The sequence below is a fragment of the Manis pentadactyla genome, chromosome 2, assembly GCF_030020395.1.
Source record: "Manis pentadactyla isolate mManPen7 chromosome 2, mManPen7.hap1, whole genome shotgun sequence".
NCBI classification, from domain to species: domain Eukaryota; kingdom Metazoa; phylum Chordata; class Mammalia; order Pholidota; family Manidae; genus Manis; species Manis pentadactyla.
In genome coordinates this window covers 48683513-48816384 of record NC_080020.1, presented here as the reverse complement: position 1 = coordinate 48816384, position 132872 = coordinate 48683513, and the positions used below count along the sequence as shown (strand labels likewise).

Here is a 132872-nt window from a genome sequence, read left to right as displayed (position 1 = left end):
TGAGAAAACCATCACTTCCTCGCCTGTCATTCAAATTCTGGAGGTAGGTTGTGCTTCAGGCATGACTAGATTGGGCTTGGGCATGTCAGAAGGAGCCGAGGTCTCAACTAATGACTTGAAAAAACTCTTTGTGGTGGTTCTTTGTAGCTCTAGATCGGTTTTCCTCTAGCTTAGCTTCATGTTCACGGGACAACTACTTTTTCCCAGGAGCTCTTAACAATTTCTGGGGTAATCTTTATTAGCCCCTGTGTGCCCAGTTGGGCCATTTGCTACCATCAGGGAGCTACAACAGCGTGATTGGCCTGGCCTGCATCACCCACCCACCCATGGGCCCCGCTGAGGGGGACTTGAACCTCACCCCCAGGCTCATTTGTGGACAGAAGCCACCCGAAGGACCAGATTGGTGATGAGTTTGCTTCTCATCCAGGATGACCAAGCTTGTCATGCAGGGATACCAGCTTGTCAGCATGCCACCACAATACACGAGCAAATGCAGCGAGCAAATGGCCAGGGGTCAGGAGACCTGGGACCCTGTGATGCCACTATTTGTAGCCTTGGTTGGGACACTTCTTTCAGTCTCTGAATCATCTGCAAGTTAGGGGATGATCAGTTGAGTGGTTCTCTATGTGTATTTCAGAGAAAGTCCTGTGGAAGCAGAACAGGGTTTATGCAAAACAGCCCTGTGGTCAAATAAGTTGTGGGAATACCCTGTGGAAGGTAGCAGGAGCCTGTATTTCAGAGCTTTACTCTAAGCCTTGGCTATGCTGGTGTTGTTTATAAGCCCCTAGAAGTGGAAACCATGGGCAGCCTCCGACATTGGGCTTGGCTACATGTAGGTCTCAAGTTGCATTCTCTGGAGCATATTGGGACAGGGTGGGACTAGAACAGTGGTGGTGATTGAGTTCCCAGGGCCCTAGTCTGAGAGATTGTCAGGTAGGGAAGCCTCTAAGTTTTTTTCAGTATTTCAAAAAGCCTATAAGAAAGAAAAGGCATAGGATCACATCAAACATACTCAATGACGTGAAAGGCGATGCTTCCTCCCTTGGAGTCAGGACAAGACAAGGGTATCTGCTCTCACCATTCCCTATTCTGTAGCACACTGGAAGCCCTGGTCAGCACAAGGTAAGTCAAGAAAAGGTGAAAAAATTAAGTATAGAGTTAAAAAGGAAGGAGTAGAACTGTCTCTATTTGTAGTTGATAAGCGATAAAAATCTACGTAGAAAATCCCAAGTAACCAACAACAACAAAAAACAGAACTAAATGAGTTCATCAGGTTATAAGATACAAGATTAATATACAAAGATAAATTCTGTATGTGCTGGCAATGAACACATAGAAATGAAAATTAAAAACAATGCTGTTCATAATTAGAGAAATGAGACGCTTATGTATGAATCTCACAAGGCATGCTATAGGACTTGTGTGTTGAAAATTACAAAACATTGACTAGAGAAGTAAAAGATCTACGTAAATGGAGAAACATGTCATGTTCTTAGACTAGAAGACTTAGCATAGTAAAGATGTCATTTCTTCCTAAATTGCTCTATAGGTTTAATGTACTTCCTATCAAAATTCCAGCAAAGTTGATTTTTGAGATAACATACTTTTTTTTTTTTTTTTACTGTATCTGGATTTTTTTATTTATTTTTATTTATTTTTTATTTTTATTTTTTATTGAAGGGTAGTTGACACACAGTATTACATTACATTAGTTTCAGGTGTACAACACAGTGATTCAACATTTATATACATGATAACTCTAGGTATCAGCTATCACCATACCAAGTTGTTACAATATTTTGACTATATTCCTTATGCTATACATTACATCCTGGTTGCTTATTTATTTTACAATTGGAAGTGTGTATATATTTTTTTTTTGTGAGGGCATCTCTCATTTATTGATCAAATGGTTGTTAACAACAATAAAATTCTGTATAGGGGGGTCAATGCTCAATGCACAATCATTAATCCACCCCAAGCCTAATTTTCGTCAGTCTCCAATCTTCTGAGGCATAACGAACAAGTTCTTACATGGAGAACAAATTCTTACACAGTGAATAAGTTACATGGTGAACATTACAAGGGCAGTCATCACAGAAGCTTTCGGTTTTGCTCATGCATTATGAACTATAAACAGTTCAAATATGAATACTCATTTGATTTTTATACTTGATTTATATGTGGATACCACATTTCTCTTTTTATTATTATTTTTAATAAAATGCTGAAGTGGTAGGTAGATACAAGATAAAGGTAGAAAACATAGTTTAGTGTTGTAAGAGAGCAAATGTAGATGATCAGGTGTGTGCCTGTAGACTATGTGTTAATCCAAGCTAGACAAGGGCAATAAAACATCCATGGATGCAGAGGATTTCTCTCAGAACAGGGGGGGTGAGGTTCTAAGCCTCACCTCTGTTGATCCCCAATTTCTCACCTGATGGCCCCCCTGCGACTGTGCCTGTCTTAGGTTGTTCCTCCCTTGAGGAATCTTACCCGTCTCTGGCTAACCAGTCATCTTCCGGGGCCATACAGGGAAATGTTAAGTTGGTAAGTGAGAGAGAAGCCTTATTGTTTGAAAAGGTTAGCTTTTTACTTCTTTGCATATTTATGCCCTGTGGCTTCTATGCCCAGCATTTGTCTTGAGGTATCTTTACCACTTGGAAGAATTATGATACTTGGTAAATTCGATATGAGGCACGAATTCTATTTAAGGGTGATAACATACTTATTTTTAAATTTATATGAAAAGGTAAGCTAGAGTAAAGACTTTTGAAAAACAAGAGGAGAATTACTGATTTTAAGGCTTAACTGTAGAGCTGCATTAATCAAGACTAGTATGGGCAGAAGGATAGACAATAAGGTACCTCAGAAACAGACCTGCACAAGGTCTAGCTGACTTTTCAGCATTCAACGAACGACATTCTTCAACAAACAATGGAGTAGTTGGACATCCATAAACAAAAATCTTAACCTAAGCCTCTGATTTTATACAAAAATGAACTAAAAATGGATCATAGATTTAAAGGTAAAACTAGAAACAGAAGAAAACAAGTGAAAAATCTTCACTAGGACCTAGGGCTAGATGAAGAGTCCTTAGATATGACACCAAAACAAACCAGAAAAGAAATTGATAAATTGGACTTCATCAAAATTAAAATTTTCAAGTCACATCTGACATAGGATTCATGTCAGATATATAAACTCTCAAAACAATCCAATTAGAACATGGTCAAAAGACAGATTTCAGCAAAGAGGATATTTCATGTGTTCAACACCATTAGCTATTAGGAGAATGCAAATTAAACCACAATAGCATCATTATACACCTATTAAAATAATAAATAGTGACTATCAAATTCTGGTGAGGATACAGAACAATTGGATTTCTCATACATTATTGGTGGGAATGTTAAATAGTACAGCCACTCTAGAATATAGTTTGGTAGGGTTTTTTTTTTAACATTGCTTAAAAATATTTTTTATTATAGTCTGTCATAAAGAAGTCAGTAGAGGTTCCACTCTGTCCCAGATGCATCTGTGAAATCCAAGCCCTGTGCCATTCAAATGGTGAGCGTCTGAGTGATGTCCCATTTCTTATCCCAGCCGAGGGCACACTTCCCATGTTATTTCTGTCTGTTGAAAGCTTCCAAATCCAAATGACCAAATAATTCTTTATCCCCAAAGTAAGCTCAAAATGGTTGGCTCAGGCGCTGCAGGATCTGCACCCCAGTAAATCATGAGAGGAATAAAGCTACAGTAGATGGCAAATTAGCCTGAAGAGCTGCTGCAGCCTCTTTGCTCAGCTTCACCATGGCAATGGCCTGGCAGTTTTTTATAAAACTAAACATATATTCACTATATGACCCAGCAATTGCACTCCTGGACATTTATCCCAGAAAGATTAAAACATGTCCACACAGAAACATACAAGTGTTCATTGCCTCTTTTCTTACAATAACCCCAAACTGGGAACAACCCAAATATCCTTCAATGAGTAAATGATTAAACATATTGTGGTCAATCAAATCATGGAATACTACTTAGCAATAAAAAGGAACAAATTACTGATACATGAAACAACTTGGATGGGTCTCAAGGGAATTATACTGAGTGAAAAAAGCCAGTCACAAATATGACATATAATTGCATTTTTATAACTATCAAATGACAACCTTAAAGAGATGGAGAATATGTTAGTGGTTGCCAGGGTTAGGGATGGGGGAATAAGGGGTATGTGTGACTATAAATGGTAGCAGGAGGAAGATCTCTGTGGTGATGGAACAGGTCTGTTTTTTGCTTATGGTGTGGTTACACAAATTTATACATGTAATGAAACACAGAACTACACACACACACACAAATGGGTGTATGTAAACCTGGTGGAATCTATGGATTGTGTCAATGTCATTGACACAATTTTCTTGTTTTATACAAGATGTTATCGAGGGAAATGAAGGGTACCTATGACCTTTCTGCAATATTTTTGTAACTTCCTATAAATCCATATTTATTTCAAAATAAAGAGTAAAAAAAAAAAAAAGGCTTATGGGGAATTGTATAAAGACCCAACATTATGAATCAGATTAAAATCCTATTATCTTTGGGCCGCCGTTCTGTTTAGGTGTGGCAGTGGTCGGGGATAGGTCATTCTGGTTACCTCCATTCCATCAGAACCTCTGCCTGCCAGCAACTGTAAAGGTGCTGATCCCATCATGGCCTTTTTTATTTTTGAAGAATGAATAAATTAGCAGTGAAGTGTGTCTTTATTTTAATAACAATTGATATAAATGGCAACAACTTTCCGAGTGGTACAAGTGGTACACGCCCTAAATCCTCGAAGGGAGGGTGGACCTCCAGGGCTGGATGCTTTCTCACCACCTTTGTCCTCAATGTACTGTGAGCTCAGCCTGTACAGGAAGAGCCTTCCAAGTCCTCTGGGCAAGGAGAGTGTAAGTCTAGACATTCTATAAGGGCATTTTAATTCCCATTGGGGCCTCAGGGCCTGGTGGGTGTCAGCAAATGTTGACAATTTGTGCTAAATAAATTCATTCAACAAAACTAAGACAAATTCCTGCCTGCATGAAGCTGGCATTCCAGAAGGAGACATAACCAATATACAAGTAAACAATAATTTCAAAGTATAACAAGGGCCATGAAGGAGAATACAGGGGCAGGGACACCCTGACATAAGGATGGTCTCTGAGAGGAAGCAACATTGAGATTACTGAGGCCTGAATGATGAGAAATAGCTAGTGGAAAGAAAAGCATTCAAAAGGGAGGGAACAGAATGTGCAAAGGCCCAGAGGCAATATGAGTTTGAGCAAGAGCACAGTGTGAAGTTGGCAAAGAGGGTAGGGGTCAGGTCCCAGGGGGCCTTATAAGCGATAGTATTTCATTTGCTCACAAAACCCTGAGCTGAGGTAATTACTATCTTCAGTTTCTGTTTGGAGGAACCATGGCTCAGAGAAGCCCCAGTCTGGGCCCAGGTAGAAAATGAGAGGGTAACTTTGTAGTCTCTTCACTCTTGCATTCTCCAAGTCAGAGAATCCACTTCAGAAAATTCTAACAGAGGCTTCAGGCTGTTTCCCCCCTCCCTCCAGGCTCCAGGCAGGCCCTTCTCCACTGCCCCCTACAACTTCTGGACACACCAGGAAGTGGAAGTCCTAGTCCCTTCTAAGCGTTCTTGAGGAGCCAAGATGGCGGCGTGAGTAGGCCAGCAGAAATCTCCTCCCAAAAACATATATTTTTGAAAATACAACAAATACAACTATTCCTAAGTGTTCTTGATGGGCTGGCAACCACAGAAGGTTTTTTTTTTTTTTTTTTTCCTTTTATGAATGGGAGACTGTCAGGCTGAATTCAGCCCCCAAAATAAATCAATCTCCTTTGTCATTTCAGTGGATGATGATGTCAAAAAAAAAAAAAGGATTTCCGTGCTCGTCTTTCCCTCCTCTCCCGTCTTCTCTGGCTTCCCTGTGGGAGGCATTGGAAGAACCAGTATCCCAATCTAGTCTCGCTCTTCTCAACCCCACCTCTCCTTCCTTCCAGCCACATGCTGTTCTCCCCCAGCATGCCCCATTTTCACCCGTGTTGTATATGCTGTTCCCCCTGCTTGGAAGAACATTCACGTTCCATGAATACGCCTGTTGCCTTGACTGCAAAACTGTTACTTACCTTCCTTATAGTTCCAGCTGAGAAAACTGAAGACTGAAGCTCAGAGAGGGGAACATGATTTTCCCAGGATCCCAGTCAATAGACAGCCAAGTTGGGATCAGACCCAGGTCCATCTGCCCCCTGCACCCCTTGCCCTTGAATCACATCAAATGCTTTAACTTTTCTCCTCCTGGTAAGCATGCTTCTTTTCCAAAGCCCAGCTCAAATGTCTTCTGAGATGAGCTTCCCCACACCCTTGCCTCAAGCCAGAACAAGGCACACTTCCACTCTGGCTCCTGAGACACACCATGCAGACAGTGCTTCTGCTCACGTCTCACCTGTCACGATCAATCCTGCTGGTGACCACGTCTCTACCTTACTAGATGGAGGGCCATCACATTCACCCCATTCTCCGACTCCAGCACAACGGCAAGGGCACAGGAGGCATCAGTGAGTGTTCCTCAATAGATGATTGAGTAAGTGACAAACCAGAGCTGCTGAGAGGGAAACCATGTGAAAGTGAAGTTGGCTCCAGTCCCAGGGCCCAGGTGATCTTAACACAGGTCTGCCTTTCTTTCCAGTGTCCCAGCATAGGGAAATGAACTGTTATGTGTCCCATTTCCAATTATTTTCCTGTAAGATGGTGACTCCTTGCATCCTCCTGTCCCTGGCCTCCGCAGTTCTGACAAACTGGGACAAACCCATCAACATCTGCTATTATTTCGACTTCAGGTAAAGTTGCTGACATGCTGAGAAAGCCCTCCTAACAACAGAGGGCTTGCTGCCGGTCAGAGCTCAACACATCTGCTGAGCATGAATGGATTTACTTTAGCAAATACATAAACATTTAATGTGAGTTTAACCAAAGTATATGTAGAAAAAAAAGTTGAAAGCAAATAGGCCAAAATATTGTTAATCATTTTGGATGGTAGGAATGTAAATAATGGTTATTTTCTTTTTCATACTTTTCTGCAATTTTTTAAAAGGCTTTGCCTCATATGGGGCATAACTAATCACAGAACCCCCAATCTGCTTGCCAATAATGTTTCTCCATCCCACTGGTGTCCTCTCCCTCTGAAAACCCCCTCCCACCAGCCCACAAGTTCCTAAGACCTGTACTCCACCCTCTCCGAGGTCTGGATTTCAGTTCTGGGATCTACCCCCCCATATTCCAACACATCTGTTTTCCCCTTAAATTAGCCAGAATGACTTTCCTATTTGTTGCTTGCAACCAAAGAGCTCTGATACAGGCACCTAGAGGTAAGCCCTATGTGGGAACCTCCAGGAGGGTATAGTTTCTACCTGTCTAAATTGGCATACCATGCCAATTATGATTTACACCTAGTCTCCTTGGCCAGTACCTATTTTAAATAAAGCCAGAGTTAAACCAGAGTCTCAGAAATGTGCTTCTGAAAGACCAGAATTGCATGGTCTATATGCACTTGCCTTTCTGGCAATCAGGGGAGTTTGAGAAATAAACAGTGTATCTTTTAAACTATTTCTCTTGAATATCAGTTGTCTCAGCCTAACTTTCAGCAGGGAAGTGCATGGTGTCTAGGGAACAATCAAGAGATCTGTGTGGTTAGGTGTGACCATGTGGAGGACCAGACAAAGCTATGAAATTCTGCAAGGACCCCAGAGCTCAAGTCCCTGACAAGCTGGGGAGCTGGACTTGACCTTGGACAAAGCAGTCACTGGTTGCTTCCAAATATACGCATGGGACCGGTTTTCAGAAATTAGCAGCAGTGAGGAAGATAGACTGGTGACAGTGCCTGACTTCTCATGCCTATTCCTACCATGTATTCTGGTCTCAATCTCACCTGTGCCCTCAGTCTGCCCAGAAAGCCACCTAAGTCTTCCTGTGCTCTCCTGCTCTCTCAGCTATTTGAATTCTTTCAGTCTTAGACCTCTGATCCAATCACTTCCCCTAACCTGACAGACAAAAACAGACATCACCACACGTGGATGCCCTCAACTTCTGCCTTTGAACTTAACAAATACACTGACTTCTGCTCCCATCCTTCCTCTTAAGGCCAGCCTCTTCTCCCTACCCCCATGACATCTTTCTGTTATCCTTGCTGTATGCATTTTCAATCCTTTTCTCAAAAACCTCATTGCTTCTAGCATTTATACATAATGAAGCCTCTCCTACCTTAAAGCAAATAACCCTTACTCAATCCTGGCTCCTCCCTGGCCTCTCTTTATTTCCTCTTATAACTTTCACCAACAGAGTTCATGACAGTTGCCTATATTCAATCTTTCCACTTCACCTCCCATTCATTACTTCTGACTCCTGATGCTATATTCCACTGAAACAGCTCCTGTCAAGGTCACAAGTGACTGTTTTTGTTCATAAACCCATTTGTCAGAAACCTGGGCATCCTCTTCAATTTCTCACTTTCCTCCAACTTCCATATCTAATCAGCCTCCAAGTCTTGGTCATTGCGCCTCTCTCCCATCATTAACTTCTCTCCATCCCCATGCCACTCCTAATCCAAGACGCCATCGTATCACCTTAGCCCGGCCCTGTCCCATTCAGTCTCCCCACAGTGACAGAATCAGCTTTCTAAAACTGAAATCTGATGTGTCATCTTTGCTTAAAGCCCTTCAATGGACCTCAGGATAAAGTGTGAATTCCTTAGCCCAGTTCACATAATCTGACCCTCCAACCTGTGGGAATGGAAACAAAGGAGACATCTACTGTGTATCAGGTACTGGCTGGGAAACTTACATTCAAAGATCTTGTAAGAGGCCGATGAAAACGGTAATTAAGAGGTCACAGGTGACCATAAGAGATGGGCGGGCAGTGGGGATGAAAGTTCAATTAGCAGGAGGTCACGAAGGAAGCAGAGGCTGGTTGTGCAAACTACCCTGACAAGGAAGGAGACAGGGCGGTGACTATGTGGGTAAGGTAAGATTATGGTTTTGCAAGGGAGATGCCAAGTATTTTTAGATGAAAGAGATGAAAGTGAATGAAAAGGGGATAGTTGTTGGTAAATGTTCTGGCAATGACATGGGTGGGAGACTGAGTACACATTCCTGGTAGAAGTATGAGTAGCTTTTCTGGACTACAAGTTGGAGATGACAACCATTTAAAACGCAAATATTTCCATTCTTTTTTGACTTAGTAACTTCAATATTTATCAATCTGCCAGTTAGAAAAGCAAAAAAATCTAACAACCTAAAATGTCACAAGAGAGTTTCGATCAATTTATGGTACATCCATTCTGTGAAATGCTGCATAATCATTAAAAGAGAAGAAAATGTGTGAAACTGCCATTATTTTCACACAGTATGTACAATAACATCCCACTTCTGTAGAAAAAGTGTCTCTATATGCACTGAAAAGTCTGGGAAGATATACATAGAATATTAACACTGAACATCTCTGGACAGTGTGATATATGAATTTTTCTTTTCTTTCTTTGCATTTCCTAAATTGTCCTTTCATGAGTAGGAGCACTTGAATCAAGAAAATCATTTATAAAATCATATACACACACAGTGAGTCCATTTATGTGCAGTTTAAGAACAGGCAAAACTTCTTTCATGTTAAAAGAAGCTGTAATGGTTCTCTCCCCCGGGCTATTGACCGGAAGCCGCACAGGGAACTTCCTAGGGTGATGTGGTACTCCGCATCTTGGTTTGGTGTACACTAGGTAAAATTTTATCAAGCTGTCCATTAACTATTTGGGCATTTTCTTGGATATAAGCTGTTATCACATTTAAAAGGAAATACACACATGACAGACTGGAAAGAGGAAGCAGGTGACATCACAGAACAGTTCCGAGGTGAAAAAGGAAATTGTTCTGTGACGAGACCTGCTTTCTCAGGAAGGAGGCTCTTGTAGTAATGGGCATAGAGTGAGGATGCAGGTGAGCATGAGTTGGAAAAGGGGACACAGTGGAGCAGTGGAAATGCATGGGGAGCTTCCTAAAGTTTGATCAGAAGAGTGGGCACCAATCCCCAGGGCTCCTCAGTTCACTGTGACATGTTAGGATTCTGCAGCTTAATGAACATATCAAATGGTTCAGTTTACTTCAGAATTGTGACGGTACTGGCTGTAGTAGAGAAGGATGTGAAGTCAAGAGAATTCTAGTAGGGAGAACTAAGCCGAGTAGAGGGACAGAAAGGCCTTGAGGGCAGAGTAGGGATACAGGAGTTGGGGCAGTAAAGGCTGTGGCCAGAGAGGGACTGGTTCTGAGGTCCTGGGTGAAGCAGGATGAAAGCCTGAGGTCACATCCAAAACATGGTATTGCTGGGATGGTGCAGAAGTGAACAAACTGAACATTTACTAAGAATCCATCTACCCAACACCAGGCCTCTACTCCAGTTACCAGCTCATTTAAGCAGTGCCCGAACCTTGCAAGGCTTCACTGCTATGATGTTTATATATAGATGAGGATCCTTGCCCTAGATCAGTCAGCAAGCAACTTCAAATCCAGGTTTGACTCAAAGCCTCTCTCCATTATACTTAGTGGGCACACAAGTCAAATCAGAAGCAGACGAGAATTTTAGGGAATCTACGTATGTAGATATGAGTCATCTAGGTTGTTGGTAGAAGAGTGAAGTATCAGTTGTCAACATCTGGGGAATGACCAGTAGCAATCAGAACAGGATAAAGTAGTCCAAGCAGATGGCATGTGTACCAGGAGCAGTCCTGGAGGACAGCGCATCAAAGTGGCAGAAGAAATACAGATCTTATTTATGGGTGCCAAGATTCAAGAGAAAGTGAGAGGTGTCTGAATAAAGGGTTTCTTGAAGTGGTGTCAAGCGAAAACCAGGTTTCCACTTAAGGGGAAAAAACCTAGGAGTTTCAGCATCATTCCAAGTTAGCAAAAGGGGAGGACAGGAGAGGGGACATAGGGCTAGGAGGTGGGAGAGGATCCACACTGTGATAGCTGAGTTCAAAGGCATGAAGGAGGGACTCTGGGGGCTCCTGGCCCCATCAGGGTAAAAGTACATGGCGTTCCAACTGTAAAAGTGTCAGGCTCTACCTGCCCATTAGCAAAGCCTCAGCTTAGCCTCTCCCTCTTCTTTCCTCCCTTGGTCCACATGTAGGGTGACCTGTTAGCAGTGGGCAGGCTACAGAATGTTTTGGCAACAATAGGTGCTGTTTGCTACCTTTTGTGCACCAGGCACTCTGTGCAGCAGTTCATTCCAGTCTCACAGCAATGCTACAATTGGCCCCATTTCTATAGAAAGTTGAGTCACTTGGCCAAAGTCATGGCCACAGCTAGGATTTAGAACCAGGTGAATCTGGTATTGCAGTTTGAATCTTAAGCCTTGATTCTGTTAATTGATGGCAAAAATTTTAAACGCAATCACTTTTGTTTTTTGTGGATTCTGACCTAATGTGAATAATCTCTGCTTGCAGATTTTCTAGACTGAGAAGACACTTTACACTTAACACGTACATTAAAAAAAACAAAGGTCTCACAAATTTCGGTAAGCAACTGGCAGACTCTGAGGGTGACAAGAATCCATAGCACACAGGAGTGAATTCTTTGCACAAGGACAGACAGTGGAAAAGGTAAAGGCAAAGAACCAAGGCTTAAATTTCCTCAGAACTGGAAATACGAGTGAAAACACCCTAGGAGGGGAGTTTCGGTAGTCAAGACTGTTAGATCAAAGGTGAATCTTCTCTTAGGCACTCACTCGCAAAGACACGGGTCTGTTCTAGCAGGAGACATGACATTCCTTGAGAAACTAACAAGGTACTATTCCAAGAAAAGTGTTCTTCAAAATACATTCCCATGGAGAAAGGGAACAAACAGGGACACCTGTGCCAGGTGCTTTATATCCATTTATTTATCTACAAACCTATCCTGAGGCAGATGGCATTAACTTCATTCATAGTTGGGGAAACTAAAGCTCAGGGAAACTGAAGAACTTGTCTGAGGTCACAGAGCTGAAAAATGACAGAGCCCAAATTTGAACCCAGACCTGTCTGCTCTAACATCACACTTACTAAGTTGCCATTTTTCACAGGAATACACTATAGAACATGTATTTAATTCCTTGCTTTTCTCTGATTCTCCCTTGCTTCTTGGCAATGCAATACTGTTACCACCCCCAATGTTTTCTAACCGTTCACACACAGAAAAATATCTACCACATCCCCTAGACAGACAGATCCACGACTTGTTAGGAAATTTTTGTTATAAAACATTTAATGTTAACCTACAATACAATGTAAACTTTTATGAAAAAAATTTTAGGTACACTAGATTTCTTCAGCAAATTATCACGAAACTATTCAGGTGCAGTACGAGTTGGGACACTGCATCTTTGTGGATGGATTTCCTGTTGCTGCGTTCCTCACAAGTCCTATAAAAACCAGGTGTAAAGTGGAGCTCCTTGTTCAAGCACCAAATAAATACCCCGATTTTGCTTTCTGGGGTTATCACTCCTCCCCGTAGTCATTTTCTGAAACTCTTTCCTTGGCCTTGGCACCATGAGCAATTTTCATGACTGCTCAGTTGAAGATTCTGGGTTCTTCTTAGTTTGTCTAGCTTTCAGAGACAAATACTCTCCTCTGGCCACCATCTCTTATCCAAACATCAGAGTGGAGGCAAGCAGAGAGAAATATTTGCTGCAGGAAATTCTGCAGAAGTGGAAGAAAGACCAGAAGGGCCCCACTGAGGCTGCAGAAATTCAACTGATTCCACCCGGGTGTCTTTGCTTGGTCATTTCCCATGGTTATTCAGACGAATCTACAACTTCAGCTTTGGGGGTGCAGAACCCAACTTGAAACAAGTGCTTTTGTTTAGCTGATGATTTGTCATTTGGAAACAACAGCTGCAATTACCCAAAGATGGTGTGGAAACAAGAGCAACTGCTTGCAAGATTGCGTTTTCTAGTATTTTCTCCCTTGCAGGTCCCAGTGAGTTCCCAGAGGTCCTTGGGAGTGACATACAGATTGTACAGGCATTAAGTGACAAAATATGCATCTTTCATGGAGAAAAGGAGATGGTAGCTACGCAGCAGCTCTGGGGTCAGCAAGGAGACAGGAACGCGGTCTGAGTAACCCAGGGCAGTTTTAACGTGGACTAGGAAGAAGCATATGCTTCAGGTGAAGTAAACTGGTAGGCTTACTGTCCCAAGAGCCAACAAAGACTTTCTTAATATTCTAGTATCTGACCTGTTTCACAGAATAAGATATCAAAAGGAAGAGGCATAAAGTGAACACTGTAGAAAAAGATGAAGACTTAATTATTAAGGGAAAAAATTGACAATTTTCCAAAGAGGTGTGGACAAGATACTTAGTACACCCAGTCTAGGGTAGGCCATTAATACCCTCCTGGGTACTGCCAGGAAAACAGCTGTGAATTCCTGACAGGGAGGGAGGCCCTGAGTTAAGTGGGAAAACTCCTCTTGGCATGGTTGTCAGCAGGAAGCACACTTTGCAGAAGGTTGAGTGGAGAACTTGTTTTATCCTGGTATTCACTCGAGATACATTTTAGGACAACAGTGAGCGATTTCCCACTCATCTGGCCTTGCGACAGCAGGAAACAAAGTAGAATTAATAGGCAGCCAGGAGAATACATAAGTTTTCCTAAAGATGGTGTTCTAGACACTGGTGCTAAGACTACTGGGCAATTCTCAGGCCCCCCAGATGCTGCCTCTGAGGCTCCTTACCCTGTCCCTTTGTGTTTACCCCAACCGCTGAGGGCTGCAGAGAACAGGAGCCACATTACTGCTACCTGAAAGAGTGGCCCTAAGGTTTTAGTTAAGCAAGAGAGAAAGCCTTTGGAGACTGCAAATCTAGCAAATTATGTTTTATCTTGATACGCACACCCTGGCCTCACAGCATGCTAGGAGCTACAATAACTTCAGAAGGTTGCAGTGTTACCACGAGTCTGCACCAGTCTAGCTATGGAACACTTTGGAATACTTGTCAGCTCACGCTGGTATTGTTTTATACATGGCCTGACCCACGTACCCATTACCATAAACTGAACCAGATGAGACATCCAGAGGTTAAAAAACCCTATTACTTCAACATAGCAATAGAGGGAGAGAATAAAAACTGCCTCCAATAGGTGGCTACATCAGAAATGGAAATATGCCTCCTGACAATTTACACAGGCTCAGTTGTCTTGGCTCCCTTCAAGGCCTCTCCATCCTTAAGCCGCCACCACACTCCAGATGCAGGGCACTCCATGGTTCTGCTGGTTCCACCACAGGCCTGCCAGTCCTCTGGAAAGGCACCAAGCTTGGCAATTTAGGAAAGCTTAGGGCTGGGCAGGAACAGCATAACAGCATGCACATGTCAGAAGAGTAACGAAGAGCTACCCTTTGGTTCACACCCCATAACCACCTGGTACAGATTCCCAGGAAAAGCTGCAGTCATGTGTATAGGTGAGTATACATGGAGTTCATACTGCATTTATGGGTGTATCTGTAATACACAGCCACTGTGGGGCTATACACCCAGATGCCCTCCCACTGCTCCAAGTGGGGTGCATAGGGAGCCAGAAAGGACAGCGAGAATTGGACCAAAAAGAACGACCTCTCTGGGAATGTGAGAGGGACAATGGCAGAAATAAGCACAAACCAGCCCAGGGCACCTTTATTATACTCTTGTGGGCTAAGAAGCCCAGGGCATGAACTGATGGGTTTAAGAATTGGCTCTTTACCAAATGAAGTTAAGGAAAAAATATACACCTTTGTCAGCTTCATTCCTTTGGTCATTACAAAGCAACAAACAAAATTAAAAGTTATCCATAAATTGTGGGAAGTGCAGAGAACATCTTTGCTCTGTGCCTTCTCTTCCCTCTTCTCTCTGACAGTGGGAGAAGTCCTCAGGAGATGCTGCAGTAGTTCACTGATGAAGGTTTTTTTTCACTTTTATTTTCCATAAAAGCAAGAATAAATGAGAACTAGTGGGAATGTCTCCTTCCCCAGTTGGGACAGTGGCTGGGTTGGAGGTGAGGCGTCTCCTTTGGTTGGAAGGTGCATGGTGCACGGGCAGTGGGGAAGGACTCCCTCGCTGGCAGGGGCGCTCGTTACCAACCTCGGGCACACACACGGGTGGTGACTCTTGCAGGCAGCATGGTTTCTGATCCTTCCTTAGGATGCAGCAGTCTTTTAAAAAAAATATTGTATTATAATAATAATAATATGAATTTCTCTTTTTTGTTTTTGTTTTTTTCCATTTCTTTTAGGGATTGGAGTCGGAAGGGAGAGGAAGAAAAGTGTCATTCGTCTGTTAGGTCCTGAACAAAGAGAACTTCTGTGTGGCTGAGTCCGGCCTCCTGCAGCGTTGGGGGGTTGGGCCACTCCTCGGAAGGGATGCAGGGCAGCACCCGCCGGGGAAAGTTGGCTTCAATCTGAAACTTTTCAGGGCTTTCTTTCAAGGAGAATAAGAAGTCGTGGATTACCTGCCAAGGTCATATAAGAAAAGAAGGGCAGTGAGAAAAAGACAGACAGGCACACACATAGCTACAAAATCAAGTATCCTACCGGTTCCCCAAGGATGCCTCTGAGATAGGAAGTAACCACACTACACTGGAATTCAATTTTGAGGTCCTTTCATTTCACAGAGCAATAGGTAGGGTGACTGTTTTAAGAGATTCATCAATGCTAGTCCTACTCTGAATTGATTAATCTGTTTCTTCTTTGACAACCATTTGATATAAAGCTAATTTTTCTTTAACTTAGAAATAATCAAAGAGTTAACAGAAAAGTTGGAAGTAGAAGACACAGAATTTTTTCCTTTGAGCCAGTTGACAGTGAGGTGCCAACCTGATGTCACATTACCCTTGAGTACTGGTATGTCTTACAAACACTACAATCTCCTACACAACCATTACACAGCCCTCAAAATCAGGAAACTTAACTAATACATTATTACTACAATAACATATATGAAATTTTTATTCAGGCCCCATTCGAGTTCTGCCAGTTGCCTTTTAGAGTAAAAGGACCCAGTTTAGAAATGTGTGTTACATTTAGTCCCATCTCCTAAGTCTCTTCCTTTACTCTGCAGCAAATCCTGTCTTTGACTTTCATGACCTCAACACTTCTAAAGCTGAGTTATTTTGTAGAATGTTGCTCAATTTGTCTGTCTGATGCTTACTGACAATTAGATTTCAGTTTTGCATCTTTGACAAGAGTATTATAGAAATGATGCTGCATTCTACTCCATGCATCAAATCATATTCAGCAGGAGCACAATTTCAGTTTGTTCCATGACTGATATTGTTCACTTTGATCACCTAAGGGTGACTGCCAAGGCCTCTCCACTCTGTTATTCTTTTCCCCTTTGTGATTAAAGAGTATTCTGTGGGGAAGTCCTTTGAAACTATGGAGACATTCTGTTCCCAAACTTTCAATTTGTTTACTTATATTAAATGAGTCAAACTTTCCTATTTTATTCAGTAGGTTATAATGTTAGAATTATTACATACTGTAATGTTTAAACTGTTCCAGATGGAGTCAGAAGGAACCCATTCACACTAGCTTCTGTGTCTTTGTGATATGTCCCCATGGCTCTTTGAATAATTCCTTGCTTTCTGGCATACAGTGTTCCAGGCTGCTCTTGCATTTTCCCTGTCCCAGCTTTGGAAGCAGCCATTTCTCCAAGGAGTTCTGGTTCTTCTTAATGGACAGTGGTTTTTAAAAGCTATAATCTGGGTGGTAGGTATGTTCACTGCTGTTGGGGTGCTGCTCCCAAGCACTCTGTGAGAACTAGAGAGTATGTGCACATACATATATACACCTACAGCTGTATTTCTACACATGCAGTACACTGAAAACCCTGAGTTCATTCTCCCCTGGACTCTACCCTCCTTTTTTTATCCAGTTCTGACTTTAACGCCCACCTTGCCCCAGGCATCTTGGGCTCTGACTTCTCTGCACTGGCAGCCCCAACATGTGGATGTCCCCCAAAACTTAATCAAGATCTGACCCCTTCTGTGTGGACCTCTCTTCTGTACAAATGCCCTCCTCATCCTTCTCTGGCTTTGAGAAGGTACAGGTAAGTTCTAACAAGAAGGCAAAATCAGGAAAACTCACATTGCTAAAACTTAAAATATAAGATACCTGTGGAATAATCCAACCTTATCTTTCCCTGTCTCTTAATGCCATATATTAAGAACAGGCATACTGGATCTGCTTTATAGCCCTCTTCACCTAGCCTTCTGCTTCTGACAAAGAGTCTAAGGGATATGTTGTGAAGAGCACTCCTAACCTCTTCCAAGTCATTCCCAAAGATTAGGAACACACCATCCAAGTTATTCTTACTTCTTTGATGGAATTTATTTCTATATTCTTTTTGTTTCACCTCTTGTAAGTTTATTCACCTCTATGTGAAAAAGTCTTTTCTTCACTTGTCTTTAACTTTCCTCTTTAGAGCTTTTAAGGGGTTACAACTCAAGAATTTGAGGAGTAAATCCATGTTCTTTTTATCTAAATTGATTCATAATTTTATAAACTTCTCATATTTTAGTCTATTAACCTCATTCATTTAGTTCCCTGCCCTCTGGAAATTTCCACTAACATCCATTCTCCTTCTTTTCTTCAGATGTATCAATTATATTTGCACCAAGTATTGCTGGTATGAACCCTAAGTGGGTTTTATATAAGGGTGAAATAACATAATAAAAAATTTTGTTTCCTTTTCAATTATTGCTTGAAAATACTCAACACTGGTACAAAACTGGCAATTTTTTTTGTTCACCCCTGACAATGGACCGATACCATGACATCACCTCCTGAGGTCCCTTTTGGTCATAACGGATAGAAAAATGAGTTCTGGGATGAGCATGATTTGGATTCTAAAAAGCATTCATTTACGTTAAGTCAGCTACCACTCACAGGACCTGGAGTTTTTCCTACAGGTTACCCTTATTTATCTTAGAATTTTACTTTCAAGAGCTGAGCATCATGTGCAAATCGAATACTTCACTGAACACTCACTCTTTGAGGTTATTCATGAAGGGCACAGGAATATGACATAAAGTCTGCAAGAGCATTAAAAACTATATATCATTATGTGGTTTTATGTTATTAACTCTACGAATGTTATACTGAAGATGAGCAATGCCATTACACTTCTTTACACTTCTTTCCCATCTCTAATTCTCATCCCCATTTATGACCAAGGATTTCTCTCAGTTTAAGGTTTGTTTTTTTAATAACTTTTAGTGAGGACCTATTAAAGCCTCTAAGGATTAAATGGTTAACAATGGGATGGTTCCCCTTGGGCACAGGCCTATTCTGTTCTACTGTTCTAATATATTTTCCTTCAAAATTGTCAGGAAAGTAAATTTTGGTTGTTTTTCACATACATAATGAGAGTTTGGGAAGGAGAAGCTCCATAAAATCAGGCATACTACAGTGAAATTGTTATTGAACAAGGTTGCAAGCTAAAATCCATATTCACATCAACAGTTAGGAAACATACAAGGGGAAGGGAATGAATATTTAATAACTACCTACTTACTACATGGGTAGGTATTTGTGAGGCTCATTCCTGTCATCCCAATTTAACAATCCAAAATCAGAAATGTGAGTACCTTCCCCCAATATAAATCAATGCTTAAATAATAAATAAATGAAGTATTACTTTGCTTCTCTTTCACCAGGATGTCCCTCGACCTATTATTCTGTATTAGCTCTTAGACTTATATTCCCTACTGGCCAGTAAGCTCCATGAGTTCCAGAACCACATTTCTCATCATGTGTATAAGCCCTAGAGTGCCTCGGACAGTGCCTGAGATGTCATCAATTTGAAGTCATCAGAGGGCAGATTATACTTCTGTTTTACAGAAGGGATCATATGAGGCTCTGTAAAAGATTCTGTAACTCGTCCAATGTTCTCCGGGTAAACAAGGAGAAGTAATGAATGTGCTACTCAGCCTCAAACTGACTACACTGCATCTTCACTTATATTATGCAGTTAACTCTTGACTGCTTTGAAGTGATCAGGGAAATGGCAGAATCTACTATACACGCATACCTCACTTCACTGCACTTTGCAGATACTGTACTTTTTACAAATTGAAGGTTTGTGGCAACTCTGCATTAAGCAAAACTTGAATCAGTGCCATTTTTCCAACACCATTTGCTCACTTTGTGTCTGGGTTACATTTTGGTAATTCTCACAATATTTCAAACTTTTTCCTTATTGTATTTCTTATGGTGATCAGTGATTACAACTAGCTGGAAGTTCAGATGATGGTTAGCATTTTTTAGCAATAAAGTATTTTAAGATTAAGGTATGTACATTGTTTTTTTAAGACAATGCTACTGTACACTTTAAATTGACTATAGTATAGTGTAAACATAATTTTAGGGGGAATCAAACAATCTGTTTGACTCACTTATTGCATTATTCACTTTATTGTGTTGGTCTAGAATCAAATTTGGAAAGGCAGCATATCAACTCTCAATATACACAGAAACTTTCTTTTGGTTGTAAGTATCACAAACAATAGCATTTAAGTGCTTTCTATGAGCTAAACACAATGTTGAACAATTTGCATATGAACTTAACCTGAATAACAATCCTATGAGAGAGTGCCTTTTATTATACCCATTTTACAGATTGAGAAACAGAGTTAGTTAAGTACAGTGACACATGTTAACTCTGGAAGAATGAAAATTTGATCCTCATTCTGTGATACTCTAAGAGTCTCTGCTTTTAACTATTTCCCCATGGAATGACAACACTACTTACCTATAGATGCTGAATATACCAGGTAGCCCCAAAAAGAGGGGTTTCTTATGGGCTAAATAAGTGGAAAGGGAGAATAACAACTGCATGCAAACTGCCCATGCATTTACACTCAGATGTGTAATTCTGATACTTCTACATCAGCACAGAGCTTTCTTCAGAGAGCAAGGGGTTCTGTGGGATTCTGAAGCCAGCCCAAGCTGAGCAGCATGGATGAGCCTCCCACTTCAAACACTGAAGTCCTTCCTGGGACTTCTCGGTAACTACGGTACCTTTCTTTCTTAGCAGAGCTCAAACATGATGAGAGAAAACCTTATTAACTGCTCTGAGTTAAAAGCTAGGAACTAAGGAACATAGTTCACTGCACTATTCTCTTTCTGCTTCACTCCCTTCCCTGTTCATCAGAGCAGCATATAAACCAAGCACACTCTCAAGAGTCCTTAAAAGCTTCCAAATCTATACACTGCACACAACTTAGGTGGTCCTTACTGTTAAAGACTGTGAAAAGTGGAATCGTCTCTCTACTCGAGAATCATTGGGTAATTTGAAAATGATCTTGACACTTTCAGGATCATCAGGGGAAGGCTCTGGGGGCAGGCACTCCAACTTCCTTTCCTTTTCCTCCTGTAAATTCTATAGAGAGACAAAAGCAAAAGTGAGGCTATGGCTACAATAGGAAAACAAGAAATACTATCATCATGTAGGTTTACTATGCAGCCAGAAGAAAAATTAGTGACTAATATCATAAGGAACACTTCTTGGCAGGAGTCATAAACACCCTAATTCAAAGTACTATTGCAGCATGTGTATTATTTATTGATTGTATTAGGGCATTTAACTGTCCAAACAAAAAGGAATTACTGAAAACACTGGGTATAATCAAGTGGTAACACATAATGAAATAAGATCGTGAATGAAATGGCAAATAAGCTAACACTGGTACTAAGAATGAATACTTAAAAACTACTGCTGTAACAGCAGTATGGACTACTTGTTATCTACTTACACTTACTATTAATCAAACACCTGCTTTGCCTGAGTTTTACTCACTGTTCTATTTATTTTAATAAAATTAAAAAAAATGCTTTGACTACTTCTTGTGAAAACACACTAATATAAAAATGACAAGGAGGATTTAAAACACCCACCATTCCATTATCTTCTAGTTTTTCCTTTCACAGGGAGAAGAAACTGTGGGAATCAGAAGGAGTAAAGACAGTTCATTACCTGCCGCCGTCTCTCCTCTGCCAACTTTTGCTGTTGCACCTCCTCCTCCTTCCGTCGCTTCCGCTCCCTCTCCTCCCGCTTCCTCCTTTCTTTCTCCTGGTCAGCCCTGAGAGAGGCCAGGTAGGCCTCATCCTGCTGCTGTCGCAGCACCTGCGTCTGGTTTCGCTCTTCCCTGCAGACAGATCACACAGAAGGAGAAGAGCAATCTCACAAAACTCTGTGTTTTCTTATACTGGAATTTTGCGGGGAGGGTAGACAGGTAGACAATCTTGGCAGATGACTCTCTTCACTCTACCATAGGGGTTCCAAAGCAAAGCACGGCTGAATCTGAATAAGCCATCTCTGTCCCTAGGTTGACTAGGCAGAAAAAGAAATGGCAAGCTCCTCCTTCCCCTTTCAACTTTTTTCAAATAAAACTATCTTTCCCTCCAATTCTAACACAAGTACATAGTATTGTTATAGAACAATCAACGAGATCATATTTTACAAATCAATACCCTTTGGCTTACTGCATTTTTGTATATGTTGCTTTCAAAAAGCCAAAAACCACATATACACATCTTTCAAGATTTGAAAAATGAAGAAACACCTTACTCAGAGGTAACTAAAGAGAAACACTGTAACATTTTGGTGTATTTCCTATTTTCTCTTCAAAAAACTGTGTTTGTGTATAGGAGGATTGTGTGTATGTGTCCATAAAATTAAAAGAAAATATAACAGTATGTTAAGAGTGGTAGGATTAAGGATGATTTTAAGTATGTTTTTGTGCTTTTCTGTGTTTTCCAGATTTTCTACAATTAATGTACACTATTTTTGTAATAGGGAAAAGAATTATAACCCATCTTCATTTTTTACATTCAAGTTCTTCATATCATGGTTCAGCTATTCTAACTGACCAGATATATATTCTTTTTTGTTGTTGTTTCAGGTATATATATTCTTGAGCACAGAGCCCTGTCCTCATTTTGATTCATGTTCCCAAGAACAAATAATCTAATGGAGAATTACTTAGGTCAAAGTGCTAAATATTTTAACACTAAATGGACAAGGTTTTTAAAGTTGCTTAAGACAAAAGGTCAGGATTTGTGGAGCACTGGGTCAGCCACCCAAATCTTTAGCTGGTCTCTCAGTTCCAGAGAGGCACTCCCCTGTACCTTTCTAGACGTTCTGACACCAGGTAAGTTTGGTTTGCATCCATTATAAATGTCAGCTGATTAATGAGGTCATCGGGTTGAATGAGGCCTTCTAGCCGTCCCACCACAGTCATCCGCCGATCCTTCAGCATAATCATGGCCAGGAACGGATAGGTGTTTTCCCGTAAAGCCTGTGAGACTGAGAAAAAGATCGAGCAGATAAAGAGCAAGATTTGGGATGAAACAGATTAACTCTTAGACTTTCAACAAATAATAAGAAAGAACAGCTTTAATCACAGATAGGAAAGAAGGAAGGTATTATTTATTCTGGCCTGCTTCTTTTTTCCTCCTAGTTTCTTAATCTTTGTTGTTATATATTTGTGTCCCAAATTCCAGGTAATTAGATTTGAATAGAACAGGATTTTCTGGTGGGGGTGTGGTTGTTATGATGGTGTTAGGGAAGGCTGAAGAATTCAAGGACAATGTCTATTTGGTGGGTAGGAAAGGATCTATAAAGAATCTGGCTGCTGTTTGGCATAATTTTCCCTTGTCAGGGGTCAAGCCTGAAGAAGACAAGGCTGCAAGTCAGCCTCAGGCTAGTGGTGATGCTCGCCACTATCACTGTCCTCGGTCCTTTCTTCCTCTTATCCAAGTCTTCCTTACCCCTTTTCCCATGTTCCACCAGCCCCCCAAAAGAGCTAGCCTTTCTGTTCCAAAGGAGTTTAGGAAGTTGGTCTTCCAAGTAACCAACGTTTTACCATAATGGAGTTTTACCTATGTTTTCCTTATGGTTTAAAAGATAAGATTTTATAAACTTCTATAAAAAATATCCTTAGTCTCCTATCCACCACTCCCCACCCACAAAGCCATATTAGAATGGCAAATGCATTCTGTTGGAATTTACCACATGTTTAAAAACCAATTAGAAGTAAAGAGATCCTAGGATATAAGTAAACATCTGCTGCATTTCTGGTTCTCAGGATCTAGCACAGTGCCCGGGTGCTAAGTATACATTCATTAGTTGCTGAAGAGAAGTAGCTGCAAAGTAACTAGTTTTCTTCACTGGATGCCTTTTTATCTTATCCTGACTTCTAAAAATACTTATCTCTAGTTATTGTCAGCGAAGATCTCAACTTTCTGAATCCCTTTCTGCACTCAAGGTACTCAAACAACTAACTCATTGTGCAAGAAACTCTATTAAAACTGCTGCTGATGAGAATAAACTCTTCAGTAAGAAGCCCATTAAGATTAGAAGGCAAGCTGCTGGCCAGGACTTGGTGTTTTAAAAGCAAAACAGGCTTTGGCAATGGTTATCTGTAAAAAATGGGCTAGAGTCTGACAGACCTGTGCTCACTCCAAAACTTACCAACTCTGTGATATTGGGCTAGTGACTTAAACTCTCTGGGCCTGTTTCCTAAACCATAAAGTGACGGTAACACAACCCCCGTCTCTCAGGACTGCTGATAGGAATGAACATGATAATGTAATGAGTTGCAACTAGCATATGTCCACCACAAATAATCATGCAATAAATGGTATGTCCTCCCAGATTATTCCAAAGATAACTCAACAATCTCAATAAGGCAAAAGAAACATAACTTACCCCTGTACCCTTCAGGTTTGTTTGTGGAACATGCCCAGAAGAGCATCCTAGTGTTTATTAGCGAAATAACCTCAGGTGCACAGAGTGTGTTGCTGTGGAGAGGGATGAAAAGGACATGAAAAGAAATTGCTTCCTACAAACTATCAGAAGATAACATAAGAAAAGAGAAAGAAAACAAGGTATGCCAGGGTAGGGCACATTCTACTTACCGACAGAACTCATCAGAGTCTTGGTGATCATCTCCATGAAGATAAACCAAAAGAAAGCGAAGTTCTCGCTTGGCATCATTAAGTGCCTGTGGGAAACAGAAGATTACTACTTACTATGAGGACTGTGCCTTGAGCTTTTAATTAGGCTAAGGGAACAAAAGGAGAATGAGAAAAAAAGATCAGCAAGAAATGAGATTCCTAGGCTCCTATCTTCAGACCCTTGGCATTTTTCTCCCTAAAGAAAGTCCATGCTAACAAGCTTTAATGAGAAGATTTTAGTGTAAGGATTCAAATCATATTAGGCACATGAGAGTAGACAGGCTGACACAAAGTGCCCAGCAAATCACAGAAAAGCCAGCTATTTCCACAATCTGAAAGAAGACAAAAACAGGAGAATCTGACCATGGAAAAGGGAAGGGGAATTGTGCCATTTCACAGCTACAACATCCTTGTAAATAAAAAGTGCCGTGAAGATGAGCTTGATCCCAGGCCACCTGGCAAGCAGGGATGAGGGACCTGGGACCCAAAGGCATTTTAAAAGCACAGGGTTTAAAAGCTCTTCAAACATAAGGCTACTATCCAAGATTCCTGTGTATGTTTTAACATTTGCATAATCCTGCACAAATTAGAATTCAATTAACATTTCCTAAATGATCAATGGTTTTCTGCCCTCAGATCACAACAGAGGATGCATGAAAGGTGCTCATCTTATTCATGTGTGCATCTCAAGCATTGAGCACAGTGCTTGGCATAGAATAGGGGCTTAATGCTTATTCAGTAAGGGCCAGTAAGGAGACTATGAGAAAAAGCAGATGTGGGAGATTTAAGCAGAAAGCAAGAATAAGCATTTTTCTTTCTCCAGATAGTTTCAGAAATCCTACAGGCTGCAAAATGGAACCCTTTGGCCTATACCCACAGTATTATTTCTGCATTTTACTCTAGAAACTAGAGTTATGCTTAACACCCATAAGAAACCTTCATTTTCGCATGCTGAGAGACTACCAGGTCAAAGGTCTATGTGGCTTGGGTTGACTGAGATATGCTGCCTTGAGTCTACGGTCTATGCCCTTATTCAATTCTGTGAGGGACCAAAGAAGACTTAGGCTTTGCCTTCAAGGGGCTTAAGGTCTGGTACAGGAGATAAGACAAACACAAACACCTGTAACATAGAGAATGTGAAATTGCTTTGTTTTTTTTGTTAAAGCTATAAAAGCAGAAAAGGAGAAATTAGTATTTTAGATTGCAAGGTATGCCAGGGTAGGGCAAATTAATCAGGAAAGGGTATAAGAAGGGAGTGACATGAGCTGGTTGAAGGATGGGCAAGATTCCAATTAGCAAAAATGTGAGGAAGGCATTCCAGGTGGAGGGAACAGCATAAGCAAAAATAAAAGCACAGAGGTTGGAAAGTAGAGTATGTTCAGGAAATGGCTTAGCTGGAGCCAAGCATATGTGGAAACAAGTCATGCAGGAAAGACCTCAAAAGGAAGTTGGGATTAGATCAAGGAGGGCCCAGCTAAAAGGTTTGGTCTTTTTCTTCTATAAACAGTGAAGAGCTATTTCAGGTTTTTGAGTAAAACAATGATATGATCAGTGTTGGGCTATGCTTTCCCTTGTGGATAGAATCATATCAGCAAATTGGCATCTATATGGTTTGTGGCACTGACCTGGCTGTACGTTCCCTGGTAGAAGACAGGGTGTGCCCTCCCATATTTCTCTTCAAAAGAGTGCATAAATGAAACAATGTCCCCAACAGGGTCAGTGACCCGGCTGCGAGGGTCAGGCCGTATAAAACGAAGAGCAAACCTGGGGAGGAAGGAATAAATATCACATGAATTGGCTTACTGTAGTGCATATGAAGTGGGCCAATCTGTAAAGATTCCTGTAACTGAGCCAGAGGCATGGCAGCAAAGGAAGGTAAATGGTCTGTGAGCTGACCATCAAACACGAGAGCTGATTCTACCCCATAAGCTGCAAAGCAGCAAGTGTTGTTCCACTGCCTGTTCAAGAATGCAAACTACTAGGATTTTAAATTCCAACAATGGGCTGAGAGCCTTTTGCAAAAAATTTAGGGTTAGAAGCACAGGGAAACGAAGACACAATATCCAAAAAGATCATGGGTCAGGCTGTTCACCCAGACTCTAGAATGACACTAATAGAGCAGCCACTATCCATAAGTGGCTATCTAAATTAAAATAAAAATTAAGAGAAATACAATAAAAAATTCAGTTCCTCAGTCACTCTAAGCACATTAAGTGCTCAACAACCACATATGGTTAACGGCTTCCACACTGGACAGTGCAAATACAAAATGTTTCCACTATCACAGAAGTTCTACTGGACAGTGCTGCTCCAGAACAGAGCTCTGTCTTTTCTGGTTGTCCTACTTGCCTCTCCACTTTTCTGCTCTCCTGGGGTTTTGAATGTTTAGTGCATACTCCCAAGCTATTCAAAATTATGAACAGGCTTCAAACCCAAACCTTCAGCCATGATTTACTTGCTTTTCAAGAGGCAAGCAAATTCTGCTTAATGATTTATGGCTGATGGCATCCACGGAGGAGGTTATAAAATTGGTTTAGAGTCCACTGGCAGATGTGGAGACCTGGCAACTACTGGAAGGCTAAGGATGGTACCACACATCTGTTTCTAAAGAGCCCATCTTTGTATAGCAGCATTTATTTATCCTTTGGGCATTCCCAGAAGGCAATGGGGCAGAGGCTTGATAAGTCAATGTGCTACATAACATTACACAAGTTGCTTGGATGATACAGCTGCATTAAAATTAGTAACACATGCCATGCATATTTTTCCCAAAGAAGCAAACAATATTCATATACTTGAGGAATATTCAGCACAGAAAAGGTGACTAAACTATGATATTTTCCTTACCAAATCTCAAGCCAATTCCTTATCCCCTCAACAAATCCCCCTTGTGTATACAATTTCACTTGGAATTTCTCCTGAGTAATCAAATTAAATTAATTGACACAAACATTCCAGAACAAACTGAAAAGAAATATAAGAAGGTGTGTATGTGGGGGAGTGTTAGAACTCCTTTAAAAGACTGGTGTTTTGATAACTTTCTCAGTAAATGAGTATTTTAGGATTATTATCTTATTCTTTTTAAGTTTTCAAATTTTGATGAATCAATGGATAAAGGCTTTAACTTCGTTTCTTATTACAATATATTCACATGACCTATATGACTCAGGACAATCAGCTTTTTAAAAACATAGAGATGTCAACTCAGTCTTCGTTATGACTTTAAAGGTTTTTATATACTTAATCTTAAATAGAACAGGGATGGAAAGAGTGCTGAAATGGTTTCTTGGTGAACCATTAAGAACTTTGCTAAAGCAAGGAAGCCATTAGGCAGGCTGTCTCATATAACACCAAGCAGCCACGGTAAAGGTACTGCCTGATTCTTGTACTTCTGCAGTGGCTGGGTCTTCCTTCACCTCCAGCATTTGCTCCCTAGAGCAAGGCAAAGGCTACCCAATATTGGGAGGGAGGTATAGGTTGCCCTCTATGCAAGGCCTAGACCACATAGTCTAGCTCCACCTGTTGACATGGATCCCCATGAACATTCTAATTCCCCATAAAGCCTAGGTGTAGGTTCATCTACTACTCAGCTCTAGACCAGACACCCCAAGACTGATGTACCAGCAACAGGGGCCCTCTTGACAATTTCTAGCCCTGGCCCTCTGTAGCTTCCAGTGCTGAGCTCTCTAAATGGTACATGAAGGAAGCGAGAAGAAAGGTGGAGGTGTGAAGCAAGGGGATATACACATGGAAGAATCCTAGTGTCAGCAATGAATGGGTTGCCAGGGTAGAGGGAAATGTATAGAAGTGTCCAGAGAGTTAAACTTTTGAGGGAGGGATCTAGAGAAATGTGGGTAATCTCAGAACTAGGGAATTTGTTGGGATTGTAAGTAGTCAGATGGAATTAGACAGTTTAGGGTAAAAGGAGTGTGAAGCTAGTAGATAATGATGGTTAGAAAGGAAAGAGTGTGAAGACTAGGGAATGTGGAGTTAACAAACATGGTGGGAGGAGGGAGGATAACATAAATGTAGGTAGACTGTTGAAAATGATAGGCAAGACTACTTTAAAACAATTGCATTTCACAATACCTGTTGTTATGTTTGAACAATTTTAAATGTTTTCATACTATATTAACAGACTGTTCAGGAAGAGTATTCAATCTGATGACAAATTGGCAAGTCAAAATTGACAGAGCATAAACTTTATTCTGGTCTGTTTCATCTCACAAGTCTATCCTGTTTTTACTAATACATAAATACAATGGTACATACCTAAATATATCAAGTATTGTGTAATAGGTAAACCGGAATGGAAGCATTATCAAGTAATAACCCCAACCAAGCAGCCCCTGAAATTCCAAAAACAAAGTTAGATAACATTTCTCAATCCCTAATATCTTACAAAATAGCTAGTTCAGATTCGTACACTTTTTTGTTCTTTTAAGTCATTTCTCCTGCTGCAATCCAGGGTCCTTTTCCAGGGTACCTCATCCTTCTTAAGACCAAACTGCCTTTGATCTCATTTCATCAATGCTATCATAGTTTTCTTTTATTACATAATTTTTAAATTTAAAGCTACTTTAACACTTTTTTTTGCAGGTACTTATATTAGTTGCCAAATTCAATTACAAGTTTTCCTCCCCAAATGATATCCTTTCTTCACTTTTTAGATTTATAGATTAAAATGTGGTATATAAAAATAGCAAGAAAGATAACCACTCTTACTACCTTGGTCATTTGTATATTATAAATTCCCATATAGCTGCTAATCTTAGTTATAATGCTAATTATTATTTTAACAAAATTGATTATTGCTATTATTAACTAGCACATACATAGGGTGCTATAGTTTTTTTAAATTAAAGTATCATTGATATACAATCTTAGGTTTCACATGAACAACACTATAGTTTTAACATTCACCCTATATTATCAAGTCCTCATCCCTCACCCCCCACTGCAGTCACTGTCTATCAGTGTAGTAAGATGCTACAGAGTCATTACTTGTCTTCTCCATATTGTACTGCCTTCCCTGTGACCTATCTATATTGTGACTGTGGATTATAGTGCCCCTTAATCCCCTTCTCCCCTCCCCAACCGTAACCACTAGTTCCTTCTTGGGTCTGTGACTCTGCTGCTATTTTGTTCCTTCAGTTTTGCTTTTTATTTTTATATTCCACAAATGAGTAAAGTCATGCGGTACTTGTCTTTCTCCGCCTGGTTTATTTCACTGAGCATAATAATAGGGCACTATAGTTTACAAAGCATTTCTTCTATATCACATTGTATTAGATATCTGAGACTCTCCCTGCGTCCATGGCCAGGGAGCTCTGGAGCCCCATGGTGGACACTAGGGTCCCAAACACCAAGTCAGGCCCCAAACAAACTAAGGAAACACTGGCCATATACAGAACTACTCCTTGAGTCTCATAATTGCTCTAGTAATCTGCGCTCTTCTACTTCACAATACCCTAAAACGACCACTTTGATAGTCCATTTAAAAAATGCTGTCAGATAACTCCACAAAAGGTATGAAGATGGAGTAAATTCTAACTGCTGCAAGGTTAATGGGAGTTCTTTCTTGGAATCCTAAATCCAACAGGTGAGTGTAACTCCAAGGACAAGAAAGAGAAACTCCAAAAGTTCTCTAGAGTTCTTTATCAGCATACACATCTGACTTCTCTAATTAAGACTGAGAACAATCTGAAGGGGGAGGCTGGCTCTTTATTCATCTCTGGATTCCCAACAGCAAGATATACCAGACATGTAGTAGCACTCTTAAACTCCTGTTAAATTTAACTGAACCACCTCCTTTCTATTCTAATTCTATTCTATTTCTATCCTTCAAGACTAATTTCAAAAATATCACGATTGTCCCCACAAAGATTCCTTCCTAGAAGTAGCTTAAAATTAAGTAAAATAAAGCAACAAAGAACTCAGTAAACATTCTAACTTAAAAACAGAAGCTCTATTAAACATGTAGCAAACATTTTTAGACATGTAAATAAACCTACTACTCTGTGCTCAAAACAAGGCACAGAAAACGATTCAAATAACTAGCAAAGAACCAGGGGAAAAAAAGGATAGTTATTATATGGATTCATTCAGAGATGAAGGAAAAAGGATAAAATGCAATACACCTATCAAGGAGCCAGGTCTAGCTAACAGGTTTACAATAAGAGTATTTCTTTTGCTCCTTCCAGATAAAGATCAACATAACCAAGTGAATGGACTTATACAATAAAAAAGGGGGAAATTCCAGCTATACAATAACTTGCCCTTGGTTGTGGTCTTGAGACAACATAGCTGTAGATTCTGTGGTCAGCTGTATTAACCTGCAGGGGTCGGGATGGAGGTGGGTTGAAAACACTTGGTACACCCTCTTGCTCATTCAGTCTGTCCTGTACAGCAGCCTGAGGAAGGAAACAGCAGCAAGAATATCAGCAAGGCTTAAATCAATCCAAAGGCAAATACAAGGCAACCACTGCTTGGTGTTTCAAAATAAGTCACCCAATGCACGCATCTTTACAGACCTTTACCTTGCTGTGGTGGGATGCAGTGTGGGTGATGGCTCCAGAATGCATACACAATACAGGAGAGTCCAAGGAACTTGTCTGGAAGCTCCATTTATGTGGCAGGCATGCTGCTTTTATGCAGAAGGTGTTATTTAGGGTAGCTAGGATACACAGTGCTCACTGTACCAGCCTAAGGAAAGCCATCCACAGAGAATACAACTAAACAGCACTTCTAGAGCTGTGCAATGCAGCAGTGCTGATGGATGGTCCTTGATGAAGGGTGTGGGTAAAATTGTAATATTTCCAGAATATCTCGCCTGGCTTTAGTGCATATGCATATCAACAGGCATTCCTCAGAGGTGGAGAGGAACAGTTCATCTCCATATCAATGGGCAATTACCTGGGCAACCGAGGGCTTACCTGAACCTGAGAGGTTAGGGGGAGGGCTGGTTTGCTTCTGCCCAAGCAGGAAAGAGAAATGGCCCCAGACCGCAGTTTGTAAGCAATAAACGGGTTTTAAACTTTATTTCTCCCTTTGACTGATTTCAGTTTTAGAGGTACTTTGCCCCAGGATTTCCTCTCCCCAGAGTTACAAAGGGCTTAGCTTTGGAATACAGAAACTTAGGTCTGAATCCCAGCTCTACCATTTAGAAAAATTACTTGGCTTATGTTTCTATATATATTTTAAATATATAGCAATATTTCTAAGGGTTAATTTGAAAATTTAATGAAATGATCATACATAAAGATCCTAACCCAACTTCTGGCAGACAGATGATATTCAGTAAAAATTATCATTCCTTTCTTAACTCTGGCCCTGAGAACAGATTATTTGTCCCCATGTACTAAAAAATTTGGCCTTACCCAGAGGGGTCTCATTTTTTGCCTTTGGCTTCTGGGAGATAATCTATGTCACTTCTGATAGAAGTGTCCTTTTTTTACTGGATTTCAGGGTGGGGACTAGCCACCCCAGAAAGACCAACCATGTGATTTAGGATGGGAACTTTGGATAATGCAATATCAGTTGACCTGGAGGCTAAGAGTCGAATCACCAGGCAACCAATCAAATCAATCATGCCTCTGTAATGAAGCCCAATGAAAACTCTGGATATTGAAGAAAAGGTAAGCTTCCCTGTTTGGCAGTACTTTATGCATATTGTCATAATCTATGCCAGAAGGGTGGCGTGCCCTGATACCATGAGAGATGAATATAGAAACTTAGTGTTTGGAACTCAAGTCTCTGTTCCATGTGTCGCTTCCTTTAGCTGATTTTAATCTGTGTCCTCTCCTTGTAAAACTGTAACCCTGAGTATAACAGCTTTGAGTGAGCCCTTCTAGTGAATTATCAAACCTGAGGGGGATTTTAGGATCCCCCTACACTGCAGGTCGTGTCAGCAGTGAGCATTGTCTTGTGTACCCTTTAACCTTAACAGTTGGTTCTGGACTTCGCAGAGTGGCCAACTCCAGGTAGCCATCTAATTTTCATGTTTTTGAGTGTTAAGGCACAATTCAATGGGAAAGAAGTCTCACCAAATAGTGCTGGGACGACTGGATAGCCACATGCCAAAGAATGAAGTTGAACCCCTAAATCTAACTATATACAAAAATAAACTTAAAATACATGAAAGGCCCAAATGTAAGAGCTGAAATTATAAAACTCCTAAAAGAGAACATAGGTAAAAATCTTCATGACCGTGGATTAGGCAATGGTTTCTTAGATATATGACAGCAAAAGCAAAAAAGGAAAAACTAGATAAATTTGACTTCATCAAAATTGAAAACTTTTGTGCATCAAAGGACACTATCAAGAAAGTCAAAAGACAACCCACTGAATGAGAGAAAGTATTTATAAATCATATATCTGATAAGGCCTAGTACCTAGAATATATAAAGAAGTCTTACAGCTCATTAAAAGCACAAACAACCCAATTTAAAAATGGGCAAGGCAAAGGTCTTGCATTTCTCCAAAGAAGATATACAAATGACCAACAAATAGATGAAAAGATGCCCCACATCATTACTATCAGAAAAACACAAATCAAAATCATAAGATACTACTTCACATCCACTAGAAGGCTCTAACATGAAGGATATTCCCAAGTGTTGGTGAGGATGTGGAGAAACTGGAACCGTCACACACTATTGTTGGGAATGTAAAACAGTGTAGGCTCTCTGGAAACAGTCTGGCAAATCTTCAAACGATACAAGAGTTGCCATATAACTCAGCAATTCTACTCCTAGGTGTATTACCCAAGAGAAATGAAAATGTACATTCACACAAAAACTTGTACACTAACTAATGTTTACTCCAACATTACTGACACAAAAGTGGAAACAACCCAAACATCTATCAACTGATGAATGGATAAAGATATTGTGGCATATTGATACAGGGGACTATTATTTGACAATAAAAAGGAATGAAATACTGCTAATATACTATGACATCAATAAACCCTGAAAACATTGTGCTAAGTGAAATAAGCCATACACAAAAGGATAAATACTGTCTGGTTCCACTCATATGAGGTATCCAGAACAGTCAAATTTGAAAGAGACAGAAAGGATTGTGACTCCTTGAAGTTTGGGGGGAGGATAATGGGAATTGTTTAACAGGTACAGTTTCAGTTTGAGATGAAGAAGTTCTTAAGAAGGATAGTGGTAATGGCTGCACAACAATGTAAATGTACTTAATACCACTAAATTGTATACTTTGGTAAACTTTATGTTATGTATATTTTACTACAACACAAAAAAAGGAATGAAGTACTGCTATATGCTACAACATAGGTGAACCTTGAAAACATATTAAGTGAAAGAAGCCAGTCACAACAGACCACATACTCTGATACCACTTACATGAAAGTCCAGGAAAGGGAAATAGATAAACATTTGGTTAGTAGTTGTTTAGGGATGGTGAGGATTATTAGGAAGGTAAGAGCTAAAGGGTATGAGCTTTCTTTTTGGGGTCATGTTCTCAATATTCTAAACATTTTTGGGAAAATGTTTTAAAACTTTGGTAATGGCTATACAACTCTGAATATATTAAAAACTACTGCATTTCACATTCTAAATGGATAAATTGGTGTGTGAATTACACAGCAATAAAGCTGTTATTTAAAAAACAACTGATAGCAATTGTTGTCAATTAAAAACTAAAGCTTTGTCAGCCTCAGTGCAATAGGCAGCGCGTCAGTCTCATAAAAACTAAAGCTTTAATTTTTCACAACAGATTAAAGGCATAGAAGATATGAAAATCCAGTTATTTTCTATTAAGCCAGACATTAAGAAGATTTGCAAAAACTTATGTTAACCTTTAATGAGTTTATTATTTCTTAAAAGGAATAAACTAAGAAAATGTTGAGTTTTATTTCAGTTTGGAAAAAATCAAGACATTGTTATTATCGCCATGTTGGGTATAGGACTGAGAAATAAGAGGTAGGAAGGTGACTTGAGTGGGATTTTTTTTTGTATTTCATCTTAGGCTTTGTTTGAACTTTTTAAAACTAAAATTATATTTATATATTTTTATATTATTTTTATGAGTTCTTAACAGACTAAAGTGAAAAAAACTGTAAATACAGCACAACATCATTGGTGTAACAATAAAATTAAAGGTAAATCTAAATAGCTCTATAAACCAACATCAAAAGCCTGAAATTAAACTAGCTATCCATGAAGTGGTGGGATTAAGGGTGAACATTTCTTCTTTATGCTTTTTTGAATTCTATGTGTGGGTGCACACATATACATGAGTATTTTTGTAACACGCATTTAATATTATACCAGATAACTGCAAACCAATAAAGAAAGCAAGCAGGGGTGGCAATATAATAAATCAAACTAGTTAAAGCAAAAAGCACCATCTGATATTAACAAAAGACATTACAAGAAAGTTCTAACAGCACTTGTCTTTATGTGTCAAATAAAATAGCCAAATTATATAAAAATCAGAGTGTCTCCCCACAAAATAGACAGAGAATTTACTAATGTATTTTATTTGTATGATGTCAAATCAAGATGCTAAAAAAAACATAAACCTACAGAAGTTAAAAATAGATTTTTAATAGATAAAAACAACAGGAAAAATGAACTGATAAATATAAGAACTTTTTATAAACAAAGAATAAAATAAACCAGTCTCCAAAAAAGGAAGACAAACATAAAAGAAACAATGAGAAGAGGGAATAATAGAAGATATACAGAAGACATGCTACACTATATAGCCTATGCTAAAAAATGTGAAAATCTCTAAGACAAAAGCATTTTCTCAGAAAGCTTACCAAGAAAGATTTAGGAAACACAGGTTATAAAAGATGAAGAAAACATGAAAAAAGTAATAGAGAATTGACAGAAACAAGTTTTTAAATGCTTTCTTTCGTATCTATGCAATTTATGCTTCTCAATTCATTTAATAAGTTAGTCATTTCATAAAACCAGCATATACTTGAAATCAAAATCTACCAAGGAAACAGCAAAAAGTATCATACAGAGCAACTCTGCCTGAAATGCATTTCCCCACATATTTGCACATTTGTCACTCCTTTTCATCATTCAAGTGTCAGCTTAAACACAACCTCCTCAGAAACATCTTTTCTGACCACCCCATTTAAAGTAACTTCCAGATATTATGTTGTACTTCCTATACTCATCTTGTTCATAGTATTTATTACAAAATGAAACTGTTCAGAATTAAGCTCCATGAGAGTAGGGTCTATCTTATTTGCTTATACTGTTCTGGTATAATGTCAGAACCTAGAATTTAACTGCTTAAAAATATGTGTTGAATAACTAACTGAAGAATATATTTTTAAAAATCTATCACCCTATTCCAATAACATATCATAATTAAAACATGTAATTTCAAAAGAGATCAAAAGGGTGTTGATAAAATTCAACACACAATCCTGATATAAACATTTAACATACCAAGAATGGAAGAACAGTCAACAGATATTTAGTGAGCTTCTGATGTGCTAGGATCAGTTTTAGTTGCTGGGAATACAGCAGTTAACACAACTGGAAAAAAAAATCTTTGCTAGCAGTCACAGAGCTTACATTCCAGTGGAGCTACCTCAAAACCACCACCACCATTGCACTTGATAATAAAACATCAGAGGCATTACAGTGAGGACAGGCTGTTTGCTATCCATTATTAATTAACATTGTTTTGAAGTTCTAGCCAATTCCATGATCAAGTAAATGAAACAAAAGATCTACATACTGAAAGAAATCAATGAATTGCAGATGATACAACTACCTAAAGAAAAAAAAAACACCTGTAAAATATGCATTAAGAAGGTTCACATTAAGGTATCCAGTTACAAACCAAGTATGTTTTCCCAAAGAGCCATTAAGAAGATATAAAGGAGGGGCACTATACTCAGAGACTTGGTCACTATCTTTTCTTTCATAAGCTTTAATCATAAGCTTCACCTTTCCCATACCTTTTTTTAATGACTGAAGAGTTGTAAATGTGCAAAAAATCTGTTGAGAGAAAAGATTTCTGCTGTGGACAACTATGTGTCTTTGATTTCTTATCAAACTAGGGGAGAAAAAAAAAGCTCAGAATGAATCGTATTATACCTCTATGTTCCAGTTATGCTGTTCCAAGGTATGGCGACATTGATCCATAGATTCTATGCCAGTCAAATCCTGCAAAGAAGGAAAAAACAAGTTACTTCAGGAAAAACCGATAGTATAAATGTAGACACTTTTACCCCTAAAAGAATACTGCTGGGAAAATACACTAACAAGTGTTGAAGGTGCATGTTCAAGTATGGTAAGACTTCACTATTCAGAAATTATCCAGGCAGTAATAGTAGATATCATCCCATACAACAAAAAAATGAGAACTTATCTTTTAAACTTTGAGGCTTCCACTTAAGATTGTTGATTAAAATAAATTACTCCTTTCAAATTCTAGTTTGAAAAATTAAAGATTTTTTTCAACTACTGGCTCCAGCAAAATATTCTTTAATGATAAACAAGTATTCTGTTTATAATACATAATAATATTATAATGCAGGTTTCCTGCAAAATGTAATGCCTTCATTAATTTACATTATTTTACCCATTGGCATATAATTGAGATTATAATATGCAATGTGTAAAACTTTTTAGTAAAGAGTCTGTATTTCAGGTGTTTCCCTGAAGTAAGTATTTTCCCTACCCCTTTCCCCCTTCTCAGGTTTCACTTTGTCTCAGACCAAAGCTCCTCCTCTGGCTCTTCTTCTATCCCTCCAAATGCAAGAATTTCCCTAAGGATGTGTTCTCCGTTTCTGTTCCCTCTATACCTCTCTTACTGGCAATCTCATTTAATACTCAGCCTTCAATCACCCTTTCTTCTCAGATGACTCCTACCTTAATTTCTCAATTTGCCATATTTTCTGAAGTTTAGTAGCACATTTTCAACTGCATATTCAACATTTCCACCTAGATGTGGCAGCTACCCCAAATGCATCATTTAAACCATTACGTGTGTTAAAGACACCACCACCCTCCAAATATACAAGCAAAGATGTTATCTGGAACCTAGGCCTCATCTTTTGAGTACTCTACCCCTTGAACTTCATCAGTAATCAAGTTCTGACCATATTCTGTAGTACATCTGTAACCACATTTCCATTTTCACAGCTTCTTTCAACAATCAAGCTTTTCTAACACTTCAAGTGAATTACCAAAATAATTACTCTGCCTCCTTCTAACTCTTCTCTAGTGTGTGTGCGCACATGCATATGTGTGCATGCATGTGTGTTACTCCTCTGCTCAAAACTTTGGTTGATTGGTAATAAATTTCAAAATCCTTAATTTGGCACTCAAGTATTCCTTTAATGTGGCCCCAACTTAGCTTCCTGGCTTTCTAGATTATTTTCTCACTATTTCCCTTAAAGGAATCCAATACTCAACAAATCTAACAGTTGGTATGTACGTCTAATGGCCAGAATTTCCAGAGCTAAATCCTACACTTCCTTCAGGTCTAATACAAAAACCAATTCCATCCATCCCTTCTTTCATGCAGCTATTGTCTATTTTGTGCATTACTTACAACATCCAAGACATATAAAGATGAATACAATACAGTCTCATCTTTTAAGAAATCCTCTTAGTAACCAGCAAGAAACAAAAAAAAAAAAGACACTGATCTCCATCTGGCAAGAATGTGCTTAACATGCAAATTAAGTCAGGAGCCTGAGGTTCTTGCCTCGATTCGAGATCCTGTGACCATGGACCAGACACATTTTAACTCTGGATTTTAGGTTCCTTTAGGTTCAACATGAGGCATTTAATTTGGACTAGATAGCCTTTCCAGAGCTCAAAATAAAAATACTGAAGCTTGAATTCTTCAGGTATGCAATTGTTTTGTTTTGCTTTTAATTATCAAGCTAGTAACATTTTTAAAGAAAACTTTTAAAGTACTGTAAAAACTGCAGTATTAAAATGGAAAGTTCTGTTAAGAACTCTAGAGCTCTATTAAGAACCACTGGCACTGATAGCTTTAATAGTCTGGATGTTAGTTCCTGGCCATTCCAGGACTCTTAACTAGTTCGGCTATATTGCCTTCTGGCTTATAATAGGCTTCCTCTTACCTTCCAATTTCCTTCTAGCCACAGAAGAAGACTGGGATGTCTGGGGTTCTGCACTCTCTGTCACCCTAGTCCTTTAAGAATTATTTTTACCTCCTTCCCAGGGTGTGAATGACCACCCATCTTTAAACACTAAAATTGTTTTCCACCTCTCTTTTGCACCTATTATTTCCTACCTTCTATTATGATTATTCATAATCATTTGCAGCCTTATCAGGGGTTATAGGCTCCTTGAGAGCAATGTCTGTGATCTGTCTCTGTATATTGCTGCTCCCCAGTACCTAGCTACAGTAACAGCTTAACAAGCTGCAGAAAAAGTTAGCCCCAAGTTAAAAGACCTTTCCATATAAGCTTTGATGGTCATTGCTATGAACTGAAATCCTCTAGACATTTTCACCAAAATGTCTTATTGTACCTCAACGCCCTCAGCTTTTTAAACTCCAAATGTTCTGACTAGATGCTAAGATGGCAGTTAAACACACAAATGTGCAGTATCTTCCTGGAGATCAGTAAGTCAGGGATGGAACCCAGGAATCAGTGTTTTTTCTCAAAAGCTCCTCAGCTGACTCTAATCCCAGCCAGGCTGGGAAATCCATGGTATTGTACAATTCTATGTAGGACCAGAGATTAATTATAAGTCACTTATTAAAATAACTGGTATGTGTGTTTTTTTTAAAAGGTTATAAACATCGTAGGACAATCACGGTAATTGCACGTCTTCATTACACTGAACTACTTAATCCAATTTGCAAGCAAAACCCTTTTGTAAGAAGAGAATCAGGGTGAGCTGGAAGTACAGCTGACCAAGCCTGCTTTTAATCACTACTGATGAGTATAAAACATGCACCAAGAATAAACAATGCTGGGCACACCCAGGACAAGACTACTCATTCATATATCCAAGAGATCCAGTATTCTAGATATCCAGGATACAGAGTCCCTGCTTTATGTTTGTATTACGTTTGTATCCTACTAGAGGGAGATTAACCAAAAAGAAAAAACAACCCAAGTAAGAGCAAGTAAATGAACAGAATTTTAGGATGGGGGATTCCTTTGGATTGGGTGCTAAAGGAAGGCCTCTCCAAGGAGGTATTTCAGCTGGTACAATTTGAGCAACAAAATAAAGTAGTAATAGATTACAATTCAACATACAAAACAAACATCCATGAGTCTATATAGATACAAATACATGACTGAATAAATAAATGGCAGACAGCAGACAAACATCCTGGGCAGAATTCCAAACAATTATGTAGATACTTGCTTCAAGGAGGGAGAAAGTAACTCCTCACTTCTTTACATGTGGGCTATGCACAGTGAGTCCTTCCTACCTCTGCCAAGTGATCTACATGATAAATGCCAACATGGTAAACCACGTCAATAGTACGTACCCTTGGTAAGATATAATGTCATTTCTGTATTTGGATTCAGAACCCATGCAGGTGGTGGCAAGACAACTGGCTTTGGCATGATTTACAAGTCTTCAGATTATGCAAAGAAAAATGAACCTGAACATGGACTCACAAGACAAGGACTGTATCAGAAAAAGACCTCAAGAAAACAGCAAAAGGAACTCAAGAACAGAATGAAGACGATCAGGGGGACTGGAAAAGTCAATGTTGGTGCTGGCAAAAAGTGAGCTGGAGATTGGACAACAAACAGGAGTAAAGGTCCTGTGCTGATTTGACCTGTGGTGACTGCAGATTTTTCATGAGAGGATTAATAAACTAAGAACTTTTATGTGGGGGAAAAAAGCATTGATGTTGGTTTATTTATTATGATAAATGGGCTTTAGTTAATAATGTATCAATATTGGTTTATTAATATGACAAATGTACCAAACTAATAATGTAAGGCGTTAATAGGGAACACTGAATGCAGATTATGTGGCAGGTCTGTGTAATATTTTTGCAATTTTTCTGTAAATCTACATCTATTCTAAAATAAAAAGTTTATTTAGCAAGTGAAAAAACAAACTAAAACTGGAGTGAGGAGGATTTCTGAGACAGAATAAGCTTGGTAAATTGGCAGATAAGGTCTGAGATGTAGGCAGGGGAGAGAACATTTGCCTAGCACAGTTTCTCAACCTTACTTGAATTATCAGAAGCACCTATGGGGAATATATAGCTGCCCAGACATTCCCCACCCCACCCCCACCCCCACCCCCAAGCAATTTAATCAAATTCCCTGAATGTGTCATTTAATAAGAATTAGGAAAACTGTTAAAATCATTTTGCTTACCTTCATGAGAAAATTTTTTTTTCTGGTAAAGTGTTTTAAAAGATTACAGGACACTGTGGAAACAGACTGCCAAACAAAGATAAATGCACTCTTATCACGATGCTAACTAACTGCACTGTGTGGGAAAGGACTGCCTGACCCCAGTGCTGGCCAGCAGAATGACTAGTGATCTAGCCAAAGTATCAAATGCAAAACAAGCTGAACTCATTTGGCACTTATTTTATGAAAATAGTTGTACTCATAGGCCAAACAGGGTTGTTGACCTGGGTTTTCTCTGAGTTTTGTATTTTTGAAAAATCTAGTCTAATTTAGGCAAAGAAAGTGTAAATACTAGAGAAAGGAAGGTTTCCCTGTGATCCCAGCTGCTATTAATACAACTGGTTTATATTTTAGTGTATTTCTTAGTTCCCTGCACTCTTAAGAAAATTTTAGGTTTTGATTCACCCTCCTTTCCAATCTCTCTTTCTTGCATACAGAGGGATCTGGTTAATGGGCTTGCTTCTCCTTTCTAGACTGTAAGCATCTTGTGAAGAGTCCATTCACCTTTGCTTTTTGGAGGACTCCAGTAGTGCTGTCTCTCCTGGCTTGAGAATCAATCTCTCCACCCCACACTTTGCGCTAACCAAATCCATCCCACATCACTGTATACAGTCAAGGTTTGGGGAGCTTTCTCTAATTTTTCTTGTCTGTGAGACTCCTCTCTCCTAGATATGTACAATTTTGAGCACTCTTACTCATTACAGCAAGTACTCCCTTATGCATTTTAATGGTCAATGATATTCCAATTGGCTAAAACAATTCTTATAGATGTTACAGTTGTTTCTGATTTTCTGCTATTAAAATAGCACCTTGACCAACATTTCTGTTCATGAAGCTTCTCCATATTTAGGACTTTGCCTCTTATGATTCAGTTAAAATTATGGGTTACTAAATATGCATATTTTTCAAGTTCTTGATACATATTGCCAAATTACACTTTCAAAGGACTATTCCAATTTACATTGAAATCTACTGCTTTCAATGTGAGTCAAAAAAGCATATTTAGATCAAGCTAAATTGTCTCAAGCCAATAATTCATTCCCATTTAAGTGCCAATGTGAGTTCTCCAATGCCAGCTTTGTTCGAAAGAAAGAGTACTGCAATATTGGCTGGAGATGTTGCATTAGCTTTGCTACCAGTTCTTTCCTTCACAGTTACATAAATGTTTGGCTATCAGCACTATGGAGAGGAGGTGAAAGCAGAGAAGTTGAAGGAATGCTAGACTTAATAATCTCAGTCACTGGTTTTAAGCTCCTCCCAAATAAATTCCTTTATAACTCAAGAGGTTGTAATTCTTTTAAAAGGAATTTTCTTTTGAGAAAGAACCCATTTATCTCTATATTCCCAAGACCCAGTGGACAGCCTTAGCATACAGGAGATAATGTTTGAATGAATGAAAGAATCTTACCTCATGCTAATAATCAACTTTTCTTTACCTCTCTAGTTTTTAAACACTGTTCTTATTATCACTCATTTATTCCTACTTCGCTATGCTAGCCACCTTCACTTTATTTTCCTTAACAATCCTGTAAGATGGATAGTGCCATCATGCCCATTATCAGTTATGAATACTGAGACTAAAAAGAATTATGTGGAAGCACCCCATACCAATTCAGGTACACAGTAAGTGCTCAGTAAAAGTCAGCTGAATCTGCTAACCTTACTCTCCAGACTTGTTCTTCAGAACTTTGGTTTATATTCAGATCTACTGACATCTGAGGTGACTTGAGATGGCACTGGATGAAACAGTTACAATGGATGTGAAGGTTAACTTTAAAGCCTGGGTATAAAAGTTAACTTCAGCACCTCCTTCTCATTCTAATCTCTCAGAGCCAGTGTCAAGTGCCAACTGCTACCACTTCTAGACAGGTCCATCAGGTCTCTTACTGAGAAATACCCCTTCCTCCAAGATGAACATTCCCTCCTTCATTGTCCCCTCAGATCTAATTCCCCTTCTATTAACTGTCCTCCTAAAGATTTAGGATAATACTGCATTTAGTTACAGCAATTTAACAAAAGTGTAATTAATTGACTAATAGCATTAGGAGAAGAGCAATATTTATCTTTAGAACAAAAAAATACCCAGAACCCTAATCAATCACTAACTAGTAAAAAAATGAATAGGGGAGATTGGAGTAAAGTGTGTGAACTATTCTATACCTCTCCTACTCCAGCTTTGGTGTAACTTCCTCCTTTTCCAAGTTAGAAGAGGATGCCAACACTACTTGGCAACCCACTTATGAAATAATGTGAAGCCTGTTTGATCTCTTGCTTAAGATTCAAGGAAGGTATCACAAACAATAGATGGTGTAGCATTTTAATCTGATGCCTCATTCAACCATTTGGATAGGGATTGGGTAACACTCTAGATTACTCAAATGTAATCACTACACTAAAGTGCTTTCCTAAGAAGTGTTTTTCTTTCCATCATCTGCTTAGACTAATAAACACTGCAGAAGGTTGGTGTGAAATCTCAGTTGAAATCTAAGTTCTCTCTAAATTCCAACTGGCTTGTTGCCTGTAGCTTGTTTTTCAGTTATTTTTGGGTTTTGTTTGTATGTTTGTTTTTTATTTTGGTATCATTAATCTACAATTGCATGAAGAACATTATGTTTACTAGACTCCCCCCTTCACCAGGTCCCCCCCACATACCCCATTAGTCACTGTCCATTAGCATAGTAAGATGCTATAAAATCACTACTTGTCTTCTCTGGGTTGCACAGCCCTCCCCATGTCCCCTCCCACACTATACATGCTAATCGTAATGCCCCCTTTCTTTTCCCCCGCCCTTATCCCTCCCCCTTCCCACCCATCCTCCCCAGTCCCTTTCCCTTTGGTAACTGTTAGTCCATTCTTGGGTTCTGTGATTCTGCTGCTGTTTTGTTCCTTCAGTTTTCCTTTGTTCTTATACTCCACATATGAGTGAAATCATTTGGTACTTGTCTTTCTCCACCTGGATTATTTCACTGAGCATAATACCTTCTAGCTCCATCCATGTTGTTGTAAATGGTAGGATCTGTTGTTTACTTACGGCTGAGTAATATTGCATTGTGTATATGTACCACATCTTCTTCATCCATTCATCTACTGATGGACATTTAGGTTGCTTCCATATCTTGGCTATTGTAAATAGTGCTGCGATAAACATAGGGGTGCATCTGTCTTTCTCAAACTGGGCTGCTGCATTCTTAGGGTAAATTCCTATAAGTGGAATTCCTGGGTCAAATGGTATTTCTATTTTGAGCTTTTTGAAGAACCTCCATACTGCTTTCCACAATGGTTGAACTAATTTACATTCCCACCAGCAGTGTAGGAGGATTCCCCTTTCTCCACAACCTCGCCATCATTTGTTGTTGTTTGTCTTTTGGATGGTGGTGATCCTTACTGGTGTGAGGTGATATTTCATTGTAGTTTTAATTTGTATTTTTCTGATGCCTAGCGATGTGGAGCATCCTTTTATGTGTCTGTTGGCCATCTGAATTTCTTCTTTGGAGAACTGTCTGTTCAGCTCCTCTGCCCATTTTTTAATTGGATTGTTTGCTTTTTGTTGTTGAGGTACGTGAGCTCTTTATATATTTTGGATGTCAACCCTTTATTGGATCTGTCATTAATGAATATATTCTCCCATACAGTAGGATATGCCTTTTTTTCCTACTGATGGTGTCTTTTGCTGTACAGAAGCTTTTCAGCTTGATATAGTCCCACTTGTTCATTTTTGCTTTTGTTTCCCTTGCCAGGGGAGATATGTTTATGAAGAAGTCGCTCATGTTTATGTCCAAGAGCTTTTTGCCTATGCTTTTTTCTAAGAGTTTTATGGTTTCATGACTTACATTCAGGTCTTTGATCCATTTTGAATTTACTTTTGTGTATGGGGTTAGACAATGATCCAGTTTCATTCTTACATGAAGCTGTCCAGTTTTGCCAACACCAACTGTTGAAGAGGCTGTCATTTCCCCATTGTATGTCCATGACTTCTTTATCATGTATTAATTGACCATATATGTTTGGGTTGATGTGTGGAGTCTCTATTCTGTCCACCGGTCTGTGGGTCTGTTCTTGTGCCGGTACCAAATTGTCTTGACTACTGTGGCTTTGTAGTAGAGCTTGAAGTTGGGGAGCGAGATCCCCCCAACTTTACTCTTCCTACTCAGGATTGCTTTGGGTATTAGCGGTCTTTGGTGGTTCCATGTATTTTGAAGTATTTGTTCCAGTTCGTTGAAGAATGCTGTTGGTAATTTGATAGGGACTGCATCAAATTTGTATATTGCTTTAGGCAGGATGGCCATTTTGACAATATTAATTCTTGCTAGCCAAGAGCATGGGATGAGTCCCCATTTGTTAGTGTCCTCTTTAATTTCTCTTTAGAGTGTCTTGTAGTTTTCAGGGTATAGGTCTTTCACTTCCTTGGTTAGGTTTATTCCTAGATATTTTATTCTTTTTGACGCAATTGTTAATGGCATTGTTTTCCTGGTTTCTCTTTCTATTAGTTCATTGTTAGTGTATAGGAAAGCCTCAGATTTCTGTGTATTAATTTTGTATCCTGCAACTTTGCTATATTCTGATATCAGTTCTAGTAGTTTTAGAGTGGAATCTTTAGGGTTTTTTTATGTACAATATCATATCATCTGCAAATAGTGACAGTTTGACTTCTTCTTTACCAATCTGGATTCCTTGTATTTCTTTGTTCTATCTAATTACCATGGCTAGGACGGTAATCTACGGAGATGATCATGTGGTTTTTGTCCTTCTTTTTGTTGATGTGATGGATGATGTTGATGGATTTTCAAATGTTGTACGATCCTTGCAACCCTGAGATGTATCCCACTTGGTCATGGTGTATGGCCCTCTTGATGTATTTTTGAATTTGGTTTGCTAATATTTTGTTGAGTATTTTTGTATCTATGTTCATCAGGGATATTGGTCTGTAATTTTCTTTTTTGGTGGGGTCTTTGCCTGTTTCTTTGTTAGGGTGATGCTAGCTTCATACAATGAGTTTGGGAGTATTCCCTCCTCTTCTGTTTTTTGGAAAACTTTAAGGAGAATGGGTATTATGTCTTTTCTGTATGTCTGATAAAACTCTGCGGTAAATCCATCTGGTCCAGGGGTTTTGCTCTTGGGTAGTTTTTTGATTACCGATTCAATTTCGTTGCTGGTAAATGGTCTGTTTAGATTTTGTGTTTCTTTCTTGGTCAGTCTTGGAAGATTGTATTTTTCTAGGAAGTTGTCCGTTTCTTTGAGGTTAACCAGCTTTTCAGCATATAGGTTTTCATAGTATTCTCTAATATTTCTTTGTATTTCTGTGGGGTCAATCGTGATTTTTCCTTTCTCGTTTCTGATTCTGTTGATGTGCGTTGATTCTCTTTTTCTCTTACTGTCTGGCTAGAGGCTTATCTATTTTGTTTATTTTATCAAAGAACCAGCTCTTGGTTTCATTGATTTTTTCTATTGTTTTATTCTTCACAATTTTATTTATTTCTTCTCTGATCTTTATTATGTCCCTCCTTCTGCTGACTTTAGGCCTCATTTGTTCTTCTTTTTCTAATTTCAATAATTGTGACTTTCGACTATTCATTTGGGATTGTTCCTCCTTCTTTAAATAGGCCTGGGTTGCTATATACTTTCCTCTTAAAACTGCTTTCGCTGCATCCCACATTAGTTGGGGCTTTGTGTTGTTGTTGTCATTTGTTTCCCTATATTGTCTGATCTCTATTTTAATTTGGTCGTTGATCCATTGATTATTTAGGAGCATGTTGTTGAGCCTCCATGAGTTTGTGAGCCTTTTTGCTGTATTTGTACAATTTATTTGTAATTTTATATATTTGTGGTCTGAGAAGTTGGTTAGTAGAATTTCAATCTTTTTTAATTTACTGAGGCTCTTTCTGTGGCCTAGTATGTGGTCTTTTCTGGAGAATGTTCCATGTGCACTTGAGAAGAATGTGTATCCTGCTGCTTTTGGGTGCAGTTCTATAGATGTCTATTAGGTCCTTCTGTTCTAGTGTGTTGTTCAGGCCTCTGTGTCCTTACTTATTTTCTGTCTGGTGGATCTGTGCTTTGGAGTGAGTGGTGTGTTGAAGTCTCCTAAAATAAATGCATTGCATTCTATTTCCTCCTTTAACTCTGTTAGTATTTGTTTCACATATGTTGGTGCTCCTGTGTTGGGTGCATAGATATTTATAATGGTTATATCCTCTTGTTGGACTGACCCCTTTATCATTATGTAATGTCCTTCTTTATCTCTCGTTACTTTCTTTGTTTTGAAGTCTGTTTTGTCTGATACTAGTACTGCAACACCTGCTTTTTTCTCCTTGTTGTTTGCATGAAATATGTTTTTTCACCCCTTGACTTTTAATCTGTACATGTCTTTGGGTTTGAGGTGTGTCTCTTGTAAGCAGCATACAGATGGGTCTTGCTTTTTCATCCATTCTATTACTCTGTGTCTTTTGATTGGTGCATTCAGTCTATTTACATTTAGGGTGATTATTGAAAGATAGGTACTTATTGCCATTGCAGGCTTTAGATTCGTGGTTACCCAAGGTTCAAGGTTAGCTTCTTTACTATCTTACTGTCTAACTTAACTCACTTACTGAGCTATTATAAACACAGTCTGATGATTCTTTATTTCTTTCCCTTCTTATTCCTCCTCCTCCATTCTTTATATGTTAGGTGTTTTATTCTGTACTCTTTTGTGTTTCCTTTGACTGCTTTTGTATGTAGTTGTATTTTTTGCCTTTAGTTAGTATTTCATTGGTCTGCTTTCTTTGCTTTGATTTTATTTTCTCTGGTGACATCTATTTAGCCTTAGGAGTGCTTCCATCTAGAGCAGTCCCTCTAAAATACCCTGTAGAGTTGGTTTGAGGGAGGCATATTCCCTCAACTTTTGCTTGTCTGGGAAGTTTAATCCCTCCTTCATATTTAAATGATAATCATGCTGGATACAGTATCCTTGGTTCAAGGCCCTTCTGTTTCATTGCATTAAATATATCATGCCATTCTCTTCTGGCCTATAAGCTTTCTGTTGAGAAGTCTGATGATAGCCTGATGGGTTTTCCTTTGTAGGTGACCTTTTTTCTCTCTCTTGCTGCCTTTAATACTCTGTCCTTGTCCTTGATCTTTGCCATTTTAACTACTATGTGTTTTGGCGTTGTCCTCCTTGGGTCCCTTCTGTTGGGATTTCTGTGTGCTTCCGTGGTCTGGGTGACTATTTCCTCCGGTTTTCAGCAATTATTTCTTCAAGTTTTCAGCAATTATTTCTCCAAAGACACTTTCTATCCCTTTTTGTCTCTCTTCTTCTTCTGGTGCCCTTATAATGCAGATATTGTTCCACTTGGATTGGTCACACAGTTCTCTTAATATTCTTTCATTCGTGGAGATCCTTTTATCTCTCTCTGTGTCAGCTTCTCTGCATTCCTGTTCTCTGGTTTCTATTCCATTAATGGCCTATTGCACCTCGTCCATTCTGCTTTTAAGTCCTTCCATGGATAATTTTATTTCTGTATTCTCCCTCCCAACTTTATCCATTATCTCTTGCATTTTTCTCTGCAGCTCCACCAGCATGGTTATCACCTTTATTTTGAATTCTTTTTCAGGAAGACTGGTTAAATCTATCTTCCTTGGTTCCCTCTCAGGGGATGTCTGTGTGATTCTAGTCTGGATCAAATTCTTCTGCCTTTTCATGGCAATAGAGGTAGTCATGGGCAGTCGGTGTGTGTGTCAGCTGGGAGAACGAAGTCCCTTTCCTCTTCCTTGTCACCTTCCTCTCCTGTGAGAACGGCCACCTCTAGCAGCTTGTGCTGGGCAGCTGCGCGCCGACAGGGTCTCTGAGTCTGGTCCGGGCAGCTGCGCAGGATGTTCTGTGCGGCTGCTGTGGGTGTGGCCGGCCTCAGGCTGCTACTCCGCTGTGGCGGGGCCATGCCGGAGTGGGAATGGGCGGGAGGCTGTTTATCGCCGTGAGGGGCCTCAGAGCTGCGCTGTCGCCCAGGGGGTTAGGGCACCTGGAGTTCCCCGGGCTTCCCAGCTGCTGGGCTGAGTGTGCCAGAACGCTTCCATCCAACTGTGATGCTCCTGTCCCTTTAAGACTTTCAAAAAGCACTCCCATTTCTTTTGTCCCAGGGGCGCTGGCTTTTGGAACCTGCTCGCAGGTTTTACTGTTCTGTTTCCCTAGTGTCCAGCACACCACACACTGTATGTCTACGCTGCCGGTGCAGATGACTAGGGCTGGGTATTTAGCAGTCCTGGGCTCCCACTCCCTCCCCACTCCGACTCATCTCCCACCGGAGAGCTGGTGTGGGGGTGTGCTCGGGTCCCACCACGCCATGGATGGTATCTTACCCCCTTTGTGAGGTGCTGGGTTCTCGCAGGTGTAGTTGTAGCCTGGCTGTTGTACTGTATCTTCTGGTCTCTCTTTTAGGAATAGTTGTATTTGTTGTATTTTCAAAAATATATATGGTTCTTGGAGGAGATTTCCGCTGCCCTACTCACGCTGCCATCTTGGCTCCTCCCCCAAAATACTTTGTTAAAAGGTACTGCCTTTAGTTAAAAAAAATTTTTTTTTAACTTCACATAGGGGAAGGACTTGTTTTAAAGATTATTAATATCCATTAAAGTTTTCCCTTAAAGCTGGCTTCAGAACCACAGGTTTAGATCATCATGGATGCTAAACCAATTGGTCCACATGAATCAAGAGATAACCAGACCCACATAACAGACTCTTAAATATATGGTGATTGACAGGACATAAAGACAGCACACAAAATATTTTGTGTGCAAATATTTGAATCTGCATTAAAAATACCTGTGGTACTCGATGAACACTTCCAAAAAGAAATCCACAATATTCTTTATTCCAGCAACTAAGAGTAGATGGGATAAGGGGTTGAGCTTTGTTGAATACCAGAATCTTTAATAATCCTTCATTCTAACTTTTACCACTCACTAGCTTGGTAGCCTTAGGCATCTTTGAGTTTGTTTCTTTACTGGTATAATGTAAATAAAAATAGTGATTAACCCACCAGGTTGTAAAGATTAAGTGTACAATGTCCAATTGAGCTGTTATTAAGACATATGAAGGTGACACTTAAAATGAGAAGGTTACTTAGAAATTTACTTGGTGGCATAATAACAAGAAAAAGGCACTTGTACATCAATTGGGATGATCATACAGATCTTCTTCATTCTGTTAATGTGATGTTTTATGCTAATAAATTTTCCTATGTTGAAATGAACATTCCTTGTATTCCAGGAATAAATCCCACTCGGTCATGGTTATAATACTTTTAATATGCTGCTGAATTCAGTTTGCTAGGATTTTGTTGAGGATATTTGCATCAATGTTTATGAGGGATTCTGGTGTGTAGTTTTCTTGTAGTATCTTTATCTGTCTTTGGCATCAGGGTAAAGCTGGACTCACAAAATGAGTTAGGAAGTGTTTCTTCCTCTTCAACTTTTTGGAAAAGTTTGAGAAAGACTGAAATTAGTTCTTGAAATGCTTGATAGAATTCACCAGTAAAGCCATCAGGTCCAAGGCTTTTCTTTGTCAGATTTTTTATTACAGAGTGAACCACCTTATACTAGTTACATAGTTACTATTTCTACTCTATTCTATAGTTCTAATAGATCTGTTCAGATTTTCTATTTCTTCATGATCTAGGTTTGGTAGGTTTTGTGTTTCTGGGAATTTGTCCATCTCACTTAGGTCATCCAATATGTCGGTGTATAAACTGTTCATAGTGCCCTGTGTTCTATTCACTTTTATTTCTGTAGAAATGGCAAGGTCTCCATTCTCACTTCTGATTTTACCAATTCGAGTCTTCCCTTTTTTCTCAGTCCATATACCTAAAGGTTGTTAATTTTGTTGATCTTTTCAAAGTACCAACTTTTTGTTTCATTGTTTTTCTCTGTTGTTTTTCTAGTCTCTAGTTCATTTATCTAGGCTCTAATCTTTATTCCTTCCTTTTGCTAGCTCTGGTCATAGTTTGCTCTTTTTCTACTTCCTTAAGTTATAAAGTTAGGTTGATTTGTGATCTTTCTTGTTTTTTAAGGTATTTAAGAGCTATAAATTCCCCCCTCCTGCCCCCTCCACAGCACTTCTTGCTGTGTCCCGTTAAGTCTTGGCATGTGTTTTCATATTCATTTGTCTCTACCAATTTCCTAATTTCCCTTGTGACTACTTCTTTGATCCGCTGGTTGTTTAAGAGTGTTGTGCTTAATATTTAACAAATTTGTGAATTTTCTGATTTTACTTGTTACTCATTTCTCACTTGATGTGGCTGGAGAAGACATGCTATATATTATATGATATCTATTTTTAAAATCTACTGAGACATAATTTCTTAAATGTAGAAAGCTCTAAAGATTCTACCAAAAAAATCCATTAGAAATAATAAATGAATTAAACAAAGTAGCAGGTCATCAAATCAACACACAAAGTTCGGCTCCATTTTCCTTACATCAGCAATGAATATTCTAAAAAGGACATTAAGAAAACAATGCCACTTAGAATAATATCATAAAGAATAAAATACCCAGGAATTAACCAAGGAGGTATACAATGAAAATTATGAAACACTGCTGAAAGAAATTCTAAAAGACCTGCATAAATGGAAAGACATTCAGTACATCCAGTGTTCATGGACTGGAAGACATACTAGTGTTAAAATGTCACCACTACCCAAAGTGATCTACAGATTCAAAAGAATCCCTATCAAAATCCCAAGGACCTTTTTTTGGCAGAAATAGGAAAGCAAATCCTAAAATTCATATAGAATCTCAAATGATTATGAATAGCCACACAAAAAAAATATATATATATATATACACATATATATATATATATTGAGATATATATATTGAGAAACAACAATGCTAGATGTCTGATACTTACTAGTTTCAAAAGTTACTATGAAACTACAGTAATCAGAACACTGTGGTATTGGCACAAAAACAGAAACATGGGCCAAGGAATAGAATCGAAAGCCCAGAAATAAACTCTTGCATATATGGTAAAATGACATTTGGCAAGGGTGCCAAGATGATTCAATGGGGAAAGAGCAGCCTTTTTTTCAACAAATGGTACTGGACAATTGGATCTCCTCCTGAAAAAAAAAGAAGTTGATCCCTTACTGTAAAATAAGAAATACATATGTTGGTCTCTGTCCCCAGTTCCTGACAGATAGCTCCTAAAACCCTTGTAAATAGGGGTATTAGGAGAATCTTTTATTCTAACATTTAGTCTTTGACCCCAGTTCCTGACTCAGAGCTCCTAAAATCCTTGTAATTTCCTAAGTGCACTAGCAGCATCTTTTGTTAAAATATTTGGTCTTTGACCCTGGTTCCTGAGAGAGAGATCCTAAATCCCCTGGAATTCCCTAGATGACAGCAGTGACTTCTTTTCTAATAAGGTGACTCCTCCTGGGCTCATGGATAGGGGCTGGTCATAAAACAAACCAAGCCATGATTAGAAGCTTGAGATTTTCATCCCCAGCTCCCATTCTCCAGAGAGGGAAGATGGGCTGGAAATGGAGTAAATAATCAGTCATGCCTACATAATGAAGCCTCCATAAAAATGCCATTAGTATAAGGTTTAGAGCTTATGAACACATCTACATGCCTGGAGGGTGATATATTCCAACTCCATAGGAACAGAAGCTCCTGCACCTGGAGCCCTTCCACACCTTGCCTATGTATCTCTTCATCTGGCTGTTCTTCTGTATCCTTTATTATATCCTTGTGATAACCAGCAAATTAAAGTTAAGTGTTTCCCTGAGTTCAGTACATCATTCTAGCAAATTACTGAACCTAGGAGGGGTCATGGGAACCTCAACTTTTAGCCGGTAACTCAGAAGTAAAGGTGACAACCTGGGACTTGTGACTGACATCTAAGTGGGGTTGGGCTTGTGGGATCTGACACTAACCTCCAGGGAGTATCAGAATTCAACTGAACTGAATGAATCTAGGAGAATTTCTTGATGTGTGGAGAACCCATAAACATGGTATCAGAAGTGTGGTGAGTATGGCAGCAGTGTAAGAGTAAAGGAGAAACACATGAAGAGTGTGTTTTTCCTACTCATTTACCTAACACCATGTACTAAAGTTAACTTGAAATGGATCCATGACTACAAATAAGACCTAAAGTAATAAAACTTTTAGAAGAAAACATATGACAAAAGCTTCCCAACCTTGGATTTAGCAATGATTTCTTGGATATGACACCAAAGGCACAGGCAACAAAAGAAAACATAGACAAACTGGACTTCGTGAAAAAAATTTTAAATGTGCATTAAAAGATACTATCCATAAAGTAAAACCATAGAGTAGAAAAGCAACCCACAGAGTGGGAGTAAATATTTGTAAACTTTATATCTGATAAGGGATTATTATTCCAATAATAGCCAGAATATATAGAGAACTCTTAAAACTCAACAAAACAACCTGATTCAAAAATGGGAAAAAGACTTGAACAAACATTTCTCCAAAGAAGATATACAAATGACCAATAAATACATGAAAACATATTCAACATCACTAATTATTAGGAAAATGCAAATCAAAACTACAAGCTATCACTTCACTCCTGTCAGGATGGCTACTATTAAAAACCCAAAATATAATACATGATTGATTGGCTTAAAGACGGTGGTGTGAGAGGTGAGAGACAGAAATGTCCTCCCAAAACCACATATGATATGAAACTAGAGCAAATACAACTAATCCTGAAAGAGCAACAGGAAAGAAGGATACAACAGACTGCCTACATCTGGGGAAAAAAGCAGACCTCATGGAAAAGGGTAATGTACCAAAGCCACGATGCAGCAGGACCCAAGCCCTTCCCCAACCTCAGCTCACTGGAGGGAGGAAGAGAAATGGAGCAGGGAGCAGGGGGTGGTCTTGGATATCTAGGACTGCTGAACTCCCACTCCTGGAGATCTGCTCTGGGAGCATGAACCTACATTACATGGTGCTTCAGAGATTAGTGGGGTTGGAAAGCTAAGACAGGCAGAATACTCAGAGAGACCGAGATTTCAGCCACTTGTGGATAACAGGTACCCCCAAACGGCCGCTCTGGGACAAAAGGCAGGCAGGCACTCTGAGAGACTTCCCAACAGTGAGAGGACTGCTAAAGGGGCAAGGATTGCACAGAGCTTGCTGCTCAGAAGAAAGGACAGGTGAACAAAGTTGTCCCGGCACACTCAGCCCAGCAGGGTGGGAACTTCCAGGAGCTTCAGGCACTTCATTCCCCTGGCTGGAAATGCAGCTCCGAGGCCCCCACCACAATATGCAGCCTGCCACTTCTCACTCCCAGCTGGCACCAGCTCGCAAAGCTCCTGCCCCCGTCATTGCACCACGCCAGCCAGAGGGCGGCCCCACCTATGGGAGCTACAAGCGAATAGCACAGAGGCTCCTCCCTGCACACTTGGCCAACTGGCCCTAGCAGTGGAGGCAGGCACTGCAGCTGGGAAGCAGGAAAGAGCTCTTTCCTCCTGGCTGGCACTGGTGTGGCTCGTCAGAGACCCTCACCATTGCTCCAGGAAAGCCAGAGGGAAGCCCCACCTATGGCAGCTACAGGGCAGTATCCAACAGTTTGCTCCTAGTGCATGCGGCTCACTGGCCCTGAGAGTGGAGGCAGGCATACGACTGGAAAGCAGGAAAGCTCTCTCCTCCTGAAAGGCACCAGAGCAGCTCCTCTGTGACTCCCGCCCCATTGCTCCAGGGGCTGAGCAGCTTGAGAAAGTATAGCTTCTGGGCACTAGAGGGCACCACCAAACCAAGTCATTACTACAAATATGAAACACCAAAAGAACCTGGTAAAAACCAAAACCCCACAAACACCAGAAAGAGGACCAAGTGCAACTGAACTCACCAATCTTCCTGAAAGATTTCAAAATAAAAATTATAAAGATGCTCACTGAGCTACAGAAAAATACTCAAGACCTCAGGGAAGAATTCAAGAAAGAGACAGAAACTTTGAACAATACTGTATCTGAAATGAAACATACAATGGAGGAATTTAAAAGCAGATTAGATGGAGAGAGGAGACAGTAAATGAAATAGAAATTAGAGAACAGGAATCAAAAGAAGCTGAGGCACAGAGAGAAAAAACGATCTTTAGGAATGAAAGAATATTAAGAGAATTGTATGACCAATCCAAATGGAACAGTATTTGCATTACAGGGATACTAGAAGAAGAAGAGAAAATAAGGGATAGAAAGTGTCTTTGAGAAGGTAACTGCTGAAAAACTCCCCAACCTGGGGAAGCAGATAGTCTCTCAGGCCACTGATGCACAGATCTCCCAACACAAGAGAACTAAGGAAGACAACACCAAGACATAAAACAATAAAAATGGCAAGTAATAAAGATAAAGACAGAGTATTAAAAGCATCCAGAGAGAAAGAAAAAATCACATACAAAGGAAAACCCACCAGGCTATCATCAGACTTCTCAAAAGAAACCTTATAGGCCAGAAGGGAGTGGCATGATATATTTAATGCAATGAAACAAAAGGGCCTTGAACCAAGAATACTCTGCCCAGCAAGATTATCATTTAAATTTGAAGGAGGGAATTAAACAATTTTCAGATAAGCAAAAGTTGAAAGAATTTATCTCCCACAAACTGTCTCTACAATGTATTTTGGAGGGACTGCTATAGATGGAAGTATTCCTAAGGCTAAATAACTGTCCCCAGAAAAAATGAAACCACAGTAAAGAAAGTAGACCAATTAATAACTAAATAAATGCAAAACTAAATCAATTACCCTCAAAGTCAGTCAATGGATATACAAAGAGTACAAACTATGATACCTAATATAAAAAGAATGGAAGAGGAAGAAAGAGGAGGAAAAAAAGAACCTTGAGATTGTGTTTGTCATAGCATACTAAGTGAGTTAAGTTAGACTGTAGACAGTAAAGAAGTTACGCTTGAACCTTTGGTAACCACAATCTAAAGCCTGCAATGGCAATAAGTACATATCTATTTGTTAATCACCCTAAATATAAATGGTCTGAATGTACCAATCAAAAGACATACAGTCACTGAATGGATAAAAAAACAAGACCCATCTGTATGCTGCCTACAAGAGACTCACTTAAACCCAAAGACATACACAGACTAAAAGTGAAGGGATGGAAAAAGATATTTCATGTAACTAATAGGGAGAACAAAGCAGGAGTTGCAGTACTTGGTTCAGATAAAACAGACTTCAAAACAAAAAAAGTAGTAAAAGACAAAGAACATTACAAAATGATAAAGGGGTCAGTCCAACAAGAGGATATAACCATTATAAATATTTATGCACCCAACACATGAGCACCTACATATGTGAAACAAATACTAACAGAATTAAAGGAGGAAATAGAATGCAATGCATTCATTTTACGAGACTTCAACACACCACTAACTCCAAAGACAGACCAACCAGACAGAAAATAAGTAAGGACACAGAGGCACTGAACAACACACTAGAACAGATGGACCTAATAGACATCTACAGAACTCTACACCCAAAAGCAGCAGGATACACATTCTTCTCAAGTGCACATGGAACGTTTTCCAGAAGAGACGACATACTAGGCCACGGAACCAACTTTTCAGATCACAAAGGTATAAAACTAGAAATAAATTGTACAAAGAAAACAAAAAGGCTCACAAACACATGGAGGCTTAACAACACACTCCTAAATAATCAATGGATCAATGACCAAATTAAAATAGAGATCAAGCAATATATGGAGACAAACGACAACAACAGCACAAAGCCTCAACTTCTGTGGACCGCAGCAAAGGCAGTTCTAAGAGGAAAGTATATAGCAATCCAGGTTTATTTAAAGAAGGAGGAACAATCTCAAATGAATAGTCGAAAGTCATAATTATTGAAATCGGAAAAAGAACAAATGAAGCCCAAAGTTAGCAGAGGGAGGGACATAATAAAGATCAGAGAAGAAATAAATAAAACTGAGAAGAATAAAACAATAGAAAAAATCAATGAAACCAAGAGCTGATTCTTTAAGAAAATGAACAAGCCCCTAGCCAGACTTATTAAGAGAAAAAGAGAATCTACATGCATCAACAGAATGAGAAACTAGAAAGGAAAAATCATGACGGACCCCACAAAAATACAAAGAATCATTAGAGAATACTATGAAAACCTATATGCTAACAACTGGAAAACCTAGAAGAAATGGACAACTTCCTAGAAAAATACAATCTTCCAAGACTGACCAAGGAAGAAACAAAAAATCTAAACAGACCAATTACCAACAAAAAAATTGAAGCGGTAATAAAAAAACTACACAAGAGGAAAATCCCTGGGCCAGATGGATTTACAGTGGAGTTTTATCAGACATAGAGAGAAGACATAATACCCATTCTCCTTAAGCTTTTCCAAAAAACAGAAGAGGAGAGAATACTTCCAAACTCATTCTATGAAGCTAGCATCATCCTAACACCAAAACCAGGCAAAGACCCCACCAAAAAAAGAAAACTACAGACCAATATCCCTGATGAACATAGATGCAAAAATACTCAACAAAATATTAGCAAACCAAATTCAAAAATACATCAAGAGAATCATACACCATGACCAAGTGGGTGTCATCTCAGGATGCAAGGATGGTACAACATTCGAAAATCCATCAACATCATCCACCACATAAACAAAAAGAAGGACAAAAACCACTTGATCATCTCCACAGATGAATGCTGAAAAAGCATTCGACAAAATACAACATCCTTTCATGATAAAAACTCTTAAAGAAAATAGGTATAGAGGGCAAGTACCTCAACATAATAAAGGCTATATATGACAAACCCACAGCCAACATCATACTTAACAGCAAGCAGCAGAAAGCTTTTCACCTAAGATCGGAAACAAGACAAGGATACCCACTCTCCCCACTGTTATTCAACATAGTACTGGAGGTCCTAGCAACAGCAATTAGACAAAACAAAGAAATACAAGGATTCCAGATTGGTAAATAAGAAGTCAAACTGTCACTATTTGCAGATGACATGATATTGTACATAAAAAACCCTAAAGACTCCACTACAAAACTACTAGAAGTAATATCTGAAATCAGCAAAGTTGCAGGATACAAAATTAATACACAGAAATCTGTGGCTTTCCTACACACTAACAATGAACTAGCAGAAAGAGAAATCAGGAAAACAATTCCATTCACAATAGCATCAAAAAGAATAAAATACCTAGGAATAAACCTAACCAGGGAAGTGAAAGACCTATACCCTGAAAACTACAAGACACTCTTAAGAGAAATTAAAGAGGTCACTAACAAATGGAAACTCATCCCATGCTCCTGGCTAGGAAGAATTAATATCGTCAAAATGGCCATCCTGCCCAAAGCAATATACAGCTTCGATGCAATCCCTATCAAATTACCAACAACATTCTTCAATGAACTAGAACAAACAGTTAAAAAATTCATATGGAACCACCAAACACCCTGAATAGCCAAAGCAATCCTGAGAAGGAAGAATAAGGTGGGGGGGATCTCGCTCCCCAACTTCAAGCTCTACTACAAAGGCACAGTAATCAAGACAATTTGGTACTGGCACAAGAACAGAGCCACAGACTAGTGGAACAGAATAGAGATTCCAGACATTAACCCAAACATATATGGCCAATTAATATACCATAAAGGAGCCATGGACATACAATGGAGAAATGACAGTCTCTTCAACAGATGGTGCTGGCAAAACTGGACAGCTACATGTAAGAGAATGAAACTGGATCACTGTCTAACCCCATACACAAAAGTAAACTCCAAATGGATCAAAGACCTAAATATAAGTCATGAAACCATAAAACTCTTAGAAAAAAACATAGGCAAAAATCTCATGGACATAAACATGAGTGACTTCTTCATGAACATATCTCCCTGGGCAAGGGAAACAAAGGCAAAAATGAACAAGTGGGACTATATCAAGTTAAAAAGCTTCTGTACAGCAAAGGAGACCATCAATAGAACAAAAAGGTATCCTACAGTATGGGAGAATATATTCATAAATGACAGATCCAATAAAGGATTGACATCCAAAATATATAAAGAGCTCACACACCTCAACAAACAAAAAGCAAATAATCCAATTAAGAAATGAGCAGAGGAGCTGAATAGACAGTTCTCTAAAGAAGAAATGCAGATGGCCAACAGGCACATGAAAAGATGCTCCACATCGCTAATCATCAGAGAAATGCAAATTAAAACCACAATGAGATATCACCTCACACCAATAAGGATCGCCATCATCAAAAAGACAAACAACAACAAATGTTGGTGAGGGTGTGGACAAAGGGGAACCCTCCTACACTGCTGGGGGGAATTTAAACTAGTTCAACCATTGTGGAAGCAGTATGGAGGTTCCTCAGAATGCTCAAAATAGAAATACCATTTGACCCAGGAATTCCACTTCTAGGAATTTACCCTAAGAATGTAGCACTCCAGTTTGGAAAAGACAGATGCACCCCTATGTTTATCGCTGCGCTGTTTACAATAGCCAAGATATGGAAGCAACCTAAATGTTCATCAGTAGATGAATGGATAAAGAAGATGTGGTACATATACACAATGGAATATTACTCAGCCATAAAAAACAGATCCTACCATTTGCAACAACATGGATGGAGCTAGAGGGTATTATGCTCAGTGAAATAAGCCAGGCGGAGAAAGACAAGTACCAAATGATTTCACTCATATGTGGAGTATAAGAACAAAGGAAAACTGAAGGAACAAAACAGCAGCAGAAACACAGAACCCAAGAATGGACTAACAGTTAGTTACCAAAGGGAAAGGGACTGGGGAAGATGGGTGGGAAGGGAGGGATAAGGGTGGGGAAAAAGAAAGAGGGCATTACGATTAGCATGTATAGTGTGAGGGGGGACATGGGGAGGGCTGTGCAACACAGAGAAGACAAGTAGTGATTTTACAGCATCTTACTATGCAGATGGACAGTGACTGTGAAGGGGTATGTGGGAGGGACTTGGTGAAGGGGGGAGCCTAGTAAACATAATGTTCTTCATGTAATTGTAGATTAATGATACAAAAAAAAAAAATCTCTTGGACATAAACATGAGCAACTTCTTCATGAACATATCTCCCTGGGCAAGGGAAACAAAAGCAAAAAGGAACAAGTGGGACTATATCAAGCTGAAAAGCTTCTGTACAGCAAAGGAGACCATCAATAGAACAAAACAGCATCCTACATTATGGGAGAATATATTCATAAATGACAGGTCCGAGAAAGGGTTGACATCCAAAATATATAAAGAGCTTACGCACCTCAACAAACAAAAAGCAGATAATCCAGTTAAAAAATGGGCAGAGGAGCTGAACAGACAGTTCTCCAAAGAAGAAATTCAGATGGCCAACAGACACATGAAAAGATGCTCCACATCGCTAGTCATCAGAGAAATACAAATTAAAACCACAATGAGATATCACCTCACACCAGTAAGGATGGCCACCATCCAAAAGATAAACAACAACAAATGATGGCGAGATTGTGGAGAAAGGGGAACCCTCCTACACTGCTCGTGGGAATGTAAATTAGTTCAATCTTTGTGGAAAGCAGTATGGAGGTGCCTCAAAAAGCTCAAAATAGAAATACCATTTGACCCTGGAATTCCAGGCCTAGGAATTTACCCTAAGAATGCAGGATCCCAGATTCAAAAAGACATATGCACCCCTATGTTTATCGCAGCACTATTTACAATAGCCAAGATATGGAAGCAACCTAAGTGTTCATCAGTAGATGAATGGATAAAGAAGATGTGGTACATATACACAATGGAATATTATTCAGCCTTAAGAAGTAAACAAATCCTACCATTTGCAACAACATGGATGGAGCTAGAGGGTATTATGCTCAGTGAAATAAGCCAGGCGGAGAAAGACAAGTACCAAATGATTTCACTCATCTGTGTAGTGTAAGAACAAAGCAAAAACTGTAGGAACAAAACAGCAGCAGACTCACAGAACCCAAGAAGGGAGTAGTGGTTACCAAAGGGGAGGGGTGGGGAGGGTTGGTGGGGAGGGAGGGAGAAGGGGACTGAAGAGCATTATGACTGGCATACATGGTGTGTAGGGGGTCCCCAGGAAGGCAGTACAGCACAGAGAAGAAAAGTAGTGACTCTGTGGCATCTTACTATGCTGACGGACAGTGGGTGCAATGGGGTGTGGGGGGAACTTGATAATATGGGTGACTGTAGTAACCACAATATTTTTCATGTGAAACCTTTATAAGAGTGTATATCATTAATACCTTAATAAAAAAAGAATAATATAAATAAATAAATAAATTAATTAATTAAAGAACATTAAAAAAAATTTTTGAACCCAAAAATAAAAACGTGTTGGCCAGGATGTGGAGAAAATTGGAACACCTGTGTATTGCTGGTGGCAATTCAAAACAGTAAAACCACTGTATAAAAGAGAATATGGCTCCTCAAAAAATTAAAAATAATAAAAACATATTATATAGCAATTCCACTTCTGTATATACCCAAAATAACTGTAAGCAGAGTCTGAAAGAGATACTTGTGCACCCATGTTCATAGTATCATTATTCACTGTAGGTAAACATGACAAGCCTAAGTGTCCTTGACAAATGAGCAAAACATGGTATATGCACACTATGTAATATTATTCAGCCTTCAAAAGGAAGGAAATTCTGCAATATGCTACAACATGCAAAAACTCTGAGGACACTCTGCTAAGGGAAAAATGCCAGTCACAAAAAAGATTAATACTGTATGAGTCCACTTACACAAAATATTTATAGTAGTCAAAAATCATAGAGACAGACGGTAGAATGATGGTTGCCATTGACTAAGAGAGAGGAAAATGGTTTACTGTTTAACGGGTAGTTCCTGCTTATCCACTGTTTCACTTTCTGCAGTTCTCAATTACCCAGTCAACTGCAATCTGGAAGAAGATGACCCTCCTGAAGTATTGTCAGAAGGTCAAAAGTAGCCAAGTGCTACATTACAATGCTTACATTATTCACTTCAATTCATCATGTAGGCATTTTATCATCTCACATCATCACAAGAAGGGCCAATACAGTACAATATTTAGAAAGACCACATTCACATAACTTTTATTAGAGTACATTGCTACAACTATTATGTTGTTAATCTCTTACTGTGCTTATTTATAAATAAAAGAAATCACAGCTATACATGTATAGAAAAACAACATACTGGGTATATATATATAGTGTGTGCGTGTGTATACACACACACACACACACACACACACACATACACATAGGGTTCAGTACTATCCATGGTTTCAGTCATCCACTGGGGGCCTTGGAATGCATTCCCCACAAATAAGGGGGACTGGTGTATAGTTTCAGTTTTACAAGAAGAGTTATGCAAATGGATGGTGGTAATGGCTGCACAATATTGTGAATGTATTTATTACCACTAAACTGTACTCTTAAAAATGGTTAAGATGCTAAGTTTTATGTGCATTTTGCCACATTTTAAAAATTAGGGCATAAAGACATCTATAAACTGTGAGATGAGCCTGAACTTGCCTAAAATGTTCTGAAGTATTACAATCAGATTATTTTCTGGGAATTAAATAAATTACCTTTCATTAAAGTCTTATCCCAGTATCTATTCTATCATTTAACACACTTAATTTCATTGAAAAACAAACAGAAACCACTCTGGCCTTATTTGATCTTTCCTAATGTGACTTTACCACTCAGAACCAAGCAGAAAATTTGCTTAGGAAGATACGAAGATATTACTGTTTTCTTCCTTATGAGAAACACCGTAACACACCAAACTTTACAAGTCTTCCAAAAGTCATCTGAGAATCTGGCCTTCTCTGTTCCCTCCCCACCCTCTGGGCCAACAAAATCTACCACTATTTCAAAATAACTTGAAAAACACATTTCCAAACCTTGACATGCATAATGTGTGTGTGTACCTGGAAGCGTAACCTAATGTCAAATCACAAAATGTTAATAATTTATCACAATTTCAATCTCAAAAAGTGACATGCTTAAATGCTCTGGGATTTAGATTAAACTACTAAGCATCTACGAGCCAAACACTGTGTATGTGCTTTCTTATCATACAAAAGGAAAAGAATGGAATTCAACAAACAGTGCCAGGAAAACTCAATATCCCCAAGCAAAAGAATCAAATCAGTCCCCTACCTCACATCCATTAACTAAACATGGATCAGACCTTGTATGTAAGACTAAAACCACACAACTCTTAAAGGAAAACATGTATAAATCTTTGTAACCCTGGATTAAGCCTGGTTTCTTAGATTTCACACCAAAAGCACAAGCAATATAAAGCAAATAAATTAGACTTCATCAAAATTTAAGACTTCAAGACATCATTAAGAAAGTGAAAAGTCAACCCACAGAATGGGAAAACATTTTTGCACATAATGTATCTGATAAAGGACTTGTATCCAGAATACATAAAGAATTCTTAGGACTCAACAATAAAAAACAATCCAATTTAAAAATGGGAAAGGTATTTGAATAGGTATTTCTCCAAAGATATACAAATGACTAATAAGCATATGAAAAGGTGCTCAAAATCATTTCAATCATTAGGAAAATACAAATCAAAACGAGATACCACTTCACACTTACCAGGATGGCTACAAGAATGGAGGATTAACAAATGTTAGTGAGGATGTGGAGAAATTGGAACCGTCACACCAGTGGTAGGGAAAATAATGTAACTGCTTTGAAAAAACAGTCTGGCGATTTCTCAAAAAGTTAAACAGAATTACCGTATAACCCAGCAATTCTACTCCTAGGAGAATGAAAACATGCCCACACAAAATTCATGAACATTAATCATAATAGCTGAATAGTGCTAACAATCCAAATGGCCATCAACTGACGAATGGATAAACAATATGTGGTTTATCCATACAAGAGAATATTATTCAGCCATAAAAAAAGAATGAAGTCCTGATCTATGATATAAGTTACAGCACAGATGAACCTTGACAACATAATGCTAAGAGGAAGAAGCAAGATACAATAGGCTATTTACTGTATGACTCCATTTATATGAAATGCCCAAAATAGGCAAATCCATAGAAATAGAATACAGATTAGTGGTTGCCAGGGTTTAGAAAGAATAGAGTGTAGGAAGTAACTGCTAGTGCGCATGGATTTCTTTTTGGGGTGATAAAAATGTTCTAGAAGTAAAGAGTGGTAATGGCTGTACAACTCTGTAAGTATACTAAAAGCCACTGAATTGTATACTTTCAAAGAGTTAATTTATGCTATGTGAATTTTATCAATAAAATTACCCCTTCAGAAGATTGGAGACTGACGAAAATTAGGCTTGGGGTGGATTAATGATTGTGCATTGAGTATTGACCCCCCTATACAGAAATTTATTGTGGTTAACAACTATTTGATCAATAAATATGAGAGATGCCCTCACAAAAAAAAAAATATATATATATATATAAACAGACTTCCAATTGCAAAATAAATAAGTAACCGGGATGTAATGTATAGCATAAGGAATATAGTCAAAATATTGTAACAACTTGGTATGGTGATAGCTGGTACCTAGAATTATCATGTATATAAATGTTGAATCACTGTGTTGTACACCTGAAACTAATGTAATGCAATACTGTTGTCAACTACCCTTCAATAAAATAAAAAATAAAAATAAAAATAAAAAATTACCCCCAAAAAAGACCATAGGAGACTAAACCAGAAAACTATTAGTAATGAGCAGAAAATGTGTTAAGAAACTGGATAGGAGATAAATATACAAAAAAATCAAGGTAAATGTACAAAATTCAACATTATCTTTTAGTGATCACTTAGGAATAAAGAAATATTCCTTTCATAAGGGTGACCAAAAATACAAAATCCTAGGAATAAGCTTAATAAGGAATGCAAAAACTCTAAGAGGACAAAAGTCACAAAAAATATTTTAAAGGGCATGTGACAACCGATTCAAGACATATGTATGTACCTGAATTCAATCAGTCCTAAATACATGTATTTTATGCAATTCCAATAATTCCACTACTGTGCAAATGATTTTTAAAGGTATATGAAGAACTTATGAGACTTATATTACCAATAATATTTTTTAAAAAAAGTAATAGAGTCCTGTCCCATCAGATATTAACACTTTATATAAACCTATTGTTACTAGTTCAGTAATGGTACCAGCAGGCATATTAGTGAAACAGAACACAGTATGATGAAGAGGAATATTCAGATCAGTGGAGAAAGGGAACGATTATTCAGCTAACCTATAGTCTCTACTGGAAAAAAGTAGTTAGGTTCTTACCTCATATATGCAAAAAATAAGATTCTACAAGGGTTAAAGATCTGATTTTAAGAAGAAAACTATAAAATATTTCAAAGAAAACAAAGGAGAACATTGTAGAACCTCATTAAGTGGAAGTCATTCTTAGACAAACAGAAAATCCAAAAGCCAGAAAGAAAAAAATGCCAATTTGGTAACAATTTTAGACAAATGTAAATGAAAAGATAACAAGATCAAAGATAAATGATGTCATGAAAGAAAATGTTTGCTATACATGACCAATATCCCTTTTTATACAAAGAATTCCTGTAAAATGGTAAGAAAGTACCAGATAATCTAACAAAATGAACAAAGGATAGACAGGCAATTTACACAGGGACCATGAATGGCCCAAAGCAATTCATCTGTAATCAGGGGTACAATGGTATTCAATCTTAAAATCAGCACTTTTATTTTGCAACCAAATTGGCCAGAAAGCAAACCTCATACACACACCAGGGGACATGTATGTTATATCTTAAAAAACATAGGCTGATAAATCAATCCCTCACTCTTAACGTCCCTATTCTTTCTTATTTGAAATAGCTTAAAGCAAGTGTTTGTTTTGGCCATTCACGCTCAATTGGCTGCAAAACAAAACCAAAAACCACTACCATGAGAAATGCATATTAAAATGAGAACTTTTTAAATTAATCAAATCAACAAAAATGGAAAAAGATACCATCCAATCGTGGCAAGGATGTAGAGAAACAGGTCTTCTCACATCTTCTTGGTGGAAGTGTGAAGTGCCAAAACTCTTGGCAAAGTAGTCTAGCAGTAGCCATTAACGTGCACAAAGGTCCATTTATTTTGACCCAGCAACACATTTTTACAATGCTGTTCAACAGAAATAAAAGCCCTGCTATATATGGGCAACATCCCTTTATATCCTAACTTCTCTGAGCATTTCCTTCACCCTCATGCTCTAACTGAAACTTGGCTTTCCCAGAAGCTTTCTCTCACCCATTTTCTCTCATATCTGTGGGTATGGAAGTGAGAACTGTCATCCTTGTTCATCCCACTTGTAGGGATTCTTCTTCCTTTCTCCTTAAAAAGTCCACCTTCATGAACAAAATAGCAGCAGACTCACAGACTCCAGAAGGGACCAGTGATTACCAAAGGGAAAGGATTAGGGAGGGTGGGACAGACCCTAGGGAGAAAGGGAGGAGATAAAGGGGCATTATTATTAGCACACATAATGTAGTGGGGCATGGGGAAGACAGTAGAAAACAGAAGACAAGTAGTGACTCTACAGCATCTTATTACGCTGAGGGACAGTGACTGCAATGGGGTTGGGGGGACTTGACAATATGGGTGAATGTAGTAACTATATGTGAAACCTTCATAAGATTGTATATTAATGATACCTTAAGAAAAGAGACAGGGACCATGGGTATGGTCAGAGTAGGGTGAGGGCTTCCAGAAAAAGCAAGGCAGGATATTTACAGTCAAAGCAATGTAACAATGTAAAGTCCCTATTGAAACTCTGTGTTCAGCATTATGCAAAGTCAAGGTCACACTAATTCTCTAGGGTAAAGATACCAGACTAGGAATATAGACATCTAAAGGTCAAAAAGCCAGGAGCAACTTGGCCTGGAATGTTTGAGAGTTCCGCAAGGGTATCTCAGCATAACCCGTGACTTCGCTGTAAACAGCCCTAGCAAACAGACAACGACCCAGCCCACCCTGAGGGCAGGGCAGGTGGTACAAGTCCACACCCTAAGCCCTCAATTCCCAAAAATCCTCAACTGTCTATAAAATCCCTAGACAACACACCACCCTGGGCTCTCTTGTCCCCTCCTGGTGTGAGCCAGGAGCTCTGTCTGTCCTCTCACTGTATCTCTCAATAAAAGCCTCTGCCCTGGCTCTCCTACCTTGACTGCTTGCTAAATTCATTCTTTGACTCCACAAACAAGAACCCCGGCATCACACCTTCATGTAGAGGAAATTAAGACAATTACCATGAGTGATGGTGTCCAGGATTAGAATCTCACTTTTGGATGCCCCTTGCTATGTTCTCTTTCTTAAAACTACCACTGTTGGCCCTATTCATTTACTTGTAGTTGAAAACAAATCAACACTTAGGGCCAGAGAGACAGTGCTAGGTAGCAGGAAAGAGAAAAAAATCCAGAAGTCTGGATTCCAGTCTAAGCTCATTACTACTGACCTTGGGTAAACTACCTAGTGACCCTACATATTACCAATACCAGAAACCTACACCATTTGTTTACTGGGAGGAATTGATCTAATGGATCTAGAACACTTTGGATAAAGAAAATGCTCATTAAATGTTTAAATGATATCAAAAACAAAAATACCATCGTATCTCAAAACTTCATCAGTCTACACCATTCACCCTCCCTTCTTTGCTGTGGTCATTTGTTCACTTCAAACTACTGCCTTTCACTCTAAAATTTTAGTGCCTGGCTTCCTGTCATTTGCTCCAACTCTGCTCATGTCCTAGAGATCTTATTATTTGCACAACTGTTCTAATATTTTGGTCTCACAATTCCTTATCTGCCATTCCCCAGAAGTGGTCAAAATAGAGACCTCACCATTATGACTGACCGCAAACCCCTCCACTTCCCACCATGTCTTTCTACCTTTTCAGCTTCCTCCTTCTAATGCTCTAAATTCTTCAAACCTGGCTGGACCTACAATTCACTGATCCTACTACATTTTCACTGTACCTCAGGACCTCTCATGTCCTTCTTTCCCATCTTACTCATCGTAAATTTTATAGTCAAACATTATAATCAATCTCTTGCACACATCTTCAACTCCTTTGCCCTGCTATCCTATTCATATTCCCTTGGCTAAACCACAATTTTTTTAAAACTCCAAATGTCTGCTTACACTGCACTTGCATCATTACAGCTGAAGGAGGCTGACTGGTCTTACTTTAAATAAATTTATAATCATTAGCCTCACGTGGACCTGTAATATTGCCTGGCTTTCATACTAGTGACTCCATTCACTCCCATTCTCCTAGACCATAACTTCTCTCTCCTCAAACTTCCAACACCTTCTCCACCCTCATTCTTAGTTCATGATCTTGTTCCCTAACTCACAGAGAAAATAATCAGAAGCTCCACCCAATACATCAACCTACCTACCTGCACCTGTGCAATACATTTATCTTTTGTCTATAAATTTATACACAAATTTATCCATGCTCCAATTTCTCTTCATCTTGTGTAGCCAATCCTACCCCCTTTCACTTACTCAAGGATATCTCAATAGCAAGTCTCCTTTCTCTGCATCAAATTTTGTGTCTCTAATACATGTTCCTCATTTGCATACAAACATGCTGATATCTATTGCAAATTAAAAGAAAAAATAAATCCCTCTTTCCCACTATAGCTTCTGCTCAATCTCGTTCTCTTTAGAGCAAAACCTGCGGAAAAATCTCCAATTTCTCATGCCATTCTCTCTTGCATTCACACCAATCAAGCCTTCATCTACCCAATGTTCCAACAAAACTTCTAGTCAGGATTACCAATGACCCACAAAATGTAGATACAAAGATCTGTCAAATTACTTCCCTTGAATTCTATGACAATATACTGGTCCTCCTATCTCACTTAACACTAGTCTCCTTTGCTAGGCCCTCAATACACCCTCAAAATGCTAAAGACTGAAGTGCCCCAGGGCTTAGCCCTCTGCCCTTTTCTTTTGTATTGCTCTCTAGATCTTGAACAGCTTCGAGGCTTAAATATTATCAATACACAGATGATTTCCAAATTTGTATTGCCAGCTCAAATCATTCAATATATCTAGATATCTTTACTTGGATGTCTAACAGAAACCTCAAATTTTATATGACCAAAACTGAGCTCCTGATCTCAACCCCACACTGAAATATGCTCTTCCCACTGCCTTATCTCACTTAATGATTCTTCCACCCTTCCAGTTACTTAGGTCAGAAATCTTGGAGACATCCTTAACTTCTCTCTTTTTCTCTCACTTTACATACAATCCCTTAGGAAATTCTCACTCACCACCTTCAGAACATCCACAATCCAACTCCTCTTCAAGAATACTTCCTCCTTCATCCTGGTCCCAGCAGTCCTAGATTCCACTGCAAACATCTCCTAATTGGTCTCCCTACTCTGCCCTTATCTTCCTTCAGGCTATCCTCAAGAAAATAGCCTAAAAAATGGTAAATCCTGTCACTACTCAAAATCCTCCCATGCCTACCCACCTCACCTCAGAGTTAAAGCCAAAATTCCTAACCATAGCCAAAATGGCCTTCAAAGAACTGGCCCTACCTTCAACTCTCACTGTATCTCCTACTTTCTTTCTCCCTCTTGCAGTTCTAGCCACACTGGCCTCCTCAGCATTCCTGGACAAGGTCCCACAGCCCATGCCTTTGGGCTCTTGCATGGTTCATTCCCTCCATCCGGAATCCTCTTAGCTATCCACATGATTTGTTTCATACTTCCTTCAGGTTTTCACACAAATGACACTTTTTTAGTGAGGCTGTTCCTTGATTATCTTATTTAAAATTAAACACCCTCTATTTATTTTTTAAATTTTCTACTTTTCTCCACAGCACTCATCACCATCTAAGATACTATATATTTCACTTACTTTGACACTTCTCTGACTCCTTCTGCTTGAATGAGAGCTCCACAAGGGTAGGAATTTTATCTAATATACTGCTGTTTCCTGTGCCTAGATTATAACACACAGTAAGTGCTGAATAAATCAAAGGTGACCGAGAATGGGATAAGTGTATATATACAAGGAGAGTCATTGCAGCAATTATTTGTATGAATCCGAAAAATGAAAACTTGATTGTCTATCCATGTTTCAAAAACTACAAATATTATAATGTTTAGCATCTAAGTGCTTAATGATGCGCTTAATATTTGCCAGTCCTTTAGATATATTAACATTTAATTACTGAAACAACCCCACTAGGGAGATAGAATTATTACTGCACAGATGAAGAAACCAAGATTAAGTAATTTACCCAATGTCAGAAAGTAACTGGAGAAGCTAGGATTCAAATCTGTTTCACTCCGGAGACAGAAAAGAGAGCTGGTCTTAATGGCCACTTACTGTGCTATGCTGACTTCATAGTATATGATCCTATCTCTGTAAGACTGACAGTAGAAACTTTTTAATCAATGAGAATGGGATCCGCAACTAGTCAATTAATTTAAAAGGCCTCATAGTGAGGAATAAAAACATTCCACACATTAAATAATTCATTTAAACATAAAGCACACACATTCATGCAGCAATCTTTTAATGAAAGCCTAACCTTTTCTTCAGGAAATGGGCCCACCGGACTTCTTTCTAGCATAAATCCTCTCTGTAAGACACTGATTGGATTTCTGCAAGTTAAGTGCAACCTCCAACACTCACCAAGCAATAAGTGCACAATCCTGTATCTCAATGATTTTTTCCCAAGTTATCTTTACACCCATCTTGCCCACATAAAACTGATCAGCAATTTTTCAGCAACTTAACCCTACAAAGCCTTTCCAAAGCATTTAATTTAGTTTTCAGATAAGCAAAAACTTTTTACATTGCTATTTTATCAGATTATGTATATATTTATATGACAAATATAACCAGTACACATTGGTTTGGGAGCAAATACTGACTAGTCAAGAGTACAACTCAACTGGTGAGAGCAATAGTACTTGGGCATATCAGAGCAGATCTTAGGAAATGGAGGGCCTCTGTCCTACCTAGTCAGCTAAGTGAAGATTAGGTGACAGAGCTTATGCATTTATGTATCTGAATATGCAGAAGAAAATGGTATACGAAGATACCTTTCAGGGGTTAAGGATTAGGGGAGAAAGATGAGATTAAACTGCCTTTTCATACAATTTTATGCTACTGATGTGCAATAAGCATGTATTACTTGGTAGATTTTTAAAGTTTTTTTAAAATGCTGTGAATTAGGTTACAGTTATTCCTCTTTTATAGATGAGTTAAGATTCAAAGTGAGAACTTGCCCAAGGTGACAAAACTCACCAGAAACAAAGCTGAAAAGCTAATTCAGATTTGTCACGAGTTTTGTTTAATCCTTTTTAATTTTTTTATTTAAGTATCATTGATATGCAATCTTACATTGGTTTCAAGTATACAACACAGTAGTTCAACAGTTACCCATATTATTAAATTCTCACCCCACTAGTGTAGTTACTGTCTGTCAACATAGGAAGACGTTACAGAATTATTGGCTATATTCTCCATGCTGTACCTACCATCCCCATGACCAACTCATACTATGATTGAGAATTTTTGTGCTCCTTTACCTGCTCCCCCTCCCCACCCACTGACCCTAAACCCTCCCCCTTGGTAGCCATCAGTTACTTTTCAGTGTCTGTCAGTCTACTGCTATTTGTTCATTGTTTTGTTTTGCTTTTAGATTCCACATATAAGTGAAATCATATGGTATTTGTCTACTCCACCTGTCTTATTTCACTGAGCATAATACCCTCTAGGTCCATCCATGTTGTCACAAATGGCAGGGTTTTTCTGTGGCTGAATAATATTCTATGGTGTATATGTACCACATCTTTTTTATCCATTCATCTATTGATGGACAGTTAGGTTGCTTCCATAACTTGATTTGCCTTGAGTTTTAAAGCTCATGTTTTCTCTACAATAACAAATTCCCTGGCAAAAAAATCCAGGGATTTTTTAAAATTCTTTTTTTAATGCATGAACAAAGAGCATCGTGTATTTTCTTCCCTTTAGGTAATGAAGAGTCACATGAAGCCAAAGGGGAGATTTTAAAAGTGAGTTGTAAGCTTGATTCTACAGCACAGAGTTCATGCTTAATTTCATATAATTTAAGAGAACAAGGGTCAGACCCTAATATCCATTTAAAAGGAAAGAAATTTCTTACTCCCGTATGAGCAGACAAGGATCACTTCCTCCACAGGCTGTGCATAGCTCTTTTAGTTCCTTCTCTGTCCATGTCATTTTCTCCAGGTGTTCAAACAGAACCTAGAGGCAGTAAACCAAGGCACTAGAGTGTCCGCTATATTTGGAAATTTAGGAAACTGGACTGTAATAAAAGTAGCCTCCCCTTTATTTGCATTAGCTGTTCTCAAAACCTATTATTTCCCATTTGAAACAACTGCATTAGTTATTTATACTCAACTGATTCCAAAATAAACAGGAGAAAAGGATAACTAGAAAAATCTTTGAAGACAGATCAAAAGGACTGAGAAGCCTGATAAATATACCCTAGGGAATTCCAATTAAATCACATCACCAAAAGAGTAAAACAGGGAAAAACCTAAGATTTCTGAAGTATTTTACTTTGCTAATTTCAATATATCAAATGAAGCCCCATATTGAGACCTACCTCCTAGCAGTGTCACCCTGTTCTGTTCTTACCCATGGACATTCCAAGCACAATCTCCATACAGTGTTAGTGAAGTAAACCTGAAACTTAGTGTTACGTCACTCCCCAGTTGAAAAATCCTTTGATGGCTCTCCATCCCTACAGATTAAAACTTTAAACCACTGTTTATGCACAGCTCTGAAAGACCTCCAAAATCTGGCTCTAATTTCTTTCCAGTCTTATTTTTCACCACTAATTCTCTAAATCAATCACAACAAACACACTCGACACTATTCCATCTCCATACCTTGCTAGAGCTGTTTCATCAGCTTTGAACATTCTCCGGCCCACCACCTGTTGAGCTTCTATTCCTAATTCAAAGTAGCAAAGTATAGTAGGAAGAGTCCAGCCCTTGAAATCCAGATTCAGACCCACTAGATTTTTAATTTGAATTCCATCTCTATTACTTAATAGCTTAATAAACTTGAGCAAATACTTAATGGATGTGTTTCATCACCTAGGATCAGGCATACCACCTATGGCACCTTACAAAGCTAATGTGAGGATTAAGCATGTTTATAATCTATCAAGCACCATGCCTAAGGCACAGTACTTAAATGGTAACTTCTAAGCAATCTTTTTCTCCCCCTCTCACCTCATCAATACTCCTGTCCTTCCTTAAATCTCCACAGCACTTTTCTTATACCACATTATACCAGAAACACTAATATACTGCAGGATACTCATTCATCATGTATCTGGCTTCTCCAAAAGGTTACAGACAAGACGGTTATGGGTATGGATTTCTATATCTTTGCCACTTACCACCTGAACAAGTTATTTGACCTCACAGAACCTTTTTCTTCATTAAATAATGAATGGGGTTTAACACCTTACAGTGTTACTGAGTTTTAAAATAATTAATGTACATCAAATACCTGGTAAAATGCTTGACACCTAGGAAGTTTCAGAGAATGTTAAATGGCAATCTAAATGATGAACCTGAACCAGCAAATGCTTAAAAACAACATAAATGTAAAATGCATTTGCCTTATTAAATCCAATTTCCTGAAGCAGTCGTAATACAACTTGTACCTGCTACTCATCTCTTACTGATACAGATGTTCAATTAAGGCAAAAACAGAGGTATCTATACACTTTACCTCAGAAATACTACCATTATTTGTGTTCTTCCAGTACCAGACTAAGTACATCATGACTCACACATCACCTCATTATGCTTAACATGGAGGCATACCCCTCAAGAGTTATAACTCAGAATACTACCATTATTTGTGTTCTTCCAGTACCAGACTAAGTACATCATGACTCACACATCACCTCATTATGCTTAACATGGAGGCATACCCCTCAAGAGTTATAAGGGGCAAAATGGCCTGCCAAAATAAACGAAGTTGTGAAATTAGTGGTCTACCAGGAAGGGGAAGCTGGTTGTCTGTTTATTAATTCTGATTCTAATCTGCTATGTCATCAATTTCTCTACTCAAACTCCAATCAAATGTCAACTGCTAATAAGATAGTTATTTTTCCATTTACACACTTCCAACTCACTGCTCAATTTAAGAGAAAAACCCACTTCAAAATTAATTACAGTGAAATTTAACAAAGGAAATTACAGAAAAGTGAGAACTTGCTGGAAGAAAAGGCCTAATATCACAGCACTTGCATTCCATTCTCAACTGTACGCTGATACTTTCACAGATTGTGTATCACACAAATCAAGAGCTCAGGAAAAGTTCTGTAAAGATGGATCTGACTTTAAATCTGGTACTACTAATTACTGTGTGACCTAAGTATGCTACCTCTTAAGTGTCATATCCCTCACCTATAAAATGTGGACTGCTAATAGTGTGAATTTCATAGGGTGGTTGTATTAAATACGGTAATGTATGCTAAGTGATTATTTAGCAAATATGTAGCTACAACATCACAAATACTCAATATATGGTACTCGATCTAGGAGTGCCTAAGTCAAGCACAAAACAAAGGTTTTTGGTAAATACTGCTGAAGCAATGAATATTTAGCACATTTTGTATTTAGGAAATAAGTGTATTAACTTTAATCCTATCCTTAGTTAATGATTGATAGCAGCAATACTGTTTTGAAACGTTTTACAGTTTGCAAAGTCCTTCAGACATCTATAAATTCATTTGATCTCCCTAACACCCTTACAGGGTACATTTTAAAAATGTGTATTTCAGAACTAAGGAAACTGGTATCTACTAGGGTAACAAAGAGCCAAGGTTACCCACCCTAGCGGTCCCCTCCAACCAGATTCTCCAGCGCAGAGGTAAGTGCTTTAGTGCCAAAAGTTCCCACCAAAAAGAGGCAGATTCCTGCAAGTTATCACGCTCCTCAAGCATAGTCAAGCACGTGTGTCTAGAAATAAGCCCAGGGTAAACCCCGTCAGTAGGCACTGATGACATTCCAAGTGTTGCACTGTTTCCTTACGTGGTGTCCTCCCACACCTTTAGGGCAGGAGCCGAGCCTGCACCCTCCCCCACCAGGGCGTCCAACACGGGACCTGGCATCCAAGAAGCCATCAGTAAATGTTTATGAGAATAACATGGATGCTGGTAGGAGGTTTTCCGGAGGCCCGACAAGGCCAATTCAGCAATGGGAATTAGGCATCTCGGAAGATCCTGAGTCGTCAGGCAGAGAGGGTCCAATGGGCAACCGGGTTGGAAAGGATGGTTGAGGACAGGAGCCACGAAGGAAAAGCAGGAAGTTGACCCGCTGAGGGGAGAAGGGAAAGAGGGCAGAGGGAAGGTGGGTCTGGCCGCAGCTCTGGCTGGAAGGCCGGGGACCGACAGAGGCTCGGGGGCCGGGAGCAGCAGAGCAGTTAGCGTCTGGGGGGAGGGGGCCGCCGCTGGTCTGAGAAGACTCTCGGGCCCAATCTGAAGAGGGTTCTGGGGCCTCTAGGGGCCTGCTCCTCAGCCTGCAGCGGCATCTGCTGCACCGAGTACTCGCTGCTACCTGAAACTGCAGCAACTTCTCTGTCTGCTCCTGGGTTAGATCCCGCTCCTCAGGCGCCGCCATTTTGCCGCCGCCTCTACGCTTCTGACCCGTCCGCACCGTCACCCGCCGGAACTGATCTCAACAGCAAACACGTCCGGTCCGAACGGCTGGCGGCGCGCAACTGCGTCTGCGCTTGCTTGCCCAGCCTGGGGCTTGCTGGTGTTGACAGTTACCGCCGCCAGAGGGCGCCACTCTCAGGCCGAGTCCGAATATTTACGGAAATTGCCGAGAGCTGTCAGTCCCTTACGATTTAGGTTAGAAACCTGACTCCTGATAGATCGCGAAGAGCCGAAAGCCCCCCAGGGTGCCTTGAGAAGCCAGGAAATAACAGAATGCAATTCGGCAGATTTCGCCTGCTCCCTAACCATTTCCCTATAATCTACAATTCTCCTGAATATTTCTTATTGTAGTTGTCCTAAAATAGCGGCCGTTTGATATTTGAGTCCTGCCCTAACATTTCCAAAAGCTCTTGATCATCTCTCGGGAGGTCCCGAAAGTCCCTGAATACTGGTGGGACCTTTCCTACGCTGCCTTCTAGCCGCAAGCTGTGAAAGTCTTTAGGCCACGTGAAATCACGGCTTCGAAGTCGCTTGTTTGGATTATTTGGACTCGACTACTTGGGTCTTGGACCATTAAGAGCGCTACCAGCTTTCGGCAGAGCGTTCTGTCCACTCTGGTTGCTACTCGACTCCTGCCTGCCTCCGACCTTTTTGCGTCTCTCGGCCCACTGACTTATCACCCCTGTGACAAACAGAAGGAAGTTCCTGGACTGGGATCAGGGTACTGGGGTTCAGGTTCTAGTGCCCACCTGGCAAAGTGCTGGACATCCTTGGGCAAACCACCTCTCCTCTGGGCTCCATTTTGCCATTTGTGGGGTGAGGTTCCCCCAAAGCCCCTGATATACAACCTCAGCTCTTTCTCCTTGAAGACAGTCCCTCACCCTTTCCACTGCCCTATCCTTAACCCCTCAATGTCTGCCTTCATCTGCACTTTCTTTGCCCCTTCTAATCTGCCAGCTTTCTTTAGATCACCCTTTTCCAATTCCATTTCTTTTCTCATGCCATCTGCCTTCTCTGTCCACCCTCCAGAAGGCCTTGGGAAGGCAAAGCAGTCTGGGTCTGGTGTGTTCTTTTCCTCAGACTCCCAAGACTAATTTGTTCCTATCGAGGCGCCCTGCTTCCTTGTCTGTGCAATTCCACTCTTGCCCACTTCACAGGGTCGATCAGGTGAGACAGGACAGGAGGTGCTTTGAAAGCTGAAGTTCTGTGAGGAGTACAGCAAGGGATGCAAGGACTTAGTTTTGGCTACTTCTTCTTTCTGGCCTGTGTCAGGTCTTACCAGGTGTCTTGCCAATGGGTTTCAGCCCCCAGCAAGTTCACTATGGATTCAATGAGACTGAGGAATGACAATGGAACATTCTTGGGGTGAAAGGGTTTATTACCTGGTTTGTTTTCATGGTGATAGGTCGAGCACTAGAATTACGTCTGCATCCAACAGTCTGTGAATCTGTAATCCTTTTTCGTTTCTGCCTCAGCCCAGAGCACTGGGCAGAGCCCTTTACATAGTGACTCAGTCAATAATAGCTTATTGCCTATGGGTGTGGAAGCAGTAGCCTAGCAGCAAGCCAGTTACATCATCAAGTAGTTGAGGTTCAGGTGAGGATCCTGGTCATAGGAACCTTCACTTTATCCACACAGGTTTGCACAAACTTCATAACAATGCCCTGGAATTTTCCTTAGACTGTAAAGGCAAAATTGGAAGCAAACAGCTGTGACTTCACATCAACTCAAAGCTCAAAGGAGGCACAGTACTATTCAGCATCTCCAATAATTTGGGATCCAGACAAACCAGATGAGGGATTGCAAAATCAGATGCCCTCTGGAGTTGTTGCATAATTCTGATTTAAGATACATTCTTTCAACAGACATATTTATGGTTATATTAAATACCACTGAATGTTTTGCACTTCCTCAAAGAAATTTACACCTTCTTGGCTTACTTTCCTGTTTTCTTCTTTGAATAAAGACATGGTTACAAGAAATATTAACTTTTTTTCTTTTAACTCTACAAATGAGAATTTGCCTCGGCCCAGAGGATACAATATGACAAACTGGAGAGTCTATTCCTGACCAAACATGGTTTCTGCTTTTATGGTGTAGCTGATGGCCTCCAACTAAGACCATTTTTAAAGAGGACCTACAGATTTGGATCTGCATATGAAATCTCCCCATTTTAAAATGGTAATAACTGATTTGGTTTTTAAGAAAATTACAGTCAGTCAGCCATAATTGCAAGCCATATTTCAGTCTATGAGCTGCCGGTCTGTCCCTCTGACACAGGCAGAATCCTCATAACCTCAATTAGCCTTGGAGAAACCTAAGATTTTTTGATAAGTTCAAGAAAGAGTGTGGAAAGTGTCATCAATAAATGGCTTTTAAAAAAATTTTGGTATCATTAATCTACAATTACAGAAAGAACATTATGTTTACTAGGTTCCCCCCTTCACCAAGTCCCCCCCACATACCCCTTCACAGTCACTGTCCATCTGCCTAATAAGATGCTGTAAAATCACTACTTGTCTTCTCTGGGTTGCACAGCCCTCCCCATGCCCCCCATGCACTATACATGCTAATCGTAATGCCCTCTTTCTTTTTCCCCACCCTTATCCCTCCCTTCCCACCCATCCTCCCCAGTCCCTTTCCCTTTGGTAACTATTAGTCCATTCTTGGGTTCTATGATTTTGCTGCTGTTTTGTTCCTTCAGTTTTCCTTTGTTCTTATACTCCACATATGAGTGAAATCATTTGGTACTTGTTTTTCTCTGCCTGGCTTATTTCACTGAGCATAATACCCTCTAGCTCCATCCATGTTGTTGCAAATGGTAAGATCTGTTTTTTTATTATGGCTGACTAATATTCCATTGTGTATATGTACCACATCTTCTTTATCCATTCATCTACTGATGGACATTTAGGTTGCTTCCATATCTTGGCTATTGTAAACAGCGCAGCGATAAACATAGGGGTGCATCTGTCTTTTTCAAACTGGAGTGCTGCATTCTTAGGGTAAATTCCTAGAAGTCGAATTCCTGGGTCAAATGGTATTTGTATTTTGAGCATTCTGAGGAACCTCCATACTGCTTTCCACAATGGTTGAACTAATTTACATTCCCACCAGCAGGGTAGGAGGGTTCCCTTTTGTCCACACCCTCGCCAACATTTGTTGTTGTTTGTCTTTTGGATGGTGGCCATCCTTACTGGTGTGAGGTGATATCTCATTGTGGTTTTAATTTGCATTTCTCTGATGATTAGCGATGTGGAGCATCTTTTCATGTGCCTGTTGGCCATCTGGATTTCTTCTTTAGAGAACTGTCTATTCAGCTCCTCTGCCCATTTTTTAACTGGATTATTTGCTTTTTGTTTGTTAATAAATGGCTTTTATTAAGAACAATTTTTTCCTCTCAACTTTATTTTGCCCTTAGTAGTGCTACCCAATCAAAATATAATGTGAGTCACATGTATAATTTTAAATACTCTAGTCCCACATTTAACACAGGTGAAATTAATTTTGGTAACATTTGATTTAACCCAATATATCCAGAATGTTTTTTTTTGGTACTAACTTGCAAAATCGGGTGTATATTTTACACTTACCCCACATCTCTATTTGGAGTAGCCACATTTCAAATACCCAATTGCCACACATGGTTAGTGACTACTATACTGGACAGTGCAGTTCTAGAATACTCTAAAGATCTTTTTTACAGATTTATTAATTCATCTACAGATTTTAGAAATTTATTCAACAAATATTTACTGAGTGCTTATTCTGAACCAGGTTCTGGACCAGATGCTGCAAAGATGAACAGGACTGTGGATAAAGTAAAAGTTCCTATAGCCAAGAATCTCACCTGGCCCTGGTTAGCTAGCTCACTACACATGTGTGGGCAAAACAACCCTATATAAAGACCTCTGCCCAGTGCTCTGGGCAACACAGTACTACTGCTGCAAGGCTGCAGGAGAGCAGAGACAAGACTGGAGTGGTGGCAGTGCCGAGCACAGAGACTGAGACGGCTGTTGGGGTAGAGGGGGCCAGAGGCAGAGACCAGCTTGCTGCATGCAGACTCGCTCTGGAGTGGACAGGATTCTAGTGATTGACCTGTGTCTTGCCAATGGGTTTCAGCCCTGGGCAAGTTCGCTGTGGATTCAATGTGACCAAAGAAATTGACAGCAAAACGTTCTTTGGGGTGAAAGAGTTTATTACCCGGCTTGTTCTCCCCACGGTAGGTTGAGCACTAGCGTCTCTGCCTCCACCCAGAGCCCTGGGCCGAGCTCTCTATATAGAGCAATAATAGTTTATTACCTAAAGGTGTGGAAGCAGTAGCCTAGCAACAGGCCAGTTATATCATCAGGTGGTTTAAGTTCAGTGAGGATCCTGGCCATAGGAACCCCAACTTCCCCACACTCCATCCCTCCAGGATTCTTGCCTTACAATCTACACGCTTTCAATCTTCCACAATGGTCCCTGTGTGAGAAAGCTGGAGCACTGTAACCAGATTCCACAGCAGAAACAGGATAACAACAACTTAGAGATAATAAAAATTCAGATACAGCAAGATTTTGATACAGTAACAAAAATTATAATAATCCTCAAGCCAGAGCAAGTTCCCAATCCACAAAGACTTCAGGTGATAAGACACATGTTTTAATGACACCAACATAGGCAAATCTTGTCCATCAGGTAGGATGCATGCAGGAGAGTGGTCCTGTGATAGGACTGTAGCAGGAAAGGGGTCCCTTCCAGGTCTAGTATATCATACTTTTACTCCTTTCCCCATGCGGGTTACTGAAGGGTATATATAGTGCTACTGGAGGTGCATGCACTGGCCATAATGATGAAACAAAACTCCCCGGTAAGATGTTCCTACCTTCTGGTCATTCAGGATATACTACTGTGACCTTTGGCAACCACTCCTCTGTTATTCCAGGAATACACAGGAGGCCAGCTTCCAGGCCTTGTCCCCAGGGTGCCAGGAGAGCCAGCCTTCGTTGGTCCATGTGTCAAAAGGTCAAAGGCCATGTCCACTCAATGGAGTCTCCGGGTTTCAGTGCAGTTGGTGCTGGCAGCAAGATGTTATTCTGGTGGCCGAACCTCAGCTTCAGCGATTCTTCCTTGGTTTGTACTTATAGTTGTATATAGGGGAGGCAGCCATATGTGTTAACATGTCTATGGGGCTCAGGGCTCCCTTTCAGGGTCTTTCGTTTAAATGCCGCAGCACGGTCCATAAGTGGACTGACCTTCCCCACAGACTTTTGATATCTGACTTTAGTCCGGATTTTAACAAGCCATTGTGCCTCTCTGTCATGCCTGCTGTGGAATGATTATATGGCACATGAAACTTCCATTTGATTCCCAGCTGTCACACCCATTCCTGCAGTGTATGTACAGTAAAATGGGTGCTCTGATCTCTCTCAAATACCTGTGGTCAGCCATAGGCAGCAAAGAGATGCTCCAGGCCTCTTTTGGTCATCTGCTGGTCTTCACAAAGGGTAGGAAAAGCAACCAGAAGTCCAGTAGCTGTGTCCACACAAGTCATCACATACCGATGTCCTTCTGACACAGGTAGAGGCCCAATTTAGTCTATCTGCCACCTGACGAGGGGTATAGGTCCCTTAGCTATTGTCCCATGTTGCTGTGGAACTCTGTGTAAGTCCCTTTTGGAGCACATAACACACTCCTGCTGGGCTCTACTAACTTCTACAAAGGTCAAAGGCAAGCCCCACCGACAGGCTATGGCCCACATTGTCTTTTGCCCCACATGCAACAAACGCTGATGCAACCATTGGGCTACATCAGAGTCAGGCTTTCCTTCTAACCAATGTATCTGGGCCAATTTATAGGCTTCGTCATTTCCTGGGGATGCCAGTGGCAAATGACCTGTCACATGGTATACTGTAATTATTTTAGTCTGACCACAGGCCCATTAAGTCTTGCCACAATTCTTGCTCCCAAAGGGGTCATTGACCAACCAGCCAGTTGGCATGGTACCAGGTTGGTAGCCACAGGGTCAAGCCCTGATAGACAGCCCAGCTGTCAGTGCAGACAACTACAGGGGAGGGCTCCTGGCTGATCACAAGCCACACAGCCCGCAACTCAGCCCATTGGCTGCTCTTCCCCTCACCATCTTCCATCCACATTGTCTCAGTCTTAGGATAGAAAGCTATGGCCCTCCATTTTGGGGGCTGCCCACAGTTGGAGCCATTTGTATACCATGCATCTTCGGGTATAGAGGCTCTTCCCTCCCAATAGGGACTCTCTGCTACTAATGGTTCAAAAGCAAGTTCTTCCTGCTTTTCACTAGCATATGTCACCAGCCCCAATAAGCATTGGAGTTCTTCACTCAAGGGGCTGCTAGAGAGGGCACTATGCTGCTGTAGTAAGCACACCACTTAGCTAGTGTGGGTGTTTGTGCCACACCACTCCTTGGCTTTTGGGTCCAGTCTCGTACCCACCCCAAGATGGGATAGGTGGTTATTACTTGGTACTTTTATCGGGGCCATTCCAGTGATAAGTTCTGTAGCCAGCAAGGTGTAATAGATGGCAGCCACTTGTTTTCTGTCAAAGTTTATTGTACCTCTGCCCCTTTCCAGAGTTGTGACCAGAATCCAACAGGTTGGCGAGTTCCTTCAAGCCACTGCCAGAGACCCCAGCCATAACTGTCTGCAGTCATGTGAACGTCCAGCTCCCAGGGCCTTGATGGGTCTATCACACTCGAGGCATGTATGGCCTTGACTGCCCATTTTGCTGTAGTAAAGGCAGATGCATATTTCTTATCCCAGTCCCACCTGACGCCCTTTCATACCAACCAGTATAAAGGCTTCAGAATTTGTGCCAAGTGTGAGATAAACACTCTCCAGTGGCCTAGAAGACCCAGAAACTCCTGTAGCAATGCTACAGTTGTAGGGGTAGGAAAGGCCTGGACTTAATCTATAACTGCTTCTGGTATAACTTTGGTCTTACCTGACCAGACGATCTCCAAGAATTTGACAGACAAACCAGGTCCCTGAACCTTGGTACTGTTCAAAGCCCATCCTTTCTCCTGTAGATGTTGCAGCAGTCTAGGTGCTGCACCTTCTAGTTCTGAAAGAGAATTGCACATGAGCATGACATCATCAATATAATGGTACAGCTGCACCACTGGCAGTTTCTCCCATGTAGCCAAGTCCTGGGCTACAAGTCCATGACAGACGGTGGGGCTGTGGAGGTAACCCTGTGGAAGGACAGTGAAAGTCCATTGCTGTCCTCCCCACGTGAAGGCAAACTGATCCTGACTTTCCTGCTCAATGTCAATGGAAAAGAAGGCAACAGCATGATCTACCACATAATGATATGTTCCTAGTTCATGGCTGAGGGTATTCATCAAGCCTGCAATAGAGGGGACAGCAGCATGCAAAGGGCCTATGACTTCATTCAATTCTTTGTAATCCACAGTCATACATCAGGAGCCATCTGGCTTTCTCACTGGCCATACTGGGGAACTGAAAGGACTATGGGTGGGCTTTATAATACCCACCTTTTCCAGCTCCTGGAGAGTTTCTCCAATCTCTTTATGCCCTCCAGGCAGTTTGTATTGTTTGCTACTAGTCACCCACTGAGGCACAGGCAAAGCTATGGGCGGGTGCCTAGCATGTCCCCTCAGAACTGCCTTCACCACACATACTCTCAGTCTGAACTCACCTGCAGTGGTCTGCAGCCATAGACCCTGCAGGATATCAATCCCCAAAATATACTCAGGGATAGGAGATATATACACAGTATACTCTTATGGGGGTAGATGCCCTATTCCCAAAGGGATTTTGGCTTTTTTCACTCTGATAGCCTTACCCCATCTATGATAGTAGGGGTCCTGGGGAACCACTCAGGGTTACCATGAATCAGTGAATATTCAGCCCCTGTGTCCACCAGAGCCAGGACACATTGTATGTTCACTGGGGACCAATGGATAGCTATTTACTATTTCAACATGTGGCCCTGGTTCCCCCCTGGTCCCTCAGGGCACATACCTTGACTTTCCCCTCAGTCAAACCACGTTCCCCAATCACCTTCCTGTGTGGACTCAAGTGAGGTTGGCTCACTCTCCAGCAGGAAGTCTTGCAAACACACAGGAGAGACTCGTGGCTCTGTCTCTGACCTCTGCCTCTTTGGTCTTAATGGCTGGAACTGCTGCTCTGGTTTCAGTTGTTGCCATAGCTCCAGTAAGATCCTATTTGACTTCCCATCTAATTTTCTTCCATCTGCTCCTGCCCATATTAAATCAACCCACATCTGGTCCTCAAAACCTTCATGAGGCCCTGTAAATTCTTCTTGTGAGTAACATGTCTTATTTCTTTCCGGGTTCTCGTTGCTTCTGCCTCTCCTAAGTCTTCTACTGTACGTGTCACCTCGCTTATGGGCTGCCCTAAGTGAGGGGAAAGAATGGCCACTAGAGACCCAAAGAGGGTAGGAGCCATTTGAAATACAGTATTTCTCATCCCAGTAGTGAAAATCTCTTCATCTGGACTATAATCCTCTGGACTATAGATGGCATTTCTTATGCCTAGCTCTTGTAGCACCTGTTGGAGCTCAGCATACGTCTGACATCTAACAGGAGAGGATGGTAGATCACCAGGATTGGGCCACACAGCACAAAGTGCAGCCATAAGCCAATCGAGGAGGGAGTGACTCCCTGGGGTCTGATGTGCATTTTGTAATTGCTGCCTCAAGGCAGGCTGCAGTGTCAGGGAAGCCAGCTTTCCCATCTCTGATCCCGACAGAACAATTCCATCCACCCCTAAGTCCCACAGACGCAGGAGCCAAGCTGATATTGACTCCAAGGGCTTCTGCCTAAACCAGGAGCCCAAATCCACCAGCTCAGCCTGAGTATAGGGGCAGACCATAGAGTGCTCCATGACCTGGGGAGGGGGCTGCTCCTCTCCTTGGGGAACTTTCAGCTGCTGGGTCTTTATTTTCTTTACAACCACTGGGTGTGCTTTCAATACAGGAGGGGCCAGTGCCTCCGGCACCACCCCTTCATCCTTCCCCAGCTCCTCCATTTCTGGGGCTGATGGCACCTTTCTCTCCCCTCCCCTGAGTGCCTCTCTGCTACCACCTTTACCTTTTCTACTGTGCCTCACAATGCTAGCTCAGTCTCAGAAGCTCTCTTACCTTCACCTTAATGCTTCGCAGCTGACGTTCTCATGCCGCTTCTGCCTGTGCTTCCCTTGAGAGTGCGTCTTTTTCCTTGATGGCCTCTTCCTCCTTCAGAACACCTGGCAGTGCTGCTGTCTTCATTCTTTAAGGAGTTGTTTACTTCTTCAATGACGCTTTGCTGCCGGTGTTCTCGTGCTGCCTCCTCTTGCATCAATGTCATTTCCTTCTTCAGGGAATCCACAGAAGTTTGCAGCTCATGTTCTCATGCCACCATTTCCTGGGTCACTTCTGTAGACCTTTTTAAGACTGTGAGAAGCAGCCAACCCACAGTCCCTGCTGCCTCACAGGCACTCTGTTTCTCAAAAGATCTACTTACTATACCAAGGGCCACCCCTACAGCCTCAGGTGTCACCTCCACTTGCCTCCAGTCCTGGGATGGGGCCCAGTCCTCTAGGAGGCAAGCCACCTCAGACCACCAATGAATCCTACCAGCTATGCCAATTGTCCTGCCAGTGGGTTTCAGCCCCACGCAAGTTCACTATGGATTCAATGTAACCAAAGAAATTCACAACAAAACATTCTTTGGGGTGAAAGGGTTTATTACCCGGCTTGTTCTCCCAGCGGGAGGTTGAGCACTAACATCTCTGCCTCCGCCCAGAGCACTAAGCCGAGCTCTCTATATAGCGCAATAATAGCTTATTGCCTAAAGGTGTGGAAGCAGTAGCCTAGCAACAGGCCAGTTACATCATCAGGTGGTTAAGTTCAGTGAGGATCCTGGCTGTAGGAACCCCAACTTCCCCACACCTGCCACTGTGGAAATAAAGTTGGGTATAAACCCTTTCACCCCAAGAATGTTCCATTGTCATTTCTTTGGTCTCATTGAATCCATAGTGAACTTGTCTGGGGCTGAAACCCATTGGCAAGACAAGGACACAACTGCTGCCCTCTAAGAACACACAGTTTAATAGAAAGTAAAATGAATTTCATCACTCTTTGGAAGGATTTGTGGGCATGTATTTGTGTGTGTTTATGGGTATGGGGAAAATGGAAGTTCCTATGCCCAGGATCCTCACCTGACTGTAAATTACTTGATGATGTAATTGGCCTACTGCTAAACTAATGCTTCCACACCCTAGGGAATGAGCTATTATTGACTGAGTCACTATTAAAAAGCTTTTCCCAGTGTTCTGGGCAGAGGCAGAGACTGAGGTGAATTACAGACCAGCGGACTGCTGGATGCAGACATGATTCTAGTGCTCAACCTACCACTGCGAGAATAAAGCAGGGTATAAACCCTTTTACCCCAAGAATGTTCCGTTGTCATTTCTCAACCTCATTGAATCCATAGTGAAATTGCCCAGGGCTGAAACCCTCAGGCAAGACAATTAGCATCAGTTTTTGCCTTCCAGTTTTATAACTTTTGGGATTCGTTATAGACTGAGAGCTATCGTAGAGAATCTAATGAATATTTGTTTCTCTAATCCTAGTCATAAGGTTTTGTTGACACCTTACCATTCTGCTCCTGATAAAGGATGAATTCTGTCCTACTGAGTATGGAAATCCTAAAACAAGCCTCTAATTTCTGAACAGCTGGAACATGAGATATTTTCTATCAGTTGGGGACACAATATCTTGATTGCTGAGTAAAGCAAACCACTGAGATGTTGGCAACAGTTTTTGGTTTTTTGGCCCCCTGCCCCATCAGATTATTGAGAAAGGTAATACCTGCACCCAACAGTATGTAATAGATCCTCAGGCTTCTGCCAGGAGTTTTTAGATTGAGGAAACAAATTCAATTTGGAGAGAAAGTTTTGCCTTACATAAGTCCCAAATTACATCTCATACCATTCAGGAAGACCTGAGCACAAACTGATTGCCACCATTAATTGACTGTGTGACTTTGGCAAGTTAACATCTCTAAATCTTAGTTTTCTCATCTTTCAGCTATAAACAGACTAATAGTCTGTACCTCACAATGTAATGGCAAGGATTAAATCAAAGAGAACTTGTAAAATTGATGGTCAAATCATAGCCACTTTACAGACTAGGTGAGATGGAATGAAAGAACAGATTAAAAAAAAAGTTTTGTCATTGCTAAAGCCCTTTGCAGAAGTTAGATTTTGCTATAGATTGAATCAACATGTGTTTGTTACTGTCTTACAGTTACTTGGTTTTGGGTGTGACTTAGTCTCAGGAATCTCTTAGTCTAGCAGAAAGTCAACTGCAGTACCAGGTGGAAAGTGACAGACCCAAAGGCATGTAGTTGGTAATGGGCTATATTGGTAACAGAGGCCCTCTTTGCTCCCCACCTCAGCCCTCACCTGGATCACTGCAGTTACCCACTAACTGGTCTCCTTGACCTTATTACTCCTCTCTAATTTGGTCTCATCATAGTTGCCGGGAGTGATAGGACTGATCCTATCATTCCCAGACTCAAAACCCTCTTTTGGCTTTCCATTATCCTTAGAATAGAATCCAAGCTCCTTACTTTCACCTTCAAGGCTCTATGTGCTCAGGTCCCTACTGTTTCTCTGACCTCATTACTGGAAACTCATTACTCACCTCCACTTCACTTTCCTCATTCATGCCTCAGGGACTTTGTATTTGCAGTACCCTCTGCCTGGAACACACTTTCCTTGAGTTCTCACATGGCTGGGCCCTTGAACATTCAGATCCGAGCACACGTGTACTACATCCTCAGAGAAGACCCAAACATGTTATGTTTTCTTCAAAGCACATATCACCAGATGATATCATCTTGTTTACTTGTTTATTGTTTATCTCCCAGCTCTGCATTCCATGAGGGTAACAGAGGCCAAGTTAGCTTGGGCCATTACTAAGTCCCCAGTGTTGAAGACTGCACTGGGAACAGAGGAAAAGGTCTATACGTATTTGACCCAGGCTAGATCCTTAGAGCAAGGGCCTTATGAACATGGGTGGACTTATGGGAATAAAGCCATGGGAACCAAATAGGGAAATTAAGGTACCACCTGTGAGCTATAACAGGATGGTCTCTAACTAGAGCATCTCAAATCAGAAAATAAACGAAGGACCACCTCAATTTTAGGTGATGGAGAAAGAAGGCTGATATCAGGTGACCTTTAAAGCAGAGATACCTTATTGCTCTTTTAAACCCCCCATGCTCATTACATGACTTGTGAGCTGTGAACAAGTTCAAACAACACCTCAGTTGACAGGATGGGAAAGGGAGGAAAAGCAGGAGACCTATTTACAGATGGTTTAAATAACCCAGATGCATTTAAATGATCCCTTCAGTCTTAGATTTTGTCTGGTTCAGAAGAGGGGGAGCATGTTTCTCAGGGGACATAGTGTGGGTTCCACTGAATTAGGGGCTGCAGTGACCACCTGGACACTCTGGGCTCCTTCTGTCTGTGAACCAGGAAATGGAGGAGCTCCCACACTGGCAGGGTAATGCCCCCCACTGCAGTGAGGGGGCCAGATTTGCCGTTACACACAACAGCATCAGGAGTATGTCTGGAGCCCAGGGGATTCCCTGGAACATCTCTCGGTGCTTCCATACCTAATGGTTACGGCACATAAACAACTGTAACAACTACAACTTGACTAGGACAAGGCAACTCAAGGCTTCGACCCTTCAGAATTGAAAGGCTGGGTTACTCCACTGAAAAGCAATCAGGCCAACCAAAATATTAGCCAAGAGTGAGGCAATCTAGAATGAGTAGTAGAGGAAATATGTGATAGGATTATCAGGGCCTGGGGACCAGCTGCAGCTGCAGAGGGCCGTAGCTTGTTTCCCTGTCTCACTTGCCTTAAGTCTTTCCAGAGACTGTGGCTGGCTACCACATTAAAGGGAATTTTGTACATTAAAGGGATTGGGCTTGTACCACTCTTCTTGGAAGGAGTAAGGGCACTTTGTGGCCCCAGGAGTGGGGAATCCATATCATAGTAGGGATTGGATATAATGAGAATGAGCCGCACTGAGGGGCATAAGGGTGTACTGTGTCAAACACCTCTTATGTTTCACATCAGATCTTTGCAGTCTCTCGTGCCTCCAAGGCCCCTGACCACTTATTTCACTCCAGCTAGTTCTGTAGTGACCAGCTCTACGTGAATTCTGTCTAGCCACCACCATGCTGACCAACTTACCCACACACAACCCAACAGCTCCTCACCTCATACAGGTACTACAGGACTCCTATCTCCCACCCTACAGCTTGCCTATTGCTACTGAAGCATGAGATGCCACAGACCACAGCGTCCACACATGCATAACCCCAAAGTGCAGAGGAATTAATGTCCCATGGGGCAAAACCCTGACCAATAAGAGATGGGATCCACCATGTAAAAACTTCATTTCCTGCCCCATGATGAGCTATCCTGAGATGCAGTTGTTCATGTAGTCTCTCTGAGGGCAGACTGATGGGATGGAACAGTGCACTTCTTACCAAGCAGTAGCCAATGTCTTGTATTTGCCCTCCCTCTTTCTCTGCCTCAGTCCTCTGTCCCACTGTGGATAAAATGAGAGTGCCAGTGGCCAGGATTCTCACCTGGCCCTGGTTGACTAGCTAACTGCACACCTGTGGGCAATACATGGCTGCTGACTCTATATAAAGAGCTCTGCCCAGTGCTCTGCGCATGACACGGTAGCAGGGCTGCGAGGTTGCAGGAGAGCAGAGCAGAGGCTGGAGTGGTGGCAGCACCGAGGACAGAGGCCCAGAGGGCGCCTGTGCGGGATGGCTGTGCAGACAGAGGGGCCCAGAGGTAGAGACTGGCTGGCAGAGACTCGCTCTGAGTGAACGGGATTTTAGTGACTGACCTGCCACCTGGAAATAAAGTTGGGTATAACCCTTTCACCCCAAGAACGTTTTGCTGTCATTTTCTTTGGTTACATTGAATCCATAGCGAACTTGCCCGGGGCTGAAACCCACTGGCAAGACATCCACCATGCCTGATTTCCTAGGATTTCATTCTCGAGTAAAGTATAAACATGTAAGTTTTGATTCAGGCTATGTTTTCTATGGAACCTGGATTATAACACTCTATATCAATGTCTCAGCAGCAGAAAATAATAATTTCAAGTGGATTTAAAACATAGTAATTTGCCTATATAACCTTTATAGACTTCTGAGGGCCTGAATTTTCTAGACAGAAACAGGCAGTTCAGAAAGAGACACAGACATCTCAGGAAAATCGTGAAATCCCAAGATCAACAACTGTGATGGAGGCATCCTCCGTCCATGATCCCCAGGGATTCTATGCCCCATCCAGCACTTGTCAAGATGTACCAAGAATGTCAGAATCTCAGAGTGTTGTCAATTACATTTCAATAAAACCAGGGGAAAATCTATTGAATTTCTATATACTAACAGTGAATAATAATCAGAAGGTGGAAATTTTAAAGATATCATTTGCTATAGCACCAAAACCCATAAAACACTTAGATGACCAAGACCTGTACTTTGAAAGCTATAAAACATTGCTGAAATAAATAGAAGACCCATGTAAATGAAGAAATATGTCATGTTCATTTATCTGGAGAGTCAATATTGTCAGTGTCAGTTCGCCAGAAGTTGATCTATAGATTTAGGTCCTTTCTAATTAAAATCAGAACAGGTGGGTTTTTTTGGTAGAAATTGATGAGCTTATTCTAAAATGTCTATAGACATGCAAAGGATCAAAAAGAACCAAAACAATTTTGAAAAAGAAAAATAAAGGTGGAAGATATACATGATCTGGCTACAAAACTTACTTTTATCTATAGTAGTAAGTAACAGTACAGTGTAGTATTGACAAAAGGCTAGACATATAGATCAGTGTAACAAAACAGAGAATCCAGAAAAAGACTCGTATTATGGCCAATTTTTGTTCAACAAGGCTCTAAGTACTTCAGTGGAAAGTATATAGTCTTCAACAAATGAAGCTGGAATAGATGGACATCATATGAAAAAAAATAAACCTCAATCCTTATCTCACACCACATATAAAAATTATTTTGAAATAGATCATAGACCAAAGCATAAAAGCTAAAACTATTGAACTACAGAAGAAAACATTTGCAGTCTTGATATATGTAAAGGTTTTTAAAAGTCACAAAAAACATGGACCATAAAATAAAAAATTGATAAATTGGACTTCATAAAAATTAAAAAATTTTAGTTTTCTTCTGGTCTCTAGAAAGACACAGTTACAAAAATGAAATGGCAAAACATGCATTTGGAATATATATTCACAGTATATATGTTTGTTGAAGGACTTGAAACCCAGAATACATAAGCAACTCTTATAACTCAACAATAAGAAAACAATCTAATAATAAAATGGACAACAGATTTGAACACTTTGTAAAAGAAGATATGCAAATAGCTGATAAGTCCTTGAAAAAATGCTCAACAGTATTAGCTATTAGGGAAATACAAATTAAAACCATAATGATGTACCAGTACATACATAACAAGGTTATAATTAAAAAGATTAAGTGTTGGTGGTGACGGGGAGTAACAGGAAGTCTCATATTTTACTGAAAGGAATGTAAAATGGTACAACCACTTAGGAAAATAGTTTGGCAGTTCCTTATAAAATTAAACCTGCATATACCTTTCAAACAACCCAGCAGTTCTATTTCTAGATGTTTATCCAAGAAAAAGGAAAAGATGTCTGCACAAAGTTTGGGCATGAATTTTCATAGCAGCTTTATACATCAGAGCAAAAACTTAGAAACAATCTAATGTTCATCCACAGGTGAAAAGATACACAATTTATGTTATATTCATACTACAGAATTCTACACATCAGTAAAACATAGATGAATTAACAAAAAGTAATCTGTAGTAACTGAAAGCAGTGGTTCCCTGGGGCTGGAGGTTGTGTGCAACAGGAGGAGTCAACTGAGAAGGGGTACAAGATAACTTTTCAGGTAACGGATATGTTTTGTATTTTGAGTGTGTTGAGTTACATAAATATACACATTTGTCAAAAGTCATGGAATTGTACACTTAATATGGGTGTACTGTATTGATTATAAATTTTACTTCATATAGTTGATTTTCAAATGGACTTAACACACATAAATAAATGCAATTGGAGACATTGTTTAGATCCTGATTCTAACAAACCGATTGCAAAAAAAATTATAAGACAATCATGAAAACTTGAATACTGACTGAATATTTGCTGATATTGCTATCATTAAAATATTTTTATTTGTGATAACTATATCATGGCTATAGGAAAAGGGTGAAAGAAATCCTCTTTTAAAAAAGAATTTAGGGATGAATTGATATAACATGTGGAATTTGCTTAAAAAATTAAAGTATGGAGCCACAGTAGGGGTATAGATGAAACAAGTTTGGTCAAATATTGATAACTATTGGAGGCTGATGGTGGGCACATTGGTGGTTATTACTGTATCCTTGTAATTAAAATTAATTAATGTAATACATGTTATATCAATTTTGCTATTATCTCCACATTTGTATGTTTAAAATTGTCATAATAAAACAAACCTCAAGAATTTAGACGTCATATCAACCAAATGCAATGATAACCTTGTTTGGATCCTAAGTGAGAAAACTCACAATAAAAAAGATCTTTATAGGACAGTTGTGGAAACTTGAATACTGACCAGATAATGAGTAACATGAAGAAATTTAGGGGAGAAACTTCTTTCTGATGATATAAAAGTTCTGTGGTTATGTTAAAAAAAAAAGCAAAAACAATGAGGAGAAGAAACTGCAGCCACAGCAATGATCACACCTGGCACATAGATCATGGTTTCTTCATGTTCCACTCATATGTACCAGGAGTCCTCGTAGATATGGTGTATTCTTAAGTCTGGAACATTTTATTGTGCCAGAAAGTAAGAAAACACTCAGAGGTATGTGGAAATATTGGAAACACAGGAGCCAGCTTGAAGGGGCACCCACTGCCCCAATATTGGACAATTTGAGCACTAAAATAAATGATGATAGCAAAGTATTACAGCCCATTGGATAAAATAAAAGTCTGTGAATCCATGCAGACATAAATAAGAAAACAAATATTTTCCTTATAGAAGAAAACCAACTTATAAATGTGTAAAGAATGATGGTATTAGAAAATTATCATTTGGTCACTATCATTATAATACCTGAATCATGTAAAAATCGATAGGTGCTATAATGAATGAATTGGTGAAAGTTTGAGAAGTGACATAAAATTTACATAGTTTAAATATTTATTAATATAAAGGGATAAACAAATGAAAACCATGCTTATTAATTATAAAGGTAAAAAAGAGTAATTTTACAGTGGGGAAACCTGAGAGACACTACCTTAACCAAATGGTCGGGGTTAACATTACCAATACCTGGACAAGTTGACATTACGTGCCTCCTGATACAAGACATGGAGAAGAGCTTAGCATCACATCCATGCTATTCCTGCCCAAAATGTTTAACCTGAAATGAGGTTACATAATGATAAGGAAACATAAGACAACTCAAATTGAAGGATGAAGTAACTGGTATTATTTTGTAATAATCTTTAAGACATCAGTGACATGAAAAATAAAGGAGAGGAACTTTTCCAAATTAAAGGAGATAAAAAAAAGTAACAATGCAATACATAATCTGGAATTTTCTTTTCCTCTATTGTTGGGACATTTGGTGAAATCTGAGTAAGTTAATATCCTGAGTTTGATAACTATATAATGGTTATTTAAATGAATGTCCCCATTTTTTAGGAAACACACAGTGAAATATTTAGGGATGAAGAGACGTTGTATTTGCAATTTACTCCCCAACAGTATGGAAAATAGAGAGAAGAAAAAGCCATTGTGATGACATGTGATCACTTGGAGAGTCTGGGTGAGAGGCATATAGGAATTATTTGCAATTTTCTGAAAGCCTGAAATTATATCAAAATAAAAAGTTGAAAAAAAGTGAGAAGAAAAAAAAAACCTTGAAAATCAACCAATCCAAAACAAAACAAAAAAGAACTTAGTGGAAACGTAAAATGGTGCAGCCTCTGTGGAAACCAGTATGGTGGTTCCTCATCATTAAAAATAGAATTATCACATCACCTGGCAATTCCAACATAACTAAAGGAGATGAAGCAGGATCTCAAAGAGAAAGTTGTTCATAGTAGCATTATTCATATAGCTAAGTGGCAGAAGCAACCCAAATGTCTATGAATGGATGAATGGATAAAGAAAATGTGGCATATGCATCATACAATGAAACATTATTCAGCCTTAGAAAGGAAAAAATTTTGACACATGCTATAACATGTATCAGAACAGGGATGAACCTTGAGGATATTATGCTGCCTGAAAAAAGTCACAAAAAGACAAATATTGTATGATTCCACTTATGTGAGGTACCTAAAGTAGTCAGATTGATATAAAAGGAAAGCAGAATGGTGGTTATCAGGGACATTAGAGAAGGGGTATGAAGTATTGTTTAATGGGTAGAGAGTTTCTGTTTTGCAAGATAAAAAAGCTCAGGGCACCTGTTGCCCAACAATGTGAATGTACTTAAGACTATGGAACTGTACAATTAAAAAATGGTAATGGCAATAAATTTTATGTGTTTTTGCCATTACTTTTTAAAAAGCTATTTTTTTAAAAAAGCTTAAAATAGTGAATTATTTACAGATGAAATTGCATAATGTGTGGGGAGGAATAAAGGATGTAGCTGAAACAAAATTGACTATATACATGTTGGTGATACTGAGATTCAGGGGTTGTATATGGAGATTGATTCTATCATTCTTTCTCCTCTGTATGGTTGAAAATTTCCATTAAAAATATTTTTAAAAAATTCTCCACTTCAGACTTCATAAATTGAAATTTAGATTCTCTGAGATTGTTCTATAGCTTTACTCAGCTTTATTTATTGACATCTTCTGACCACTACTGAGTTTCACAATTAAATGGATTTGTGTTTAGAGAACTACAAAGATATTTAGGGAAGTGCCAAGGAATGGGAATCTCTAGAACATAGAAGTGTTAATGGTTCAAAATACAACTTTAATAATAATTTTTAATATTAGTGTAGAAAAGTAAGAGCAATGTGCAAGAGCAAGAGTGGTTGCAGAACAATCTGGACCAGTAATGCGTGTAACTTGAGCATGGAGCTAAAATCTGCCAGTGGCTAAATAAGGAAGGAACAGGAAGGAGGAAGGAGGTGGGAAGAGAGCAGTGGATTTGCACGTGTACATGTCGTGTAAAGTTGCCTGGTGTAATGACTGAAGTCTCTCGGAACCAAATAAGAACATCCTACAGAGGCCACAGTGGGCACACAGCATGTTCAACTGGTCCCTGGAGTTGACGTTTATGGCTGGTTTATTAAACTAGCAAACTTTCTAGGTCTTTCCAGCAGCTGAGCCTGCTGCTGGGGGAATAAGGAAGAGGTGTGAGAGGATGATGGAGCATGTGCTTGGACCAGGTTGTGCAGGGCCTTAAATTTCTTTTTTTTACAGTAAACATAAATGACTATATTCTCGTTATAAGGTTGAAAACTACATTGAAGTATCACTGAGGAAAAGGAAATTCCCCTTCACCCTAACTCTACTTCTTCTCTCCACACCCTAAGGGAACCACTACCCACAGCGTGGGGCTCATCTTTTCTTTCTCTTTCAGTTCACAGTCGACCTTTACGTCTCAAATCAGAAAGAGAAACTGCCGACGTCCAGATCTGATGGTGGAACTTCAGGGCTTCTGGTCCTGTGTGTAAGTGTCAGAGCACCTCGAACATGGTGCTGTGACTGGCATTTGCCGTCTGTTGGTCTCATAGATTGTAATCTCCTGACCGTCCAGGCTGGGTTTTATTGAATTTGTTGCCCTGGTGCCTGGCAAAACTCGGGCAGGAAGGGTTGGGAGACTTTGCTGAGGACAGCTGGTGGAGTGGCAGGCTGCCTGTGTAAATAACTGTAGGTCTGCTCTTCTTAGGCCGGTTTATACTTAAGGGACATTGAAGGGGTCCAGCCTCTAAGTGGGGCCCAGTCAGGTCATACAAATTTTGGGGATCTGGGCTGAAGCCATCCAGCTGAAGACAAATGTGCAAGAAATACACTGAAGCAGCACAGCCTGGTGGGAAGGCCTTGGACGTGCAGAAACGATGTCATGAAGCCGGGGTCACCTCTCTGGGCCTCATTTTCCCCCTCTTACAAACGAGGGGGCTCATAATAAAGAGATTCAAAATATCCGCCCAGCTTAGGTGAAAAAACCTTCGCAGAATAAATCAGGAACGCGGTCTGTGCAGCGACCACCCACAGGTGATCCCGAGGTCCGGGCTGCCGCCGTGGTGGTCCTGTGAGCAGTCTCTTGGCCTCTAGTCCCGGCCAGAGCCGTGCCATGCCCTGGTGTCCTGGAAATGATCTCCGCGGTTAGGGAGCACGGAGCACTGTCGCGGCCTCCGGGACCCCGCGGCGGCGCCGCCTTCCTGCTGCCGCCCTCCTGTGGCTGCTGCGAGCGACCTCCGGCCGTCCGGCGGGCCCCCTCCCTCGGCCGGTGACATCACCGCATTCCCGTCCCGGCCCCTCCCGCCTGCGGCCGCAGTGACAGGCAAGTCCGGCCTGTGGCGGAAAGGAAGTGCGGGGCCGCCGCGCCGAGCCCGTCCCCGCCGAGCCCGGCTCCCCCGGGCGGCTCGGGTGACAGCGTCGCGGCCGCCGGGCGCAGCGCCGGACAAGCTCGGGGCAGAGCCGAGCGCCAAGAGAAACCTTCCGCAGAGACGCGGGGAAAATGGCTGATGACTTTGGCTTCTTCTCCTCGTCGGAGAGCGGGGCCCCCGAGGCGGCCGAGGAGGACCCAGCGGCTGCCTTCCTAGCCCAGCAGGAGAGCGAGATCGCCGGCATAGAGAATGACGAAGGCTTCGGCGCACCTGCCGGTAGCCATGCAGGACTCTCGCAGCCGGGACCCGCGAGTGGGGGTGAGTCAGTGCAGTGGCCTGGGATCTGGGGGGGGGGCTGGGGCTTGCTTCCGGGGTACCCAGGCTGCACAGACCCGGCCTCGGGCCGTGCGGTAGAGTGAAGAGGGCCTGCCATGGCCAGCCAGGAGAAGGTCTGGGGTTGTGTCTGTGACAGGGACCTGGGGGACATGGGGAGGAATCTTCTTGGAGATCCTCACCTGAGGCCCTGCCCGGAACTGTGAATCTGGCGGCCCCCTAGACAGGAATTCGTCATGACATTTCATCCCTAGGCCAGCTGCACTACTGCCTGGCTTGAGAATCCAATACAGCTCAGCACTCAGAGTCCTTCCTGAGACTCCCTGCATGGTGGCTGTCCCAGGCTCCCAGCTAAGCCGTGCAGGTGTGGACAGAACCTCGGACCTCCGTGCCCCTCAGTCTTAGCTCCCTCCTGCACCTGGGAAAGCAGGGGACACACAGTGCTCTGAGAACTCACAAACGTTCCCTGAGGAACACCTGCCATCCTGCAGCCACTGGGCTAGGCACTTCACTTACATTCAGTCATTTCATACACATTATTAAACACATTTCAGAGATGGCAAAACTGAGGCTCAAAAGAAATGGTACACTACTGAAACTATTAAATGGTAGTATGAGGATTTAAACCTGTTTCTGTCAGACTCTAAGTCTTCTCCCCTTGACCACACTGTCTTCTATATGCCTGGCTCTGACTCAGAACCAATGTGGGGGCAAGGGCACAAAAGGTTTCAGTCAGATGTGGTCCTGCCTCCCAGGGTTTGTAACTATTAGTGGTTTTCCAAAGATGGTCCAGAGCTCTTGTGGTTAGCTTCAGGCTGAGGGTTCAGGGCCCGGTCCTTGCAATAGCATGTTTTTCAATGATGTTCCTGCTTTGGTTCTGGCTTGAAAAAACAATTTCTTAAAATATTTAGTTAAAAAATATCACCTCCGTAGGTGCACCCTAAACAGCCTGGGCTTCTTATGAATGTTGTCAGTTTGGTGAGGGTTTGTGGGCCTGTTGGAATGAGTGGTAGGTAGCTTACATATTTAAAAAAAAATGTTTATGAGTAAGGCTTATAGTCGTATTTGTATTCATTCAACATTTACCTGGGCACCTGCTGTGTGCCAGGCCCATTGGAGATACAGAAGGAAATGAGACAGTTCCTGTCGCCTGAGGAGCTTGAAGTATCTCTGTATCCCCTCAATATGAGAACTGTAACACGTCTTACAACATATAAGAACCTGGAGGCTCAGAGAGCCTGAGTATCTGGCCCAAAGTCACACAGGACTTGATGCCTGACATTCCAACTCTGGGTGCCATGCTCTTTCAAATGCTCTAGCAGACACCTTGGGAGGTGATGGGGTGTGGGGCTGAGGGGGGGTCTTTTGCTACCCAGCCAAGCCACCCATGGAGGTCTTCTGAAGCAGCAGCTCCTAGCACCTCAGTATGGATCCTCATGCATTGCAGGGAATTCCTAGGAAATGCCTGCTCACTTTCATGCACCAATATTCATTAGTCCACAAGTCTTCCTTGTGACTAACAGGTTCTTCAGTCTGGCTTGGCTTGGGGGGAGGCCCAGCTGGGAAGAGCTGATGTCAGAACCCCCTAGAAGAGAAGGGCAGGTAGAACTCAAGCTGAAGGCAGCCAGAGGCGTCTGGGAGTTGAGCAGGTTGTGGCCTCTCCCAGGATAGTGGGGCTCCAGGGGCTTATAGCCTGGTTGGGAGGTTTCCTCTTTGGCAGAGATGGGGCACAGATTCTCCCCAGACTGGAGGCAGCAGGGAGAGAAGCAGAGACATGGACCTCTGAGGGTCTTCCAGACTGACACTGGCTGAAGCTGCAAATGCTCAGCTGCTCTCTTAAGAGGTATATGGGGATCAGGGATGTATTATGGGATGGTGGCTCAGTAGGTGGCCAGACAGGATGGAACCAATCTGACCTCCTAGGCCTGGATGGTGCTGAGCAAGTAATCCTCCCCCGCCAGTGACGAGTGTCAGAAGCCTGGATTGGGTGAGAAAAAGTGCCTCGCCTGCTGGGAGCTGGGTGGAAGCTGGCTCCTGCAGCTGTTGCTGCCAGTCAACACCTCCCAATCTCATCTCATAGATGATGCCCCTGTCCTGAGTGCCCTGATGCCGGGCCCCCTGGGCCCCCTGGGGAAAGTGGTGTCTAATGTAGGCCTGAGCCTGAGCCATACCAACTCTCTCCTCTGGGGCTGGATCTGTGACCAGCCTGAGCAATGGACACTTTGTTTCCATTCATCAGCCTTGGGTAGGGCCCAGAAGGTTTACATTTTCACACCCAGATTTGTGACTGCCTAGCCTGGCTCTCTGCCCCTGACCTGTCTAGTCAGTTCCCCAGAGGCCTGTTTTCCCTGCTGGACCTCTGTATGCTCCCAGGAATATTCTGTACCCAGGAATATTCTGTACCCTGTCTGCCCCTGTTCCAAAAGGGTCAGGGATCTGGGAAGCAACACCCACAGGGTTAGCCCTGGGACTCATATCTGCTGCACTCCTGCTCTGTTGGCCTCTGACTAGGAACATATGATTATAAGTGTGCAATAGACTAATCAGAAAGCATTGTGGGAACAGAGACTCATAATTCTATGTGTGGGTGTGTGTGGATTCCCAGAGACCAAAATTTTATCTCCAGAGGAACATTCATGGGACTGAGAAACTGAGGCAGGGAGACTTTCTGAAGGCCAGGGCAGGCAACAGGCCTGTGAATGAGGGGCCTGATACTGGGACTGGTCAGGTGGGGTAGGGTAGTACAACTGCTCCAGAAAGGCCAACTGAACAGAACAACAGCATCATGAATGGACACCCCATACCATGAGGCCCTGGTAGAGGAGATGCCCCAGTGAAAGTCCCTCTTGCAGAAGATGCTGCCACCGAAACCTTATTGCCCCCACCCTGGTTAGGGACGAGGCCACCTATGAAGGAAAAGCTCGATCTGAATGAGTAAGGATGACAGCTGACATAGTTGATCAGAATCAACCACAGTTTGACTCTGAAAAAAACTGATTGTAATTTATATCAGCCAGGGGTTATTTCCAGGGGATTATGAATTACTCCCTTCAGTGCACGGGCTGAAAGCTCACTGCAGCTCACAGCTCTGTCTGCCTGGTAAAGGGATACTTGTCCATTTAGGATCATCTTGGTCAACTCCTGCAGCCTTCTGTGGCTCTTTGCTAGGAGGCATTGCAGTTTCAAAGAGGCCTTAGGCCTTGCAGATAACAGTGGATCCCAAAAGAGCAATTCAGCTTCCATTTAGCGAAGGCTTATTGCTCACCTGTTCTGTGCTAGAGGGTTTAGGAGCTGAATAGGAAACAGAGCCTGATAAGGGAGTTCATGACCCCTGGAAGGTCACAGGTAATCGCTTAAGAGGGTGGAGACTGCTTGTACAATATTCTGGGATACCCCGGGAACGGGAACTTCAGTGATTGCCTAGAGAAGTAGGGCAAGTAGTAGAGGTCTCCCGGAGGAAGTGACTTGTGACCTGGGCTTTGGGGCAGACTGCACCCAAAAGAGCATTCTACAGAGAGGGGAGCAGGAAAAGGCACTGTGCGGAGTGGTCTGTTCTGGGAAGGAGGAAACCAGAACAGGGTTTGTGGGAGGGACTGGTGAGAAATGAGGTAGGAAAATGGGCGAGGGCACCTTGTAAAGCTCCTCACATGCTAGAGTCTGAGGTTCAGTGTATTCATTCAGCAAGTATTTATTGAGCCCCTATTATGTGCCAGGCACTCTTCTGGGTGCTGGGCCTTAGCAGCAGACAGAACTAATTACCTACCCTCATGGAGGGTCTATTAAAGTGGGGAACGCAGATAATAAACACATACACACATAATTTGTGTACACAAATCAGAGAGTGGTACGTGCTATAGAAAAAATACTGCTGGGTGGGAGGGAGGGTGCCTGAGGGGTAAATGTCTGGGGTGGTCAGGGAAGGCCACTAATAAGGCAGTGTTTGAGCAGAGACTGAAGGGAGTGAGGAAGCAGCCCATGTGGAAATAGGTAGGAAGGCTTTGAGGCAGAGGGAACAGTATCTGCCGAGTCCCCAAGGCAGGAACAGCCCCTATCGGCCACTGTGGTCTGTGGGAGGTGGACTTCTTTTTATTTGTTTTTGTTACATTTTTAATCAGAGGAGTGACATAGGTGAGTGTATGCTTTGCAATATGTCAGGCCTGGCAGTTAGCGTTTGAAAGAGGGTTGGGATAGGGTGAACCTAGAGTCGGGGAGGCCTATGAGTGGCCAAAAGGCCATGCATTCATTCTTTCTCTAATGCATTTATTCATTTGTTTATTCACCAAATAGCTTCTGAGCTCCTACTAAGTCACAGGTACCATGCACAGCTCTGGGGGAGATGGTGGGGAGGAGAAAGGACCAGGGTGTGCTCCCCCAGGTGCTTGCCCCTATCAGGGCAGACAAACCAAGGTAGTAGCTGGGCAGGGGGCAGAGAACAGAGGACAACTTTGAGGGTCACTGTTGCAGCAGAAGCCTCAGGAATTTGTGACTAATCGGATGTAAGGGAAAGGGACCAGGAGGAATCTTTGCTGAGGGAAAAACAAAATCCTTCTGGGAGAGGCGGAAGGAAGAAAAAATAGGCCAGGTGCTGCCTGGTGGGGGCTGTGGTTCCTGCTCCCCAGGTGGAGCAGTTGCTCAAGGCAGCACACGGACAGGCAGAGACGTGCAGGCCCCTTTTCCTTTGGCTGTGGGACCCACCCTGAGCCTCCAGCACCGCTGCCTGCTTACCAGGCAGTCTCCACAGATAATTGGTCCATTCCCAGCTGCAGCCGAGAGTGAAATAATTTCAGGTAGGTAAGGAGCTATTTATTACTGACTTGGTGACCTTTAGCAATCACATAGCCTCTCTGAGCCTCAGTTTGAGAATCTGTTAAAATGGGCTGATAACAACTTCATTACAAGGCTCTGGTGGAAATCAAATGTGCTAATGGCTTTGAGAAGGTTTTGTGATTAGTTAAGGAATGAGCCCAAGTTATTTATGCATTCATTATGTCTGTGTGTGCCGGGGGGCTGTCAAAACACACAAGAATATATACAGAGCTCGACTTTGGACACTAATATAGGAACATTCTGTGCTTGCTATAAGCTGAGCAATGAGTAATGCCATATTCTTGTTCTCTTTCTAGCTGGTTCTGAGGACATGGGAACCACGATCAATGGAGATGTGTTTCAGGTAAGCAAGATTCTGTCTTAACAATGGTAGAGAACAAGGGCGTCTGGTAATTTATGGTCCATCATCCTTAGGATTAGTGCTTCAAGTTACTCTGTTTATTATGTCTGATGCACTGGGATGGGAACATACAGAAAGGTCTTGATGTGTTTTTTCTTGTCATGGAAGGGGATGAAGAGTAAGGACCACTAGAGATAGGGATTGATGTGGTGTGATCTCAGGCTGCCCATGGTGATGCTCAGCTTCAGGAGGTAGAGATAAAGTGGCCCACGCTGGCATAGACTGAAGGAAACACAGGGCCCTACACACCTGTGCCACTGGTGAGAGGCTGAACCAAGTGGTCATCTCTAACATTTCTGAACATTTTCATTGGGCAGGACTTTAATCCAGAGATTCCACTTCTTAGAATTTTCCCTACAGAAGCAATTGGCCAAGGATTCCCAGATCTTTGCAGAATTATTTATAATAGCAGACAAACAGGAAACAACCTAAGTGTCCAGCAGTGGGGGCCTGAGTACGTAAACTGGAAAACCATGCTGTTGATAAAAGAGGAATCAGGACTTTCTGTACTGACATGAAAAGAAGCCCACAATATATTAAGTGGAAAAGCAGCTTGCAGGATAATATGCATAATATGGCCCTATTTCTTATTTTAGAAATAGGTTTGCAGAAAATGTCTGAAAGGATGAATACCAACTGTTCACAGTGGTTAGCCCCAAGGTTGAGGGTGGTAGTGGTTAGCCCTGAGGAGGGACAAAAAGGGCTTTCACTGGATTGTTTTAAAATTTTTATAGGGATCCTATACCACACACACAAAAAACAAAAACCAAAAAACAATAAAAACACCTAGTAAGCGTATTTCTAGTTAAAGACTGCTTCTTGCCACACCCACCTAACCGCTCCCTTCATATATACACACTGGTGTAAGAGTACTGAAGGCTGAAAGGACTCAGACCACAGTTGGGATCCCCAGGACCCCACAGATGCAACAGTCCAGATGCCTCCCCTCCCCTTCCAGTACCTGGATGAGCCTCAGTTCCCTCTGGACTGGGTCAAAGCTCCTTGATGCCTGGGGCTGCAGCTTCAGGATCTCTTAAGCCCCACCCTCTAAAGAAGCTGGCCTCCCAAATCCTCAGTGGGGAATAAACAATGCTTTCTTATGTAAGAGGGATGGGCTGGTACCTAACACAGGGAAACTGGCCAAGTTCAGTCCTGTTTCTGGAAAATTACTCAATTCTTAGCAAACTAGAAAAGTCAGTCACTAGGACTATAGGAACATCATGTCTCCTCATGCCTGAGAGCACCAAATAAGCAGCATTTACTCTTTATAGTTTGGTAGATCACTAAGACTCAGGCTGCCCCTGCCCTGGGCATGCTCAAAAGGACCTTGCTTGACCCAAAAGATCTGTGTCCCTAAAGTGGACCTGGAGCTGGAGATAAACTTGGAACCACAGAAGTACCTAGAACACTAGGAGCACGATAATTTTTCCTTTCTAGAAATTAGGATCTTGAGGCTTTCTCCCTCCCTGACACCTTTCTTTGTATTTCATGGATGTAAAGAACCCGGGGTCTCCTTCCCAATCTCAGCAGGAACTCTTATCACATTGCTACTAATAATTTGTAAATCATCATTTCACATCCCTGCCATCCTAGAGTTCTTGCAGGCAGGGAAGGGGTCACAGATGAGGCGAGTCACTCAGAAGCTCAGCACCAAAGCTCAGGTTCTCCTAGATCTCCTGCGGCTGATCTGAGGCCCTTTGTACCACCCCCTCAGGGCTGAGGCTGGCTGTCCACAGAAGCCGAGTCACTGGTGGAAAGACCCTGCAGACTTTCCTCAGGATGGAGCATAAAAAAGGTGGCTTGTGCTGCAGGGGCAGAAGAAGCCTTGCTCGTGTGTGTCCAACACTTTCAAGGGGACTGGGCCAGAGCTTTCTTGTGCATTTCTTATTCTTTTCTGGAAGCCTGTGGGCCAGGAGGTTGTCCAGCTGCTAATCTAATCCCCAAAAAGGCCTAAGGATGAGCCCACTCACACCTATACCAGGTCCGTCTGGCACTGCTAGGTGCAGAGATAGAGGCCCCTGTAGGACTTCCCCCTCCTGCGCAAACTCCCTTCCCATGTGCACTGCCATCATCCCCCTTTGAGCTACTTAGAGGAATCAACAGCTCAGCTCAGCTTAGCTTTTGTTGGTCGATCCCAAAGATGGATATGCCTCATCCTCCTGACTGTCGCTGATGTCACAGCATATGTTCGGCAAGTTGGCCCACGGAGGCTCTCATGGTGGTGTCCAGCACAGAGGTCCATCAGGAGAGGGGTGACAGGGAGCTGGACCAAGAAAAGCCTGTCACTGACTGTAGCCTCCTGCCTTTTGGTCCTAGCCATTCCCGATCCCTTCCCTGTGGAGCTTGGGAGGGGCTCAGAGCATTCCTGCAGCCACTGGTGAGCCCTCCTGGGCTGCCAGCCCTCCTGGCAGCTGACCCCACTTGGTCACCGAGACTCTTAAGTGACTAAAGAGAAGTCCTGCTGTGGCCCACAAGCACAGTGCTCACTGGCAGGGCAGAAAAATAAGTCCAGAGTGTCCAGAGAAGAGGAGTTGGCAAACTGCTTTTCAGGATTTAGCATGCCGGCTACACCACTGTGCTCTTCCTGGTCATGGGGCAATGCAGGCTGGCATGCATGGGGCCTGCCACACAGCAGCAGTGAGCCACACAGACTACCAGCCCTCACATATCCTCATCCAGTACAGCCTCTAGGGGCTCCACGCAGTTATCACATTTGGATCCCACTTTACACCCTGAATGGGATGTTGTCACTGCCATTTCACAGGTGATGAAGCCCAAGGGAGCCCAGGGAAGGTGCTTCTCAAAGGTCATACATCCAGTGATGGCAGGAGAGGACTTAAAGCCCAGTCCCTCTCATGCTGTGTCCCAGGCTGTTCCTGTGCCCTCTACATCGCTCTGCAGGCTGCCACATGTCCGTTCATTTAGACTACTCACATTCTCGGAGTGCCACGCACTTTATTTGGGGTGGTGGCTGCAGAGGCAAATCCAACATGTGTTTGTTCTCAAAGAGCTCACTCCAAATAGAAGACAGTGACCGGGAACAAAGTGATGGGGTGCAGGGTGGTAGAGGCTCAGGTATAAGGGTAGTATTGAGAGCTAGGAGTCTGCGTTCTTACCATATGTCAGGCACCACCTAAGAGCTTTACTTGTATTAATTAACTAATTTCATCCTCCCAGCACCCCTACACGTAAGTTCTGTCATTATCCCTGTTTTACAGACCAGGAGGAGGACACACAGGGAGGTTTACTAGCCTACTTCAGTTACACAGCAGGGAAAAGCTGGGACTTTAATAAGTCTCAGGCACCAGAGCCTGCACTGAATTCAGGGAGTGCAACAGGGATGCTGAGTGTGGGCTTTGAGGCTGCCCAGGGGGATGTGGGTGGTCCTGGCTAAGGGGAAAGCAGTACAAAAGCACAGAAGGTAAGATATTCAGTCCAGGGTTTGCCTGGAGACCGAGGCCTGCTGCAGAGAAGGGTGTGCTGGGAGATCCCAGAGGCCAAAGCTGCAGGACCAGTGCACTGCAGGCCGGAACGATACCCGCCCCCGGCCTCTGTCCCCCCACCCGCCCTGCCCATTCCCAGCTAGTGAGTGTTAGTGGACTGTCCTGCTGGTGGGTAAGTGGGGGAGGCAGGCCTAGCTTGGCCATTCTTCACCCCCTGGGCCTGGTACAGCCACCTCTGGGACAATGCGCTTGAGGCATACTGAACAGTGCCCCTGGATGAGGGGTGCAGCTGCTCTAGGGGCTGAGAGAAGCACCCAGAGGACTCAGAGTGGCTCTTCAAGGCTGCCTCCATACCCACACTGGGTGCTGTGGTGGACTGCTACAGAAGAGTTTGGATGGAGTCATACCTGGGCTTTGTTTCTGACCTTTCCCAGCTGGACGATGATCTTGGACATCACTTAACTGCTCTGTTGAATGGGTAGAGGCCCTGCCCTGCTGCCCTCACAGGGCTGCTGAGAAAAGTGCTCTGCAGCCTGGGAAGCTTCTTATAAATTCCTGACCTAACCACCTAGTGAGCTAAGGGGTGGTCATGTGTAGGTATGAGGGGTATGGGGGCTAGGGGGAGGCACGTGGGGCACTGGGAGGAGCCAGGCAGTCTCTAATCTTGGGAAAATAGACAAAAGCATACAAATCACATGATACAGAAGTGACTTTGGTGTCTATTGGCTAATGTAGCCAGTATGTTCACACCCAAGAGTTCAGTTTGAATCCCAGCTCTGCCAGTTCCCTGTTGGGTGACCTTGGGACTCTGGAGCTAGAGTCTCCCTACCTGGAGAACAAGGATAATAAAATCCACCAGATAGGGTTGTAACCGTCAAAGAGAACTGTTTAATTGCAAGTTCTCTGAAGGTTTTAAGGCTGTATCATCTGGGAGTCTCAATTTTAGGGTAGCCTTTATGGAGATGGCAAGCCCTGAAGGACACCTGCCAGATGAGACTCGGGCTCCGAGGACTCTTCTCCAGCCCACTTCTCCCACCCCATCTCCCCCCACACCTGGTAGCATCTCTGCACTCAGAATTTCCCAAAGGCACTGGTCCCACGTGATCCTTACACTGCCACTCTTGGTCTGACATGCCCTTTCCCCATCTCTTCCATCTTGCTCTGCCCTCAGGCCACCATGGTTATGCCCTCCTGTGGGCCCCTCTTTACCTGGCCTTCTTGTGTTATAGCATGTACCCCAGCCGTGGTCCTCATTTGTGAGGGACTCCCCCTGCCAAGCCTCCAGGTGACAGGCTATCTTGTTCTTCCCTGTCCCCAAGCCTGAACATCTGTTGATTCATTCGTTCAATAAATGTTCTAGGAATCCTCCTCCAGCCAGGCCCTCCCTGTTGTAGTTACTGTACAGAGACAAGTAGTCTGTCCTCCTGGAGCTCATTTACTTGGGGAAGGAGAGGAGACAGCAAACCTGTAAACAAACAAGCTATTTTAGATAGTGCTAAGGGCCAAGAAGAAATAAAATATAGCATCTGCATAAACAAATACACACAAAGTAACTACAGTTGTCTGCAGACGGGACTTCTGTAGGATTGCGCAAGGCTTCTGGGAGCCTGGCCTCAGGACAGGACTGTTTCTAGAAGGGGACAGAGTGGGGCTCCCTCAGCATTAGTCGATCAACTTGTGTTCTCCAAATGAGGGCCCTGGAAGGCCCCCTCGGGAAGTCGTGAGAGACTCTAAATTGAAGTGTAATGCTGTGCAGGAGAGAGGAATAGGGTGGTGACTGCCCCACCCAAAGGTGGCCCTGAGCCGAGGTGCTAGGCTGTATCACTCCACCCTGGGCCTGCCCTTCCCTCCCCCCCCTCCCCCCCACAGACAGCTGGAGACTGCAGCCCTGATGTTCCATCTGTCTGCTCCTTTACCCGGGCCACCCACATCCCTCTGGGCAAATGCTTTCCCAGCACCTCCTCTGACCTGGACACTTGCTGGCTCTCAGATCTTCATCCATGCAGCCCCTGCTTACTGAGCACCGATCTGTGCTGAGGAAAGTGGGGAGCACTTCAGTACTGTTTGATGGGTGCTTGAAGGAGGCACACAGGGAGCATTGAAAGGATGGAATATAGGGGTTCAGAGGCTTTAAGCAAGGTCCTGCTCTGCCCTCTGGGAGCTTGTGGTCCAGTGGGGAGACTCACGCAAAAGGTGAAAGTGTGACAGCACAGAGAGGAAGGGGTGTGAAATCTGCCTTGGCGAGGGGAAGAGATCCCAGAGCTGATGACTTTTGAATTAGAAACTGGTGGGATAGAACAAGATTCCATCAACTGGAGAAGGGAGGGGAGGCAATTGCAGGTTGCAGCACAGAGACAAAGGCGGGGTGACAGGATGTGTGGGATGAGTGCAGACAGGAATGTGTTGGGCGTGCAGAATGCCAGAGGGAGAGTGGCAGGAGATGGGGCTGGATCCAAAAGGTCTCTGGCTTTGTGAGACTGGGGGAGCCACATCACTGCTGGGCTGAGCTTTCCAACCCCAGCTCTTTGGTCCCCAGCTCTGGCAGGCAGCTTGGAGAAGTGGGCAGAGCCCCAGCCTGGGAGTCAGAAGCCTGAACTCTGGTCCTGACTCTGCCATCTCCTGGCCTCAGTTTCCTCCCCTATACAATGGGAATGAATAATAGTAATAATTCTAGCTACAATTCAGTTGAGCCACCACTCCATGCTAGGCACTCTTCTAAAGGTCTTACAAATATTGTTGCATCAAATCTTCACAACAGTTCTTAGAGGTAGTTCTATTATAATTCCCATTTTCAAATGAGAAAACTGAGGCCCAGGAGAGATGGCGAGGCTCAGCAACTTGCCCCGGCTACATACATCTGGTAATCAGGAGAAGTGGCTGCAGAGTCCACGTTCTTCACCACTTCATGTCTCAGCCATGGCCATCCTGCCTATCTCAGGGCTGCTTGTTCACTCAACAAATAGTTCTTATATTTGCTAAGTGCCAGGCACTGTGTTGGCTTCTGAGGACACAGCAGTGAACAGGACAGACAAGGTCCCTGCTATCACAGAGGTGACATTCTGATAAAGGAGACAGATGAGTAAAAATATTCTAAAGTGGTTGTTTCCGACTATATGTTTTTGGATAAAATAAACTGTAATAGAGTGACGCTAATGATAGTTACACAGGGGTCTCACCATACCAAGATTTGTTCAACATTCTTTACATGTTTTAACTCATTTTAACCTTACATCAACCCTAAGGAGTGAGTATTGTTATTTAGCCCATTTTTATGGTGAGGAAAGTGAGACACAGAGAGGTTGAATAACTTGCCCAGGGCCAAACAGGGGGAAGAGTTGCTGGTAAGGGGCACTAAAAAAGCAGGGTATAGTCACAGGAGATCGTGGGTGTGAGGCCGTTGAGGCATCCAGATGTGAGGGGCTGTCCTGGTACTTGGGCAGCAGAAGACAGGGGGGCAGGTAGATGGGTTGGGTACCTGCAGTGTATTTTGTGTCCTAGGAGGCTAACGGTCCAGCTGACGGCTACGCTGCTATCGCCCAGGCGGACAGACTGACCCAGGAACCCGAGAGCATTCGCAAATGGAGGGAGGAGCAGAGGAAACGGCTGCAGGAGCTGGGTGAGGGTGGGGCTCGGGCTGGGAGGGGGACGGAGGTCTTAGGGTGTACATGCCCTGCACTGCGTTAATGTGAGGGCTGGGTGAGGGTGGGCCCTGGGGCTGCCTGCAGGGGCAGAGGGGAGAAGCAGCGAGGAGCTGTGCTCATTTTCCTGTTGGGGTCACAGATGCTGCCTCCAAGGTGACAGAACAGGAGTGGCGGGAGAAGGCCAAGAAGGACCTGGAGGAATGGAACCTGCGCCAGAGTGAACAAGTTGAGAAAAACAAGATCAACAACCGGTGAGAGGGTTGTGGGGACATGAGGGGACTGTGGGGATATGAGAGGAGCTCTGGGGACAGGGAGAGGAGTTATGGTATAGGGGACTCTCTTGAGGGTGGTGATTTGGTGTCAGGAACAGAGAGGAAGGTGAAGCTGAAGCCCTCAGGGTTGCTCCTGGAGTTGCCTGTGGAGTTTGGAGCCCTCCAGAGCTGGTTCCCTGCTGAGCTCTCATCTCCTCTCCATGCCAGAGAGGAGCAAGTTCTGCAGTCAGCAGAGGAGGGCCCAGGGTCCTAGTGTTGGGGAGGAAGAAATTTCCTCTATCCCTCAAGGTTCTTCTAGCAGGTCTAAGAATCAAATTAACATGAGACAGATTAAGAGGACAAAACCCCCAAAGTTTAATGATGTACATATGGGAAAGCCTTAGACATGTTTCCAAAGACAGCAGGGAGAATGAGGTATATATGTCATTCTGAACCTAGGAGAAGTGGGCAGGGGTCTGAAATGTCAAATGAAATTCACAGGAATAGGAAAAGCGTAAACGTTTGGTAAGCAAAGTACTTGATGGCCACACAAAACAACAGGACACAAACATTTTAACAGACATAGTCGTATTCCTTCCTGTCTGTCACCCCTAGTTTACATTATAATATAGCTGTCTAAGGTGAGAGCTCTCCTCCTGGACTGGTTCCTCCATCTAAATTCTTTTTATGTAGTTGAGTGGGGAGGGGAAAAGGTCCAGTGGCTTCCTGAGTCTTTTGGGCTTTGATGGTTTTCAGCTCAAAATAATCTGCATGTCACAAGGGCACATGTTGGGGCAGCCTGCCCTTGGTTCCTTCAGTGCAATGGAAACCAGACTGTCCTGGGCTCCAGTGGCCAGCAGCTAGTATCACAGAGCACAGGACTGGCTGGAAGTAAACTAACCGGGCACAGGATTTTATTGCTTGTAGAAGTGACAATGTGTCAACCCAGAGTGGCTAAAGAATAAGAGGGAATTTATGGCCTGTATCACTGAAGACCAGGAACTGGACTGCTGGCACAGGTGCTTGGGGGCTCAAAGAGATGATCAGCCCTCATTTTTACAGTCTCTCAACTGCTTTCCTCTGTGTTCCTGGGATGAGGGCAAAGATGGCTGCCAGCAGCTCCGGGCTACTGCTGTTCTCTTGGCAACCTCAGTGCAAATAGCATCTTCCTCCTAATAGCTCCAGTTGAAGTCCTCAACCTGACTGTCATTGGCCTGGAGTGGGTCATGTGCCCATCCCAGGCCCAGTGACTCTACCAGTGGGAGGGACTCTCCAGTGGACCCAGCCTAGGTGATAGTTCCATTCCATGGGTTGTGCATGGGGTTGGTCCCATCCAAACTGGATTGAAGTGGGGACAGCTTGATCCTGCAAAGGGACAACCAGGTGCCTTTCCTGGAAGAAGAGGGATGGATGCTGGGCAGGCAAAGACAGCAGATGCCCACCAGAGAACACCATTTCTGAGATGCTGCCAAGCAGCCCTGCCTTTGAGGTACCAGGCCTGCTAAAAAAAAAGGAGAGGCCGGCTCTGGGAGCAGTCACATCTTTATTCAAGAAGCTGCTGCGTGCAAGGCAGAGATGAGACAGAGATGAGAAGGTCCTAGTCTGCATCCTCAAGGAGCTCAGAGGAGAGAAACACACATATACAGCTGAACTCAACAGTAGGGCCCTCTGCAGGAGGCCACGCAAGTAAGGGATGTGAGGGGTGGGTGTGTGACACCTCCATGTTGTGGGACTTGGGCTTTAGAGGATAACCAGAGTTCATCATGAGGAAGAGGGCAGGGGGTGGGGGAAGGTAATCTAGATGGGGAACAGCATGGTATGAAAGAAAGGACTTTGTGCTTGAGCCCCGGGGCATGGTAGTGGTGGGAGAGAATGCAGGAATGAAGGGGCACACGTGCAGGACCTCAAATGACAGGGCTGCGCAGACAGGGGTGGTGGGGAGCCAATAAAAGTTTGTGACCAGGAAGAGTAATATGCTCAGGGCTAAGATGTGGAAGAGGCACTAGGGCATGTGGGAGATCCGCTCTCCTCTCTGGGCTGTGGAGGGCTGCTGAGACTTCCGTACTGTGCTTCCTAACTCTTCTCTAGCTGTAGGAGCTAACGCTATCTCTCTTTCTCTTTAATCCTCTGCCTGTCCGTCTGTCTGGCCATCCCGTCTTCCCCCACCTAACCCCATTCCCTCAAGGATCGCTGACAAAGCATTCTACCAGCAGCCAGATGCTGATATCATCGGCTACGTGTACGTGCCTCCTCTGCTTCTCTGTGGGGCAAGTGGAAGAGGGAGAGGGCCCCTGCGGGCGGCTGGCAGTGTCTTGAGTCTCCAGCTCGTGGGATATAAATGGGTGTGGTTGGGCCCGGGGCAATAATCAGAGTACACACGCAAACCCCCAGGGCAGGTACAGGCACCAACCTTCACCTCCATCCCCTTAGCAAAGGTCTATTGAGGTTTACTCTGCCTGCAGGCAGCTTTGCTAAATCTAGGCAGAAAAAAGAAAAGAAAATGCCCCAGTGGGAGGGGCAAATGGCAACGCAGCCCCACTCCCTCCCTCTGAGATGCCTCTTGCTGGTGGGAGGTGGGGTGAAGGAGTCATTTATTGGCCAAAACAACCATCAAGTGCCAGATGCAGAAAGAAGAAATGCTTCTATGCACACACCCACCCCTCCTCCTGGCTCAAGTACACTGCTCCCTGTTAGCATGTCAGCCCCAGTTTGGCCATGAACGCCTGCCCAAACAGCTCTCACGTTTTCCTGGCCTGGGGTCTAGTTGGGACTGTGACTTATCCAGACCTGAGGTGAAAGACGTTTCTTCTCATGCTGCCGCAACTGATTGGTAGTGACTGCCTGGTGGGTGTGTTAGGGATTTTGAAGCCAAAGGAAAAAATGCAGTGATGAATGTGTGATGTCTGCTGTGTGTGTGTGCCGAGGGCTTGCTGCTCCTCACTCTGGGCACACCCTTGGCAGGCCTCTGATGCTGTCTGGGCTAACCCTTCTCTCACAGAGCACAGGATACACCAAAGTAACAGCCTTCTGCTCCCTCCTGTCCAACTCTCCCATCTGCCCAATACTTACTGGGACTTGCCCAGTGTCAGTCTGTGGTCAGACAGGAATGACATACATGGTCCTTCCCCAGCAAGTTGCTTGTGGCTGGCAGTGTGTCGTAAGAACCGCATGGAAGGACACAGAGTTCTGGGAGCCACCCTCTGCTGGGGAAGCCAGGGCAGGCTTCAGAGATGCGGGACCTCGGCTGGACCTTAAAGTGTGAGCAGGAATGTGCTGGGTGGGGAGGGTGAGAGGAGAAGGGCATCCTAGGTGGGAGAAACAGCTGAGGCAAAGGCAGTGGGACAGGAAATGCCTCTCTGCCTGCAGCACCTGGGCGTAGGAATGGGTGGGAGCTGAGGCTGGAAGATAGTCAGCTTGGGGCCAGTTGCCAAATGCCTGTTGTGTCAGGTTAAGAAGCTCACACTTGAGCCTGAAGACAATGGGGATCCAGCCACTGGTTTCTAGTGGGAGAGAAGGGATGGCAGAGAGGCATCAGTGCTGGGGAGTAATACCACAGGGGGTTCAGTGCACCTGTCACGTCCGAGCAAACGGCCCAAGGAGCACCTGAGGGAGTCCTGACAAGAGGGAGAGTCTAGACCAGTGCTTCTCAGATTTTCCTGTGGCTGTGAGTTACCAGGGCATCTTGTTAAAATGGAGATTCTGATTCAGTAGGACTGAGGTGATTCTGCATTTCTGAGAAGCTCCAAGGTGCAGTTGCTGCTGGACCATGCCCCCCAAGGCTGGAGGGATCCCTCTTGACATGGGAGGGGCAGCTCTTGAGACAGCATCCCTCTGCCCCACTGGCTGTCCAACTCTACACAGCACTTTACATTTTCCCAAGGCTGCACACGCCTACCACTTTGTAGATTCTCAGGCCAGTGAGATCACGAGCGTGGAAGCTCGGATCCTGCCTTTTCAGGTTAGGAAAGGAGCACACAGCAGGTCAGCAAAATCACTGGGGAGGGGCTGGCACCTAATTCAGGGCCAAGTCCTCCTCGGCACAGCCTGTGGGGATCACCTGGAGAGTAGCTCCAGGCCATCAGTCAGTGCCTGGCATGTGGCCGAGCTGGTCCTGCTTGAGATGCAGAGGGGGCGTTCCAGGGACCTTGCTGGCTGGCTAAACAGGACACAGACCAAGTCCTCTCGACCTGAGAGCCCTTTATAGTCTTTCACTTTATGATGCCCATGTTTAGTTTTGTCCACTAAGCTGTATTTATTAGACTTTGTTTCTCCATTGTTCCTTAATCAGTAGTTTCTATATAATTGTCAGCCAGACCTTCTGATGAAGAAACCACCAGTTTTCACTATAATGTGATTCCAACCATAAGCAAAGACTCCAATGGAGAATACCCCAGGCTGTGAGTCCACAGAGATCATAGTCATTCTGGACTGAAAAGAACTCTGCAGTCAGATATGCTTGGGGTGCGGCAGATTCTGTCTCCATCATGTCCTCCAACACGGAGGTTTGTGATGCACATTAGTACATTAAAGGCTTTGAAAATCTTGCTTTGAAGATCTGTTTAACTGAGTTTTCTATATGCTTTTGACTGCAACCCTTTTCTGGAGAACACTTATAGGGTCCACAGAACATTGGGACAATGTTGAACCTGGTATTTAGTTAGTTAGGTGGTTAGTCTATGTCCTCTCTGCCAACATTTTGGAAATGTTCAAATAGCTGAGGTACGCCATTAGTTCCTCCAAAGGCCTTTAGGAGTCAGGACCCCCAGGTTGGCAACTCCTGATGAACAGAGAGTGCATAAGCTGGGGTATAGGTGGGGAGGGGGAGGAGGCTATTTAGCTGGGCTATTGAGCTATTTCACTTCATTAAGTGAAAGACAAAAAGGGAAGATCTTTTTGAGGTGAGGCTTGAAGTCAGATCTGAATGATAAGAAGCAACAAGCATTGAGCACTTCTGGGGGATGAACATTCCAGCAAGAGGTGGCAGCAAGTGCAAAGGCCCTGAGGCAGGACCAAGCTAGGCTTCCTCCAAGGCAAGGATGTTCCTGGGAGCCTGAGGTCAGAGGGTACAGGGCTGGGGAGGAGACCTCTGGACAAAGCACACCAGAGGAGGCTGGGCAAAGCAGCTTTGCTCAATTGGAGCAGAACATCACTGATTCAGGGGAAAGCCAGGTGGCTATAAAACTGTCCTTTCTCCACATGCAGGGCATCTGAGGAGGCTTTTGTGAAGGAATCCAAGGAGGAGACCCCAGGCACAGAGTGGGAGAAGGTGGCCCAGCTGTGTGACTTCAACCCCAAAAGCAGCAAGCAATGCAAAGATGTGTCCCGCCTGCGCTCGGTGCTCATGTCCCTGAAGCAGACACCACTGTCCCGCTAGGTGCCTGCCACAAGCATGGCCACAAAGCATGGGTCAGGCCCAGGCAGAGGAGCAGCAGCTGCTTTGGCCAGGGGGAAATACACAGCCTATTCCATTCCTCCCCATGTCCTAGGGCTGGGAAGGGGAACCCTCACCCCTCTCACCCCTTACTTCCTCCTGGCCCTATGGCCCAGCCCCTCATACCTCCTTTTAGTCCACAAAATTGTGATTGTCCCCCCTGATGTTTTTTTTTTTTTTTTCTTGGCTTAAAGGGTGTGTTGGTAACTCTTTTTACACTTATTATCATTCTCATTTCTCTGGAAGCCACAACTGGTGTCAGGGCTCAGTTTGTGCTTAGGATGTTCCCAGCTTCATGGCCTTAAGAGAAGGTGAGACTATTACCCGGAAACGCAGGCACTCCCAGCTGGAAGTGGGTGACCCAGCTTGTCTCTGTTTGCTGCCTCCACCCCCAGGAGAAAAGACAACCTCTCACAGAATGCTTGTGCTACTTGAATCTTTCTGATCCTTCAACAAGTCTGTGAGATAGGGATTCTGTTGTTCTCAGAGGTTCCTGGTGGTAGCTCCAAGGCCTGGGTGAGAAACTGGTGAAGGTAGCTTCCTCCGGGCCACTTTCCTTGGGATCACCTGGTATCCTTTGGATGTGGAAAGCCCAGTGCTCTCCCTCCTTTAGCTGTGCCCTGCTATGGATTTGGGACAAAAATCAGTGACCACATCTTCTTCCCTTTCAGTAGAGGTTGCAAACAGGTTACATCCAAGCCATTGTGACTTGTGCAGTATTTTAAAAAGATTTGAATAATTGCTAACTATTAGTTTCCTAGAGCTTCTATAACAAAGTACTACAGTGTCTTGCTTAGAACAACAGAAATGTATTATCTCACTATTCTGGAGGTCAGAAGTCAAGTTAAGGTGTCTACAGAGCCATGGTCCTTCTGAAGGCACTAGGGAAGGATCTGTTGCAAGCTTTTCACCTAGCTTCTGGAAGTTTCAGGTGTTACAAGTGCATCACTACAATCCTTTGCCTGCCCTTTATGCACGTCTGTTTTTGTGTGCAAATTTCCACTTTTTATAAGGCCTCTGGTCAGAATGGATTAGGGCCCACCTTAATGACCTCATTACCTCTATAAAGACCCTATTTCCAAATAAGGTTCACATTCTGAGGTACCAGGGTTAGGATTTCAATGTACCTTTTTTGGGGGGACACAGTACCACCAACAGTTAAAAATAGCTGCCATACTGTTTGGAAGTGCTACAGTCCTTACCGTTCCATATCCATTCCTTGAATCTGAGGCCAAGATGTACATAATGTACTGCTCTACATTCATAATCTGTGCCTTATAGCGGAGACCATGGTAGCGGCCAGATGTTTAGCTGGCCCTACTCATACACTTCTCCACTTGGAAATTTAGACTGTCAGGGAGCTCAAGAAATGGGTATGTTTTTTAATTCCCTTTTGTCTTCTAGTAGCTTGCAGCTGGTGTTGAAACTTATGGGAGTTACACAGTAAAGTTCCTGGGTCCAAATCAACACTAGAGAGCTGACCACAGACCAGGAATACCTGTTTGAGACTTTATATGAAGAACTCACTGGTTGCCGCTCTTCTAGAGTTTGCTCAGGTCCCTATCTTCATTTCTTTTTTAACCCTAAGCACCAGGTACACAAACCACTGACCAACTTTGGGGCTAGGCTCTCTCCACTCCACCAGGCTGCTTCTCAGAGCTTCAGTTTTCTGTTTGGTAAGATGCATCACGAACTAAGCCAGGATGGTCTAGATGAGTGGAGCCTCAGGTGCTCTCAAAAGGTGGGAGTGGGGAGAGGAGCAGAAGCACAGCGGAGGGCAGGGACCCCCTCTTTAGAAGTGATATAGTCCTCACTACTCCATAGCTGTTCCTCAGACAGGACCATGGCAAGGCTCATCTGAAGGAAGGTTTTCCTACTGAAAGCCTGAAAATTGTTGGAAAGATCAATTTTTTCAAGTAGCATCACTGTAGGGATTCTATTTTTAACTAGTGTCCCACATGATTGTTACCAGGAAAGATTGGGAATATTAATTAGGCTGTATGATTTCTAAGGGCCCCTGCAGTCTTTACTCTGTTTCCTCCTAAACCAAAGACCAAAAACCTTTCACCAAACTACAAGTGGATCAGAGTTTATTAGCCAGGAAGTGAAGAAGGTGAGGTACAAGTAGAAGCACGCAACACCAAACTGAACCGAACCTAAGATTCCTGAAAAATCTGTCGGCTGCATAGCTGGCCACCTCCTGCCCCACAGACATAGGGGTTCATCAGAGGAGATGAGGGAATAAGTCCGCTGGCAGGACTGGTGGGTTGCTCCTGGTGCTGGGACTGATCTCTGCAGTTTTCAAGGCCAGGTCGCAGGCTCAAGCTCTAGATTTCATAGCGGATGCAGCAAGACCCAGCAAGATGGCTGCGACAGTGAAACCCTGGGCGGCGATACGGGTTCGCATCATGAGCTGGGAGCGCTGGCTCTGACCCCGGTGGAAGCAGAAGAGGCCGTAGGTAAGGGCGGCCGCCGTGCCCAAGCAGCCTGAGGAGGGGACAAAGCAGGCGAAGGAGTGGCAGGTCTGGCAAGGACGGCACTCCGCGCTTGGGGCTCTCTCCTCCAGGGTCAAGATCTCTTTTTACCAGTAGCTGAGGTGCGAAGGGTAGAGGGTGGGGCCGAGGTGGGAGGGGTTGGTTGGGGCAGGGTACTCCGAGTTTCAGACTCCGCTTCATTCCACTCCCTGAATTCCGCCCACCTCTTACTTCAATCGGGTTCAACGCTCACCGCCCCGCCCCTTCGCCACATCTCCGGTCACTCTCGTTCCGTACCTCGCCGGCGTCCCCGGTCCTCCCCTTATTTCATTCCCCCAACATCACTGTCCTCTCGGTCTGCAGTTCCTATGGCACCTGCTTACCTATGGGTACCATTGGGTTCTCGCGAGTCTTGCGAAGGAACTTTTCCTTGAAGCTTTCCGGAGTACTGTGGACACCGGGGCTGAAGCCCTCAATGACTGGGGGCTGCGATGGTTCAAAGGGTGCCCCCGGAGTCACAGGGCCAGGAGTAGCCATGTCCCAGGTAGGAGCGGTAGGAGAAAATAAGGACGCTAAACCCCGCCTCTTGATTAGGTCATGAAGGGGGCAGGGAAAAGGACTTTGCTGAGCGTTATACGCAGGCGCAATCGCTCATTGCCTTCTGGGAGTCGTAGTAATCAGCACGGTATCGTTACGGGGAGACTACATTTCCCAAAAAGCCTGCAAAGGCTCCCGCCGGAAGGAGTCTGCTGCACGAGATCCTGGGAGTAAGAGGCACTGAGTTTGAGTTGTCCATGCTGTGGGTAGCACGATGCCCAAAGCCAAGGGAAAGACCAGGAAGCAGAAGTTCGGTTACAATGTTAACCGGAAGCGTCTGAATCGGAATGCTCGACGGAAGGCAGCGCCGCGGATCGAGTGGTGAGGGGGCCGGGATTCAGGAGGCAGGGGGCCCGACCTAGGACGGCCGGCGAGATGACGGTTCCATGATCTTTTCTTTGCCCGTAGCTCCCACATCCGACATGCCTGGGATCATGCAAAATCTGTGCGGCAGAACCTGGCCGAGATGGGGTTGGCTATGGATCCCAACAAGGCGGTGCCCCTCCGTAAGAGAAAGGTACTGCCAAGGCAGCTTCTCGGCTCCTGCCCCCTCGCCCCCGCCATACTTAGCTAGTTTCAGAATTTCAACCTATCCATTACCTCCCTCATGCCCTTCCTGGATTTGCGACTTCGTCACAGCCAACTGGGCCAGCCTACGCTGGCTCTGGTTGAGGGGCCCTTTAGGGCCTCCAGCTAGTCCATCTTCAGCACACGTTAGACTTGGGTTGGAACTTGTCCTTTCTTTCTCCACTCTTTTTTTTCTTTGAAATTAACCTGCTTGGGTTCCCTTAGCATCTCAGTGGTATTTTACAAAATTTATATTTTCTGCCCTTAACTTCCCAGGACTCTCCAGAGTTTGGGATCTTTACTTACTGCTCCTTATACCTCCTCTGAACCATCCAATCATTCTTGGTCTGAGGCTTCCCTAGGGCTCCTTTCAAAAGTAGCACCATTTTTCACCCAGTGACTCCTTTCCAGCTTTATTTTAATTCATAGTACTTGTAAATACTTGATAGTATATTAAATATATGCTTATTTGTTTATTGTCTATGCCTGTTTTCCCAACATAATCTCCTTGGGGACAAGGACTTTGTGTTTTGTTCACTGCTAAATCCCCAGTGGTGCTTTGGATGTGACTAGTGCTCAGTAAATAGGTAACCTAATGAATGGGCTGCTCATTGAATTTGCCCCGTTGGCTTTAGGCAAATTTCCTTTGATCCCTTCCTGCCAGAGGAAAATGGCATTACTGTTTCTTGGACAAATGTGAAGATATAGCCAAGCACTGTCAGGTTTGTCTTCCCCATACAGGAAATACCTGACATCTCCCCCTCATTGTAAATTACAAAGTGCTTTCATGTGCATTTTTTCATTCAATTAGCATACAGTGAAGTGAGGCACGCAAGGGGTATTATGCCCATTTTATAGATAGGCCCAGAAAGGTGAATTACTTGCTTGAGTCCCTTTTGGGAACTATGAAGGAAGCCTCCAGGTCATCTATCCCTGCTTGACAGTTGTGTAGGGATTCTCATGGTAATGCAGTTGTGGGATAGGCAGGAGTCTCTAGAATTTTCCCTCATCCAGGATGGTTCCTTTGTCTACTGGTCTCACGGCCTTTCTTCTGCAGATGAAGGCCATGGAAGTGGACACAGAGGAGAGGGCTAAGGATCTTGTGCGGAAGCCCTATGTGCTAAAAGGTGGGTGTTGGCTAGATTCCTCTAGGTCGCCATCCTGCACTTACAGGGCCAGAAAGGGCCCTGAGATGTCCTCATTTCACAGATGGAGAAACCGAGATTCAGAGGGAAGAAAGGAGTTTGTCTGGGGTTCACAGAATTAGGAATGTCCCTGGCTGAGACATTTTCAGTCTTCTGACTAAACTCAAGTGTGTAAAGTGAGGTTGGAGATGTTCAGGGAGGATGTACCTAGGTGCCTGAGAGCGTAGAAAAAAGACCACTAAGTCTCAGGCCTGTGTTCAGATTTACATAATTTTAGAGATTATACCATCTCATTTTATCTTCCCAATGATAAAATTTCATGTATAGTAAGGCTATAGAGACTGAAATTAAAACAGAAGAGAGTAAATTCTGCAGGGAAATAAATATACCCTGGAATTGTCCATCCATTCTTCCTTTTACATGTCTATGATTTTTAACAGTTCTCCTGAAGGTAAAAGGATTTGAATGGACAGTCTTTTGATATAGAATTCTTTGAGTTACTGTCTTTAGTTTATCTCAGTGATTCTCATAAGAATTAATGCACAGGATTACATATACAAAATCTTGTGTACTTTAGTGAAAACTAAATTTTAAGGTCAACTTTTCATTCTTTATAAACATTTTTTTAATTGTAAAAAAAATTCCATAAAGCTTAACATAATCATTTTGAAACATATGATTCAGTGGTGTTAAGAATATTCATATAGTCATGCAACAGATCTCCAAAACCTCTTCATCTTCAAAACTGAAACTCTGTACCCATTAAACAACTCCCCATTTTCCCTTCCCGTAGCTACTGACTATGAAATCAAAGATAATTTTGACTATGAACAATTTTAGTATGTAACCCCTCGTAAGATTTGACGATCTCATTTCCATGAGTAACCTTTCTGTCTTTATAGATGAGAAATGAAGGATGTTTGTCCAGCTGTTTAAAAAGTGAAGCCGTGATTGGCTCCCTGCTTGGCTTTTCCTTGGAGCAGAGGTGCCTGGGCCCAGCCTCAGGCCCTAGTTCCTGCAGCCTTAGTTCTCATTCATTCACACCTTTTCATTTTCACATATTGTAATATAAGAGTTTATCAGAGAGTTTTAGAGCTGGAAGGGAGTCCTGCCCTCTAACAGACAGTGCATATTAACCTCTGTCTCCAGGACTTGGCACTCAGTAGAGGTTATATGGTGCCTGCGTTTTGCCCATCCGAGGCCCAAAGGTTTGCCTTTCAGGTAGTTGCCACGCTGATAGATGATTGTGTCCTAGGCAGAGCCTGGGATCTGAGGGGCTGAAGAGGAAGGTTCTGGCACTGGAGAGGCAAAGCCCATCAGATACCTGGTGTAGCAACTCTGGGTTTGGGATTGGGCTAAGGGGTGACTGGGCAATTCAGTGCAGAAGGCTAAGCCTCATTCCCACTCTCCTTGCTTCTCTCATCCCAGACCTGGAGGCAGAAGCCAGCCTCCCAGAAAAGAAAGGAAATACACTGTCACGGGATCTCATTGACTACGTCCGCTACATGGTGGAGAACCATGGGGAGGACTATAAGGTGAGTGGCTCAGGCCTGGCAGAAGAACCATTTGGGCCCACTGGGAAGGCACCCCAGAAGATTTGGGTTCTGATGTGTTTGCCTGGTGCCAATTTCCTGAGACCGAGTGGAAAGAAAGGGAGGAAAGAGAGACCTTAGGAAATGGATCCATTTGACATATGGCTGTGATAGATTGCATGGCCTATGGTTCATATCCCACTCACAGACAATATTTTGCTTGCATGGTATTTTTAAGGACCTTGAACTAGTTGCAATTTTGATTATGGGAGGTTTCAAAAAAAAAAACTGTATTTTTGGCTTTTAAAAATCAAAAGATTTGGCTGAGCCCACTTGCTCAGGTGGGATCATTTGCCTGTAGATGGAACATGAGCTGCTCAGCTGGCTCCAGGCATCTCCTGCCTGGTTTCTCTGCATTTGTACCTCCTTTCCCCACATATACCATGGTTTTTGAAGTGAGGAATCTGAACTTTATGGACAGGAAGTGGCTTGTCCGTGTCAGGCAGAGCTAGGATTTGAACCTTTGCCTGTCCTGTACTCCTCAAGTGGCCCTTCTCCCTTTTTAGGCTATGGCCCGTGATGAGAAGAACTACTATCAAGATACCCCAAAACAGATTCGGAATAAGATCAACGTCTATAAGCGATTTTACCCAGTGGAGTGGCAAGCCTTCATTGATTCTTTGCAGAAGAATAAGATGGAGGTTGAGTGATAGGTTTATGGTTTCTTCCTGCACCAGAGAAGCTCAAGCCAGGGTTTAAGGCAAGGAGGGGCATGTGGCTACAGATGAGCCTGGCCACATACCATGGAATTAAAAGGTTAAACAACACACTCTTATTCCCACACTTCCCTCTCTGGGAAGGATCTCCCCCTGAGGCTCCAGTATATATTCTCCTGGGGGTTCTGGGAAAAGCCAGAACCTGCAGAGTGGGTAGTTTGAATGTAGTCTGTACATAATAAAACAAAGGTCTTTTACTTCTGTGATGGTTATGCATTTGCCCCTCCCAGCCAATCCCTGGGGCTGCCCCAGCAAAATCCAACTCAGCAAGCGCAGGGAGGCCATCCAATCCAGCTTTTCTGTCTTGGTTTCCTGCACAGCATTAACCCTTCTACAGAAGTCTGCTGGGAACCCTGAGCTACTTGGAAGGTGTCTGCCTTGCCAGCACTAGCCCTACCCCTGGGCTGGTGGCCGGGGGCCTGGTGTTGGCTCAACTGAGAGTGAGGAGCTGTATAGCTGCCTCTTGGTCTGTCTCTGCTCATCTTCAGATTGCTTGCTCTGAATGGGACTCTGGGCCTCCAAAACCTGCTTTCTGAGACTGGTGAACTGCTGAGTACCACTCTGCTGTGTACTAAGTACTGGGCTCTGCACTGCGTAGACATTCTCTGGGGCTAGGCCTGTCTGATTCAGTGGTGTGTGGGGAGGTGATGACTGTCATGTAACAGCATCACAGGCAGGGCATGGGATAGGCACTAGGCATTTTCTTAAGAACCCCCAAGGAGTGGGAAAATGGTTTGGATACCTCTGAAAAGGTACTGAGTTAGGCCAAAGACTTCGTAGCCAACCCACCCCTATGTGGGCTTAAGGGCCAGGGAACTGGGACTTGCTGTTGGATGATTTATTGTGTCATGGGAAGTGTTCTGGGACCACCTCCAAAGCTGCCCCTCACCGGGACTGTAAGCACCCAGCATATACTCAAAAACCACAGTTCAAATGAAACCACATTTGAGTTTTTGGCATTTATTGTGTAGCTCAAACAGCTGCTGACATTCCATTTTATGCAGTTTGTCCTTGGCTACCCTGTGGGTCTGGGTTCACAGGGCATGTGCTGCAACACAAGGCCCCTTCATTTCCATATCTTTGATGGGAATCCTCCCCTTGTTCCCAATGGGCTCACCTTCCAGAGACAGCAGGTGAAAGGTTGAGAGTCTCCTTTTCATAGCTACTAGAAAAGACTTAAAAAATTTGTAAGCCAGCAACATGAGAGGCACACTGCTCAGACTGTTCCAGGTCCTGGGGCAGCTGAGTGGTGACAGACACCATGCAAGTTTCAGCAGCTGGTTTGAAATGCTGGCTATTGCTGCTAAACTAGCATAGGAACAACAAAATGTTTTCCAAATACAAGTAGAAATGTTTGGAGAATCTGGTGTTTCACTCCAGCAGATAGGTAAGAGGAGCCCCTCTCTGTGGACGATAGGGACGCCATAATGGACAGGTTTCACACAGCCTTACGTTTGGGTACCACTGTCAGTGTAGGCTTACAACCACAGTTCTGGGTACCAAGAGGTAGCAGAGGAGGCTTCTTGGATGGTCAGCCAGTCCAAGGTGGTGGTCCCAGCAGCCTCGAGCACTCTTGCCCAGACCATCCGCATGTACAAACTCTGGGCCAGGCTGGCCTCAAAGAGATAGCAACAGGCCAGAGAGTAGAAAACCAGAAGCCACAGTTTTATTAAGTAATTAAGAACAGAAGCCCTCAGTGCCAGGGTGAATGATCCAGGCACAGGTTTAACAGGCAGGTAGAGGTGAGGCTTCTCTTATGTGTGGAGTGGACACTGTCCAGTCAGTGCCCATGTGCTCTCACATCCAGAGCCTTCCCTCTGGCACTTTTGTTAGGATATTAGAATATGAAAGCTGCCCTGACATTTAAGCTTGTTCCCAAGCTTGGGTAGGCTGGGTGCTGTAGAGCCAGGGCAGTGGAGGGAACAGTGTCACCTAAGCTAGCTCAGGGACCTCAGATGAACAGCTCCAGGTAACTTGGTTCCCAAGAACAGGTGATCTGGGCGCTAGAACCAGTCACACTGAGGAGGAACTGGGTGAGTACCACTAGGCCAGGCAGATAGCTGTTCATGAGAGGCCTATTCCCCTTTGCCCAGTCTAGTTTTGGCAGAAACCAGAGCAGATGAGCACTGTTAGCATTGCTTCAGGGACAGGTCAGCAGCCCCACCAGAGTGCAGCTGTGAGCTGCAAATGTGAGGCACCCTCAGGGGCCCATAGAACATCTACATCCTGCACAAGTTACCAGAGAGGGTGGCTGGCACTCTGGACCTTCAGTGCCCCTCAGTGGTGTGTGCCTGACATGCCACTAGGACCTGAGAGGGTCTTTAAAAGTTGCTCAAAGATAGTTAAACTCTTCAAGCTCACTTCCCCCCCACTGGGGATTTTAAAAACTGTACTACATAATGTTACTCATTATACCAAAGGCGGCTCTTAATTAGGACACGGTGTCCTCTTCAACAATGCTGGTTTCAAAGGTAACATTTAAGCACTGGAGAACATGGTGGAGTTCATAGAACAAAGTAGTTTCTCAATCTAATAGCAAAATGAGAAGTTGCCAGCACAATTTCAGAGGCTACCCAAACCCAGGTCATTCCTTAAATATTCAAAATAAAAGACAAATCATTTCTTAATGCAGAAAGTTGATGAGCATCTCAAAGAACAGTGATTCTATTCTGATACGCCCACAGCGTGAGAGCACAGCTGCTACCCCTCCATTATAACGCTCACTTCTATACTTTGGGAGCTTCCCACCACAGCTGCTCTCCTGCGCCTCTTCTCGCATAGGCCATAGCATGGAACTGAAGCACACTGAGGAAATGCCAAATGAAACAAAGGCACATAATCACTATTCTCAATCACAAAGCAAACTGAGCTGGATATTTCCTTTAAAAAAAAGTCCATTTTTGGATGTTGATTATTCAGTGGCCCCTGACAGACAAAAGGCTCCTTTTGCCTGCAGTGAAGAAAAATGTTAATACAGAGACAGTCCTTAAAGTACTGGCTGATCACAGAAAACAGAAGAATCATGGAATGTACACCGAAGAGAACAGCAGACGTTCTGTCCAACTTAGCTTTAGCTGGGGAATCAATAGCTACAGAAAGGCTGAGTGATGTACCCAAGGCCCCCATTTGGGCTGGTCTGCCAACTCCCATTTCTTTTTACTTGGATTTACATGACCGAAATTTCTTCTACACAGCACGGGTTTGGGCCAAGTGGTAGAGTTTATGTGTGTGTAGATCAATGTGAAGTATATCAATTATAGCTGCAAAGGGTGGGAGTAAGCTAGAGCTCTGTTTCCAGTAACATGTGGAGGTTATCACATTGTCATTCATGATTCCAGTTATTTCCTCAGAGATCCAAATTTTCTGTGACATTTGTCTGGGGTTTTGATTAACAGCACCTAGAAACAGAACCTAAAATTTCAGCCTGTTCCTTTCATAAATAAATAAATAATTCAAACAGTTCTGAGGCCAACGCCCAGCTCCAGCTGAGTCTTCTGCCCAGGGACACAGGTTCCTTCCTTCCCCAGACTTATGTAAACATGGGCATGGCAGTTAGTGCAAGAGCAGCAGTTCTGTCTCCACACTGGGGGAAAGTCCAGTTTTACTGATTAGGGGCTGAATAACACTTATTCCGTAGTTAACAGAGGATGGCCACCCAGGCCCCGGCTTTGGGGGAAAGCAGGGAGTTTTCAGAAGGCTCCTTGCTAGGACCTCCAAGTTTGTTCTAGCACTTAACAGGGCTGGGAAATGCATCTTCAATTGAGAAAAACTGCAGAAATCACCTCCCTTTAAAAACGATGGCCCTGGGGCCAAAGAGGCCGAGACGACACAAGGCCATGAGCCAGCTGAGCAGAGCTGGGGCTGGAGAACACTGTGGGCCTGGGAGCCAGGGCTCATTACATACTGCCCAGAACCTGCCCTCAAGAAAGAGGCATGAAGTTACCAAGAGGGAACAGTTTAGACGGGGTACTCCTGACACTTACACTGGTCCTCAGGCACTGGGTCCTGCAGGGAAGAGAGAGCTGAGCTCCTGAGCATCTCACAGTACAGGTCAGAGGAGGGTGCCTTCACTAATGAAAGCTGGATCCACTTCCGGCCTGGACTGAGCCAGACACTGTCATCTCCCACCCTCTGCCTCATTCACTTTTCAACTTCAGCCTTATGGCCACCTCACCAGGAAGGTTTCTGTACAGTTCTTGGCCTTGCTCAGGCCCTGCTTAGAGAGGGCAAGGAGGAGAGAAGGGAAACGCTGCCATGTGGCTCCTGTCTCAGGCCGTCTGGCGAAGAGGCAGCAGAGCCAGGGACTCCAGGGCTGGGTGGTGAGCAGGGGGTGCGGGCCTAGGAGAGAAGCTCTAAGAGCAGTCTCCAGATATGCACAGTCCCAGGGTTTTCAAAGCCGGGTCCTGCAGGGGCAACACTGGCTGCCAAGAGGAAAACTTCCCGCTGGCTATCGACAGTCTGCAGGCCCAGCTCCTGCTGCAGCTCCACCATACTTATGGCTTCACTCAGGTCCTGGGATGAAACAAAGACGGGTTAGAAGAGAGCCAGCAGTGTTTCCTAACTCCCACCTTTGTCATCCCTGGAATGAATTGTTCTTTGGCTATCCTGGGGAACACTGGGGCCTAAGTTCCCAGAAGTGGCCTTTGGGCCCCTTGGTAAACTCTCTTCATCTCTGACTTGCCTTTGTTCTAACCTCTTTTCATCCCATCATCAGCTACTGTAATAAGGAGCAGTACTCCCTGTAAGTTGAGCATAGTGACAGGTACTTAGTCTTACTTGATTCTCACAGCCTGTACTTCACTGATGAGGAGAGTTGGCTCAGGGAGGTGAAGTCATTTAGCCAAGGAAACACTGACGAGTGGGCCAAGTCAGGTTTCAAACTAAGGTTGGTTTGATGACCAAGCTTATGATCTTATAGAAATCCTAGCTCAGCTTCCCAAACTCAATAGTGGAGAGGTCTGACTAGGATAACTTCCAGACAAGGACCTTACCATCTCCAGCCTCCTCCTCCTAGACACTGGCTGAACAAAAACAGATGTCACTACAGAGCATGGCTGGTAAGAGTTCATTTTAATTTCAATGCTGGCCCAAGATTAAATTGATTGTTCTTGGAGCAGTTCGTAGAATGCTGGGAGCCTTAGGTTCCACCTCCTGTAGGCTCAAATTTGCTGTAAATTATAAATAGGATTATGATATAACTCATTATCCAAACCAGGGTACTTTTGAGACTTAAAGTGGGCACTCTTAATAATTATACCAGAACAGACTAAATGAGGACTGCCCCAAGCAGACCAGAACATATAATCACCTATTTATAAGTGATTGTTGAGTATTTCCTGATAGGCAGGGAGAATCTGAGGTCAAAGATGTATAGTCTCTGTCCAAGTCAGGTTGGGGACATGTCCCATGGATCTTAGGAACATGGCCACAGGCCACAGGAAATATGATAGCACTCTGTACTGTGGCAGTTTCACCTGGAATTGAGAATGGTGTTTTAGGTCTGTGATGCTGAGGGTGCCCAAGGCAGCTCTCTGCGTCCAAGAGAGGTAGAGTGTAGTGGATAATAGGAACTTGGAGTAAGTTCTGAGTTCAAATCCTGCCTTTGCCACATACCAGCTGTAATTCTGGGCATTCTGGGGTAACAGCAAGACCTGTCATGGGGTTTTTGTGGGTCTGAAGTGAGGTCACAATTGTCAGGTGCTTGACACTGTGCCTGGCACTGTAAGCCCACGGTAAATGTTAGTTATTATTGTTATTTAATCTGTTCAGTTTCTCATTGCTTCCCAGCTTTAGTTTTGTGATCTATAGGCAGAAGTGGCAAGGACATAGCAGGGCGGAGAAGGCATAGGTTTTGGAGTTAAACATCCTAATTCCATTATTTTCAAGGTACACAACCTTGGAGAGATTATAGGATCTCTTGAGCTTCAGATTCCCCACCTGTAAAATGTATCCCATACCTTGTAGTGTCAGTAGAAGCATAATATGAAAATGTCATTCAAAGCATATGAATAGCAGCATAATATAAAATGTCATAATGCACAGTGTCACTCAAAACCACACCTGATACATGTGTATACTTAATTTTTTCTTATTTCTCCAGGATGACAGATGACAGGAAGGCAAAGAGGAAGGCAGACAGGATGAGGACTAGGGATGAAGAGTGAGCACAGGCAGAAAAAGTAGGGGGCAGGATCTCAACCAAGTGCTCCAGGTCAGCCCCTCACCAGTGCTTCCTGCCCCTGCCCAGGCATCTGTGGATCAAGCCTGACTGGCCTGGGCCAGCCTCCCATGGCCCTCACCTGCTTGTTGGCCACCACGACAACAGGCAGATCAGGGTCTTTGTCCAGCAGCTTGTGCAGCTCCTGCCGAGCCCAGGGCAGCCGCAGACGGTCAGCCGAGTCCACCATGAACACCAGCACATCCACTTCATTTACAAACTCTTTCCAGTAGAAGCGCAGGTTCTGGCTGCCACCGACTGAGGAGAGGCCAGGGGCTAGCTCAGAGCCTCCCTGGGCCCTGGCTTTCTATATATAGTCCCCACCCCACCCCACCCCACTTCCAGTGTCCCACAGTTCTACCAGCCAGGAGCAAGGAAAAGACCACAGGATCCAGAGCCTATGAGGCCTGAGCTTAGCTCTAGTTCTGACGCTGGGTCTCCCTGGATAAGTTGCTACCTTCTAGCATCAGTTTCCTACTCATGAACTTACCTAAAAGGTTGCAGAAAAACCCAAAGGTACCATATGCAGCACACCTTTCACTTGACTTGCATATGGTAGAAGCTCAATAAGTAGGACTCTCCAGTTCCTTCTCCTGGGCTGTCCTTCCTCCTGCCAATTCCTAGCTTCCTCTCAGGTCAGTGGTGGCTGTGGTCAGAAGCCAGGACTCCCTGCCCTGCCTGAGCACAGCCCTTCTCCATTCAGTTTCTCTTGTTTAGTCTGTTCACCCCATTTTCCTTCCTTGGGAATGCCATATGCAGTCCTAGCACCGCCTGGCTGCCCATGTGGTGTCCTCAGCCTGCACTGCCTTCCGGTTCCTCTTCGTCCCTCTGCACAGTCCCTGTTGGTCACCCTGCATCCTAGTGTTTCTGGTTATACTTCTGGCACTTGTGGATTCTAAGCTCTTTGAATTAGAGCCATTTACCTCTGGATCCCCCCCAAAGCCCTCAGCACAATGCCTGGCACATAGCAGGCACTCAACAAGTATTTACTGAGTGCTTACTAGGTGCCAAGCACTGACCTGGGTGCTGGAGATTCAGAGGTGAGCAAGGCAGGCAGGGGCCCTGCTCTCAAGGAGCTCCCTCTGTAACTAGGACGGATACAACAATAAAAGATGAACACATTTCAGAAAGGAAGGAAATGAAACAGAAAAAGGGAAAGTGGATGGAGGGGTGGCTCTGAATTTGGTGGTCTGGGAAAGTCTCCCCACGGAAGGGGCATGTGAGCTGAGCTTAGGACGATGAGAAGGAGCAAGCATGGGAAGAGGCAGAAGAAAGCATTACAGGCAGAGGGAAGAGGAAGCTCGATGTGTTTGGAAAACAGAAGGTGGCCAGGGTGACTGAGGCACAGCCAGAGAATGAGAAGAGGAAGCCATGACCCTCAAGGCTGGTCAGGACCAGACCATATGCCCTGTAAGGCTCACAGTGAGGCTTAAAGGTTTTAAGCAAGAGTGACATAATATGACATTGGTTTCTGAAAGATACCACTGGCTGACCCTGGGAACAGGAGTGAAAGCAGTAAGATCAATAAGGAGATTATTGTAGTACTGAGAAACTGGATGGTGGCTTGGTTCAAGCAGGCCATGGTGGAGGTGGGGAGAGGTGGACAGATGTAGAATCTGGTGGAGGATAAAACTGACAGAACTAGCTAGTAAAATGGAATAGGAGGTTGGGGGAAGGGAACAGGCATCAGAGACCCACAAAGGGCCCTCTGTTGGCAGGGCTCCAGTCCAGGCATTGTAGGAGACCACAGTGAAGTCAGCGTTGTGGGAGGGGGAAAACCCCAGGTACTGAATGAGAGATCCAGATTTGAATCCACACTGAGTGACCCAGTTGAGCCTGGACTGTTACCAGTCAGACCTGTGGGTAACATGAAACACCAACCTCTTTCTCCCAGGGTTAAGGAGGTGGGAATTGTCACTGCCAGATAGAGTGGGCTTCAAGTGCAGGACACCCACTTGGCTTTTCTCTGTCTCTAGTACAAGAGAGGGAAACGGGAAAGCTTGTTGAAAGGACTGAATCCCAGGCAAAATGGAGTGTTTGCTACAATCAGGGAGGAAAGATGTAGCCAGGACAGGCTGGCAGGCAAGTGCCTGAGACCAGAGGAACCTGACCCGCTCAGGTCAACAGCCAGGTCCTCAGAGTCTGATCTCACCCACTCAGACTTATGGTCTGAGTCTTACGGTCTTAGTTCTTTGACTGGCTGTAAGTCCACCTGTTCTTCTTCACTAAGTCTGTGGCTGGACATGGTGGCTAAGTACTGCTGCTCTCTTAATACCTCTCTAACATCCTCTCCTGGGATCCCAAGATGTGTAACACTGAGCATGGGGGGCTGCTCAGAAGCTCTCTGATCATTTATTCAATAAGCTCTCCCAGGAACTTGCTTAGGGCTGGGCTCTAGGGGCCAGAGCTCTATCACACAGGTCTGTGCCCCGATGCCTAGTCAGGGACACAGGCTGGTTTGATTTGTAGCAAATAACTGCAGCAAAAGGGAAGCCCAGAGGAGGAGCCCTTAGCCTAGCCTGGGGGTCTGAGAAGGTTTCATAGGGATATCACGTTTGACCTAAATCTGTATGAATAGCAGTTTATCAAGGGAGGAAGGGCTTTGTGGACTGATGGAACAGTGCAAGCAAAGGGTAGAAGAAAAGAAAGAATATAGTAAGTACCCTTCAAAAATGTAGCATGGTGCTTGACATGGAGAGCCTAGAATTAGACAGTCTGCATTAGCACACTGGCAAGCTGGGTGAGTTTAGATAAATTAACTTGCAGGGCCTCAGTTTCCTCATGTATGTATCAAGCGGCATTAACTATTTCCAGTTTGGTGGAGTTGTTGGGGGAATGCCTGTTACATTACTTAAGCAATGCCTGTCAAGCCCAAGGCATACAGATGACTAGTTCTTAGTATCTCGGTGTTAGGCATGTGGGCCTCAGCAGGGTGAGGGACAGCCCGTGACCAGGCTGTAGCTGCCTGACATGAAGAGCCCTATGTCCCAGGGAGGCTGGGAAGGATTTCATACAGGGGCATGTCCTACTTAGATACACATTTTCGAGCCACTCCCTGGCAAAGAGCCCCGGCTTGGCTCCAGTTGAGGAGATGGAGAGATGGTGTGTATATGGGGGTGTCTGCTCACTCTCTAGGAGGTCCACCTCGAAGTCCTTGGTAGGCAGCCTGACGGAGTTGAAGCCCCAGGTGGGGATGTGGCCTTCCAGTGGTGGCTTCCCGGATAGGACGCGCAGGAAAGTGCTCTTTCCTGAGCCATCCAGCCCCAGCACCAGCACCTCGCGCTGCTCCAACTCCTCCAACGTCGGCTCTCCGTCCTCCTCATCCTCGGGCTGCGGGGCACATGTCAAGCTGCGGCAGGCATCCTCCCACCTGGCCTCCCCGAAGGAACATCGAAGGCACCAAAGCGCACATCCCCGCCCAGGCAGGCACGGTCTGGTGCAGTAGGATGAGGCTGCCTTTGGAATACTGAATCCCAAACGCTGTTCACTTGGCTTTCCCTCAGTAACCTCAGCCACATTTCTTTCGCTCGCGGAGCCTCCTCCTCCTCAGACTAACATTACCCACATCCCAGGGGCGCAGGGACCGCCGCGGGGGTGGACATAGTACCCAGGGGCCAGCCCGCGGGCGAAGTGGGCGGAGGACCTCTCCCGGTATCCCCGGGCCGCGCGCATAGCGCAGGCGCCGGGAGAGCGCTGGCTGGAAGCGGTGGGGTCCCGACGTCGGTCGCGGGCCGCGCCCTCGGAGCTCCAGCACCCGCGAGGAAGCGAGTTCCGAGGCGGCACCGCCTACCCCCCATAAACGCCCACCCATGCCTTGGTTCCGAGACTCTCGGCTGCCCGCCACGCGTTCACCAGCGCCGAGCCCGCGGCGCCAAGTCCCCACCCGGGTGCTGCGGGCACTCAGGGTGGCACTCACACCCCTCGGCTGCACGCGCGAAGGCGCAGACCCCGGCCCGGCACTCACGTCCCACTCGTCCCACTCGGGCAGGTGGGCAGGCTCCGCGCCCCACCAGGCCTCGCTCTGGTCCCAGCGCCGCTCCCGTCCGCGGCCGAAGTAGGTCTTCCAGAGGATGAAGAGCACCGAGCCGAGCACGGCCGCGGCGCCGCCCAGCGCCAGCACCAAGGGGCTCAGCGGCCGCGGCGCCATCGGGCCGGGCGACGGGCGACGGCCACGCTGCACAGGCCAGCCGAAGATGGCCCCGCTGCGACTGCCGCGGCCGCACCCACCTACTCAGCCCCAATCCCCGCACTACAAACCCCACAATGCACCGCTGCTACCGCGACAAGCCGCCGGCGTCCCTGCTGCGGGAGTGGGGGCGTCCGCCGAAGCGCGGGGACCTTCCTCTCCCAATGCGAGGAGCAGTAGGCTGATACCTCTGCAGGACCGGAGTAGGTGGTATTGGCCTCTACCAAACACTTAGGTGCCACGGAGTTAGCTCACGGCTGTTCTCGGTTTCCCTTTAAAACGGTGTCCCGTGGAGGGGAAAACCGAGTCCCAGGTCGCACTTTAGTACATTGGTGCAGCCTGCGCTCAAACCCAACCGACTAGTTTACTGGGCATACCTCAAGACCTCAGGGAGGAAATTGAGGCAAGACTCCCGGGATTATCCGGCTTTGTAGTGGCAGAGCGGGACTGGAACCCGGGTTCCTGACTTTGTACTCTGTACCTTTCCTTGGCCGCTTCCCGGACCAGGGCCAGAAATAAGTGGTTAGACCTGACCACCTTGTACTCCCCCTGACCCCCGGTGATTGCCGAGGTTTCCAGGTGTAGTGCGAGGAGGAGCAGGAGAACTGACCAGAGGTACCTAAGAGGAGGACCACCTGAGGGGCTGTGGGGTGAACGGGTGTGTTTTTACTGTAAGCCACCCCAAGCCAGCTTGTAGACCAGGAGGGAGCCAGCTCTTTCTAGTCACCCGTCACCCACAGGTATGCTCAGATCTCTCATGTCCAGGAAACTGGCTTCCCGCCTTTGGTTACTACCTCTCCTTTCCATTTCAACCCCACTTCTGGATAATGTGTATTTCTTATTCCTTACCCCACCCACCTAGCAAAACTGTTCTCATCTGGGTCTGTAGCAAACCCTTTGTTAGTAATCTGTTGGTAACATTTTAGGTCTTATCTTGCTTAACCTCTTGTCATCATTTAACACTTCAGTGTCAGGGTCTTAGCAGGTGCCTTAGTCTTCTTGGGCTACCATAACAAAATACCACAGACTGGGTGAAAACAACAGGAATTTATTTCTCACCATTCAGGAGGTTAGGAAGTCCAAGATCAAGGTAAGGGCCCTCTTCCTAGCTACCTTCTCACATGGCAGAGATAGAAAGTTCTGGTCTCTGTTCCTATAAGGACACCA

General features: G+C 42.9%; 5 protein-coding genes across 9 annotated transcripts; 2 read left to right on the top strand and 3 right to left on the bottom strand.

The window, feature by feature from the left end:
* Positions 1–14706: 14706 nt before the first annotated feature.
* On the bottom strand, positions 14707–75234 carry FAF2 (Fas associated factor family member 2). Its single transcript, XM_036884755.2, has 11 exons — positions 75086–75234; positions 36154–36222; positions 30331–30465; positions 28325–28401; positions 25678–25816; positions 24014–24099; positions 23805–23896; positions 22223–22400; positions 21069–21240; positions 20331–20474; positions 14707–15543 (listed from the first exon to the last, which is right to left on the bottom strand). Exons 1-11 carry the CDS (start codon positions 75146–75148, stop codon positions 15361–15363), a joined length of 1338 nt encoding a protein of 445 aa, XP_036740650.2. The 5' UTR covers positions 75149–75234; the 3' UTR covers positions 14707–15360.
* Positions 75235–95841: 20607 nt separating this feature from the next.
* CLTB (clathrin light chain B) lies at positions 95842–114423 on the top strand. Of its 4 annotated transcripts, none has more exons than XM_036884697.2 (6): positions 95842–96203; positions 101342–101388; positions 108390–108504; positions 108669–108780; positions 110966–111019; positions 113983–114423. In XM_036884697.2, the coding sequence occupies exons 1-6, from the start codon at positions 96017–96019 to the stop codon at positions 114152–114154; spliced, it is 687 nt and encodes a 228-aa protein (XP_036740592.1). In that variant the 5' UTR covers positions 95842–96016; the 3' UTR covers positions 114155–114423. The 4 variants fall into 4 exon arrangements, with proteins under 4 accessions (XP_036740592.1, XP_036740591.1, XP_036740594.1 ...); XM_036884696.2 differs by having other exon boundaries at positions 95845–96203; positions 108387–108504; XM_036884700.2 differs by lacking the exon at positions 95842–96203 and adding an exon at positions 100885–101005 and having other exon boundaries at positions 108387–108504.
* A 1861-nt stretch (positions 114424–116284) lies between these two features.
* Positions 116285–117244, bottom strand: HIGD2A (HIG1 hypoxia inducible domain family member 2A). Its single transcript, XM_036884702.2, has 2 exons — positions 117069–117244; positions 116285–116698 (listed from the first exon to the last, which is right to left on the bottom strand). Exons 1-2 carry the CDS (start codon positions 117220–117222, stop codon positions 116532–116534), a joined length of 321 nt encoding a protein of 106 aa, XP_036740597.2. The 5' UTR covers positions 117223–117244; the 3' UTR covers positions 116285–116531.
* Positions 117090–121499, top strand: NOP16 (NOP16 nucleolar protein). The gene is made up of 6 exons (XM_036884701.2): positions 117090–117229; positions 117360–117603; positions 117691–117799; positions 118907–118976; positions 120423–120529; positions 121093–121499. Exons 2-6 carry the CDS (start codon positions 117497–117499, stop codon positions 121234–121236), a joined length of 537 nt encoding a protein of 178 aa, XP_036740596.1. The 5' UTR covers positions 117090–117229; positions 117360–117496; the 3' UTR covers positions 121237–121499.
* A 743-nt stretch (positions 121500–122242) lies between these two features.
* ARL10 (ADP ribosylation factor like GTPase 10) lies at positions 122243–131767 on the bottom strand. Of its 2 annotated transcripts, none has more exons than XM_036884695.2 (4): positions 131484–131766; positions 130648–130849; positions 127602–127777; positions 122243–125814 (listed from the first exon to the last, which is right to left on the bottom strand). In XM_036884695.2, exons 1-4 carry the CDS (start codon positions 131664–131666, stop codon positions 125641–125643), a joined length of 735 nt encoding a protein of 244 aa, XP_036740590.2. In that variant the 5' UTR covers positions 131667–131766; the 3' UTR covers positions 122243–125640. The 2 variants fall into 2 exon arrangements, with proteins under 2 accessions (XP_036740590.2, XP_057347971.1); XM_057491988.1 differs by lacking the exon at positions 122243–125814 and adding an exon at positions 125827–126470 and having other exon boundaries at positions 131484–131767.
* Positions 131768–132872: the final 1105 nt, after the last annotated feature.

Coding starts and splice junctions, on each gene's coding strand:
- FAF2 (XM_036884755.2), bottom strand. CDS start 75,148: ATGGCGGCGCCTGAGGAGCGGGATCTAACCCAGGAGCAGACAGAGAAG. Junction 36,223..75,085: donor AGAAGTTGCTGCAGTTTCAG/GTAGCAGCGAGT, acceptor CCTTCTTTGCAG/GATTTGACTGGCATAGAATC. Junction 23,897..24,013: donor GACTCTGATGAGTTCTGTCG/GTAAGTAGAATG, acceptor CCCTCTCCACAG/CAACACACTCTGTGCACCTG.
- CLTB (XM_036884696.2), top strand. CDS start 96,017: ATGGCTGATGACTTTGGCTTCTTCTCCTCGTCGGAGAGCGGGGCCCCC. Junction 101,389..108,386: donor TCAATGGAGATGTGTTTCAG/GTAAGCAAGATT, acceptor TTTGTGTCCTAG/GAGGCTAACGGTCCAGCTGA. Junction 111,020..113,982: donor GCTGATATCATCGGCTACGT/GTACGTGCCTCC, acceptor CTCCACATGCAG/GGCATCTGAGGAGGCTTTTG.
- HIGD2A (XM_036884702.2), bottom strand. CDS start 117,222: ATGGCTACTCCTGGCCCTGTGACTCCGGGGGCACCCTTTGAACCATCG. Junction 116,699..117,068: donor GAACCCAATGGTACCCATAG/GTAAGCAGGTGC, acceptor TCCCCTCCTCAG/GCTGCTTGGGCACGGCGGCC.
- NOP16 (XM_036884701.2), top strand. CDS start 117,497: ATGCCCAAAGCCAAGGGAAAGACCAGGAAGCAGAAGTTCGGTTACAAT. Junction 117,800..118,906: donor TGCCCCTCCGTAAGAGAAAG/GTACTGCCAAGG, acceptor TTTCTTCTGCAG/ATGAAGGCCATGGAAGTGGA. Junction 118,977..120,422: donor GAAGCCCTATGTGCTAAAAG/GTGGGTGTTGGC, acceptor CTCTCATCCCAG/ACCTGGAGGCAGAAGCCAGC.
- ARL10 (XM_036884695.2), bottom strand. CDS start 131,666: ATGGCGCCGCGGCCGCTGAGCCCCTTGGTGCTGGCGCTGGGCGGCGCC. Junction 127,778..130,647: donor CGAGGTGGACCTCCTAGAGA/GTGAGCAGACAC, acceptor GCCTCTCCTCAG/TCGGTGGCAGCCAGAACCTG. Junction 125,815..127,601: donor TCGTGGTGGCCAACAAGCAG/GTGAGGGCCATG, acceptor GTTTCATCCCAG/GACCTGAGTGAAGCCATAAG.